The sequence below is a fragment of the Amphiura filiformis genome, chromosome 2 (assembly GCF_039555335.1).
Source record: "Amphiura filiformis chromosome 2, Afil_fr2py, whole genome shotgun sequence".
Taxonomy (NCBI): domain Eukaryota; kingdom Metazoa; phylum Echinodermata; class Ophiuroidea; order Amphilepidida; family Amphiuridae; genus Amphiura; species Amphiura filiformis.
The window spans coordinates 75,890,209-76,034,387 of record NC_092629.1 but is presented as its reverse complement, the minus strand read 5'-3'; the positions used below and the strand labels follow the sequence as shown (position 1 = coordinate 76,034,387).

At 37.2% G+C, this 144,179-nt stretch overlaps 3 protein-coding genes across 4 annotated transcripts in view; 2 read left to right on the top strand and 1 right to left on the bottom strand.

Annotated features, from left to right (window-relative positions):
- The window catches only part of LOC140146627 (tyrosine-protein kinase SRK3-like), a 49,843-nt gene extending 2,973 nt beyond the window's left edge, over positions 1 to 46,870 (bottom strand). Inside the window, exon 1 of one of the 2 annotated variants that reach the window (XM_072168496.1) lies at positions 46,677 to 46,870. The gene's annotated coding sequence lies outside the window, so the exon portion shown is untranslated. Of the gene's footprint in view, positions 1 to 6,960; positions 7,070 to 46,676 lie in introns of those variants that run through there. The other variant, XM_072168497.1, reaches the window with a different exon arrangement.
- The window catches only part of LOC140137100 (poly(A)-specific ribonuclease PNLDC1-like), a 182,646-nt gene extending 112,139 nt beyond the window's left edge, over positions 1 to 70,507 (top strand). The window contains exons 7-21 of the mRNA XM_072158761.1: positions 48,765 to 48,868; positions 50,024 to 50,106; positions 50,860 to 50,921; positions 51,868 to 51,928; positions 52,677 to 52,746; positions 53,237 to 53,322; positions 54,513 to 54,580; positions 58,923 to 58,990; positions 60,047 to 60,100; positions 60,785 to 60,827; positions 61,268 to 61,367; positions 62,071 to 62,157; positions 64,612 to 64,700; positions 65,073 to 65,171; positions 70,383 to 70,507. Coding sequence (XP_072014862.1) covers positions 48,765 to 48,868; positions 50,024 to 50,106; positions 50,860 to 50,921; positions 51,868 to 51,928; positions 52,677 to 52,746; positions 53,237 to 53,322; positions 54,513 to 54,580; positions 58,923 to 58,990; positions 60,047 to 60,100; positions 60,785 to 60,827; positions 61,268 to 61,367; positions 62,071 to 62,157; positions 64,612 to 64,700; positions 65,073 to 65,171; positions 70,383 to 70,452 — 1,144 coding nt within the window. The 3' untranslated portion in view covers positions 70,453 to 70,507. The remainder of the gene's footprint in view (positions 1 to 48,764; positions 48,869 to 50,023; positions 50,107 to 50,859; positions 50,922 to 51,867; positions 51,929 to 52,676; positions 52,747 to 53,236; positions 53,323 to 54,512; positions 54,581 to 58,922; positions 58,991 to 60,046; positions 60,101 to 60,784; positions 60,828 to 61,267; positions 61,368 to 62,070; positions 62,158 to 64,611; positions 64,701 to 65,072; positions 65,172 to 70,382) is intronic.
- Positions 70,508 to 85,392: 14,885 nt separating this feature from the next.
- LOC140146626 (uncharacterized) lies at positions 85,393 to 143,538 on the top strand. Its single transcript, XM_072168495.1, has 3 exons — positions 85,393 to 85,590; positions 133,978 to 134,771; positions 141,007 to 143,538. Exons 2-3 carry the CDS (start codon positions 133,988 to 133,990, stop codon positions 141,885 to 141,887), a joined length of 1,665 nt encoding a protein of 554 aa, XP_072024596.1. The 5' UTR covers positions 85,393 to 85,590; positions 133,978 to 133,987; the 3' UTR covers positions 141,888 to 143,538.
- Positions 143,539 to 144,179: the final 641 nt, after the last annotated feature.

The window sequence follows — 144,179 nt, the reverse complement described above, 5'->3', positions numbered from 1 at the left end:
CATTTGCATGACACTTCTGTAAATCATGTCAACTGTCATCTATCTATTTCAACTTATCTAATCACTCTTAAGGGAACTGGAATGAGCGTTTTGAGCGTTTCCACAGTATTTTTTGTGGAACATGAGAGCACATCAGACATCGAATTGCATTCTGAATACGAAGAATGTCTTTCTGATATCAAATTATTTTCATTTTATGAAATTCACGATATAATACAAATTTTATGACAAATTAATAAAATTTGATATTTTTCACATTTTTGAGATATAACAGTCCTCGAAGTAAATTTGATAAAATTAATGATATATTCTTTAAGTGTATGTAGCTGGGAGGAAAAGTCAACGATCAATTGAAAATTTTGACCTTTCATATTGAAGATATGGATTTTTCCCCAAAAGACCTAATTTTTTTTTGTGTGTTTTGGGAAAAAATCCATATCTTCAATAATGAAAAGGTCAAAATTTTCAATTGATCGTCGGCTTTTCATCCCACCTACATACACTTCAAATATAAATCATCAGATTTATAAAGTTTACTTCGAGTACTGTTAAATATCAAAAATATCGATTTTTAATGATTTAAAAGGAAGGTTTTATTACAAACTCTAATGGTGACCCGCAGGTCAAATTGCTCGAATTGTACATTAAACACACCTAAACAGACACAATGCAATTTGCAGGCAGCAGCTTAATCAGCGCCAATATTGCAACATTGAAACAAACAACTATACAAACATCCAACCAAACCCAACCCCATCCCCCAGTAGGCAATGAGGACAAAGTGCCTTGCCCAAGGACACAACACGTTGGCACGAGCGGGGCTCGAACTCGCAACCTATGGATTATGAGTCGGGCGCCTTATCCACTCGGCCACACATGCTGATTTGCCATAAAATGTGTATTACATTGCGAATTTCAAATAATTAAATTATTTGATGTTCATATTCAGAATGCAATTCGATATGTCTGATGTGCTCTAATGTCCCACAATAAATACTGTCCAAACGTTCATACCCCATCCCTTAACAATATCCTGGGTTTTGTTCAGTGGTAGCTGGTCCAATAGTTCTATCTCTGGTTAATTCCCCACTGGCTAGCACCGGTTAATTCCCCACAAAAAAAAATACCAGTGTTTACAATGTTGACAACCCAACAGCATGTGCAACTGATTGTGAAGATTGGAACTTGCATATTTCTGTTATTATTGCAACATCTAGTGATTTTTGCCATGTGCTTTTGGCATCTCTAATTTAAATATTTGATAAATAGATTGGCCTCTAACTTTTAAGGGGGCTCGCAGGATCACTCAAAGTCGGAAATGTTAACCATTATTTTGTATTGTATCTTTAAAAGTAATGATGATAAGTACATGGATGAAAATTGAATATATGTGTTCTAAAGACACGCATCTAGAAAGTGTTTTCTTAAATTTTTATTTTTTTTCTTCGTTTTTAAAAATATGGGTCAAAAAGGTCAAAATTTGACTTTTTTTTCAATTTTGACCACAATTTGAGATAATTTAAGGTATATTTTCAAAACGAAGAAAAAATTCAAAACTTTGAGAAAATGCTTTCTTGATTTGTGTCTTTAGAACAAAGAGATGCAATTTTTGACAATTTTGATATTTAGGGTAAGTTGTTATGGCGGACCGAAAAAAATTGGCATGGAAAATCAATTTTGGTGCTTTTCTCAAAAAGTGTTCATTTTTGCAGAAATCTGCCGAGCTAGATAGATTCCTTGCATCATTTCCTTTCTGAAAATGTATACTTTTATGTACTTATTATCATTACTTTTAAAGATACAAAACAATGTCTAAAATTTACCACTTCGAGTGATCCTGCGTGCCACCTTAAAGACCAAATTAGTTTGAATATTAAGTTACTGATATTAATATGCATGGTTGAAGGAACTTTTTTCTATGGTGACATTTTATGCAGATTATGATTCTCTAATCAGAAATACAAAATCTGCTTTACTTTTGTTTTTCTTTACAAATTTGCATACAGCTTGTCTATGCTAAAATGCCAGCAAACGATAATGCCCCACAATATTATAGGATTGGAAAAAAAAAAAAAAAAATCAAATATAGTACCATTCAGGCAAAATTGAAAACTTGTTATAAGCAACTATTTTGGGCACATGTTTGCATTTTTATCTCAAAGCTACGGTTTTTCTTTTCCAAATACCAATACTTTTTACACGCCTCCCAAAATTAAGGGGTAGGGGACACATTTTAGTTGATTACCTAAATATGATGAAAATAGTTAGTTTAAATTTAATACTAGCATGTAGCTTATTAAATTGGGAACAAAATAAGGGCAAAATCATTCTTCTAGCATCTTCCAATCACAGTTTATGAATGTCAGAACCCAGAATTTTACCGTAAGTGGCCAATTTTCGGGAATCATTTGTCACAGGGACTCCAAGATTTTGGTTAAGATGATGAAAATATTAAACAAGATATATTTAAAGTGATTGTTGTAATGGAATAAACATACTATTGTCTAATAATTTAAATCATGAAATAAACAATATTTAATGGTTTAAAGCCATATTATAACATTTTCATTAGCATTTCTTTGCCATAAAATGTTAGGTATTACTGTCAGATATATCCCCTTTTATTTTTGAGCCGAACAACTATGGCAAAGCAAAGAAAATTGGAATTTACTACCAGCGCATATGTTGCCAATACGTACCACTCCTTCGGTCATGTTATGGTACGACCCTTTGTTGTGTAGATCTCGGTCGCCGCCGCATCATTCATAAAATGTGTTATGAACATCATGTATGCGTTCGATTAATAATTCCATCGTAATAATAAAACGCCGGTTCCATCGTTTTATTCAAAATCTTGGATTTTGACAAAACTACAGCACCTAGAGTTTTGATTTTTGCTGGGTATATTGGTTTAATAAAGTACAATATAATTGTGTAAGAAAATGAATTTTAATAAAAATTCCCTTTAAAAGGGAAAGCCAGCCTCAATGTAGAAGAGGTCTTGTAATTAGTTTTGGTCAATGTGAAAGGCATTTTTAGGATCACGGCTTACTACATCCATGTTACATGACAGTCCACCAAACCATCAACGGTGAGAAGATGTACACTGAAACTGCAGAAAACATTAACTCCTAATCTCCTGTCAACTCTTTAATTCATTATTGTTCATTATTATTAATTCATTATTGTTCTCTAAATTGTTCTGTTCTGGTTTTATTTGTCTTTTCAGCTTTTTACCCACGATATTTCAATTTTCAATTTTTAATACCATAACTTACGAACTCAATTTCTTCGCTTAGGAATGTCCGATTTTATTGGGGAAAACGGCGTTGTGGAGCAAAATAGCTCTTTATGTGAAAGCCTCCAAATTTATAAGCTGTCCAAAAGATGTCTGTTTTTGACATGATACGCCACATTTCTTAAAGACCCATTCAGTGATCCCAGTGCAAGAGTAAAAAAATTAAAATTGTTTATAAATTGCTTAAAAGAGAAGGATAGGCCTAAGTCATTCAAATTGTCATTTGGTATTTTTGATACTGTCAGTATCTAAAAATACAGAGTCGTGTAAGATGTCTTATTTTGTCTTAAATAGGCCTACACGGCTTTTGGCTGAACCATTCGCAGACTTAGCACATCTATGTAATAACAAAGGTACGGTACCAAAATTTTGATGATTTTTACGATCGTCCGGATGAGCAAATCACTGAATGGGCCTTTAATATTAATAATAGATAAGCTGCCTTTAAAAATATAAATTGCTTAAAAGAGAAGGATAGGCCTAAGTCATTCAAATTGTCATTTGGTATTTTTGAAATGCCAAATTTGGCAAAAATGAAGAAAACAGCAGTACTGACGAAGTTCAAGCCCCGCCATTCAAATACTTGTAGCTAATTTTAGATACTGTCAGTATCTAAAAATACAGATTCGTGTAAAATGTCTTATTTTGTCTTAAATAGGCCTACACGGCTTTTGGCTGAACCATTCGCAGACTTAGCACATCTATGTAATAACAAAGGTACGGTACCAAAATTTTGATGATTTTTACGATCGTCCGGATGAGCAAATCACTGAATGGGCCTTTAATATTAATAATAGATAAGCTGCCTTTAAAAATATTATTGACAATGTTGAGAGTAGGAATTACCTTGAAAAATGTCTCAAAAATACAACATGCCAGTTATATTCCGGTCTGAAACGATCAGACAATATTTTAAACATTAATAACATCATAAACCCAAATCGTGAAAAAATCACCCGGTAGATTTTGGCTATTTCTCCATTTACGATCCTGCCCAAAAGTGTCTGCTTTCGATATACCACGTCACAAATACTACACTGCACTGACTGCAGGTTTTAGTTAAAAGGGCATTTCGTGATCCACAGCATCATCCCCTAACTTTTCTCAAAAAAGTTGAGATTTTTATATCACTGGAAACCTCTGGCTACATAATGTTTATGTACAAAATATTTCTTGCAGATTAATTAGTTAGCAAAGTAATCGTGAAATTTGAATTTCGTTCTGGTATACCAGAACAAAATTGCAACACATTGTGTACACATAACCATGCATAACTCGTAAAGGCAAAATCGGAATCAACTGAAATTTTTAGAATAAGCTTTTTTGTGGATATCTACTGAAAAATGTCATAAAAAGAGGATGCTAGGATCACGAAATACTCCTTAAATTCGCCATATAACATAATATAAACTCACCTTACATGTACATTTTTTATTTTAAAATAATTTGATATTAATTAGCAATGTATAGTTTACTATATGATAGATGGTGGCAAGAACATTTATAAAGGACTGATTACTCACTGCAATCTTCACTCTTGTGTGTTTTGACTGTAAGTTTATGAATCAAATAAAAAAGATAGAAAGTAGCTTCACTTACGTTATGTGTCATTTTATTTATAACATAGAAGTTATTAAATTAATAAAGTAAGACAATTTATTTATCTATAAGTGCATGTCAAATGGGTACATTGTTCAATACTATAGGCCTACATGCATAAATTATGCCCATATTATAGCTAGGCCCTAAAAACTTTATTTTGCATCGGATTTTTCCCGTTGAAAAGGCAAAACTGATGTTCATGATAGCAACTATTTCATCAATAGCATTTTGAGTCATTTTTATCCATAAAACGACACAGGATAGGATAGATAATTACTTTGACATCAATATGGTCCATATGATGAAGATTTTGATTCTTAGATCTGTTATCAACATGATATCACCACATCTGTGATATCACGCTGTTCAGTGGTCAAGGACCCCGGTCAAAGACACTGAAATGACATACTTTTCTTCTGCTGACCATATGATGCTGTATATTAACTATTATTGTTACATTTTAGGCCTATACCTAAAACTTTTAAAGTCATATTAATTCAAACATAACTTTGGTAATACTCACTGTTTTGCTCGTTGAAACGGCAAAACATACTTACTTTTCCTAACAAATCGAATTAAAATATTAAAAAAAATTTAACCACAAAAAGTAAAAAAAAAAATCATTCCAATACCACTAAAATATAATCTCTTGAGTAAACTGACCCCAAACCTGAAACAGATCCAGCCCCGAATGGGCTGGCGAAAAATCAGCGGGGGCGTCCTCCTCAGCAAATGTTATAATATGGCTTTAATAGGTAAAAAAGCATATTTGATATCTACTGTGAAAACAAATTGTCACCAAAAAATGCCAATTTTCGGCAAAAATAGATGTAAAATAAATTTTTTTTTCCCTCAAAAAACAGATTCCAGGTTTTTCTAAATAATGAATCTACACAAGTGTTGACAAAGGCAACAGTGTTTGCTGAAATGTGCACAGTAAGTGCATTCGATCCTGATGAATTTGTTCAATCATGAGTCTACACATCATTTTATCCTAAATATATGATATATAATCATAAACTATATCACTGTTTTTTACACTAAATGCTTTGTACACAATTTTGGCCGCCAAGTGCAAAGATCTTAAAAACTTACATGGGTTTTCCATGTGCTTGATTCCAGAGGCGTAAGTTAATAACAGAAATAGCAATGCAGAAAAGAATGAACTCAAGCGAACTTTAATATAATAGAATATTGATCCACATGCACAAGACCACAAAGCTATGAAACTTGACATAGCTCATGATTCATCCTGGGGGGGTAGCTTTTTTCCTTAAAAACCTAAATTTTTGTGTCAGTTCCTGAGAACTGACACCTTCTAATACAGGTTTGACGATCATGTGACAAATCGAATCTGTGACGTCAATATTGATATCGATATCAATTTGAGGCTGTTCCAGTTAAATTACATACCTATTGGCATTGGCTGTTCCATTTAATTTACATACTCCCTCTGAAATAATGGCCCCAAAATAGCTGTTCCATTTAATTTACATACTCCCTCTGAAAAGGCTGTTCAATTTAATTTACATACTCCCTCTGGAATAGCTTTCCCCTAATCAAATTGCATATTGTGAACTTCAATCTATAAAATTGCATAGCTTTACTGTGAAAGAGATTTTTTAACATCTTTTTTACTTTTTTTTAAAATATTAAAAAAATTTCAGCGTTTTGAAAACCATGTATCGGTGGAGCAAGATGAAAAACATCCACAGTCCAAATTTGGTGGGAATCGGATCATGAGGGCCCGAGATATGGCTGCATGAATACCTAATTAGCCCCATTGAAGTCAGTGTAAATTGGCCTGGTTCCAAACAGTTATGAACCAGGCCAATTTACACTGATTTCAATGTATGGGCTAATTAGGTATTCATGCGACCATATCTCGGGCCCTCATGATCCAATTCCCACCAAATTTGGACTGTGGATGTTTTTCATCATGTTCTTCTGAAATATGGTCATGAAAATGCTGAAATGCAAAAAAGAAAATTTTAAGACGTCACACTTCAGTACTCTATTGATATCGATATCAATTAGGCTGTTCCAGTGAAATTACATACCCAATGGCTGTTCCATTGAATTTACATAGTCCCTCTGAAATGGCCCCAAAATAGCTGTTCCATTTAATTTACTTACTCTTCTGAAATGGCTGTTCCATTTAATTTACATACTCCCTCTGGAATAGCTTCACTGTGAATAAGAGAGATTTTTTAAACTTTTTATTATTATTTTTTACTCTTTTTTTAAAAGAAATTTTATTTATTTATTTATTTTTATTTTTCATTTTTTAATTTTTAATTTTTTTTTTTTTGGTTACTCATTTAATGGATGTTTAAGGTGGTACTACACCCCTAGCCAATTTTTTGCTTATTTTTGCGTTTTTCTCAAAAATTAGAGCGCATTGGTGACAAGTAAGGTATGTATATTATAGGGGCAAGGACTACAACTACTGCACTGAAAATTCAGCAACTCAAGGTAATTCAAGTAGTTATTGATTTATTGATCAAATATTGGTTTTCCCTCATTTTTGACTGTAACTCCATACTGTTGTCTGTGCTGAAATAAAATTTCCAGTGTAACAGTTGTAGTTGTCCTTGCCCCTATAATATACGTATCTTACTTGTCACCAATGCTCTATAATTTTTGAGAAAAATGCAAAAATAGGCACAAAATTGGGCAGGGATGTAGTACCCCCTTCATGTTGTAGTTACTAGTATTTCCAGATAAAGTATAAGATAAAGTATAAACATTTCAGTTGAAAACCCCTAAGGTTAACTTATAACAAATTAAATAAAAAGAAATGAATGCAAACCAGCCCTTCAATACAAATTCTGCAATACATGTATTTCCATTAAAAGTCTGCTCGTTATCTCACGCAATTGAATAATAATAACTGTGTCCGATAACTCCGATTGAACCAATTTTTTTCAGGAATATCTTGTTTCAGTCATGGGGGGGGCACTTATTTTTTGCATTGTTAAATAGTCACAGTTAGTGCACCCCAAAAAATGGTGTCCAGATATGTCCATACAGGTTTGTTCACCAATACCATGAAATGGCTACCGCCGGCAAATAAATTTCGTCAGAATTACTTCAAACTTTGTGTTTTAAAGGCATTTGCAGGTGGTTATTGATAGTATTTTTAATATCTATACTGCTCACTATGAAATAGCATCATAATTTAATTTTAGCGCACATTTTGATATTTTTAAGGCTCAATTCCTCCCATGCATGTATGTATAGTCACTTGATAGGTATAAGCTTAAGGGGACTCGATCTTTTGTGCATAATTATAGAAGAAGTCAAAGAGCCCTAGGAATAAAAACTGTAGTGTAATTCACGCCAGATACAATTTCTTTATACGACAGTATTGGATGGGCGGTTAATAATATCACATTTTGCTTGTTGTAAAGTCTCTGGGTGGGCGCTATAGGGGCATGGGAGTTTAATGGAACGAATACGGTAATTACAATTGCGTACGCAAATGGCTATTAGAATAAACTAGCTTGTCAGCATGGAATTTCGGATGTACGATGGCAAAAACCCTCATGTTTTGCAATATGGGATAGTAAGTGGCAGAAAGTTGAGAAATAATGTAGGTAGTTAGATGTCATCATCTCAAAATTTAATGCTCTACAATCAAGAAATTGAATATATAACAAAACAGTTTTTTATCATGCAAGATTCTCCAAATAGTTCACCAAAAACGGCCTTCTAAAATTTAATCGGTACTGCATTTGGTTTAGACTTCTCTGTAGTCCACTTGCCCATTGTACATACTCTGGCTATTACATTTAAGCATAAAACTCTAATTTGTATTAATTTGTGCACAATTGATAGATTTTCACATCTGATCTTTTCAGTCACTGTACTCTGTCTGTTTGTTAGCTTCCCAAATGGACTACTGACTTTGGATTGCGGTTAACATGCTAAACATGGATGAGATTGTCGGATATCTGGCTTACTAAAATTGGCCATGATGTAATGCATATCTGGCGTGTGATTGGTCGTCCAGATCTCGTTATGGTTTAAATTCTCCTGAGGCACATGCCATTACCATTAACTGCATCGTACACAACTATCTGTGGAATTTGTGGCGCTTTGTGTTGGCGCGAAAGTTAAACTCTCACTGAGTACATGTCATACTTTTTAGCGCGTCTTGTACTTCAATGCTTTGTGTTTGCAGTTAAATTGGATTGATAAGCAAGTATGATTGACAGTGTCTGTTAGGGATAAAGTCCCTGATCAAAGTCTTTCTTAAAAATCCAAAGCACATAGTCAACTTTTTTTTATTTCGGGCTTTCGCAATCAATAAACTGGTAGATTCTAAAATCAGAATTGTTTAGTATTGAAGTGAGCCATTATAATTATGCCATTAAGATATGTTGCATTCAATAATGTAAGCCTATTAAGTATACTTGACTTTTACTGTCACAAATTATATAAACTTTTTATAACCATTTAACAAGTATTTGGATGTAATAAACATCATTCATAACTTCATTAATAAACGCGATGCGTGCGATCCAATTACATTTAGTTATTTGTGAAAACGCGAACGCAAATCGAGGTCATTAATATCTCACAATTGACCGCGAAATGTGTACCCTATCAAAAAAAAATCATGCCAGTTTCACTATTTTACCGAGAATCCCGGTGGGAGCCTAGCAGGAGCCCACCAGGATCCCGAAAGTTCTTACCAGGGATCTAAAAAGTGTGGAGAACAAAAGAATTCACTGTGCAGGAAACCAGGAAAGTCCATACCTCATTATCTGAAGTGCGTAACAATGCACTCAAGGGTATCAAATATAACGGTGGACCGTTAGAAAAGCGTCAGTGGGTCATCTAAACAATAGGTATACACTGTTAGTAGGCCTTCTCTTTCATAGAGAACGGACGTGCATCTAAGCTGCTCCTGCATTCATGACAACTTAACTTCCTGTATTGATCAATCAAACGGACTATTGCTTTTTATTTGCTGTTTATCATATAGCTTCATCTTATTCTTATTCTGTGTTGTATTTAATATTCAACATCATGAGATACTGCTATGATTGCAAGCAAACAAAGGCCTCTACGGCACCTCGTAATGGGGATCTTATCATATGTAAGGAATGTAATGATATACGATTTCCTCCGGACGAAACCATCCTTCGTCAGTGCATTATTGGCGGTCACTTCGCCACTTCGTGTGAAGAATAAACAGACATCACAGCCTACCGCAATACCGCTTTCCCCGATACTGCCAATACCAGGAACGTCAAATGAAAGTACTACAGATGAGGTGCAGGTAACAGCAACCAAGATTAAATGCACAGAAACTTGCCAGAAAGTGGACACTGCCTCGGACAAATATAAACCAGTGGAGTGCTTGTTATGCCAGGAACAGTTTCACAAATCTTGTGTTGGAATTAAAACAAGTGCCAGACCCTCTGCATGGATTTGCTCATCTTGCAGAAGTATACCAAAGACACTCCAAACGTTGTCGCGTCAGTCCAAAGCACAGGCCAAGGATATATCGGAACTACGTAATGAAAACGCGACACTAACTGAACTTATGAATGAACAACGAGCGCAAATACCTGACCTACAAGACCAGCTACGGTGCAAAAATCAGCAACTCAAACAGCACGGTGAGAAAGTAACAACACAGAAGGACAATGTCGCGAAGCCCACCCTCATAATCGGTGACTCAATTATCAAGGACATAAACGAGAATGGCCTCGAGAACACGAAAAGTCGACTGTATGCCGGTGCAAAAGTTACTGACATAGCCAGCAAGTTGAAGAAACCAGAGGCCTACGAGGCTGTTATAATTCATGGTGGCACGAACAATTGTACGACCGATGAAGATGTTGAGCCTGCTAAAGAAGCCTTCAAGACCATGATCAAGTCTGTTCGCGAAAGCTCCAGAAACCACCATCTTCAGATCTACAATATGCCCGCGAACGGACAGTGATGGCAAGAACCAACCAAGGGTTGACAAAATGAACTCATTCTACAAAGAAATCGCGAAATCCACTGACAAATGCGAAATCATTGACAATGACATGAACTTTAAGCTACGCAATAATGAAGCGGAATAAAACGCGTTGAATGGAGGTAAACTACATCTATCAAAGGCTGGTACTAATAAATTGTTAAGGAACATACACGCGGTAAGGCATGTTATCAAGACGCGAACATCTTCGCCCGATCAACGGAAGACGGAACTCGAAAGCGAAACTTTAAAACACGCTCATTGAACTCTAGCTATGACAAGACCAACAACAATATGAACAAGAGAGGATGTTATTTCTGGGGAAAAGAACCACCAGCAGAGAGACTGTAAGCATGGTAAGGCAGTGAAATGTCATACTTGTGGAGTTATGGGTCATAAGCAGAGCAAATGTGGTAAGAAACAATAGGGATCTGGCAAGGAAGATATTGCCGTGTCTGGATTATCCAGAGAAGACTGTATGAGTGCTAAATTCAATATGGGGTTTCGATGTGATAATTATAATATGTACAATGTGCTTAATGATGAATGTCTTTCACCTTCACTTGATAATGACCATGTTGAGTTATATGTAATTGGAAGCAATTCTAAAACCAGTGTTAAACATGTTAAACATCAAGCGTGCAATAGGCCTACACGAGTTAATGAATCGGGGAAATCCCAAGGTCCCAAAAAGCGAGGCCAGGTAGAAGAGGTAAGAAGCGCACATGTAAACAAAATAATTCGACTATTAAAATTGCTTCCAACAACTTACGTGGTATCAAAAGTAAACGATACGAATTAAATCATTTTATTAATACCAATCAAGTTGAAATCGTAGGCTTAGTTGAAACATTTCTTAAAAACAATGAACAATTTAATGTTAAAGGATATAATTGGATCGGGAAAAATCGCTTTAATGATGTTAAGAAAAGTCAAGGGGGGATCGGTTTCCTCATAAAAGATAATGTAACGATACTTGATGATAATGTCTTTGACACCAAGATGGATAAGTATGAAAGATTATGGGTGAAAGTGCAATATACTGGGTCACCAGATTCGATCTTCTATATAGCTGTCGATACTTTCCTTGTGAAGGAACCGATCGCCCCCTTACTGATGAAATGTATGTATGTTTACTATCGGAACACTTAAGGATTCAACAAAATGATTCAAATGCAAATATTATCGTGTTGGGAGATTTTAATGGGAAAATCGGTATGAATCCTTTAAATGAGGATAAGACTGTTGATTACAATGGTCAAGGTCTAATTGATTTTTGTGATGCAACGGATCTGTCAATTCTTAACCTACATGATAAATGTACTGGTGTGTATACATGGGTCAGAAACCAACAAAAGAGTGTACTTGATTATGTTTGTGTATCACAAAGTGTTGTTGATAGACTTGATAATATGTTAATTGATGAGGAAGGAATATATCACTTAGGTAGTGACCATAACATGATTGTAACAACATTTAAACATGTGAATAACACGTTCTCAGAAAATAATTCTGAGTTGAAAAGTAATCCCAAAGATGATATGTACTGGAATATCAAGCCTAATCAAGATTGGGGACCGTTCAAAGAGGTCTTGAAAACAAGGTTCCATAATTGGGACCCTATTAATATGTCTGCCAATGAAGCTTGGTCTGAATGGAAACATGGTGTTTTATCAGCAGCAAAAGAAACAATTGGTTGTAAATACAAAGATAACAAATGTAAGGCATGGTTTGATGATGACATTTTGGAAGGAATAAATAGAAGAAAAAATGCATGTAAGACACATCGACTTTATTCAAAGAAAAAGATAACCCTGACTTTGATGGGCAGGTTTGTGATTCACTGTGGGAAGACTATCAAAAGAAGCGAATTGAATGTAAATCATTGATTAAACGTAAGATTATGCAAATGAGAGTAGATAGGTGTTCTGACATAATGAAAAAAGGTGGCCCACAGACTAGGGACTTTTGGCAACAATTGAAAGTGCCTAAACCAATTAATAAAGTTACATCAATAAAGATTCCAGGGACTGACCAAACCACTTCAGATAAGGAAGTTATGAAAACTTCAATTATGATGTACTATAATACCTTAGGTAAAATGAACCACAACCTTTGTTATGCTAATGAAGAGGATGACTCAACCACTCCTAATTATCTTGAGACCTGTGAGTTGAATGGGAAGGATGTCAATGTTATGATTGACAAGTTATCCTTCACTATTGAAGATGTTGTTGATTCAATTTCCCATTGTAAACTTAATAAAAGCCCTGGAATTGACAAGATTACTAATGAGCTTATCAAAAGCGGCGGAGATGCTTTAATGTCTTCCTTATTTAGTCTTTTCAAAAGACTAACAGAAGTTGAGTGTATTCCAGATGAATGGAATGAAGGCATTATAATACCAATCTTTAAGAAAGGCGATGTTAAAGATCTTGACAATTACAGGGGATAACCTTAACATCTTGTGTCTCAAAAGTATATAATAGGATTATCGCGCCAAACTGTGTCAAAGTTTATTGAAGATAACAATATTCTAACTGAAGTGCAAGGCAGTTTCCGTAAAGACAGGCGCCGAAGACCATATATTCAACCTTAAAAGTATTATTGCAACGCGACAAGCTGAAGGCAAGCAAACATTTATGGCTTTTCTTGACTTTAAGAAAGCCTTTGACACAGTTTGGCGAGAAGGTCTGTTTAAAGCTACGAAGAGTATTGGTATTGAGGGTAATCTTTTAAATATCATTATAAACATGTACAAAAATGTAAAAAGTAAAGTAATATTCCAAGATGTAGAAACTGATTTCTTTACTGTAGATGAAGGTGTGAAACAAGGCTGTGTCCTTTTCGCCAATTATCTTCTGCATTTACATTAATGAGCTTGCAAAAATGATCAAGGCCAAAAACTTAGGTGTAAGTATTTTTGGTACAAATATTGGCTGTTTGTTTTGGGCAGACGATGTAGTTCTGATTGGAAATAATGATAATGACCTTAACCTACTCCTTAACACAGCAAGCGAGTTTTCTAATAAATGCAAAATGTCGTTTAATTATACCAAATCGAATATTCTCATCACCGGGCAGCGTGTTAATGTAGATAGAAAATGGAAACTTTGTAATAGTTTCATCACAGAGGTCAACGAGTACAAATATTTAGGTGTTACCATTTCAAGGAACATGTCAGATCACTCTCATATCGAGGAAGTTGTTAAAAGAGGTAATCGATTAATTGGTTACATCAAATCAATAATTGATGACCAAGATGACTTTAATAGGGTCTATTATGGTGATCTCCTATGGAAATCAATTGGACTGTCATCAATCAATTACGCATGTGCAATATGGTTTTGTAAAGGTATTACAGTGATAGACAAGCTCGAAAATATTCAATATCACATGGCTCGAGCTATTCTCAAAGCACCAAGAAGCGTTGCTAAAGAGGCCCTATATGGTGATCTTGGATGGCAAACTATTGCCTCTATCCAAAATAATATTCGTGCCAAGTACTTTAAGAGGCTTCAGGATATGGATGAAAACAGGTTACCAAAACTATTGTTTAAAGCAATCTTCCAAGTCAAAGACAAATTGAAATGGGGCTGGCTTTGTGATATGGAAAGTTCTCTAGAAAAATGTAATATGAGTATGTTTTACAATTACGGGTTCACCGACCAATCAAGCAATGCAGATTGGTCAAACACCTTTAAGAATGTAAATAAAGAGCTTGATCATGACAATTGGAGAATCAAAGCCTTGAATAAATCTTCTCTTAGCGACTATGTTAGGTACAAAGAGCGACCATCACTAGAACCATACCTACTTGATAAACTGAATTTTTATGGGTCAAGCTTAAAATTCAAAGCCCGCTCTAATTCTTTAGATTTGGAAGGAAGGAAAAAGTCATGGTCAGATATAAACACGGGTCTTTGTAAGTTATGCAATTTAAACCAGGAGGAATCAGTTGATCACTTTCTATTCAATTGTACAAGTTTGGACTACATAAGGAATGACCACTTCAAAAGACTTGAAAAAGATCTATGTTCTAAAGGGTGGGAAGTAATTTGGCATATGTTCTCGGTTGGGGATGCAAATATTAGACACCATCTCCTCTTAGATAACATCATCGAAGATAGCTATGATCTAGGGTCTATACTTGATAAATGTAGTAAAATGTTTCTCACTGATGCGTGGAAAGAAAGGAGTAATATGTTGAAAGACTTATGATCTCATAATTATAACCCATATTAATGTATTGATTTATGAAGCTCATATACAAACATGTATTATATAGTATAAGTATATCTGTATGACACTGTACGTGTCTTTTTTTGTAACAATTGATTAAGTTATTTCTTTCTTTCGTTTTTCTTCTTTCTTTCTTTCTTTCTTTCTTTCTTTCTTTCTTTCTTTCTTTCTTTTTCTTTTCTTTCTTTCTTTCTTTCTTTCTTTCTTTCTTTCTTTCTTTCTTTCTTTCTTTCATCCGTTCTCTTTCTTTAGCCCTCTTCCTCACTTTAGATTATTTATATGTACCCTTTGCTTGAGTATATTTTTACTTTGTTATATAATTGTTGATAATTATTAAGCTTTGTTTGTATATTTAATGTCTTGGATGCACCATCAGATAGATGAGTGCCGCTGATGTAAAAGTGAATTCCAAATAAAAACTTGAAACTTGAAAACTAGTATTTAATTGCTGCCCTCAACTATCTTTTCAACTCGTCAACTCAAGCATTTGTGCCACCGTATAAAACAGACGTGAATGTGAATAATGCGGGAATACCCGAGAGATAATACATTTCACGTCAATTAAGCGAGAAGTTACCAAGAAATAGAAGCAACAGAGGGGAAAAACAGTCAAAAACCTGGGTATTATCGAGAGGCAATGTCACGATGCGGGAACTCGAGCGGGACAACAAAGGCCTTTATAACATATTGGAAAAATTATAGGCCTACAACTCGATACGTCACCGTGATCTCTGTATAATTTAAAAAAAAAAAAAATTTCATGCACCTTCTCCGCGTTCCAAGTCTTTTTTTCACCATTATTGAAAAATACTTTGATTGCATGAGAAAATCCATGCTACATGCGGAAAATAAAATCATGATTTCCGTTTAAAATAAGCCACACAGGGTTTGACAGGGGGGACAGGTAGTATTGACACACGATCCTATAGGATTGTGGATAGTCAATCCCTCGTTGAAAGTTGGACTATCTCATGGGCAGTTTTCATTGTGTGTTTGGGTAACAACACACCAACAGATGCCCCATGTGTTTCTTGTATACAAAAAAGCAGACAAACGAAGTATTTTTGGTCAGTGACACTTTCAGGATATGTAACGTGTGTGCTAATGATGACACCTATTGTATTTGAATCGTACCAGAGATGTAGAAACAGAGAAATTAATTAAAAACCAAAACACCCAAAAAAACAGCAAAGGCATTGAACAGCTTTCCGGTCACCCAATACTGGTTGCTAATTATGTACATCGGCAACTCTTTTATCCCTACCTATCCTACACTACAAGGCGTTGCAGTGGGTGGGTATTTAACATATGGGTGTATGTTTGCCGTACTCATGATGTTTTGAGCTCTGATATGGGCGCTAGAGCCAAGATAAATCTGGCTAGATCTGTCATTTTGTCTACATACCCGGTAACACTGAGACTAGGTCACTAGATTATACGGAGGTCAGACTAGCATTGAACCAATCAATGTTGATCAATTCCAAAGTATAAAAGTGTCGCTGGATTTCATTGGCTCGCTCTAGAGTCGCCTGGGTTTTATACTAATTTATTGTGCATATCTCCACGCCGCCGACAGACTTGGTAATTGGTAAACACATCTGACGGCACAATTCTGACCAGTCAATAGCCTGTTGCATAGCGAAAGTTTGACCAATTAGCGGCGTGTCCACCTTCACAAGCTGCATGACGTACGTTTACATTACAGCCTATTAGCATAGTGACACCCTCTCATGTCCCGAACATGTATCTGATTTTGTAATGGTAAAATTTTTCGTTCCAGGCATCGTTCTCTGCTTGCAATGTTTTGAATTATGTTATAGGACATTATTCAAGTTTGGTAAAGAATATTAACTAGGATTGCCCATCACTGAGACGAAAACTTGAAACAAGGATATATTTTAAGTCTTTCAAGTTAAGGTATGAAAATTTTCGCTGTGCAAATTTCACGTTTTATCTTAATAAATGTTCATAATTGTCTAACAATAGGCCTTTTCTTCTCTGATTTATTGTGACTTGTCGGCCCGCTTGTCGGCACATTTTAGTTATATGTTTGATAATAAAATCGCCCGGTAAAATCGCTAAATTGTAATCTTCTTTTTTTTACTATGACTTATCCAGATTTCAAAATCAGTACAGAAACGTAATAATTAACTTTTTTTTTTATCAAGTAGGCCTATTAGCAAACGAATTTTTGTTTCATCTCTGGATCACCCCCGTAAGTTAACTAACTTTTCATTCATATGTTAAAGGAGGATTTCGTGATCCTAGCATCCTCTTTTTATGACATTTTTCAGTAGATATCCACGAAAAAAGCCTATTCCCAAAATTTCAGTTGATTCCGATTTTTGCGTTTTGCGAGTTATGCATGATTATGTGTATTACACTGCTCCATAGACAATGTGTTGTAATTTCGTTCTGGTGCACCAGAACGAAATTCAAATTTGGCGATATTTTTGCTAAACGAATTAATCTGCAAGAAATGTTTGGTACATAAACATTATGTAGCCAGAGGTATCCAGTGGTGTAAAAATCTCAACTTTTTTTGGGGAAAGTGGGGGGATGAGGCTGTGGATCACGAAATGCCCCTTTAATTAGAAGTAAACAAAAGGAATGCTGGACGGTTCGCACCCTTTCAATTTCGGACCGTGCACTTTCGCCCCCCTTTCTATTTCGCACCGTGCACTTTCGCCCTTTTATACCGCGGGTATTGTGCTGCTGTTGATTGATGCACGATCGATTGCTTGAACTCCCGGCGGTGCGGCGTAGTATGTTTATAGTGCTGGGGCCGTCGGGCATGCACTTATTAAGTCATGATAAACTCGGGAATGAAGGAAGGAAAGAAAGGATATTTTATAACAAAATAGAGGAACGATTTTTTTTCTCAGTATATATTAGGCCCTACAGGCCAGATATTTTAGCAGCAGGCTTACCTAAAATAATGAAATAATTAGAATTCAATGATAAAAATAGTAGTAATAATAAATAGTAATAATAATAATAAATTTACATTTAATTATTAATTATAATATGTATAAAAATAGTGAAAATGTGTTCCAACTGACGACCAAAGGATGGATCCAAAAGGATACAAGTGTCAACAAGCAATGGATAAAATTAAAAACAATGAAAGTATGACACAACATCCAATGGGGGAGTAACACAAAACATATAAACAAAGTTAATTTAATAATATAATATGATGATAATAATAACAATATGATAATAATAATAACAATGTTAATAATATAAACAAAGTTTATTTAATAATATAATATAATGATAATAATATGATAATAATAATAATAAGAAGAAGAATAACAATGATATGAGGATGAATGCAGATTATTTTTATCATATTCATTTATTATAAATTTTTTGTCTCTTAGTGAAATATTGTATTAGTCTATGTACATTTTTGCATTATAATTATCTTTTAACAAACTTTTATATTTTATATTTTAACAACATTTTACTCAAGTTAGACTATCTTTTGAATAAAGTGCTCAATCCCAAAAGGGATCAATCGTGTCGTCTGACGATTGCCTTTTTAGGCATGAAACTCAGAGTAACGACTACCTATTCTGGAAGGTCTGTTCTTTGAACTTTTATTTTATATTTTAGTAATGTTTTAATATCCACACGGACATGTGGAAGATCAATATTGTATTGAACATGTTTTACCGTGTATAAATAAAGTTATTATTATTATTATTATTATTATTATTATTATTATTATTATTATTATTATTATTATTATTATTATTATTATTATTATTATTATCCCTCACTTTTCTCCAAAAAAATTGAGATTTTTATTCCACTGGAAACCTCTGGCTACATGTCCAAAAAATAATTCTTGCAGATTTAATTCGTCTAGCAAAATATCGTCAATTTTGAATTACGTTCTGGTGTACCAGAACGAAATTACAACAGTGGCCTATGGAGCAATGTAATACACATAGTCATGCATAACTCGCATAATGCAAAATCGGAATCAACTGAAATTTTGGGAATAAGATTTTTTCAAGCATATCTACCATGTCTACTAAAAAATGTCATAAAAAGATGATACTAGGATCACGAAATACTCCTTTAAGATAGATGTCATTTATCGTCGGACCCCTATAGCCTGATCATGCAAGCGAAAAAAAAAGAAAGGAAATAAAGAAAGAAAGGGAAAGAAAAAACGAAATCCAAAGATTAAGATGAACTGAACAAATCTAATTGATAGAAATAAATTGATTGTTTAAAAATGTTTATTATATGCAGCAACTTCCAAAAACAAAACACGGTTCAAAAGACAAAGCAGCTTTCTTGATTAAAAAAAAGGAGAAAAAAGGCACTATAAAAACGAAAAAAAAGGAAAAAGAAAAGAAAAAGAAAGAAAGAAATTCATCTCCTTTACACGATCTTTATTATCTAAGAAATAGATGCTATATTACATTATTGACATCTTCGAGTTCAAACATCCCGCCTTAAAATTGTCGGCATATTTAGCAGATTAAGATATAAGATGTGCCGTGGTGTTAATAAAGCATCGTCATAATGAGTCCGTGATTGACAGGCCAGTAAACAAAATGAATCATGAACACATAAATGTCAATCATTTACAATGCAGAATTGGATAGCATTTTTCCACAAATTTGTTTATTTACTTTATGTTATTTATTAAAACCATATTTATACAGGGCTACCTTTCAGATAAATCTGCTATTACAGGGGCTCTGTGTCATAAAAACAATATACATAACAATTTGTAGAATTATACATAAGCCCTATATATGTAAGAATTTTTTTTTAAACATAAAATGCATAAACATCAAAAAATCATACATCAAATATATCAAAATTCATTAAAAGTATTTACATTTCTTTGTTTTATACAATTCACGTAACACTTGTAGAAATATATATATTAAATTAATTAAGAACACAGACAAAATACATCATTCATTAAAAGACATAAAAGTTAAAACATTTGGTTCATTATTTACATTTCTCATTAAAGCGAACAGAAAACTTTCCTGATTAATAATATTTTACGATCGACGTCCAAGAGGCATATGGCACTTTTGCGTGTCTGTTTACGGTACCCTACCATTGATTGGACCCACACCATACCCGGCGCTTTTCGCGTAAGTCATTCATTACATAATGGGTTGAAGGAGTCACACTTTATACAATCACGCGGCGCGTGGCCGGAGACTTGTCAAGCAATCGATCCGCACGGGTGTGTTCTGGGACGAATATATGCGTGCTACTGCCTAGTCCCCGTAGGCTACCATTGCATTGATTGAACCCATGTCACGCCCGGCGCTTTCGCGTACTAGTGGCAGCTAATACTGCGGTGAAGAAAGGTGGTGAAAGTCGGCACAGCATTATCGCAAAGCTGCTGCAGGCATTTGTTTTGCTTGTGCGCATTTGTCTTTGAGAAATTTGCTAAATATTTTTTCCATTAGTGTCATGTCAAAGAAGATCAATTCGGCAACATAAAGATGGGATAAAATTATAAATTATAAGCCATCATATTTTTGGCCATATCAATATTAGGCCCTATATAAATTTTATACTTATATAGCCTATTATAAAGTACTAATAAGGTAACATAATTCTAATAACAATAATATAATAATAATTAATATAATAATAATAATAATAATAATAATAATAATAATAATAATAATAATAATAATAATATAATAAAAATAATTAATAGGCTTAAAATAAAATAAAATAAAATGAAATATAATAAAATAGGCCTAGGCCTATAAGTAAAACAAAATAACAAATCAAAAACATAATGAATACCAATCTTTAGTCGAAGCACATTTAATATATCGTAATAATATAGGCCTATTAAATTCAATCGAACCGGAGAGTCCATCAACATACTATTTGCTTTTGTACACGCTGGACCCAGTACCGGTACTGCAAACACAGACAATCAACACTCAAAAGTCAACCAATACTATACACATACATTGGTGAGGGCGCACTATAACATATAAACACGTATAATTTAATCGTGTATTGACTCAAAATAATCATCAAATATCACCATTTGGTTTTGCCATCAACATTTCATTTTCATCATCACCTACTATTTGTATCCTGTGGATCATACTTGGACCATATTTGACTGGTTTTGTTACTTTCAACGATATTTAAGTGACCTTTTGTGTCCGGAATGGGTCCACCAACACCAACAATGGAACTGAGAGGTAGGGCGGGAAAGTTAAACCCGTGAAAGATGATGATGTGAGTACTGATATTCAACCTCAAACAGAGCCTGACTACGAAACCTATGTCAGAAGCTCCCTAAGAACTATAATAGAAGGTCAGAATTCCTTACGTGAGTCAATTACTAGCCTCCAAAAGCGTCAAGACAAACTGGAAGCTATGGTTAAAGAAAAGCGAACAGAATTTTGATGAATCGATTGAATTTCAATCATCCCGTACATCGGACATAGAAAAACAGGTCTCAGCTTTCAATAAACAACAAAACTCTAAGCTGATACACCAAATAGACCAACACAAAAGTGATGTGAAGAAATTGTGTGAATCAAGTGATAATCTAGAAAGGCATTCACGGCGTCATAATTTGTTGTTATGCAACTATGGTCCTGAGAAGAAAGATGAGGTCCCTGCAGAGATCGTAAACAGAGTTCTGAAAAAAGATCTTGGGCTGAACATTTCGGTAGAGGTTGCCCATCGGACGGGTAGACAGAGTCAAGACAAGAATCGTCATAGGCCAATCATTTTTAAAGTACTTTCGTTAATCGATAAAGATTCCATTATCACAGCAAAGAAGGAACTTAAAAAGGCCCGTATTACATCAAGACCGGACGAAATCGAGTCAGACAGAAAGGAGCAGTTCAGACTGAAATCAGTTGCGGAGACCGCGTATAAAGCGGGCAAGAAAACGGTTTTCAAGCGCGGTAAACTGTTCATAGATAACAAACTGTACAAAGAATCAAGTGACAACGCTGAGAATACGGGTTCTCAAGAGAACACGGGTTCTCATCACGATCATTCGGACTAGGACAGAGTTGGCTGTCATCATTCATTACGAATTGGATGCTGGAACATTGGGGGTTGGTACTTAGAAAACTGTGAATTGCGTAAAAATATTATTGCTAAGTGTGATTTTGATATTATGTGTCTTGTAGAAACTCATATGAAAGAAAATGATGTTATAAATGTTCCCAACTATATATGTGGTTTGGTCATAATAGATCCGTTCTCCATTGTAAAGCAAGAAAAGGTTCAGGTGGCGTTGGTATCCTTGTACATAAACGTATTCTTAAATCTTTCACAATCAAAACTGTGGAAAAAACGCATGATGGTATATTGTGGTTGAAATTTACTAACAAAAGTGCCAAGGAAAGTTTTTATGTTTGCTGTTGTTATCTACCACCCGAAAATTCAAGTCGCGGTGGTCACGCTGAAGAGTTTTTTGATGCATTAATTTCTGATATTTACAAATTTCAAGATACTGGTTCGTTGCAAATATGTGGTGATTTTAATGCCAGAATTGGTGACAGTGTAGATTATATTGAAGGTGTTGATGAAGTTAAAACTCGTAAAGTCATTGATTTTAGTACGAACTCACAAGGTAAACCATTCATTGACTTTTGTATAAGTGCTAATATGTGTTGTCTAAAGCGGTAGAAATGATGATGTAATAGATAATTTTACTTGTGTTTCAACAAAAGGTAAATCAGTTGTTGATTACTGTCTCGTTCCATATGATGGCTACGTGAACTTTGCTCAGTTTGAAGTGTCACTTGTTCAAGATCTTATTGAAAAGTATAGTGTACCTGTGTGTAGTACCATACCTGATCATTCAATGTTATCATGGGTGTTCAAAACTAATGTTTTCTCTTGTTATGAAAAATCTGTGAATAAGTCAAATGTCGACTTGAAAAGTCTGGCTAAATTGTATGATATGCGTGAAATACCGTCCACTTTTCTTATGGATGAGTCTAGTGTGTCAAAAGCAAATGAATTGATTGCTGAAATAAATACCAACCAAGGCAATCAGAGTGAGGTTGACAGTGTATATGACAAGTTTGAAACTTACATTAAGTCTGCAGTTGAAAAGAACTTTAAGAAAAAGAACAATAAGCGAGGTAAACACAATAAGGGTATGAGACATACTCCTAAACAATGGTGGAACGAATCACTTCAATTGATTTGGGATGAGGTGTGTTGTAAACAAAAATCTTGGCTAAGATGTAAAATACCTAACATGCGTAATACCTTATTTGTGCAATATAAATCAGCTCATAGACAATTTGATAAAGCTGTGAAGAAAGCTAAGCGACAATTTCAATACAGTAAGATCAAAGATATTGATGATATGTTGAATGGTGACCAATCTATGTTTTGGAAAGAGATCGGTAAAATTGGTGTTAACAGTTGTAAACAAAGTAGTAGTATACCAATGGAGGTAATAACAGATACTGGTGAAACTACAGATAATACTGACCATGTTTTAAACAAATGGTGTAATGAATTTGAATCGCTTTTCAAAGCTGATGCAAATAATTTTGATGACGAGTTTTTGTCACATATAAAGACAAAATTGAAAGATCTTGAAGCTAGTTCGTCTGAGAAAGATTATACTGCAGTTAATCTCAATAAACCTCTTGAGCTTGATGAAGTTATTGGTGCAATTAATAGAGCTAAATTGAATAAAGCTGCTGGTGTTGATGGTATTGTAACAGAATTACTTAAGAACAAAACTATGACAGTTGTTCTCCATGCTCTCTTTAGCCGTTGTTTTACATGTGGTATTTGTCCATCCAAATGGAGATTTGGTTTAATAAACCCAATACCTAAATCTGGTAATAATGATCCTAGAGATCCGATGAGTTACAGAGGTATAACGCTGATTTCAGTGGTATGTAAAATATATTGTGATGTGATCCGTAAAAGGCTCACAGATTGGCTTGAAGAAAATAACATTATCAATGAAGAGCAGAATGGATTTAGAAAGAATCGTAGTTGTCTTGATCATTTATACACATTTTCATCTATTGTACAGAATAGAAATCTTTGCAAAAAAGACACATTTGCTTGTTTTATCGATGCCAAGAAGGCATTTGACCGTGTCAATCGTGATTGTTTATGGTATAAACTTAGAAGTATAGGTATTAATGGTAACTTTTATAACTGTATTAAAAGTCTTTATGAAGATGTGAAATGTTCTGTAAGGGTTAATAACTTTATGACAAATTGGTTTGATGTTGAAATCGGTGTGAAACAAGGTTGTTTACTTTCTCCCGTGCTCTTTAACATTTATTTGAATAGTATTGTGAATGAAATAAAAGAATTAAACTGTGGTGTTCCTGTGCTTGACACAAAAATTGATCTGCTAATGTATGCAGATGATATTGTACTTGTTGCTGAAAGTGAAAGTTCACTTCAAAGAATGTTAGACTGTGTATCAAACTGGACTAAAAGATGGCGTATAAGTTTAAATGACACAAAGACTCAGGTAGTTCAGTTCATTTTCGCACTAAAAGCCGTGAAAAATCTAATGTACAATTTACATGCTGCGATACTAACATCTCTACAGTAAGTGGTTATAAATATTTAGGCATTTGGTTTGACGAATATCTTGATTTTCATGTGTCTACCGAAATCTAGCTGCTTCTGCATCCAGAGCTCTGGGAATGGTCATCAGTAAAGTCAAAGCCCTGGGTGGTATCAATTTCAATTCTTTCACCAAGCTTTTTGACTCTTTCGTTGGTCCAATTTTAGACTACGGCAGTGGGGTCTGGGGTATTGATGAGTTTTCCTCGATTAATTCTGTGTTCTACAGCGCTTGCCGATTTTTCCTTGGTGTTGGGAAATATGTTCCAAATGACGCCATGCTTGGTGACTTGGGATGGGTTTCCCTTTTGAGCGTCAAATGCAGTCAGTGGCTAGATTGTGGAGTCGTCTTTCAAAACTAGACAGCAATCGTTACCCAAGTAAAGTTTTTCAATGGTCCCAACATTTAGCAGGTAAAGGTATTAAGAACTGGTGTTACAAAGTAAGATCATTATGTTCTAAGTTGAATTGTGATCTAATTCTGAGTATTTCTGAACAGATCGGTACTCGAAACTTAGTTAATCATATATCCGATGCTGCTAAATTGTTTGTAGGAAAGCGTTGGAAAGAGGCAATCTTTAATGACCGAAGAAAGAACCCAAATGCTAGCAATAGACTTCGTACGTATCGCACCTTTAAATCCATGGGCTTATGGCACTGCTGAGTATGTAAACACCATTATGAAGAAGTGTAATAGACGGGCTTTAGCCCTCTTCAGGTGTGGATGCGCTCCAATTGCCATTGAAACGGTCGTTATAATAACACTCAAGTACAGAACCGAATTTGTAATATTTGTAATATGAATTGTATTGAAGATGAGTTCCATTGTTTTATAATTTGTTCAGCGTATAATGATATCAGATCCAATTTCTTTAATGACATGGTTAAATTTAACCCAAGTTTCTCAAATCTTTCAGATTACAATAAATTCATTTTTGTAATATCAGATGGCAACCATTGTTGCAGGGTAGCAAAATTTGCAAATGAAATTCTCACACTTCGTCAATCTATTGTGTACACTAAGGGATAAATAAAGTGTAATTATTATTTAGCTGTCTCCTCATGTACACGTCAACATCATGCTTGCTTCTGCCATGTTGCGCATTTGCGGCTTCTTGCATTTATTTTGTTCTTTTGATCTAGGCCTAAAAGCATGATGGGCGTTTGATGAGGTTTCAGCTAACATTGCCTTGTGTTTATTTTTTAACAATGTATATGCATGTTATTGTTTTTAAAAGCCTTGACTATATTTACATGTATTATTATGTGCTATTTATATGTATTATTTATGTGCTATATTTTTATATTGTATATTATTGTTTTGTCACTCATAAGCCAGAATTGGCTGGTCTCTATGTGAGAGTGTGACGTTAATAAAGATTTAAACTAAACTAAACTAAACTACAACACCCCACTGTACCGCCGGGAGTTGAAGCGATCGATCGTGCATCATCAATCAACAGCAGCACATTACCCGCAGTTTAAAAAGGAGGCGAAAGTGCACAGGTGCGAAATTGAAAGGGGCGAAAGTGCACGGGTCCGAAATTGAAAGGGTGCGAACCGTCCTGTTTCCAACAAAAGAACCATTTAAAATTTTAATACTAGTAAAAATATAAAACATGCATTTATAGACTAAAATTTGAAGTTGATTCGCGTAGAAGAAAGAAGAATAAAACAAAAATAATAAAGAGAAATGCAAGAAACATAAAAGAAAGAAAAGAAAAGAATAGACAGAAAGAAACCAAGAGAAAAGAAATAAAACATTTACATTCAAACAAACCATCAATTGCTCACACGTACACCGGGAGATCACCCATCGATTTACACGAGTACGGGAAATCCCCTCGATCGCGTATCGTAGGCCATTTAAACCTAGACATAGGACAAACGCACGGCGCATGCGCGGCCCGGGATCTTTAAACAAACCGGAAATGTCACATTTTGATGTAAACAGAGTTCGTACATGGAAACTATATGCTGAAATTTCACCTTTTTACTGTCTATAAATAACGCGATCGGATGAAACTAACTTGACGAATATAATCATTACAGTCATGACTTTTATCAGCATTAATGGTTTGGCTTGGTTTGAAAAAATAATATCGAAAAACATCGTTTTACATTCCGCCTTCATGTCAAAAAAATGAACGTAAATTTTCTCGTAATTTTAGTATAAAAATGTTACCAAAACCATGCCAATGGCAAGCTGAGTTTTTCATTTTAAGACCTGAAACTTAGAAATAATGTTTGGAGGGATGTTTTCTTATTAAAAACTTTTGAGACGGAGGATTGGTTCACTGAAAGTGAAGTTACAAAGCAAAATATGGCGGGCAAGACCTGCGAACAGTGCAATGATTTGCCTTCAATTGTACAGGTAAGCTTAAAAGTTAAAACTGTATGGGACTGTTCACAAACACTTATTCAGGGGGGCCTGATGCAAAAAATTTCATCACAAAATTTTTGCCCCCCCCCCTTCCGATCTCAAAAATTTCAGCCCCCCTTTTTTTTGACATGAAAATTATGGGTCAACCCCATAGAAAAGCAAATTAACACAATTTTCCCATGGGAACATTTGTGGTCAATTTTTTCAGGCCCCCCCCTTAAGAGGGTCAAAACTTTTAAGGGCGCCCATTTTGCATCAGGTCCCCCCTAACAAGTGTTTGTGAACGGTCCTTATAATAATGCTATGAAGTATTTGAAACCTGTTCAGTATTTTGGTACAGCAGCTCTATCCAGAGCAGGATTCAGTTAATATTGGGCCAGATGAGCCCGGGCCCAGGGCCCTCAAATTGCACTGTACCCCTGGGGTGGTGAATTATAGGGGAGATTTTTGGCAGGCCAATAGGTGGGCAAGCATTTTTTGGCAGGTCGAAGTGGGGGGATTTTTTGGCTTACACCCTAAAAAGTGTAGGAAAAGGTTAGGATTTAATAGGAACACATTCAAATATGCAAAATTTCCAGCTCACTGCGCTTGTACTATGATAAGACAATTTAAGCCTTTTAAGGTTCCCCAAAATCTTGCATGTGTAAGGGGGGGGGGCAAAGATTTTTTTTCTCGTCAACAGGGGGGAAGGTTTTTGGCACGTCAAAAGGGGGGCAAAGATTTTTGGCCGAGGGGGGGGGGGGCAAGCAGCCAAAAATTTTTGCTTGTGTTGACGGTTTCTTGCACACTGTCACTGCATGGCCCTTCAAATACCATAGTCCTATCGAAACAAAATATGCCCGTCCTCCTGAAAGTCTTTCCGACGCCACTCAATCTAATATGGAAACCAAAACTTGACCACTTGAGTGCACATCATCAGGGGTTGCAATGAGTTTTGAAAATTTATACAGGCTTGGCGTGCTGCAAATCACACTTCTGGGGCTTGTCAGCTTGGCTATTGGGTGTGCTGTTAAATTGCTCTCTGTAAATTTAGAAATTTGAGCTGTGCTATAATTCACTCTCGGGCAGGTGAATTAAGATGTGTGATCACACTGGCGTGCCTTAAAACTCAATCCCTGGCACATGCCTTCCTCACGGTGAGGGGCCCAAAAAGGGTAACTCCGGCCCTGAGCCCAGGGGAAGGGGAGGCACACCAACTTTGTGGAGGTGATGTGTATGTAGGGCTATTAAGACCCCCTTTTTCAGCGTCTCTGTCACCCAAAGACCCCATATTTGTTTTTGAACACATGCCCTGTCACCCAAAGACCCCCTATTTTTCCATTTGATCTGTCACCCAAAGACCCTTAAATTTTTCAATTTGAAGAGCAACTTAGCAACTTGGCGTTTAGGAAAATCACCCAGTCAGTACTCTTTCCCCCCAGTAAAAACCCAAAATTACAAAAATTATCACAATTATATTTTACAGGTGAAAATATGTTTTTACAGGTGAAAATTTCAAAAAAAATTTAAAATCATGGAAAAATTTCCAGAAAAAAAAAAAATACCTGTTGAATTCTGCACCTTGAAGATGAATTTTTAGCAATATATAAAATGACATGATAGAGGCACTGGTAATTTAATTGTAATCAAAAAGTGAGAAGCATTTAATAGTATATATAGTAAAACAGTCAATTTAAGGTTATTAATTATTTTAAACTGTTGTGATTTGGTAGTTCACAGCATCTTACGAATGGTAGTGAGTTTTGGCAAAAACTGCATTGCTCAATTCATAGCGAGCATGTAGAAGAGTTAAAATATCACAGAGATACTTTCATAGGTGCTGCGGTTCTTGAGTTACGTTGTAAAGAGTGCTGAAACAACAACACTTTTGTAAAACGTACATAACTCATTAACAACAATAAATTAAGCAGGTTTGCAAAGTATACAATTTGTAGAATGAACTTTTACAAAACATCAAGGTGTTAATTTTCAATAATATATTGATCTAGATAATGAAAATCGATTTTTAGGTTGCTTCGACCAACAATACCTCGTCTACCCTTAAGGAAGAAATTAACTTAAATTGATCAAAAATGGTAAAAATGAACTGAAATTGATTAAATCAGTGACTTTAAAAATCATTTGATTTTAAAAAGGGCATTTCGTGATCCACAGCCTCATCCCCACTTTTCTCAAAAAAAGTTGAGATTTTTATACCACTGGAAACCTCTGGCTACATAATGTTTATGTACAAAATATTTCTTGCAGATTAATTCGTTTAGCAAAGATATCGTGAAATTTGAATTTCGTTCTGGTGCACCAGAACGAAATTACAACGCATTGTCTATGGAGCAGTGTAATACACATAATCATGCATAACTCGGAAACGCAATATCGGAATCAACTGAAATTTTGGAAATAAGCTATTTTCGTGGATATGTACTGAAAAATGTCATAAAAAGAGGATGCTAGGATCACGAAATACTCCTTTAAATCATGAAAATGATTTAAATCTTGATTTAAATCAATTGAATCAAGCTAACCCTGTAGGGATACAATGTAAAATTTTAAACCAACTCAGTAGTACTCCAACCTTCACTGATCCAACTTGGATTATTGGCTTGCAGACAATTTGCCCCTCAATTTAATTGGGTGTGGTCTGTGGCCCAGGCACTCTTATAATATGTTTTAATGTTCACCTTTTAAAATTGTGTGTGTAACATAATATGTTTATCTATAAGTAAAAGAGTCCAAGAGCAGAAATATTTGGTGTCAAACCATTATTTGCATAGCAAAATTAAACACAAATTTTCGGTCATAGACCTATATAATATGTCCCTCCCCCAACATTTGTATCTCAAACTCACACACACAAGTATGTGAAAGCCATAGAAAACAATAGCTTTTGCGCAAAATATTTTTGGTGCCTTAATGTGCAAGTGAAGTACAAAAAATAAAACTAAGTTAAAAAGTTTTTTTAATGTATTGATGGGACAGGGGGAAATTTTGAAAATGTATTTTCCTTTCACTGCCTACATGTGCATTTAAAGTCTGGTTCTTACTCCACATCACAGCGCGATGCGATGCTATAAACACTGAAATCTGAGCCAGGGTTTTACAAGCTTGGCGGTAAAAATTCTCATCGCGCGGTAGAAATTTCAGTCCGCGATGGAGTTGGATTTTGTTCAACTTTATAGCATCGCGCTGCGATATCGCAGCCGTGCACGGCGTGCTGCTGCTGCACGCCTGTGATTGGCTGCTGATGGGAGGGGGCATATTGCGGACTACCAATTAATGCTACAGTGGAAACTCATTAACACAAAGTTGTGCGAATTCAAATTTTACTTCTTGTTATCAGGAGTTTGTGTTATCCAGTTCTAATAACATGTGAAATGTATGCTTGGGAATGTATACATATGTGTTATCAGGAACTTCATGTTAAGAGGGTTTGTGGTAACGAGTTGCCACGTACTGTATCTTTACTGCTGACAGGGGCATATTGAAGAGTGTTGGAAACATGGCAGGACCTTGGGCAAGTGTAGTGAAAATTATTACAGGCCAATATGTACACCAACCTACAGGTGATGAGGTTGGTATTTTTTTGGGGGAGGCAAGTCCATGTTGAGGGTGGGACAAAGTTAGTGTTCAAAACTGACAAACAAAACTGCATTGGGATTACCAAATCTATATGGTACACATGGAAGACATGACCTTAAGCTCCTACAAAGTGATTGTAGATTTCAAATGTAGTCACCCATTTAGGGTTCCCCTTTTCAAATTCACACTCCCTGTGTGGAAGATTAAGGTCATGTCTTCCATAGGGGGTACTGGTGTATGAAATTCAACTGGAATAGCCCATATGATTACTTGGTTTTAAGATCAATATAATCCTCAGGTACCATGTTGAATGCAACTTTGCAACTTGGTTTCATTGTGTGACCTGTGACCCTGTGAATAGCACATGACCCTTGTTCAGTTCATCATGTCATATTAAAGCTATCAAAGCAATTGTAGTGCAGGATAACAATAATATGTAGTGCCTGTTATATTGCGAAGTAAATTTTGAGCAGAAAGCTAGAGAACTGTATAGTCTACGACAGCACCTGGATGGTTTTTTTGGAAGCTTAAAAAAAAGGCTACTTTACAGGGACTGCCTTTTGTAATTTGCAGGAGAGCATTAAATAGCTCTTCTGGGGCCTTCAAGGAGAGATGTTTAGATCATTTACAATAGAATGTAAGGAGAGAATGGTCAATTAAGGAGAGCTAAAATCACTCTCCTATACCAGATTTAAGGAGAGCAGTGGAGAGCGATCGCTCTTGCTCTCTTCAAAAGGCAGTCCCTGACTTGAGACTCCTTTACCGCTGCCTGGCGAGCCAATATGCTGAAAAGTTTTGGCAACACTACTTAAGTCCAGTTTCAAGTCCAAGTCCAAGTCCATGGCTCAAGCTCTACAGCACTGCTAGTGTAATGCCCCTGTCAGACTTTCAATCAAGGCTTGTCAATGGTTTATCGTCATGCTGCTTGCCGTAGCGACAAGACATATCAACCAATGACAAGCCTTGATTGTGTCTGTTTGTCTTACATTATGTATGCGCCCGCCGCTCAGCGGCATGGTACAAAACCAGCATTAGGCCTATAAATTGCTGTGGTGCATCCATGGTTTTTTTTCTCCCAAGCAGTGCATGGAGGATCATCCTCCCACTTTGTTTATGTTGTCATATGGCAATGCATGTGACTTTAACTTTGTGCTTCTCTTGTTGTCTTGAATCATGTACCTTAATTGAATCAGTGGAATTGTAAAATTGTGTGTAAGGGGCTGTGCAATAAAGTATGGGGTAATTTTTTAAATTGCCCCCTCCCCTTTGGCCTGCCAACAAACATTGCTTTCCCCCAATCTTGGCCTGCCAAAATAAAATCTTTGCAGCCCCCCCCCCCCAATTTGCACTGCCCAATTTGCAAACTTTAACAGGCTATCATATTCCTCGAAGGGGGTCCCAAATATAGGGGAGGGGGGTCATAAAATTTTTGATGACCACAATGTAGGGAGTCACAAGATGACCACAAATAGTGTGTTTATTTTATTCAAAAAGACTGATTTCAATACAATTTTAGCCTGTTTAGGGGATATGTGTATTGATGGTGTGGGCTGTGGGGTCATAAAATTTTTGTTCCGGAAATACAGGTGGTTGTAATTTTATTAACACCGACCTTTTAAAAAAAAATTTGGCACCCCTTCCGAAGAAAATGATAGCCCCCTAAATGTGCTAGAATATGATGGGAGTGTAGCGAGCAGGAAATTTGCATATTTTTAAATATGCAAATTAATATTAAAATATTTCTGCAAAGGTGCCAGTAAATATGTGCCAAAAATTGCTTCCCTCCCCCAACCCCTCTCGTCCTGCCAAAAATTGCTTGTGCCCCTTCTCAGCTTGCTAAAAACGTATCCCCCCAATTTTACCTTCCCGAGGGCTCATAATTATTGTACATAGCTCATATAATACACCATAGGCCTACAATATCTCCAAGAGCTTCCAAGGACTCAAAGATGCAAACTTGACATTCAAACTTATTGAAAATGGAGAAAAAAATCCCTATTGCCCCTACTAAGCTTGCCAAAAATCTCCCCCCCCTCCAATTTTACCCTCCTGAGGGCTCATAATAATGTACAGACCCGCAGGCTCAAAGATGCAAACTTGGCATTCAAACTTATTAAAATGGAGGCTTGCCAAAAATCTTTTCCCCAAATTTATACCCTTCCAATCCAAGGGCTCATAATTATTGTACAGACCCGTATATATAAAATAGGCCTACAATATCTCCAATGACAATGTCCGACTGCCCAGCCCCAGACTCAAATAGGCAAACTTTTGACTTCAAACCTATTGAAAATGGAGAAAAATGTAAAATGCACTAAATTTATTCATATTTTGCAAGATGCAAAGTCATGTAAATAAAAAAAAATCTATGAGTAAACAGGGTCCTTATAAAATTTGAAGCTTCTTTCACTACAAGCTACTACATTTAGATACATTTTGAATTTGTGAGACGTTTAAGCTTACCTACTGTGCACTGAGCAAATACGGGTCGTTTTGGGAAAATCATGCCCGGCCGTATTTTGCTTTGTAACTTCACTTTCTGTGAACCAATCCTCCGTCTCAGAATTTTTTAATAAGAAAACACCACTCCAAACATTATTTCTTAGTTTCAGGTCCTAAAATGAAAAACTCAGCTTGCCACTGGCATAGTTTTGGCAACATTTTTACACTAAAATTATGAGGAAATTTACGTTCATTTTTTTGACATGAAGGCGGAATGTAAAACGATGTTTTTCGATATTATTTTTTCAAACCAAGCCAAACCATTAATGCTGATAAAAGTCATGACTGTAGTGATTATATTCGACAAGTTAGTTTCATCCGATCGCGTTATTTATAGACAGTAAAAGGTGAAATGTCAGTATAGTTTCCATGTACGAACTCTTTGTTTACATCAAAAGTGACATTTCCGATTTGTTCAAAGTTCCCGGTCCGCGCATGCGCCGTGCGTTTGTCCTATGTCAAAATTTAAACCCAACGTGGTTGTTTGTTATGTATCGAGCACGCTGATTGGCTTAGCCAATATTTTAGTAGTTTATTCGACCAATCAGAAAATTCGTACTTCGCTTCACTGCCAACAATTGTGTGCTGCCAAACCAGGCCGTCGCATTCATTGATTGGCTTATGATTTAGTAAAATCGTCTGTGCAACCAATCACAAAACGGGTTATGGAGCACGTCGGTATAACAATTTTGCTGATGCCAGTGACAGCGTGTGTGTTTATTTGGGAGCAATACATGAATATCGGGAGATTTATCCGAAAAAAAAAAGAATTATAAATGAACTCATACGGGGGAATTAATGGCTGCAGGACTCAAACAGGGGATATAGCACGATTAGTTTGTAAGCTTTTGCCAGTACTTGTTGCCTGTCATCATTTATAAATAACTGTAAACGTATAACTTGGTTCATGAGTTGTTAACCGGTTGTTAAGCTTAAATTTATTAATTTTCATGATTTGATTTTGTAAAAGCCTGTAGTTTTATCATGTCATATTCACTGATTCTGTCATGGCAGGAAAAAGTGGGTAATACGGGAAGCTCATTGCAGGAAATTTTTGGTTTTGACCAAAAATTAAAGAAATACATACCGGTATGGGAAATATATGTCATACTGGAGGAAATTTGGTAAAACTGGAGGAAATTCTGGATTGCTTGCATGGAAAAAAACATTCTGTGTCTGGAACCGATTCATGAATTCGGCTCCATGCGCCGTAATCTACTAGGTCTGTTTCAAAGGCAACTCTTTTGAAATGGAAACAAGAGTTGATCGACACGTACAATTGGCAATCTGACTCTGACGGGATTAAGGCAGTTAAACTAAAGCTACCTGTAAAGTTTGCAACAAGTATTGGCAAAAAATAAAACTCATTACCCATTTGGCAATTTTCGTCTCAGATAGTCATATTTAGTACAAGGAACTTATACGATGTCCTCATTCACAAACTGATACTAGATCTGTCTAGCGGTCCGAATTTTGAGCCATACAAGTTTACGTGGGGAACTAAAGTCATATTGCCATTTTGAAACAAAAATTTACTGAGACACATTTTCACAATGAAGATTTTGAACATTTCTGGATATATTTCTTGAAAAATTGGTCATAAATTTTGTGAAACGGAGGCTCCAAATAAGGACTCAGATTGCACCAGAGAGCATCTAGATTCCAGGCTAGAACCCCAGAGCTGGACCCCGGCCGTAAGGCCGTATAAAATTAATGTTTTGATTCTCGTCCAGAGGATTTTCATGAATTGATGAGGGAGGAGGTGTCTTTTTTTTTTTTTTTTCAATGTAAAATTAGCATTGTCAGTAGTTTTCGGTCTTCTCCAACAGTGCTTGAGGAAACGACGAGGCCCTTTTTTTTTTCAAATGTGTGATTCTGAGGGATAAACCCCCTAGAGTACCACAAAAAGACTTGGAAGTGATGCTTGTTCTCTAATAAACTTATTTGTATGTATGAACATTTCATAAATCATTCCAAAGTCTAAAAAAATTTAAAAATCTAAAAAAAAATTTTAAAAATCTGACAAATCCCAGAAATTGAGGAGGGAGGGACGAGAACCAAAATATTAATTTTACACGGCCCTAAGGACTTGGCGCTATGCGCTCATGATGTGGGGGGCAAGCGATTTTTGGCCAGCCGTTCGAAATTTTACCCGGGGTGGCTCATAATTGGCTCAATTGGTGCATCAAACTTATCTATTTAGACATAATCAGAGCACTTTGATTTATTTTTGGATCCCCATAGAGACAAAAACGTGACATTTGACCTTTTTGGTTATGACTCAAGAATGGTACGTCCTAGATAGGTCAAACTATACAATTTCTGAATGCTTGAGGGAGTCTAGAGGAATACATTGGAATGGTATTTAACACAATTTGAGCAAGTTTGAAATTTCACCCTGGGGTGCAATTTTAGGTGCTCAAAAGTTGAGCTCCTGAATAATTCCAGGAGAACAAATACCGTATTCGTCCGAGTATAGTCCCACGCTCGAGTATAATCCCACCCCCATTTTTGAAAAATTTCAGAAATTGTAAAAAAAAAATTTTTTTTTTTTTTTAAGTTTATTTTTTTCGGTTTTGGAGTGTCCCTGGACCTAGACCTAGATGCTAGGATCATTCATGGTTGACCTAAAAAAAAAAAAAAAAAAAATTTCAAGATATTTTGTATTTTAATATGAAAATTGATAATTTGTATTCATGTCATACTCTATTAATGATTTCAAAATGCATTGAATTTGAATGCATTTTGAAATCATTAATAGAGTATGACATGAAAACAAAGTATCAATTTTCATATTAAAAACACAAAATATATTGAAATTTTTTTTTTTTTTTTTTTTTTTTTAGGTTTTTTTTTTTTTTTTTTTTTTTTTTTTTTTTTTTTTTTTTTTTTTTTTTTGTTTTGAAATTGAGTATAATCCCACCCCCAATTGTGAAAAATTTTCACATAAAAAACGGGTGGGACTATACTCGGACCAATACGGTAATTGAGCTCCTCATATTTCTATTAAAGGACTGAGGAACACATATATATGACGGCAATCACTGACATTTTTGTATTGTCAAATGTTCAATTCATCATTTTGTCACCAACAATATTAACACAGGCAATCATTACGGTACAGATAAACTTTAACTCAAATATTACACTATCGTCCATGATGATTTTGAAGAACCATTAAATAACATACACCATGCTGTTGTTTTAATGTATGATGAAATATTTCTATATTATTTCTCCTAACATGCCCAACTGAAGACTAGCCAAGTATCAAAATAGTTGTCAAAATTTCAAAATTCTATTCATATTTCTATTTTTTCATGATTTAAAAGTGTAAAAACCTATGACAATTCCACATAGTAATAGAATTTTTGAGACATGCACTGCATTGGGGTAATTAAAAAGTTTACACTTATTTTCATATATTCTTTAACCATGTTAACAGTCCATGCTCATATGTTGTATTACTTCCTGAAAGGCCTGTTCAGTTATCAACATAATCCAAAAGCGTAAAACACCTTAAAATTATGTTTTTTCTTCCTAGGTCTACTGTATCAGTTCTGTTTTTACACCTTGTAATAAAACCATAGCATAAGTCAATATCAATAATTGCGAAACTCGAAAAACAATCTACAATTATATTATGTTATTGTTGTATCCATTTTAATATTTAACTCTTCTTTAAATGTTTTTGTAAACACTTTCATAGCAATTTCCAACTATGTCATCTCTCCATATTTAAAACCAAACAGTCTAATTTCCCAATATTACCAAATACCCGACCCATCGACTCGTCCAAACACACAAGGTTCTGAACAGAAACAGTATACAACCAGCTACAACCACACACGTTTTCCAAACACTACCACTCTCCATCTAACACCAACATCAGCTAATAACCGCCAAACCCGAGAACCGTGAAAGCCGAGAACCGCTCTAGTTGTTTATATGTTTGGAATAAACACGCAAGCCAAATTTTATATGTTCCAGGAAAACATATCAAAAGTGTGTTTACTTTCCTAATTTGGAGTCTTATCCTCGCATTTCTTGATATGCCTAGACTTGGCATAGTTTTACTTCATTTTATATGATCAAAATCTCTGGGTCATGCGTCGAATAATAGTTGGCAGAAGCGTTTATAAAAAATTAAATAAATTATTATGTAATTTGAATTTTGGAATTGACACACAAGGAAAGGGTGTTTATTTCCAATATGGCAAGTTTCATCTCCGCCATTTTTATTACGCCTAGATTTGGCGTATTTTACTAGTTAACATCGTCAGGTGGCAGTCATCGTACCTAATTAGTATAAATTATCGTGATGACTGTTTTTCCTAAAAACTAGAAAAGACAATTGCAAAGACAAGAAATTGCATTGAGCGAATTTTATCACAGACTTTTATGATAAAGTTAATTTATAAAAAGTCAATATTTTTTCAGACAGAAAAAATTCCCACGGATGACTATAAAGGCGAGACTGTCTTTTAATCATGTCATAAAATAGCCAAGCATTATGCCTACTCAAGTGGGCGGCTGTTTTTGTCCATTCAGGAATACCATTGTTACTATATACAATGCTAAAAGGATAACCTGAATGGAACCGCACGTGAGTTATAATAACGTGTAAGTTGTGGTCTTCACTATGATTGGCTGGCTTGTTTACAAGACCGCCATGAAAACCACACTTGATAAAGTTGCACTGCACATTCGGGCGTTGATGATACAGCAGCTCTGTACCTGTAGAGCTGGAGTTAGTATATACTAGAATGTGCTTTTAAGTTCAAGCTTGAGCTTTAATATCATGCTAACATGACTTCATTAATTTTGTTTTCATGTTATTGTCCTAACACGAGAGATCCGAAATGGATATTCGTGCCTAAGGACAGGAAGGTCATTTTTAGCAATCATCACGAAAGACCAAAAATGGATACTCGTGCTGAAATTTGTATAGATCCAAGTTCGGAATCTATGCTTTCTTGTATGCTTTTATATGATATACCATATAGGCCTATATTATATAAGAAAAACGATATAATTCAACTATAGACATTCTTCAACTAAGTAGCATGTTACTAGTATAGGTTGTGCTGCTATGAATAAGTCAAGTAGTAAGCCTATAGAGTGTCTGGAATTATTCAATATTACGGCGCAAGATGACATTGTCATGGCGCTGTAGTAATTCGTGAGAGCTTTAGTAAAAGCTAACCGATACATAATTCGACACATCAATTTATGTTCAAAATCTAAACATGGGTCAGTTTTAGAACCATTCTAGACCTTCATAGCGCAACTGATGACGGAGTGTAACTCCAGAAGCGTGAATTTGTATATAAGCTTGCATACAGCTTGCAAATCACGTCTTGCTAGCTGTATGTTTAGTAGCAACGAATTTAGCTTGTTCCAATTTTGGTAGATAATCATGATATTGGAACAAAGTATAGCTAATTGCCGATATGAGTGGGTTTCGTTTGAGAATATGTTATGCATAGAGTAGCATAACTTAATACATTGCAAGGCTCCAAAGAGCAGGCAAAAGAGACTTCTAGTAAAATCATCATTATCATAAAAGATAGTACCAAGTGCAGGTACATATGAAGTATACTTGCTTTCAAGTCTGAAAGAAAATTATGTGAACTCCATTAATTGCAAGTCTTTGCTATGTGTTTTAAGCTGTATGGAATTAATATTTTGTTTAATTCCTAGTTAGCACGCTTACTTTTCAGAACGCCACATTAAAAGCCAATAAGACATGTAACACTGATCTCTCACAAAGTTGTTTCGATTAATCAATATTGTTATACCATGTACACGGTAGAGTGAAGAGATCAGGTGGTGTTAAACATGTTTAGATGTTTACAGCATGATTCGATATTTCGGGTATTTCTAGCCAGAATTACCCGAGGATTTCAGATAGAAATTCCTTACAAAAATGAGACTCTAAATTGTTCCATAGTTTTGGATATTTCTATGTTTTTAGTATTATATTTTCATCGCCCAATGAGATAGCTTCTGACTGGATTCAGGTTCTGTCCAGGACCTGCCGTGAGTTATAATTTTGTTTGTTTCCACCCCGGTTTGTAGCGGTATCTCTTCGTGGTAACGCAGCCATTCTGTGAGGGTTTGACAGGGGGACAGGTAGTATTGACACACGATCCTATAGGATTGTGGATAGTCAATCCCTCGTTGAAAGTTGGACTATCTCATGGGCAGTTTTCATTGTTTATATGTTTGGAATAAACACGCAAGCCAAATTTTATATGTTCCAGGAAAACATATCAAAAGTGTGTTTACTTTCCTAATTTGCGAGTCTTATCCTCGCATTTCTTGATATGCCTAGACTTGGCATAGTTTTACTTCATTTTATATGATCAAAATCTCTGGGTCATGCGTCGAATAATAGTTGGCAGAAGCGTTTATAAAAATTATATAAATTATTATGTAATTTGAATTTTGGAATTGACACACAAGGAAAGGTTGTTTATTTCTAATATGGCAAGTTTCATCTCCGCCATTTTTATTACGCCTAGATTTGGCGTATTTTACTAGTTAACATCGTCAGGTGGCAGTCATCGTACCTAATTAGTATAAATTATCGTGATGACTGTTTTTCCTAAAAAACTAGAAAAGACAATTGCAAAGACAAGAAATTGCATTGGAGCGGAATTTTATCACAGACTTTTATGATAAAGTTAATTTATAAAAGTCAATATTTTTTCAGACAAAAAAAAATTCCCACGGATGACTATAAAGGCGAGACTGTCTTTTAATCATGTCATAAAATAGCCAAGCATTATGCCTACTCAAGTGGGCGGCTGTTTTTGTCCATTCAGGAATACCATTGTTACTATATACAATGCTAAAAGGATAACCTGAATGGAACCGCACGTGAGTTATAATAACGTGTAAGTTGTGGTCTTCACTATGATTGGCTGGCCTGTTTACAAGACCGGCCATGAAAACCGCACTTGATAAAAGTTGCACTGCACATTCGGCGTTGATGATACAGCAGCTCTGTACCTGTAGAGCTGGAGTTAGTATATACTAGAATGTGCTTTTAAGTTCAAGCTTGAGCTTTAATATCATGCTAACATGACTTCATTAATTTTGTTTTCATGTTATTGTCCTAACACGAGAGATCCGAAATGGATATTCGTGCCTAAGGACAGGAAGGTCATTTTTTAGCAATCATCACACGAAAGACCAAAAATGGATACTCGTGCTGAAATTTACCATATAGGCCTATATTATATAAGAAAAACGATATAATTCAACTATAGACATTCTTCAACTAAGTAGCATGTTACTAGTATAGGTTGTACTGCTATGAATAAGTCAAGTAGTAAGCCTATAGAGTGTCTGGAATTAATCAATATTACGGCGCAAGATGACATTGTCATGGCGCTGTAGTAATTCGTGAGAGCTTTAGTAAAAGCTAACCGATACATAATTCGACACATCGAATTTATGTTCAAAATCTAAACATGGGTCAGTTTTAGAACCATTCTAGACCTTCGCAGAGCAACTGATGACGGAGTGTAACTCCAGAAGCGTGAATTTGTATATAAGCTTGCATACAGCTTGCAAATCACGTCTTGCTAGCTGTATGTTTAGTAGCAACGGATTTAGCTTGTTCCAATTTTGGTAGATAATCATGATATTGGAACAAAGTATAGCTAATTGCCGATATGAGTGGGCTTGTTTGAGAATATGTTATGCAGAGTAGCATAACTTAATACATTTGCAAGGCTCCAAAGAGCAGGCAAAAGAGACTTCTAGTAAAATCATCATTATCATAAAATATAGTACCAAGTGCAGGTACATATGAAGTATACTTGCTTTCAAGTCTGAAAGAAAATTATGCGAACTCCATTAATTGCAAGTCTTTGCTATGTGTTTTAAGCTGTATGGAATTAATATTTTGTTTAATTCCTAGTTAGCACGCTTACTTTTCAGAACGCCACATTAAAAGCCAATAAGACATGTAACACTGATCTCTCACAAAGTTGTTTCGATTAATCAATATTGTTATACCATGTACACGGTAGAGTGAAGAGATCAGATGGTGTTTAACATGTTTAGATGTTTACAGCATGATTCGATATTTCGGGTATTTCTAGCCAGAATTACCGAGGATTTCAGATAGAAATTCCTTACAAAAATGAGACTCTAAAATGTTCCATAGTTTTGGATATTTCTATGTTTTTCGTATTATATTTTCATCGCCCAATGAGATAGCTTCTGACTGGATTCAGGTTCTGTCCAGGACCTGCCGCAGTTATAATTTTGGGATGTTGCTCAACCGGGTTGAATTTGACAGAATTGGGGCTGTTGCTCAACCGGGTTGAATTTGACAGGAGTCGGGTGTGGGATGGTACTTAAGTTTGATTTGTGTAGGGATGAGCTGCTGTGACTTTCAAAGTGGACTCATCAATATAATATATCAATTTTTCAAGACATTTGGGCTCATTAATATGTACCAAAAGTCAACATTTTCAACCAAATTTTAACACAAATTGTCAAACAACTTTTTCCTTTAGAAAAAAGGACCCATCCATGTACCAAAATCAATGATAGGGGGTCATTGATATACCAAATGACCAAAAATGCCACCCATGTTTGTCCCAGTATGGTAATTTGTAGAAATGCTCCTGTAGATTGTCATCTGATTTTTTTCTGGACTCATTTTAAACCTATTTTATTCAGCTTGATCATGGAACTTTTTGATATGATTCATGGTGTGTATCATCATTATTTTGTTTCTTCATGATCTTTGATCTTAACATTTTATCACATGCACACCAAATAGTGCTAGTATTGATTGGGATGGACCTTAAATGTTGGGACCCAGATCACAGTTCGACCTCAAAGATCAGCCATTTGTGGAAGCAAAAAGCCACAACCTGTACCATAGTCTTGATGGCTATTCAGGAAGATGGCTATTCAGGAAGATGATTAATATCCTACATATCATGCCTCATGATTTATCGTGTATAACCATTTGCTATAAAACAGTTCTTATACCATGTTTACTGTATTAATATTTTATCATATTGATAACATTTGACCAAATGTTTAAATATCTTCCAGGGTCTACAGTGACACAGATGTGCCTGCATGCCTAACATGCCAGAAAATACACTGACCAATGTTAATTCAGGTCATAAAGATCATCACTTGGGTGAATCATGACCTTTTTCAGTCCCATACAATTCCTATATATTTTTTTTCATTGTCACCAAAAGACCCCATTTTTCAAGAATTAAAAAAAAAATATGATATAGGCCTATTCATTTTCAATATTGATGACTTCAAAAATATTTTGTACCAATAATGTGTAAACCTTTTATGTTGCCCCAACATTTTCACAGAAAGACCTCTTGTTTGGTAATTTTTTCCCCAGTCTCATGGAAAGACCCCCTTTTTGGTAGGGTTTGGTAAAATTTTCAGTCTCATGGAAAGAGCCTTAGTTTAGAAGTGGTGTTCGTAATCCCAGTGTCACTTCCAAAGTCAACTGCCCCTTTCCTTGGGTCACAGCTGCTGTTACTGACACATTTACATGGTTCAATCCAACTGATTAAGCCATAGATGACAGTGGCCACATTGCCATCGCCTGGCAGAACACATCAATTTTCACTTCTCTTTTTCACAATTTTTAAAATATTTTTATGTTACACTTTTGATCATGCAATAAATGCTGCTATAGAATTTTAGTATGACTATGAGCAATTTTAAAGATAAGTTTGTTAGATATTACAATAATACTACCTTGAATATCATGAATATTGAATCTATATCTCTAGACCAGGCTATAACTTTAATTAGTCATACAGAGGAGAAACTCTTTGGAATTTACATACCTAATATTCCATATTATTTTAGACCCTGTTACTTAAGGACAAATACATGAAGATATTTTGCAGTTTAACCTTTGGACTTTAGGAAGCAAATGAGGAAAAGAGTAAAATTGTCCCTCAATTATACCAGGTCTGGTGATAGACCTGGTTTAACTTGTTTTGTGCATACTGACCTTCCTTTAAGTTTTATTTTATGGTTATTGCTTTTATAACATGTTTATTTAAAAGTATGATTTTCCTAATTACTCCTGTTCATTTAGCATCAATATAAATTTTGCCAAATATTACACATGCCCAACTGTTTATAAAAATTTCACTAAATATGGTGGTATATTTTCCAAAGTAAACCTTAGTTATAAGGTGTACTTGTAATATGTCTAATAAATAGGGATGATTACTGACCAAACAACTTGATTAAAACACTCCCATAGACAAGGGAGGAGCTCAACTGTGTTGTAAGTTATAGGCCTCATACTTGCAGCTAAAGGATGATTTGCTTAAATTGTAATAACTGCTCATTTTGTGTCTCATGGGGGTGCTACATAGCTTTAGAGTGAACTATCTATGTGTTAACAAGCATACACAACTTTCCATACCATTCCACCACAATAAACAAATCAATATTGATTACATTGGCCCATAAAAGCACTAGACCACAACTCCATTGTCTGGCTGTGTACATTTTGTGTTGAATAGAACATAACTATTAATACCTGAATATAACCATAGATGAACTCCTGGATGGGGCAGCTTTAATTAGCATGAGGCCGCATTGATATGTAAATAGCGTATTGTTATTTAAATTTGCGCCCAGGCGTATTGAGGGCGACAGTCATGTTATCCAGACGGAGAATGGCTGCATATGCCGGGCATGTCAATTTGCTGAGTGAAGGCTGATAATTGCCTTTCTGTATAGGTAATAAGCTAGTATATTTCGTGTACCAGTTGGTTATAACAAAAAAATTAGTATCATATTAAATATATTAAATGTATAAACTTTGAAATTTACATGAATTTGAAGAGCAGAGCTTCAAATGTAGCTAAGTCAGGTGATGTGAAATTCTGCTGCGTGACCCCCTCTGCGTGGTAGAATTATATTCATAAAATATTGAATTTAACAGATATCGTGGGTAGCCAACCACGATTTATCAGCATTTAAAATATATGTTAATTAACAAAGATAAATAATAAAGAGTACAAATGGCAATTAACTAGTAAACAAGCCTGAAATCTTAAAATGTTGCCACGTGATTTCCGAACACATGATATGTTAACATGTGACCACTATTCAGATTTACCGTAAATATTTGGAGTATGCCTGCACATCATGCACATACACTGTGCATTTCTTTACTTCCGTATAAAATCAATAATTCATGCTGGGAGCCAAGTAACATTGTCTGCTCAGAGCAGATTGGTATTTTATTTTACTTGAGAGCATAATAGAAATACATAAAAGCGAATAAGGCGCCATGATGGAAGGTCAGGTCGGGTATCAAAGGTTATTCATAACTTAAATACTACTTGTATTTCCCACCTTGCCTCTGTCACATGTTTCCTTCATATTATTGACAGCAAGTCCTAATTTTGACTTTGCTATTGCAAAATGTCATTTCATATCAAATTAGTAGACTTTCTTAGAAAAAACATATCACTGGTGCCTGATGGTAATACCCGTTCGCCATTTCATTAAACTGGCTCGTTTTCGCCTGTTTTGCGCCCAGATGTATTGGGCGCGCTATACTCTCATTGAACAGGCAAAGTTCATAAAACTAACAACGTTGTTATTTAATTGCCAAACTCAATTAACATGATCCAAGGGGTCGAACATGAATTATTCATAACGAGCTATAACGGATCGATAACTGGCCTCACTTTCTAGCTAGTAAACCAGCTGAATTTTTCATAGATTTTGCGTTGCTAATAGAACAACCGTGAATTTAGTGTCACCCCCTTGATATAACTGTAAATTGAGAAACCAGGAAATTGACAAGTGCTCTGACTGGGCTGTAATTGGGCTTCCTGGTTTGACCTGCTTTGCCCTGCCTTTTCCCCTCTTTCCTGTATTTTTCTTACTTTTGGGGGAAATTTGTTTCACCTTTCCTGGATATTTTAACAGGCTCCCGGCAGGTACCTGGTAGGCTCCCAGTAGGAATCTATTGTTTAGGTGCCCAGGAAAACATTTCCTGGTTACATTTTTTTGGATAGGGTAATTGTTCCAATGTCGCACACAATTGACCGGCGTTTGCGTGTTGTTGTGCATTGAACAAACTGCGCGTGCTGGCTGCCGTATTTGGATTGCGCGCTACCATATTTGCACAGATTGTGATACGCACTTTTGTTATTGGTCGTCCTGTTTTAGCCTGATCGATTTTTGGAAAGGGAAGATGTAAAAATCATCTATTTTTATAAACTTTTGAGCAAAATGTTGTGTTATTTTGTAAGGTGAAGAGATTAAAGTGGCGGTTATGAATGAGGTTAATAACTTTGCATCGGGCATTGCGAAAAATCTAAACATTTTGCTTTGGACCTCGGAATGTTTAGATTTTTCACAATGCCCTAAAATAACGGATGCGCAGTTATTAACCTCTAAGTATAATTTTGAGTTAAATGATTAATAACATATTTTTGTTTGTCAAAAATCGACCATGGCATTGTCTACATTTGGTTCTGATAAATAGCAACATTATTTCTTTTGGTTTGTAGCACAATACAAAAGGAGAAAGCAATGGTTTTTTTAGGGGGTGCACATTTGAAAAAACAGCATGAACATGGTGTGTAAAAACGAAGGATATTCAAACAGATTCTAACAATTATGTAACATACAAAAATAATGTAAAGCTTTAATTATCCATGCAACGCACTAACATTTCACTTACTGGGATATTTAATTGCTGAGAATCGTGGTTTTAGAGAGCAAGTTTACATGTCTTTTATACATTTTTTATACGTTTCTTGTAGTAGCAATAAAAGGGGCATTTTGTGATCTTCAGCTTCATCAACCCCCACTTTTCTCAAACAAAGTTGAGATTTTTATATCACTGGAAACTTCTGGCTATACATAATGCTTATGTACAAAAAATGTCTTGCAGATTAATTCCTTTAGCAAAAGTATCGTCAAATTTGAATTACGTTCTGGTACACCAAAACGAAATTACAACACAGTGGTCTATTCGCCATAGAAATGATGTAATAATCAGATTAACTACCAAGTACCATAGGAATAGATGAATACAATTTTTGAATATATCGCCCTACACTACAAGTAGGTTGCACTCATCACCTGTGTATGTCTGCAATCATAGATTGAATACAACAATACCACTCAATCTTACTGGTGCGAGTGATCTGCAGTACTAGTAACATCTGTGGTTCAATGTAGGTACCGTGTGAATGTTGCAGTGCAGGGTATATATATTTAAAATTGTATTCATCTATTGCTGTGTTAGTTTATCCGATTATTACGCCACTTCTTCGAATGGAGCAGTGCAATACATATATTGACAGAAGCATGCATAACTCGCAAAATCAGAATCAATTGAAATTTTGGGAATAAGCTTTAGCCTGGATATCTATACTGAAAAATGTCACAAAAGAGGATGCTAGTATCACGAAATACTCCTTTAAGCTTGCTCTTACCTCTTGTATATGAAATATATATGATATCATATAGATATATGAGCTGTATTTGTATCACACATTGACTCAATATTGATGCATTGGAAATACCCTTCGTACTGGAAAAACCCTGCAATCACAATTGTTGCATACAACAATGTAGCAGTGTACAAATGAATGTACATCTGGTATAAACCAGCTATACCATAAGTTCAAGTACATGTACACTGTACACAGTGTACATGCATGATACCATAATACACACCACAATATGCATGCCATTCAGGTCTGGGAATTCCCCTCAATATATTTATATTTTCACATGCAGTTAATTTTTAAAAAACTCTAGAGCCTTTAATTGTTTCCTATAAATTATTGCTGAAAGTTTTGGTTTTATAGAAAGAAAACAGCATTTGATAAAAGAAAAGGCTATCTAGATATATATAAAAAAAAATCTTTTAATTATATTCCTTGAAAATATGCAGGGGAAAATGAGAACAGGGTACCAAATAATATTATGACCCTATCAAGCAAAATACAAATGTGAATCAGAAAATTCTAAATTGGAATTCATGTTTGTCATTTTTAAATTTATTTGATCAAATATGCACACATGTCAGTACTGATATGGGGATTTCTAGTTAAAGAGACATTCACAAAATATTTCTTTTCAACAAAACCAAAACTTTTACTTGAAGGTCTCGCCTATGGGATAGTCATCATCAGAATATTGCTACCCACAATTTTCAGGGATAAAATGGGGATGGCAAAGAGTCATTAAAAAATTTGCTTTGCCCCCTCAAAAAAACAAATCCTGGTTACGCCACTGGTGTCCCCCTCCCCAACCACAGCTATCCTCAAAGTAGAAAATCAAGTATTCCCAGCATGCATTAACAAATTAGACAGTCACCATAGGCCATTTAATAAAAGGGACTTAATTTCTTGCCCATGTGACCCATGGGCGCTGCCATACCAAGACCACCAAGTGATCAGTAGATGTGCTACAATGCTTAGAGATAGGAATTTTTCAGACAAATATCAACAAAATTGCTGAAAATGTATAAGGCAACTTGATTACATATTGGGGGATTCTACTTTTTTAGTATGTTTTCAAAAACTCTTACAATAATACTACAAAGTTGCCAAAAAATGACAAATTTGCCAAAAATTTGGACATGCATCCCGCATTTCCAATTCAAATACACAGGAAGACCACCCGCTGTGCCAAAGGTCACTTTTCCAGACACCCTGTCTAGAGGCTGTAAAGTCAACGCCCATCTAGTCGCAGGGGGGCATTAAATTAAGTGCCTTTATTTAAATACCCTAAGACGACTGTTTGAGTTATATCATTGATCCACCAGAACTTGTTATGTAGTCCTTCATAGGGTGGTCATATTGTCCATAGAACATTGAACAAGTTATCCACCTTTATTTGAATATTTGCTCTGCGTGGAAACACACTTAGGTCCTGATGGACCAGACTGAAGCAAAATGCTCAAATTGGGTTAAAACATTTCTAATATAAGTATGCTGGGCGATATGGAGAGTAGAAAGAAAGAGAACAAGGAAAAGAAGGCCACTGTGAACAAGGAGGACAAATCTAATCTCAACTGAATAGTGAAAATAATTGTCTTTTTGGCAAAATTAAAGTTCTGGTTGTATTAAAGGCTCTCCATATTCGCTGGCAAAGTGACGTAATCAGATTAACTACCATAGCAATAAGTGAAAACAATTTTTAATATACTGCGGTGCACTACAGGCAGGTTGCACTCATCACTTGTGTATGTCTGCAATCATAGTATTGAATACAATACCACACTTTTCAAAGATACTAATCTAATGATGAGCATGATATGGTTCAATGCAGAGGTACCGCGTGAATGTGCTAGTGCAGCGCGGTATAATCGAAAATTGTTTTCACCTATTGCTATGGTAGTTAATCAGATTATTACATAACTTCGCTGGTGAATAAGGCACGGTGGGAAGGTATACTAAGCCATCCTGGTGCCACCACAGGCAGTGGTTGTTGATGATGATAATGTTGATGTCTACATTAAAGGGTTACCAGTTTGCATTAAGCTATCCCCTTCTTTACCCTTTATATTTCAGGGGTGTAGATGAGGACATGTTGAAACATTGCCATACAGTCATAGCAGAATGGTTACCAAGTACAATAGAGGGTGACAAGCTGCCTCTAGATGTCACATTGTCAGGTAGGTTTTATAATAAGATGGTGCTGCCATCAAATGGTTGGGTTCTGAAGCCATCCCTAGCAGAATGGTGAATACCAAGTGGTGACAAAGTGTCTCTAGATGTTACAGTTTGTGGGAGGTTTTATATGAGAGCTTTCATATGAAAGGTTGTCTTCCCTTGAAGCCAAAAGGATCTCAATTCCAAAGGCATCTTCAATAATTTGACCCTAAGTTGCAGAGTATTAGTTTTGTACCTAACACATTCAAAGAGTCATGCATTGGGCTGTTCCAGTTGAAATCCATATACACCCTACAGAAGACATGACCTTTATCTTCCATACAGGGAGTGTGAATTTCAAATAGGGCTACCTGAATGAGTGGCTCAATTTGAAATCTAAATGCCCTGTGTGGGCAATAAAGGTCATGTATTCCATAAGCCTTTTTGAAATATGGCAGGGCGTACTTTGATTTGGGTAATCATTTGTCAGCTGAGAAGCATACAAAAAAAATGAGGATGTATAGATTTCAACTCGAATATCCCATTCTGTGAATGTGCAAACATGTTGTGGTGAAAGAACTGTGTTCTGATGAGTAATATCCTGGTGTGTGTTTGGATTTGAGATAAGATATTTTGGTTCTGGACACTTTACTGTGGCTCTTGAACCGAAAAGGGGAGCTGGGGGCCGGCACCCCATTAATTTTGGTGAGGGGCCCAGTACCCTAGACCCCCAATAATTTAAGGTAAAATTTGAGTGTTTTTTTCTTGCTACATTTACAAACTCCTTAGATATTATTGTTGTGCAATTTTGGCAAAAAATACAGCCTTCTTTGATATAGAATTGGATCAACTGAGTCCATATTTATTGGTCATGCTATGAGTTTTAAAATATTGGACAAGACAAAGTCAAGCCCAATATTTTAAAACCTATAGCAAGACCAATAAGTATTTGGCGTAAAGCATCCAATGTTATCATTATTATGTTTTGGATTTGGATCTGATATTTTCACACACTTGATTCTTCAAAACATAATAATGGTTATCGTTCGCCTGTTTTCAATTTGATTTTCAGATAAACTTTGTCTCATTGTAATTACAACTTACAGGATTTATGTTAAGTTAAATTCAAACTGTACCGTCTTACAGAACAATATTCGTTTTCCCCATTTTATTTTCAGATAAGTTTGTGTCATTACAATTACAAACCATGCTGAGAGATTACTTTCCAGTAATCTGGACAAATACTTCTGCTACAGGACAGGTATGTCACTTAGCACTAAGAACTATTTTGATTGGTTACAAAAAGGGCTATGTCATGTATTGAGCCAATCAGAGATGTGGTAAGAATAGTCGTTAGGGTTGAATGAGACTAAACTTAAAATTGCTTAAAGATCTAAAAGCTCTATTTTCATTGGTTACTCAGAATATTCTATCATGTAATTAGCCAATCAGTGGTGCTGTAAGAAAAGCAATAGTGTCCTGTGGAGTATGATAAAGTCATGACATAGTGGCATAGTGTGAGTCATCCTATGGGGGAGGGGCACCGACCATGATTGACATCATGCCTGATAGGGGGTACAAGCCATTTTTTTTGGCAATTTTGCTATGAGATTTTCAAAATTTTCAAATCATTGGTGAGGGCAAGTGTGGGGTTCAGGGTGATAGTGCCAGTGTTATGAGACCAAGTCAGGGTGTGGCGAAAAACATCTTTATTCTCGGATCAACTTGGAACTTTTAGGAGACTTAGAATTTTACTTCGGTACATAATTATGCTGAAATATCAGTAACAACATCAGAGAAGGTTTTGACCAGGTAGTAGATTTTTACAAAACCACTACTTATGCACATTTCTTACTGTTTAACTCTGTCATAGAGAAATCAGTAGGAACAGCCTGGGAAATTCTCAGAGAGTTCCAAGTTGATCTGAGAAAAGAGTACTTTTTGCCACTCCCTATTATACACATGATACATGAACCTGGAAGATATTATTCCAAAATGATGTCATCAATTGCAGGTTATTGTGAAAAGGGTTAGTGAAGAATCAAGAAAAGAGCTTGAAAAGGCAACAGAAAATAGGTGAGTGTCCTGATTACAGCCCAACCTCTGCTATCCTCTTTTATATAGCTCTCTGGCTATCTGGCCATTTCTTTGTAGGAAACATGTTTTAATGCTTTGACACCTAACCATCTTTTAGTGCTATTACCCTGTGTAATATTGTGTTGTCCCAATTTTGGCACTTCTTTGCAGAATTACACATTATTCACGTATCCTGATTTTTTTTTCATTTATCTGACCAATGCTTAGTCCAATCATGGCTCTAGTAAAAAGAGGTTACACTGTCTGTCCAAATTTGATTTGATTATGATCTGTAATTTAAATGAAGCACTGTGAACAGTGGTAGATAAGCCAACATTTTTAAGGACCATTTAGGTCTGAAAATATAGGGCCCTTTTAAATTTTTATTTGGTATAATTATTACATGTTCAAGAGTATGAAAATTTGAATGATATTCTGGTCCACATTTTGTGACACTTTCTAACATTTCAGACCTAGCAAATCATCATCAGGTAATGTCCATCTTAACTGCTCCTGTGTTGCTTATTGAAAGCTGTGTGTGGCAATATTGCATTTCGCCATATCCATGAGAAGTTAATGGAATAAAAGAAAACTGTTCTGATAGAGTTTTAAGAGACGATATCTTGTCCTTCCCAGAATCCTTTGCAACATGATACATCACCACAGTTTGGGTCGATAGTCCTGAAATAAACACATTTTGCAAGATGTGTTCTGTTAATTGAGGCACCTTTGGTCACTATCAACTCATGTTGCACTAGGGTGCAAATCAGTACAGAAAATTGAAATGAAAGCAATGCATTGTGGGAAGTGTTAGATATCTCTTCTGCAGCTTTTGTCGCATGTAGTATAAGACAATTAAATTATTGATTGATTAATTGATTGATTTCACCTATTTATTTATTTATTTAGTTACTTAGTTATTTATTTGATTGATTGGCTGTTACAGGTTACTAGAATACATCCTGGGTTTTACACATGTCTTTAGGATACTTGTTGAGAGTAAAAAGGTAAGCATTGACAGGCTGGGACATTTGAAGATTGCAGGAGAGCTAAATATCACTCTCCTGGTGATGAGGAGTGATATTAAATGCAGACCTTTTCAAGAGAAATCTTCATTCTTGCTAAAAGTAGACCTTTATCCCCTCTGCAATTGATTTTTGGATCCTATAATTTAGCCAATTTCACAGAAAGCTCATGATATTTTGTATATTTATCAATTTTTTTGACATTTTCAGCCCAATTTGGCTCGTCACCCCTACTGCACCCTCTGGCCATGAGCCTGAATGGGTGACGCTATTTTAAATTCATACCCCTGTAAAGGTCATGTCTTCCATAGGGGTGTAGATTTCAACTGGAATAGCCCATTACAGGGGAGCTAAATGTTACTCTCATGGGGATGCTTGGGACCCAGCAAATGCAAAATGTCTTCAAAAACTTTTGCAAGCAGGTTTTTTTCATGGAAATGTTTTAAAATGTTTTTATGACCTTCATATAATCTGACAAATAAAATTTGTTATTAAAATGTCTTAAAAAACCTAGAAAATGTTCAAAACCATGCCGGAAGAGCTCTATGAGCAGTGATGTTTAAAATCAGGTTACAAATTATACCAGGCATGCCATACCTAGAAAAACATTTTGCTCTTTTTATGATGAAAAAAATTGTTTGTTATAAGAAAAAAAATGTGCTGGTCGGCCACTGTAGCTACAGCCCTGCATATAAGACTCTATCCTTTTTCTCCTTTTTTTCTTGTATAGCCTCTATTAGGACACAACATGTTGACAGATCTACTATTCGTCCATGAGAAGTTTCATAATCCTCTGCCAGGTGAGATAGGATCATTTATATACCTCATCTAAAGATTCCCGCCATCTGATTGTTTAAAAGCCCCTGGGCATAGTTCTGTGTGTGCTTTGTTCCCAGAGTGAAATGGTATTATGCACACGATGCTATAATTACGTGGAAATCTCAGATTGTAATCTGTGCCATTTGCATTGAAACTATTTATTTCACTTCCCAAAATTGATGCTTTTAACCAGATGACAAGAAACTTAAGATTTGGTATATAAAACAAGTATTGACTGCTTTTTATTCAAGGCATGGTTAAAATTATAGGCCCAAAAATGTTAGATCTCAAAATTAAAATTATAGATCTCAAAACCATGACTATAAAGTTTATAAACATAAATTCCAAAAAGTTGACAGCCCTGACTCTATTAATGACCCCAAAATCATTTTCCAAGCTTGTATATTTAAGACTGTGACTTGAATGAAATTGAAGTATCTATTTAACTTTTTTACCCTGTTTGTTATTCAGATAAATTTAATGACTTCAAGAAAGCCATACATACTTTGTTCCCTCAAGTGGTTGATACCAAGAATCTATCATTCAAATTGAAAAAGGTAAGAATTGAAAATAAAGGGAGAAACTTTGCCAACAGGTACATTGGTACATGTAAAGTCCCAGCATCGCCCATTAATGAGGGACGATCATTCCATGATGTGCAACATACATAACTGCTACAAACATACCACATATTTTTACAGTCTATACGTAAATGTGAAGACACACAACACTATATCACATTACACAAATAAAGCTGGGGTGGTTTCCAGACACTCACATTTGAATGTTTGGCCCTCATGAATATGTGAGAATTCACAGCATACAAAGCACAGGGACTTAGGCTGTTTGCAAATAGTCTGTAGTAGTCTGTGGCAAGAACATTGTATGTGTAATGGCTGCCTTATGTTACATTTTGAAATTGCATTTGAGAGGAATCCAAAAACTTTTTATAGATAAATTTTTATTTATTAGGTGATTTAAATTGCTCCTGGAAGCATCTCAAGTGCTCTAACTTTTTGTTTTGTTTTTACAAATGACCTTAAAAAATCTGTTTTAAAAATTACACCTTTTTGTACTTGCTTTGCTTGCATGTTTTCAATGAAAACCAATCCTCTTCCCCCAAGAAATGGCTGATTTTACATGTACCGTAAAACCCTGTCTACAAGCATATAGTGTGCTTCTGATGAAAGCTACATTAATCCAGTCGCCATTATGGAGTTTGAGCAAATAAATTACGGATCCAAGCATATACAAACAAGTGTTATTTTAAGACCAATCTATTGTATTGGTATATTAACGCTTGCTTCGAATTAATTAAGCTTTTATAAAAAACACTATATATGCTTGTAGACGGGGTTTTACGTTATATATATAGCAACCCAAAAATAAGGAAAAAATATGTGCCCAAAACAAAAATGTGACTTGTACAACAGGGTGGGTAAATTGTTGTCTATGGTACTTTATGTTTACTCTCTCCATGTGGGTGTTGACTGCAGACAACGGGTGTCGACTGCAGGCGACAAGTTTCAAATTTAAAAAAAAATAAAAAAATTCCAGAATTGTTCATTTTCATGACCGTATTTTGAAAAATGCATTAAACTAAGTATAAACAAGCCCTGTATTGGTTCACAGGTTCTTGAAATAGCTCTTGATATTTTCAGAAAATATCTCAAAACTTGAGACTTTTTATGTTGAAGCCTATGCCCAGCATGCAGAACATTAATGTTCCTTTCTCATACACATACAGGAGCTAATTGAGAAAGGTCTACCAGTCACATCTACAGGTCTTGATCAACTCTACCAGAATCTATGCAGGTAAGTAGAAGACTCACTATCAGGGCCGTCGCTAGAGGGGGGGTATGGGGGTGTGACACCCCCCCAATCGTCAAATCCGTCGGCAAAATCGTGCCGTCGTCAGCAAATTGCAAAGAAAGGGGGAGAAGGAGGAAAAGGAAAGAAAAAGAAAGAGGGGAAGGAGGAAAGAAGAGAAGAGAAGAGAAAGGGGAAAAAGGGAGAAAAAGAGGAGAGAAAAAAGTTAAATTGCACGTATAGTAGGCCTATGCCTAAAAAACATGCAGTCGGGTCGATCGGAAGTAGGTCTTATAATAGGCCTGCAATTATTTTAGGCATTGCTTGAAGGCGGGTCCTCGTCCTAAAAGCATTTGAAAATTACTGCCGGCCCGCCGAAATGCAGGGCCCGTCGTCACATTTTGTCACCAAGTCAGTATTATATTAAGACGGACTCCATGCTGACATGAATACATGCATGCTTGAATATTGGGAGTCTCAAGTCTTGTAAAGCAATGATTTAAATAGTGTAAAAATGCTGCACCAAATGGCTTCAATTAGACCTTCATTTTGCAAAATTTCCCAACTTCTGAGGGGGGAACCCCCTCAAACACCCCCTGCGTAGTGGATAAACAAGTGGCCATTTTCGCTTCTGCTTTCAATATTTGCCAGTTTAGCCCCTATAGTTTAACATGTTTTACCAAATTTATACACTTGCAATAATAGGGAAAACTTGTTCACGAAAGATTTCAAACTAAAATTTTACACAAAATAGTGCCAAAATGGTCCACCAAATCGCTTCAATTAGGTCTTCATTTTGCAAAAGTTTCTTACTTCTGAGGGGCCCTCAGACACCCCCCTGCGTTGTTGTCACACAAATGACCATTTCCGCTTCTGTTCTTGACATTTTCAAATTTTTGTTTAACACAATTTATAGGCCTACAATAATAGGGGAAAATTCGCGCAAAAGGATTCATGGACCGCTCATTTCACAAATGTGGGGGCTTTTTCAAACTAAAATTTTACACTCTAATAGTGTCAAAATGGTCCACCAAATCGCTTCAATTGGGTCTTCATTTTGCAAAAGTTTCTTACTTCTGAGGGGGAAAATCCCCCCTCAGACACCCCTCTATGTTGTGGTCAATCAAATGACCATTTTTCGCTTCTGCTTTCGACATCTAAAATGTCAGTATTCATATTTGGGTGTATTTCGAAATGCCAAGAAGGCATGCCTATGATTCCCAAGGTGTAAAATGAAAACAAAGTCCCCCCGGCTGATGCAACATGGTTCAGCTACATGGTGACAACCACTCTAGTATTTGGTATGTCGGCATACAGACGGCTCGTCGGCAATCATTGACTCTTACACCCCCCTAATGAAAAAGGTCTGGCGATGCCCCTGCTCACTATGTGTTATTTACATTGTGCATATTGTGTGCATATGTGCTGGCCGATAAATGAGGACACACATTTCCCATTTAAACCATGGACCTCTCTGCAACGGGGGACTGTCCTTGGTTTCGGAGGTCTGTAAAGGATAAAATTTCATCTTATACACATACACACAAAAAGTGACGGAAAACGTCCTCGGTATGTCGACAGAGTGCGGATTCAAACAACCATGTTTGCATATTCCAAAACTGTCCACATTTGGAGGCAAACACATAGGGGTGTGTGGGGGGTGAAGGTGGGGGTGGGGGATGACTATATATAATATAATATATATAAAGAGATGGCAGCCTATTTGCTGTACCCTAGCAGGACATAAGATAATGTGACACATTAAGGCCAGAGTAATGGAAGACACATTCGTCCACGACCGAATTTGAGATTTTTTGATATTTATCAACACTAAGATGTATTCTTTCGCTCGAAACTGATAAAATACAACTTGCTAATATTTATTCGTATTTTTGCTTGATTGATTTCACTCTTTTCAACTCTAAAAAGTCACATGGCTCAAGACAGCTTAGTAAATTGGCGGAAAATAATGAGTCAGAAATGCGCGACTGCGAAATATTGTGATTACGTGCGCGAATCGCTGCGCGTATATCCAACGCAATCAAGGCGCATTTGGTATGTTGTTATGCCAGCAAATGTGATGTAAACAAAACAAACATTTGTAGTGAAAAAGCCACTTAGATTTTTTAATTATTTTGGATTTTGGCGCACTAAAACCAGACATAGATTCATTGGTGCAAAAAGATGCATATTTAGACCATGCACCAGATACAGCTTTTACAAGCGTGAAAGTCTTACCGTTTTAAAATATACGGACGTTTTGTGCATTATTTTGACATTTTTTACTAAAACATCGATTTCTCAGAGTTCATTTTTGACAATATTGCACGGTTTTTGTGACAAGATAACTCGAAAAATATGCAAGCAAAAGGTAAACTTTTTGCACTATCGCTTAGAGCACATCAAAGTCTGGGGAAGGTTTTCTCATTTTTTCAAAATATTTGTTTTAAACAAAAATATACACCATTATGTGCAATTTTGAGCTTAATAGAGTGACAAAATTGCTTTTTCACATGTTTTTGCAATATTTGAAAAATAAGACTTAATTTCAAAAAATAAAAAATGTTCCCTAAGTTCATGTCTCTTCTCCATGAAAAAGTAACTAATTTTTTTTTTTACTCCGAACGGATTTTTTGTCACAAAAAAAATTTGTGTAAAAAAAGTGTATTTTTGTGATTTTTTCAGAAACTTAATATTTTTGAACAAATCTGACGTCACCATGGGATTCCTTGACTCATTTCCTTTCCAAAAATGTATAGTTTTATATACTTTGGACATACAATTAAAAAATAATGATGCTCGAAAAGGTCCATGTTCTCTCTCATTGCTCTGCCCTTAAATAATAAAATGCAAGGATCACAAATGAAGTATAATAAATGAAGAAGTGACGCTCAGGCAAAATGGCACTATAATAAAGAACAGAAACAATCAGAACCATTTGGATTCAAACCAGCGCACACTCACAATTTTATGTTGGGAGTTCACCACCATGGTTCCTGCTACACCAAGTTTTGGGGTCTTTTAGCACAGTATAATCATAATGGACTCCATATTTTTCAAATTTTGAAAATTATGGGGTCCACCTGGCACAGTGTCAACACCCTATATTATAAATATTTTTTCATACAGCTCCATACTCCGTTGGTGAAAGCAATATTCTATTATTGACATAGATAAAGAGAGTTTACATATGCATTGTGATATACATGTGTGATCGAATATTCTATACAAGCCGCACCTGGATCTTAGGTGAATGGGCTATGTGTTCCTTTATATAATTGTAATTCTCAAAATTAAATATATCACAATTTTAACTTACGATTTAAAAATTGTTACGCCAAAAATGCAGTAAAAATGTATCCAGAGCAAACAGCAATGGCCGCTAATTAGTGTATTTAATTTCAAGTTAGTGTATTAAAAACAAAACCTGTATTTTACCTGAAAACAAATCGAATTTCCTTGTAATAGCAACACCTTATGGGGCACTAGTAATAGCAACACCATATGGGATACTAGAGCATGCGCAAATCGTAATAATGTGTAGAATAGAACTTGGTGGTATCTCATATGCTAGTTGTACTATACTTGGCCTGAGTCGCTCGGCCTATCTCGAACAAAATCGCCATGCGTAGCTATTGAAAAACGAGAGGATTCGCGGTACTATCACTGCAATTTTTGACACGAAGATATAGGGATGATGACGATGTGCCTGGACCCCATCATTTGAGACTAACATGTGAAAATTTGTGTCTAAAGACCCAAAAAAATTGTTTGGGATCCCATAATTTTAAAATTTTGCAGATTATGGCGTCCAACTGGACCCCATAATATTTGGACCTAGCGAGAACCCTGTCATCGCCACCACACACCACAACAGCTCATGACAGGTTTGCTGGTGAATTAAACATGTAATAATATCATTACATGTTAATTGTTAAATTTGGTGGTAAATCTGCTGTTGTGGCATGTAGTGAACACCAGCATTAAATTGTGTGTGCATGGTGGTTCAAATCCAAAGGTTCAGATTTGTTCTCTCCTTTATGTGGACTGCATGAGTGGATGACAAACATCTGTTCACTCTTAGATCCTTTAGTGTGTAAGTTTTTAATGTACCTTTAACATTTACCCCTTTTTAGTTTTCAACCATAGACCCTCAAAAAAAGAATTTATTTTTTCTGAGCCTAAGTTCCAAATGAGCTGATGAGGCTAAGACAACAAATATGGAAATGTGGGAAGATTTATTTTATTTAATTATTTTATACTTTGAAATGTTGAAATTTATGACCTTCATCTGTTCATGACTTATTATTAATATCTGATCCTGTATTTTTTTATTATGTATTGACAGTGACAAGGGCAGATTTCTTGTGCTACATTCTCCATACATAGAGCTTTCTCAAAATCAGTGCAAATATAGTGAGTATGATACTTGCAAAGTTTAGAAAATCACATAGCAAAATTGCAGAAAAATGGCCTGTGCCCCCCCCCCCCCATCAGACTTGTTGCCCCCAATCCTGGATGGTGACCCCCATATGATGACCCACGCTATGCCTCTGGATGCATAAAGTAAATTGCTTAAAGTCCCTTTCAGTGATCCCAGCTAAAGTGTAAAAAAATTGTTTATAAATTGCTTTTTGGTATTTTTGAAATGCAAAATTTGTCAAAAATTTGATCATTGAGAATGACAATGGGCTATTCCATTTAAAATCCACACTACCCATGTGGAAGATTTAGGAAATATCTTCTACAGAGGGAGTATGAATTTCAAATGGAATTAATGTGCCAATTTCAATTGAAATTCATACTCCCCTTGTGGAACAAATTTCCAAAACCTTCCACAGGGGTAGTGTGGAATTTAAATGGAATAGCCCAATAGTGGTCATGATTATTGATCAGCCAATCAATGTGATTATTTATCAATTCTGCGTTCATGCACGTATATGCTAGATGCACGGCATATAAGAAATCTGCTTTAGAGATTACTCTGGGCCACTTGTTAAATTTCCAAACTTCTGATTTTCCTGATTGTTAGTACAAGCAAATGCATCATGCATTTATATAGTTTTTTACCTTACAGAGAATAGAGCGAGTCTTGGGGGAGGGGGACACAGAGCCTGATTGATGAGGGCATTGGCTGTTTTTTTGCAAATTTCAATGGAATTTTTCAAAAGTTTCATTGGAATAAGAAAGAAACAATGTTTTCATGTTGAAATAAGAGATCGTAGAAGATACTGAGTTTGTTTCTTATCTGCATTGTCAAGCTTCTTTTCTTCAACTTCTCTTCTTCTTTAATCTCTCTTCTCTTTCTTCTTCAACATTTTCTTTTTGCTTCCTCTTCTCTTGTTCTTTCTGTTCTTTTTCTTCTTGTCTTTTTTGTGTTCTTCTTGTCAGTATTATAATCATAGTCGTAATTCCTCCTCATGATCATCACCATTATAAACTGTAAAAAAAAATGTTTTTCTTTTATTTCAGAGGATAGTCATCCACTCCATGAGGCTGCCTATGATGCTTATTTATGTGGTTATGGTAAGTAACAATGGGCTATTCCATTTAAAATCCACACTACCCCTGTGGAAGATTTAGCTAAAGTCTTCCACAGAGGGAGTATGAGATTTGAATAGAATAGATAATTGGGTAACTTCCATTTGAAATACTCAATCCATTTGTGGAAGATGTAGGTAAATCCATAATACAAGGGGAGTATGGGTTTCAATTACCAATTGGCCAATTACATTTTAAAAATGCTCACCCTGTGGTAGATATTTCCAGAATCTTCCACAGGGGTTGTGTGGGTTTTAACTAGAATAGCCCAATAACAGTGATAAGTGCATTTCATGCATTATTAATTCGGTTGGCTTGCAATAAGCACAAAAGAAAAGGCAAATTGGTATTTTCTGTATGGGGAAAATTTACTGGAACTGAAAGGCCCTGTACAAACCAATAGGGATTCGTGAGAGTGTTGTCTCCTTTGATAGCCATGAGAAATGGGTATGTGCAATAGAATTGATATAACAACCCAACCGAGAGGATGCACAAACAACTTCTGCTTGATATGAGCTTTCACCTGATATCAAAATCTACATTTTGATGTGGGAAAATGGGAGGATGAGGCTGTCAATCAGGTTACCCACCTTTAAAGATAATTAATGATGGCAATATTTATGATGCAATAATTTTAATATCTTGATGTAATTTGTCGTATATTTTTAGTGTTTCTGAGGTTAGCCCACTTCCAGGCAGCAAAGAAGATCAGGTATGTATAAAATCTTAAAATATTGCATTTGTTTTGTCTGTCCAGAACTTGTTAAGAAAGATACTATGCAATTGCTATTTCTGTCTTCATGTGCTGATTTGGTTAAAGTTTTGTAAAACAGATGCCATCCCAAAAGTATAAGTGGACTTGGTCTCAAATATCAAAGGTCATCTTGAGGTAAAATTGTAAATTGCTCTGATATACGGTATTATATAAAGAGACCACTAAATAAAAAGTACTTAAAGTTACTGTGGGCATCCATTTAAATTGGCTCCTACATATACTTAATGTTTTGAATATAATGAATTAAAAACATAAAAGAAAGAATGTCTTGAGTGGTTCAAATGTCAAATGTTGCAATTGATCTGCTGCCAAAGATTCATATGCCTACATGAATGTCGTAGATTGAATGTTGCTTGTTTTTTCGTCTGCATGTCCAGTGCAACAGTAAGTTCCCCATTGGGATTTCGAGCCATACTAGATGCAGTCAAACCATGGATGAATAAGCTCAACCTCATCAGAGCCAATGTACCATATATTGTAAGTATTACTCAAATTGAATTTGTAAGATATTTTCTGTTTGCAATATTGTGCGTGTTTTTTGACGAAACAGACGAAACACAGATATCCTCCACAAATATATTACAATAGATTGGTCTTTCAATAATACATGTTGTCCAGCTGCCTTGTATCAGTTAATATAAACACCTCAAAGAAAGAAAGTCCGTGGTTATGTAACCCACCCTACACCAAAACCTGATCTTGTTATGACAATTTGATTGCTACTGTCATGTGCAGAATCTTGTTAGCTCTGATTTGATACCAAATTTGCTACCAAGCACTCTAAATTGACAAAGATTGATGAATGAAATATTGGTATATGAAAGTTGATGCATTTTCAAGCGTTGCAAATCAAAACGATGCATGTGGTCAAAATTGCTGTTAAAGCATGGTCAAGCTTGCTTGCCTGTGATGAGCCCCTGCGGAATATCCCAAGAGCCAGTACAATGCGCGGTTTATTCAATTGTTAATTTGAAATGCATGGATGAATGATCGATAAGAATGAAGGTTTAGCACATCGAAAAGAACAATGCTAGAAAGTAACTTGTTATGATAACAGGGAAAACCAGTTAAAATAAAGTCCATGTTGCTACCCAAATTAAAACCATAATACCCGCAGTGTTGCAGTTCCAAGAAATTTTTTAGAGTAATTTTCATGTTAATTATTTGATTATCTTGACAGAATCTAGCTGGGCCTGATCCTCCATCTAGACGACCTAGACTACTGTATGTGTCTGCAATAGGAATGAGTACTCTCAGTGCCTCAAAGGTGAGTGAGTGGGGGAGGGGGGCATTGGGGACAGGGGTTCATGACAGAATCTAGCTGGGCCTGATCCTCCATCAAGACGACCTAGACTACTGTATGTGTCTGCAATAGGAATGAGTACTCTCAGTGCCTCAAAGGTGAGTGAGTGGGGGAGGGGGGCATTGGGGACAGGGGTTCATGACAGAATCTAGCTGGGCCTGATCCTCCATCAAGACGACCTAGACTATTGTATGTGTCAGCAATAGGAATAAGTACTCTCAGTGCCTCAAAGGTGAGTGAGTGGGGGAGGGGGGCATTGGGGACAGGGGTTCATGACAGAATCTAGCTGGGCCTGATCCTCCATCAAGACGACCTAGACTACTGTATGTGTCTGTAATAGGAATAAATGCTCTCAGTGCATCAAAGGTGAGTGAGTGGGGGGGGGGGGCATTGGGGACAGGGGTTCATGACAGAATCTAGCTGGGCCTGATCCTCCATCAAGACGACCTAGACTATTGTATGTGTCAGCAATAGGAATAAGTACTCTCAGTGCCTCAAAGGTGAGTGAGTGGGGGGGTGGGGGTGACAGGGGTTCATGACAGAATCTAGCTGGGCCTGATCCTCCATCAAGACGACCTAGACTACTGTATGTGTCTGTAATAGGAATAAATGCTCTCAGTGCATCAAAGGTGAGTGAGTGGGGGGGGGGGCATTGGGGACAGGGGTTCATGACAGAATCTAGCTGGGCCTGATCCTCCATCAAGACGACCTAGACTACTGTATGTGTCTGCAATAGGAATGAGTACTCTCAGTGCCTCAAAGGTGAGTGAGTGGGGGGGGGGGGGTGACAGGGGTTCATGACAAAATCTAGCTGGGCCTGATCCTCCATCAAGGCACCTAGACTACTGTATGTGTCTGTAATAGGAATAAATGCTCTCAGTGCATCAAAGGTGAGTGAGTGGGGGAGGGGGCATTGGGGACAGGGGTTCATGACAGAATCTAGCTGGGCCTGATCCTCCATCAAGGCGACCTAGACTACTGTATGTGTCTGCAATAGGAATGAGTACTCTCAGTGCCTCAAAGGTGAGTGAGTGGGGGGGGGGGGGTGACAGGGGTTCATGACAGAATCTAGCTGGGCCTGATCCTCCATCAAGACGACCTAGACTACTGTATGTGTCTGTAATAGGAATAAATGCTCTCAGTGCATCAAAGGTGAGTGAGTGGGGGAGGGGGGCATTGGGGACAGGGGTTCATGACAGAATCTAGCTGGGCCTGATCCTCCATCAAGACGACCTAGACTACTGTATGTGTCTGCAATAGGAATGAGTACTCTCAGTGCCTCAAAGGTGAGTGAGTCGGTTGGGGGGGGGGACCATGTTTTTTAACAGAATCTAGATGGGCCTGATCCTGCAGTCAGTGTATGGAATAAGGCAGGCCCTTGGGCCAATAGCAGGCTGCAGAGAATCAGGGAATCTGAGAATTAAATTGATTCTCCTAATCTTAATTTGTAAGAATCTAAACTGATTCATGCAAAGTGTTACACCTCTGAATAACCTGTGAAAATCACTGTGGGCCCGCTGATATGCTACCGTGCTGGCCTTTTTGTCACCAAATTCACTACTGACTTCATCATCAATCAATGGCATTACTTGGTTGTTGATTAGCAAGTCTGGAGTCTTTCTTTTTTCACAGAACCCTAAGGTTTTGCCATTTATTGCATCATAAAAAAGAAAAAAAAACCCAGATCACACACAAAATACAACACATTTTACAAAAACAAAACAAAAACATAGAGCATTACACTGGAACCTGTAGGTTTTAATCTCTCCAAAATTACAATGCAATGCTGCCCCACCTGCTGTTCAAAATATAATAGAAATGTTGTTATTTCTAAAATGTCTCTCTGTTTCCCAACAAACTTTCAACAAGCAGACATATCAGGTTTCACCTTTTTCACCGAGTTCTAACAAGATAATATTTAGACTGAAGAATAACAAAGTTAATTGTCTGCGTGGAGTTGTACAAAGTGTCACAAAATGTGGACCATTGTAGCATTAACAAATTAGAATTTTAATTCACCTGCTTGAAAATTAATGAGGCCCTACCCAAGGCCCTTGAAGATTTTGGCTTTTTGGCACTTCAAGGGAAAATTGTTATTGCAGTAATCTGTAGTAATTTATGAACATCAAAAGTTACAAAATATTGATAGGTATTATATTCTAACAGCATCAAATGTAAGTTTCAGGCATTCAAAGTTTAATTTGTGTATAAATCAATGGGGGAGGGGGGGGGGGTAACGAAGAAAACAAGCTACATCTAAAAATCAGAATTTCCCTTTATATTAATGCAAGGTTAAAATGTAAATAAATGAGTCACTGTCAGAGAGTTTGATGTTGTGATGATGTGCAGTAGTCACCAAGCATGTTTAATGAAATTATCAGAAATCTTTGTTTTCCCCTCATCTTGTATTCTTTCCAGCTTGCTGAAGAATTCAGCATTTACAGTTCAGTTGATGTACAGTTAGTTGATAAGCGCAATGCACTCTTGGCTGTGTCTACATATGGAGGGTAAGTTGTACTTGCAGTTATCTTGAAAATAAAAAGGCAGTGATTTATAGTGCGCTAGGCAGGCACATAAACTCACAAGCCTCAGTAAACTTGACATGAATTCACTGACCACTGTGGTCCAAGACACTCCATGAAGTAACAATCAGGGATTTGCAGCCAGGATCAGCTCCCCGAGTTCTCATACAAGTAACCGAGGCAATAAGCAATTTTTTCCTTGCCCAGGGGAATTTTAAGTTAGGTCATTTGTCTTTTTAGAATAAACATGAACTATACCCGGGCTTGAACTCGCATTATCTCTCTCTCCCTCTTTCTTTCACTTTTGGATGATATTAATATTTTATAATAATCCATTTTTTAAATTTTGGAAATCAGATGCAAGGATATCATGAGGGCATTCAAAGACCACAAGGCACTACGAGTGAAGCGCTACAATGTGTTCCAACATTCCAGACCAGTAAGATATACTTTATGGTAAGTAAACTTGTGTGAGAGGGTTTATATTTTACTTATCCTCACCCTCTCTGTGTTGGTATATTTTAAATTTTCTTTATATTTTTTAAACACCACAGCCAAAACATACTAGCTAATGAGAATTCCTATAAACAGGTGTGAATTTCACTACTACACTGCAAGATTCTCATCTGTGTGACGCCGATATCACCACAATGTCACTCCATCGGAAACTACACCTCGGTTTTCCATATCGCCGGTCCGAAATAGCCGGGTAGCCAGCCTCCTAGGTTTCTACAGAGTGACTTCGCGACGCGGTGACTTCGCAGGAGAGTCACACCTGTGTGACTACGCGACTGGGCCTGGGTGCTCAGTACCGGCGTTTTGGGTTGCCGGTTTTGCTTTTATTGCCATATTTTTTATATTCTCTTGATTTATTCAAATAATATTCTTTATTTCTTGCTTTTTTTAGGGGATTAGGGAGGGGGAAATTGCAAACTGGACTTTAAAAATAAGGGAAATATTAGATGAATGAAATGAATTTGTTAGTAAAAGAAATAAACATGATCAGTAAACAAAGTATAATTCAATAAACTAATATGATGAATAAAATACATTTTTGTTAATTGGTGGTTATTTGAATAACAAAATAAATAAAAAATTAAGAAATAAATAAACAGGAAGAAACCAAATGGAATAAACAAAGAAACACTTCGAAAGAAAACAACTTGAGAAAAAATGCAAATAAAGAAGTAGGAATATTATAAGAAGCATGTAGGCCTATTGATGAATTAAAATATTAAATGTGTAAAATAAACAAATAATTATAACAATAATAATTCATAACAAGCATTAATATTTGCGCGATAAAAAATTTCAAACAAACACTGCAATAGGCCTATATTGATGTGACACCGATTTATAGGCATAATCTGATAACGTAAAAAAATCAACATGAAAAACAAATCAAACTAATAGGCCTATAAAAACACCATATTAAACACCAGTTTTGCATAAACTTACGGCAGTAAAAGTATAAATTTGTAGTAGACCTTTCAGGAAAGTGACAAGTAAAACAAAATGCATGCTAGGCCTATAAATCAATTTTAAATATGACCGAAAAATTCTTACTTCAAAATAAGTAAAGTTTTGGCAAATCAAAATGTATAAATTGAAAATGCTAGGCCTATTATAATAGGCATACTTTAATTTGCGAACTTCGGCTGAAAATTAATATCTCTTTTAAAACATTTAAAAAACACAATGCATTTTGAATAAAAAAAATTCAATAGGCCTATATAACGTTATCATGCAAAATATGAAAAAATAGGCCTAATTTGATAGCAAAACATGTCATCTAACCACTGAAGTAAACAAAGCAATGATATAAGTTTTGTGGGAAAACAAGTAAACAAATAAACAAAATAAAAACGTTTGAAATGAAACAAACAAATAACCAAGAACAAGAACTGCAAATAAAACACACACAGTTGATGAGTTAATTAAACAGGCAGCACGAAAAGAATTAAAATAAAAGAGAATAAATAAATGAAACAAAATGAATCGAAAGTCTCACAGTTGAAATATAAATGATAAAGAATGCAAAAGCACGATAAAAAAAAAAAAGAAGCCGGCAGTAGGGCCTACAGCCACAGATCCCCATGTACAGCATGCATCAATCAATTAATTATAAAACCAACTCATTCCATTCATGAGCGTATACAAGCAGTAAACAAGCATGATACGCGATTTGTCATCATCAGCGCGATTTGGTAGATATACGCGCACGCCCCCAGAGTGTTCGAACTCATAACAAGGTTCGGTCAACGACCTTTTGGCAACGTAGTCACCTTGAAGTTCGCCGACTGGGCACCGAGCAGGCGAAGCATGGGGGCACTGGCTACGGAAGTCACTTTGATGTGACTACAAGATGTGGACCACTGTCGGAATCTAGTCAGTGGTGTACATCATGAGTCGCCGATGAGGCATCGAGCAGGTAACACATCGGAGGCCAGTAGTTGTAGTCACTGCGTGATGACACTGCTGCACAGTACGCTACTGCCTTGTTTCCGATGTAGTCACTCTCCTGTAGTGACTCCGTCGGCCACCATACCGTAAGTTATTATGGCGTGGCGGCAGTGGTGACTGCAGAGATCCAGTGCGATGTAGTCACTCTGCCGCCAGGAATTTTGCAGTGTATATCACCTCATTCATATTTTAAAACAGTTAAGAAGTGTTAAAAACTACTTCTCTGGATGTCAAAATTCTTTTTAAAAAAACCAACTTTTTCTGGAATTTCCTAAAAACTGTTTTCCAGATTACAGTTGATCAGGTGAGGACTTCTTGACCGATCGTATTGTTTTGAGTTGGTGTGGCGCTCTGCTTTGCAAGATTTCGGAAGTTCAATATTCATGGCTGTTTGTTAGGATCAGTATTACATGTACACTGCAAAATTCCTGGCGACATAGTGACTATATCGCACTGGAACTCTAAAGTCACTACCGCCGTCACTCCAGAATAACCTACCTTATGGTGGCCGACGGAGTCACTGCAGGAGAGTGACTACATCGGAAACAAGGCAGTAGGGTATTATGCAGCAGTGTCATCATGCAGTGACTACAACTGCTAGCCTCCGATGTGTTACCTGCTCGATGCCACATCGGCGACTCATGATGTACACCACTGAGTAGATTCCGACAGTGGTCCACATCTTGTACTCACATCAAAGTGACTTCCGTAGCCAGTGCCCCCATGCGTCGCCTGCTCGGTGCCCAGTCGGCGAACTTCAAGGTGACTACACTGCCAAAAGGTCGTTGACCGAGCCCTGTTACGAGTTCGAACACTCCGGGGACGCGCGCGTAGGCCTATATCTACAAAATACGCGTTGATGATGACAAAATACGCGTATTATGCTTGTTTACTGCTTGCATACGCTCATGAATGGAATGAGTTGGTTTTATAATTAATTGATTGATGCATGCTGTACACTGGGTCTGTGGCTAACTGCACTGCCGTCTTTGTGTTTTTTTATCGTGCTTTTGCATTCTTTATCATTTATATTTCAACTGTGAGACTTCCGATTAATTTTGTTTCGCTTATTTATTGTTCTCTTTATATATTTTAATTCTTTTCGTGCTGCATGTTTAATAATCTCATCAACTGTGTGTGTTTTATTTGCAGTTCTTGTTCTTGGTTTATTTGTTTGTTTCATTTCAAACGTTTTTATTTTCTTTATTTGTTTGTTTGTTTTCCCACAAAACTTATATCATTGCTTTGTTTACTTCAGTGGTTAGATGGCATGTTTTGCAATCAAATTAGGCCTATTTTTCATATTTTTGCATGATAACGTTACAGGCCTATTGACACTTTTTTTTAATTTAAAATAAATTGTGTTAAAAGCGATATTAATTTTATTTTCAGCCGAAGTTCGCAAAGTAGGCCTATGCCTATAGGCCTAGCATTTTCAATTTAATCATTTTGATTTGCCAAAGCTTCACTTATGTTGAAGCAAGAATGTTTCTGTTAATTGATTTATAGGCCTAGCATGCATTTTGTTTTACTTCTTGTCACTTTCGTGAATATAGGCCTACTACAATTTATACTTTTACTGCCGTAAGTTTATGCAAAACTTTGGCTTGTGCTATTTTCTTTTTCCGTTTTTCAAAATGGTGTTTTTATAGGCCTATTAGTTTGATTTCTTTTTCATGTTGATTTTTTTACGTTATCAAATTATGCCTATAAATCGGGGATTTTTTTTATTTGTATTTTGTTGCTATTGTAAATCGACTGGCGACTCGTAGATAAACTTTTGTTTGCTGTGTATTTTTGTAAACTTGATGCGTGCACTTTTAAAAAATAGCTACGGTAACTTGTTTTTGTTGCTTGAGTTTGATATTCACTTAAATATATTTCACTAAATTTTGTTTTTATTTATTCACATCAATATAGGCCTATTGCAGTGTTTGTTTGAAACTGTGTCTTATTTTTTATCACGCAAATACATGTATTAATGCTTGTTATAAATTATTAATTCATAATTATTATTATTAATTTATTTTACACATTTAATATTTTAATTCATCAGTAGGCCTACATGCTTCTTATAATATTCCTACTTTTAACTTCTTTAATTGCAATTTTCCTCAAGTTGTTTTCTTTCGAAGTGTTTCTTTGTTTCTTCCATTCTTTGCATTTTTATTGGTTTCTTCATGTTTATTTATTTATTTATTTATTTTTATTTAGTTATTCAAATAACTTGACCACCAATTAATAAAAATGTATCTTATTCATCATGTTTATTGAATTATACTTTGTTTACTTATCATGTTTATTTCTTTTACTAACAAATTTATTTTATTCATCTAATATTTCCCTTATTTTTAAAGTGCAGTTTGTAATTTCCCCCCTAATCCCTTAAAAAAGCAAGAAATAAAGAATATTAATTGAATAAATCAAGAGAATATAAAAAATATGGCAATGAAAGCAAAACCGGCAACCCAAACCCCGGTACTGAGCACCCAGGCACAGTCGCGTAGTCACACCGGTGTGACTCTCCTGTGAAGTCACCCGGCTGCCAAGTCACTATGTAGAAACCTAGGAGGCTGGCTACCCGGCTATTTCGGACCGGCGATATGGAAAACCGAGGTGTAGTTTCCGATGGAGTGACATTGTGATGACATCGGCGTCACACAGATGAGAATCTTGCAGTGTAGTTTGTGTTTGTTTTGACATTGAGACAAATGCTGTAGCAAAAATAGCAAAAAAAATCTTAGAGGAAGTATAAAGCCCCAAATAAACAAAGCCGATCATATCAACAGAAATGGCAGCAGATACGCGAAAATCACTGTGGCTAAACTGAAGACATTCCCGTTATCTGTTGATATCATATTCCTGTTATGAAAGTTATTATACATAGTTCTCTGGGTTAATAGGATGAACAAACTTTAATCTTTCCCCATGTGCAATGGCTATTTTTTACTCTGGGGAAAGATTAAAATTTGTTTATTCCTGCTATACTCAGCATGTTTGTACACCTCTGATGGATATTTAAGAACAAACTAAAGAAACAAATTTAATACAAACTTGGATCTGCTAAATTTCTACTATTTACAGTTTCATCTTTAACAGGCCAGCTCTTTTGTTCAAAGTACTAAGTCCAGTATATGTGTGAAAATGTGACAAATTTTTTGTTTTTTAAATGCATCTAATTGTTGTTCTGGCTTTATTCAACAGGGGTGCAATTGCAGTACTGGGTGCAGCGTGTTTATGGACTCTCTTTGGTGACCAAGGGAAGGTTAGGTGACCTTCAGAAGTAAATAGGTCAAAGGGTCATCGGTGATGCAATTGTCATGACACTGAAAGAGGACAGTCTTAATGTGTAGGCTCAACTGGTTTAAGGGGGTACTACACCCATTGGATTTTTTGCGGGTTTTCTGCATTTTGTTCTATTGGTGGCATCGGTATCAATGTAGCTTACATGCTTTTAAAGGTAGAAGCTCGGAAGAGGTACATAGACCTCGATTCACAAAATCGAGTTTCTTTAGAATTTCAGAATTGATACCGTTAATCCAATCACACACACTTGTTAAGCATTTGTGACAGACGTTAAAAGTACCAAAATTATTTTTTGGGGGAAATTAATTAATTATGCACAGCTTTGAAAACATTAATATGCATCAATTTCATGTTATCAATGAAATTAAACTTATTTCCCCCCCTTCTAGTGGACAATGATATGCAAAATTTGTGTTCGCAAGGCAGCATATTTGTTTCAGGTTTGATAAGGTTGAAATTAAAGAACAGTCAATGCCTTGGTTTTCAGTATTAGGTGAATTTTTGCTCAGTTTTCTGAGAAAATAGCAAAGCTTACAAAACATGATTTATAATGCATTTGTAATGTGAATCGGTATGTTCACAATGATAACAGCTAAATGGGACACCCTACTAGTTCACGTGTATTAACAGTTTCGTCACTTACCTGTACCGCATGCTGAAATCATTCCACTTTAAGAAAATCCAGTCTAAATCCAGTATAAATCCATGAAACTCACTGTATTCGCTTGCTGATGAAAGACTTCCGCATACATTTTTGTACAGACGCCATGATTTGGTTTTTCTAGCGGTGGGTGATTCGATATCATTTTGGTATCGGTCATTTTCGATACAATACTTTTATTTTTATGGAACGTAGGCCTATTGAAAACAAAAATAATTATTCGAAAATTGAAAACAAATATAACAAAAAAATTCTTTCATTCTCTATTAGCGACTTCAGGTAGCGAATAAATTGTGTGTGGTAGGCCTATAGGGACCGTCGACCGCTCACAAACACTTGCTGGGGGGCTGAAGCAAAAAAATTCATCACGAACATTTTTCGGGGCCCCCTTTAGCCTACAGACCTCCTATCATTCACATTTAAAAGTGTATAGAAACTAGTTTACGCTAGGAATCCTCATTTCATACAATTTTTAACAATGTTTCACTTGCTTTCCTTGCCCCTATAATATACATATCTTACTTGTCACCAATGCGCTATAATTTCTGAGAAAAATGCAAAAATAGGCACAAAATTGGCCAGGGGTGTAGTACCCCCTTAATCCCTCTAAAATTCCATGTGTGATTCTCATGTCACAGAACTAGATCATATTTGGGTCAAGTTAAGTATAGACAACAATCAACATAGGCCCTACATGTAATTGTAATGATTCACTTCAAAGTTTTCGTGTTCTTGAGCATTGTAAAGTTGCAATGTTCGAATCCAATCAAAGTAGGCCTAATTGCAAATCTTTTACAAAATATTTTACAAACACCATGGTTATATGTTATGAAAGATTTGAAACTATAGCCAATGTATTGGTTTTGTTTAATGTTTACAATTAATTTCAACACAAAAATTGTGTTAATAATGTTTTAAACTTAAATTGTCAACAGAAAGAGTCAGCTGATCATCAGGTTTTATGTCTTCTTTTAACATGAGTGGAAACAAAGGAACCGAAGAATGTGCAAAGTTATTGACTTCGCTAGCATCTTAAATTTAAACTCTGAGTCAAAAATAAGCTTTGTTTCATTAATTAAAAAGAAAGTTGTAAAGTTGTTGTATCTTGTTGGTAAAGTGAAGTTTGCTACTGGTTTTATTATTACCTGTGTTGCGATTCAAATCCCACAAAGAGTAAGTAAGTTCGTTATTAAATGTGGTAGGCCTCAGTACCCCCTCCAATCCCCAACATAGGCCTACACATTGACTCAATTAATGCTGGATTCAGGTGGCTGACGCCCCCAATAAATAAATAAAGAGAAGAGAAGGGAAGAAAGGAGAAAAGAGAAGAGGAAAGGAGAGAGAAACTAAATTGCACGTAATTGAGTAGGCCCATGTGTAAATAACCGCACAGTCTAGTCGGGACGATTGGAAGTAGGTCCTAGAGGCCTGCGATTACTAGTTTTAGGCATTGCTTGAAGGCGGGTCCTCGTCCTAAAACAGGGCTGTCAACTCTCACGCATTGGCCGTGAGTCTCACGCATTGGGTCACTTTCTCACGGTCTCACGCCAAGGTAGTATAATCTCACGCCAAGGTAGTAAAGCTCACGCAAAAAGCTGGAAAATAAGTAAAATCTCACGCATCGTCATAAATAATTTGTTGCTCCTACCCCCCCCCAAAAGTTGACAGCCCTGCCTAAAAGCATGTGAAAATTACTGCGGGTCCGCCGATATGCAGGGCCCCTCACATTTTGCCAGTATTAAGACGGACTCCATACGACTTCATCGATTTATGCATGCTTTAGTAATTGCCAATCTCAAGTTTTGCAAATTGAGTTCGGGCCCTTTTTTCTGTTTAAAGCAATTGATTCAAATAGTAGTGTAAAAACAATGCACCGAATGGCTTCAATTCGACCTTCATTTTGCAAATTTTTCAAACTTCTCAGGGGGAACATCACCCTCAGACTCCCCCTTGCGTAGTGGATAAACATATGATCATTTTCGCTCTTCTTCCAACATTTGCAAATTTAGGCCCAATTTGCGGTATAGGCTTACAGGGAAAACTTGTCCAAGGAAGGTTTCATGGACCATCATTTTACAAATTTGCGGCTTTTTCAAACTAAAATTTTACACACTAATACCAAAATGGTCCACCAAATCACTTCAATTTAGTCTTCATTTTACCCTCCCCTGCGTAATCGATATAGGCCTACAAGTGGCAATTTTCGCTTCTGCTTTCGCCGATTTATGTTTAAAACAATTTATAGGCCTACGATAATAGGGAATTGAAACTTGTCCACGAAAGGCTCTCACAAATTTTCGGCCGTAAACTAAAATTTTACACTAGTAGGCCTAGGCATAATAGTGCCAAAATTGTCCACCAAATCGCTTCAATTAGATCTTCATTTTGCACACGTTTTTTTTTCATTTCTGAGGGGGGTACACCCTCCCTCAGACAACCCCCTGCGTCGCGCAAGCGCGCTCCGCGGCCATTTATTTTTTCATTTTATTTTATTTTTTCTACAAATTCGACCCACACCCCCTGACTGCTCTAGATCGACAATGGGTACCAAAAGCTGGTATCGCCCATCCCTATGGAGATTGACTACGTACTCTCGCTAAATAAAAAATCCCTGAAAAAGGGATGAATAAGCGTCCTTATCAACCAATCAACTTTAAGACAAATAGGTGAAAAACGATGTTTTTTCATATTTTTTAATTTCACATGATCCGTGCATATATCGCCTAGCTATAAATGAAAAAATATTTTTTTAGACCAATCAAACCAATATATGGGTGTAGTACGCCCTTAAGCCAAAAAGAAGTTGATCAAATTTGCCATTTTGTAGCAAACTGAAATATGGTAAAGAAGTACAATAAGTAGGTTTTATAAAATGTTGGCAATTTACAACAGCAATAAACATGAATAAGTTGAAGACAAGTAGCAAGTTACAGGTTACAACTAAACAAGTCAATTTTACTTGAGCATAAATATGGAAAACACTTCCCATGTTTTTCATGTTAGGATTTGTACACTAAGTCAACAAAAACAACATTTTCCCTGTCATTAAAATATCAGTTGAATTCTTTTAACCACCCAGCAGAGGTAACGCACAAAATCTTTTTAAACATTTCAAAACATTTTCACAACTTTACATGTTGGGCTTTAAAGGTAAGGAATATGTTTTAAAGTATTCTAAATAGGGCTGTTGTTGAGTAGAATTGACATTGTCGACAATCTTCAAATTTCAAGATCCGATGTCAACAAATTATCGAGAAAGCAATACATCAATCAAGTCAAAATATTAAGTTTGAGACCATGTTTCGTGCCGTTTATTTATTTTTCTTCAAAATATTACCATATACCCTATTTACGCAATTACGCATCATCAGTATAATTGCAATTGATGATGGCAAGATAATCTGCACCACTTACGAATGAAATAGACGACTGATGCAGTTATTTCATGGCAAATAATGGCGACGTTAAGCCTATCTAAGGGGGTACTACACTCCTGCCCAATTTTTTGCTTATTTTTGTATTTTTCTCAAAAATTATAGTGCATTGGTGACAAGTAAGATATGTATATGTGACCTCAATTTATGCTACGTGTACCTCATTTAATGAGATACACGTAGCACCAAATTGAAATACTCTATGAATATGACCTTCATGCCCATTTTACACTGTAACTCAGAATACAATTGAGGACATTTACGGCTCATTAGGTGCTGTACGGTCACATATTATAGGGGCAAGGACCATAACTACTGCACTGGAAATTTTATTTCAGCAGACAACAGTTATGGAGTTACAGTCAAAAATGAGGGAAAACCAGTATTTGATCAATAAATCAATAAATCAATAACTACTTGCCCTACTTGCCTAACTACTAATTTTTTAATGATTAGTTTTTGTCAACAATTGATCCATGCTTGTCGACAACTTGTCAACAACAGCTCTAATTCTAAATAAAAACATACTGTCAAAATGGTTTGAAAATGTTATTTAAATGTTTTATAATTGTTTTCTTGGAACATTTTGAAGATGCAACAAAAATAGCTGTGTTAGTTACAGGATAAAGTGTCACCCAATGCTCCAGATTTTAGAAACCATCCATGGACCAAGTTGAAGTATGTTCCAGTTCATTAATACTCTGCATGCTAGCAATATGCTTCAACATAAAAACGTCAAGTTCTGAGATATTTTCTCAACATATCAGGAGCTATGTCAAGAACCACTGAACCAATACTAGGCTTGTTTTTTACTAATTTCTAATGCATTTTTCATGCCGATTCCAAGTATATACAAGTGGATATTCATACGTAGTGGTAGATAAAATGATTATAGAGTTTTAACTACAGCACTACACTATTTTTTCGCTCACCTGGAACGTTTTCACTAGTTCGACTAGCGTCTTCAGCAGATGGTGATGCTGTGATGATATCTTGTCTACAATCGGGATATCTCTCACTGATGACGTCTGAAAGTCAAAGTGTACAGAAAACCGACACACACAGAGCAATACCTGAACTTCTCCTCTCACCACCCACTTGAACACAAACTCAGTGTGGTAAGAACGCTACTCCATCGCGCAGAAACGGTTGTCACAGACCCGGCAGATAAAGAGGAGGAGATCGCACATGTGAAAAATGCTCTTAAAAACTGTGGCTACAAAGACTGGACTTTTTTCCACGGCCAGCCCAAAGAGAAAGACAGTGCTTCTCAGAACCCGGACTCGGAGACGGCCAATAAAGGTTTTGTCACCTTGCCTTACATAGAAGGCCTTTCTGAGAAGCTACGCCGAGCGTTTCGGACCGCAGGAGTATACTATCTACCAGCTTCAAACCTCAAAATATGCTTAGGAGTGCTTTAGTAGCCCCTAAAGACAAGACAGAACCCATTAAACAGTCTGGAATTGTGTACGAGATCACTTGCGCTGATTGTGATGCTAGTTATATAGGCGGATCGGCCAGGAAGCTCGAGAAAAGGATCAGTGAACACAAATCCACTGCTGGCAGTTCCAAATTAGCTGTCAGGGAGCACGTCGTAAGATCAAAAGGACACCAGATTGACTGGGGAAAATGTAAAAGTTCTTGAATGGGAGCAAAAGGAATATTCCCGTAGAGTTCTAGAAGCAATACACATAAGGACTCAGAAACCAAGACTGAATCGTGACAAAGGTCTAGAAATAGACCCCATCTGGGATAACTTACTGATGCCCGGGGGGGGTGGCGCTACATCGTAACATCCTATGACGTCATCCTGTCAATCATATGACGTCATCAGTGAGAGATATCCCGATTGTAGACATCACCATCACCATCTGCTGAAGACGCTAGTCGAACTAGTGAAAACGTTCCAGGTGAGCGAAAAAATAGTGTAGTGTTGAAGTTAAACTCTTTAATGATTCAAGTATGGTCATGAAAATGTACAATTCTGACATTTTATGAATTAAAAAATTGAAACTTGTCGTCTGCAGTTGACATCCACATGGAGAGGGTTAAATTCCTAGTCCAGACTTGCTCCAGTCCACTACTGGGCTACTCCAGTTGAAATCCATACACCCCCTATGGATGGCATGACCTTAATCTCCCACACAGGAAGTATGAATTTCAAATGGCATGTGACAGATTAAGGTCATGTCTTTCATAGGGGGTGTATCATGGATTTCAACTGGAATAGCACATTTGAAGCATGCTAATTAATCAAGAACATCTTCCACTATGTCCATTATCAACATATTTCCTAAACTACCGGTAATTTAGTCACAGACATTTCAACATTTTATGTTTTGTGTTTGCTGGGTTAAGGTCATGTCTTCCATAGCGGGGTCTATGGAGTAAAGCCCATTAAATCCATAATGTATGATCTTATGATATGAAATTGGTTAATTGTTGTCAAACCTGATTTTTGGCATATATCTTTACACAAGTCCGAACTTACACTTGAATGGAATAAGCCCAATATGTTGTGTTTTCAGGTCAACAGAGAAATTTTGACATGTTGAAAACATCATTTCGTTTATTTCAGAAAAAGGTGAGTTTTCATGACGGTAACTTAATTTTGCTAAACAAAACAGTGTTTAGTTATTAAAATAATATTTAACTGACTAAGAATGAGAATAAACAATATGAATTTTTATTTTTGCTATCCTCAACTGTGTGATAGATGATAGGCAGGTTCAATATTTCATCATAGTTGTGCCGGCATCCAATACTAAAAATAATGGACAGGCTATCGTCTATCATATGGTAGAGGATAGTTAAAACAATTAAAAGTTCATATTGTTTTTTTCTCAAATTAACTTTTGTTAAAGATTGATTTCAACATGACATTTTATCCGTTTACTCTAGGTAAATACAGTGCCAATTTCTACATGTGTATTGTGTCAAAATTATGTAAGAAAATTGTTATTGTGTACCATCATGTTTTAGCATACATTCTAACATGTAAATAAAGGCTTATGAGAAAACTGATTTTTAAATGGTTGCAGATCTAGTTTTGTAGTGCAGTTGCAAGCCATAGGGGCACTCTTCAAGTGTTGGAGAATTCCCATTAAAAATGGCAAAACGAAGGTATGTCAATGAAAAGTACACCGTAAGACGACAGTTTGCCAAAGTGGATTGACTTTGAGGAGAATGTTTTGGAAACAGTAGAGGATCATACACGTGACTTATATAGTGCGACCGTCGTCCCTATTCATGACGTTGGGTCCTCTTCTCCAAATCCAAATGACTCCTTTAGTGTGTTTCTATTGGGACCATTATCCGGATAAAACCCGGCTAAGAGATTAATTGTACCCAATAGAAACTGACCTTCTCCGCTATTCTCCGGATAATAGCGGGAGAGTTTTCGGGAAATTATCCTACTTTTGGTAGGATAATGGCGGAGAAATTATCCGGGTAACGCCAATAGAAACTGACATCGTTCCGACAGAGTGCGCATACAGGGGAGAAAGCGGAAATTGACACGGTCAGATGATTTGTTTATCATTTTATCAGCTATGTTTTGAAGTAGGCCTACAGAGTACAATTTTCACTCGAAAAAAAAATAGGCATAAGATTATTTAATAAATCAGAAATAATGGCTGTAAATCATACTTTCGCGTGGACAACTGAAGGAATAACAGGGATTGCAGAGTGGTTTTGATTGCGGTGGGGGGGGGGTGGTGTACATCGTATTTTGTACATTGTAGTCACGCCCGACCTGAGCATGAAAATTAAATATATTATATTATATAAGTTAAACTTTTCGATCATAATAGGTCCCACCAAGGTCAACCTACACTTTTTGCAATGACACGAAATATGACCTTTCGCCGGCAAGTGTGATGATCGGGCCACGGCGGCTGGTATTTTCCGGATAACATCCCCCAGTAGAAATTGACCTTTAGCTGTCATTCTCCGCTATTATCCGGTGAACAATTTCACTGGAAAAATTCCGGATGCTTAATAGAAACACGCTACTTGATGATCTATACCGGGAAAGTTTTTTTTAGGTATCAGTAAATAGCATTACTATTGGTAATATTGTTTTAAATATTGTTCTATATATATTAAGCTTTCTTAGGAATTTCGAATTTAAAAATTGGACGTTCCCAATAGAAGTTACAGGATATTTTGACAAAACAACTTATTTTAAAAATCTGTAAAATCACTAACCGTTCAGCACAAAGTTGTTTAGAAAAAGTTATACAGGTATATTTGTTGTTTCCTGTCCCTATTTCCACTAAATAATTGATATCTATCAATTATTTATGATGTTACAAAGCAATCATTGTATGGAATAAAAAAATTGTAATGCTTGAGAGACCTTATCCAAGAATCCAAATTCTTTCTGTGGTGGCAGATTTGGAGATAATTATTGCGGTCTGTGGGTTTCAAATGCCAGCAGATATGGACTTGTCATAAGAAAGTTCTTACATCTGTGCCAAGTTAGGTGTATTTCCTATCAATGAATGATTGTATGATTTTTCTAATTGCACAATATGACATACGGAAAAGTTATTTGCTCAGCGATTGTCATGCACGCCGCTTAACCACGGGAAATCATGGGTGAATTCCCTCTCTGCTGTTCTATTTACCCGCATGCTGCTCATGTGTTGATAAAACTTACACGAGCACGCCCGGAATTAGCATGTTAAAAGTATCTTTATCAATAAAAACCTCACTTCAAAAATTTCTGACGATGAGAACAGGGTGTCTTTTAACTTTAAAACTGATCAATTCGCTCAAAATTTTGTGCTGTCAATGGAAAATGTGCTAATTTTTCACTTTTTTCGGGGGCTACTCGCGTTAAATGTAACAGCCAATTAAAGTGACGGGACTTTTTCTAAGAACACGGCTGGTTTATTGACCTACTTGAGCTAAGGATTCTTGTGATATAAAACTTGTTTTGATTAGATAAGGGGAACTGGGTGACATTTGGCCCTAAAATATGTTGACGAATCAGCCGATAGCTACTATTGAACATGGTGAACCCGGATGTCTATTGACCGGGGTCATCGATCGTCAATAAACTCCCTATGCATGATGTGCGTGCATGCATGCATGACGATAGGTCATTATTGTGCATGCTCATGGCACAGCTGACTGGTCAAATCAATTCTGCACGAAAGTGGGCCTAACTTTTCCATATGCTGGACGATGGTGACAAAGCAATAAGCATCCATGTGTAATAATTCCTTTGCGCTGTAAATTACACACATGCAGTTTGAGTCCATTTGCAATAATATCAATGTCATGCCAAAACGAATCAAGCTATTTCAATGAAAGACACAGCATAAGTAGGTGACATGTGTGCCATTATATTGCATGTATTAAAATTAGATACACTGTTAATTATATATTTTTAATATTTTTTTCAAACATGGTAAAGATCATTCTGGGACACCCTGTACGTACGTACATCAAATCCAAATTACTTGGTTTTGTTGCTTGTACACTTTTCTACTATTCTCCCTTGACCTATTAAAGCTATCAAAACCTTTTTTTTCATACTACCCCTACCTGGCACTATGGTATCTACATCTAGAGTGAGTTTGTCGCCCTCTATTATACATAACCATTCTTGTTGTGTTTTCAATAAGTCTATAAAACCTACCTGATACTGTGACATCTAGAGTTGTTACCCTCTATAATCATTCTGTTATAAAATAATGTGTGACAAAGTTTATGTGCAAATAGAGAGCTCCCTCTGAAGATTTAAGGTTATGTGCCCTTGTTTGGGAATTTTACGGGAGGGCACTTTTAGGTTGTGCCTAAAATTCCACTTATAACAACCATAGTGCCATTAGGCCAACTTTTAGGGTAAATTATGACATAATATTTTTTCATTCTAAAACTAGCTGCGAATTGACTCGGCGCAAATTTTCAGCGCAAAATATGGTAATTTGCATAATTTATGCATATCAAGCAAAATACCTTGAGAACAGATTATCTGGAGATCAGTATTTGGTACAGTGATGTTACTTGGTGGGGAGTAGCGTGGCCAGAGGTCTCGACCTGATTAGATTGTCAGCGCAAAATATGGTAATTAAGTACCTAATTTGCATAATATATATGTATCAAGCAAAATACCTTGTGAACAGATTATTTGGAGATCTGTATGGGGTACAGTGACAAAACTTCGTGGGGAGTAGTGTGGCCAGAGGTTCTCAACCTGATTAGATTTTTGGCACAAAATGTGCTAAATCGCAAGGTTATTTTGGGGTCATCTAGGCATACCAAATAGTTGAGGATTTCTTTAATTTGATCTTTAAACTGCAAAAAACTTTATTTTAGGCACCATGCAGGTGGTTATGGATATGAACAGGGGTGAGTCAGGACCCCCTCCCCCCCAATTTTTCAGGGCTAAAATGGGGATGGCAAAGAGTAAAATGGCCTTAAAATGACTAAAAAGGAGACAAAAAGTTGACAAATGGGAATGAAAATTTGGCTTTGCCCCCTCACACTAAAATTCTGGATATAAAATTTAGAATGTGTGTGTTTTAGTTTGTTTTCTTTACTTCAAAGATGACTACATCATGATGTGCAATTGTAAAATTTAATTTGTCAAGTAACTTTTGTGAATTATTTTTGTTGGAAAATACTAATATTTTAATGCTGTCATTTTTTACAAGGTGCACTAATTGGCAACTTTGCCAGGATACATGATGAAACAAAGCATAGTTGATTGCATTGTGCTTGGAAGATTTTACAGTTACTATTATGTAAAGTATTCGTGGGATGTGAACAGTCACTATCCAGGGCTAGAATACTTTATATAAATCATGTGAAAATATAAGTACTACGTACTGTAAGATATAATGTATGATAGATTTTGATATGACAGCTTGATTTTGTTGTACAAAGGTTGTTTCTGCAAGGGTAACAAAGCGCAACAATACGAAATACAAATGTTGTCTCAAGTTCATGCACTTTTTATATTGAACTTGAAGACAATTTAAACTATTTTTCTTTCCAAACTTACACATGACGCATATGCCAAATTAAATTAACTGTGTGATCTAACTGTGGTGTTTGTGAATTTGAGGAAATAGCAGTAAGTAAGACATGTTTGCGGTTAACACACAATTGGTGAAAAAAATAGTTATGACCCCAAAACAAATCATCCATTCCTTCAAAAGTAGTATAGTTCAGCCCAGTGAAATATTACTATAATTGTGCATGTATCATTTCAGAAGCCATATTATCATCAACCATCTACATGTTCTTAGATTGTCTCAATTCTGTGAAAGTACAATTATAAGGGGAGGGAAGAAGTGGCCAAATATTATAAACATATTTTATGCATTATGTTTTTAACAACACGATCCCCTTATTTTGTTCTGGTGCCGCCACTGCTAATGATAAAATCACAGTATGCCTACAATCTCAATCACTAGGATCCACAACATTTTCGTCTATCAGGACACAGTTCTTTAACCCCAATACATTTGCACATTCATTGAATGACCTTAGAAAATTTGGGTACAAAAACTCATACTCTGCAACTTGAGTTCATCATCATCAGTCGGCTGCGGAGCCGATGATGTTGCTACGTATGTACACTTATTGTAAGTTGCATATAGCATGTGTATATTGTTTTGATATGATCAATAGATTTGTCTGAATTCATTAACTTTAACCCAGTGACCGTAACTGTTTTCGTGGTGTACGTGCACTTTGGCACATAACTAAAAATCAAACTAGCTAAGGGACGCATTCATTAGATTCTCAGGGGGCATGGGAGTTTGGGTCAGGCAGAATTTTTTTTTTTCGCCGCCGAAGGCGGCAGAATTTTGTTTTTTTCGCCTCCGAGTGCACCAAATTTTTTTTCGCCGCCTTTGGCGGTAAGTATTTTTTTTCAATTTTAATGTAAATTTGTATACAAAGTTTGGTGGGGAATTTTTTTTTTTTTTTACTTATCAGTGAGGCAAAAATTTTTTTTCGTCTCACTAGTGGGCAAAGTTTTTTTTTTTTTTGCTCACTAGTGGGTAAGTTTTTTTTTCTTCAAAAACTCCCATGCCCCCCCTGGAAATCTAATGGTGCACCCCTAAGACCAGCAATTCCTATATATTGGGCTATTCCAGTTGAAATCCACTCTACCCCTGTGGAAGATTTTGGAAATATATTCCACAGGGGGAGTATATGTTTTTCGAATGGTCAGGGTAAATCATATTGAAACCCATACTCCCCCTGTATTATGGCTTAACCTATCGTCCACAACTGTGAGTATTTCAATTGGAAGTTACCCAATTTGTCTATTCAAAATTCATACTACCTCTGTGGAAGACTTCCACTAAATCTTCCATGGGGGTAGTGTGGATTTTAGATGGAATAGCCCATTTAGAAATTGAATCAGAAGATGCCGTCACACTCATTGTAAAGCATACAATATGTGTATTATGTTTTGATATGATTAATAGATTCAGTGGAATGCATTCACTTTTAACCCAGTGGCCTATTGTTTTGTGGTGTATGTGTCACTTTGTCAGACACCAAAACATAACTAAAAATCAAACTAGCTAAAGACCAGCAGTATCAAGCAACCCTAATTAGGTAAACGTCCTTGGGTAAAAGGACATTCACAATTTTAAACTAAGATGTACAACCATGCAAGGTCCAGGGATTTGAGACAAACTGGTATCCCTTGTACAACCCACAGCATCAGCAGCTGAATGTAATTCAGTGTATCTTGCTTTAGGGAGTGTTCAGAAATACTCTGGTGGGGGGGGCTGGAAAATATGTAGGGGGTCAAAAATGAAGTTCTGAATAGGGGGTTAAAAAGTTTTGGGTGTATGAACAGTGGGGGTTAAAAAGTTTTTCGGCACATGAGGGGGGGTGTAAATTTTTTTTCGCGCGCTGCACGCACAAATGTTCCCATATTAAACCAGAACAAAAGTACATTTGATCCAGTGTTAAAAATTGTCGTCTACAACTTAATTTTGAGGTTTGTGTCAGTTCTTTCTGGTCAGCTCTTTAAATCACTAAAGCTGCAATATCTTTGCTCTCCTTTAGTGTTGACAATTTTTACAATAATGTTTCATGTACTAGTAGTATAGATTATTCATTTATTATCACTGATATATACAACTAAATCATGTTGCATTACAATTATAGGCGGAGGAAGCTTGGAGAACCGGGGTACACGTCCTCCCCCCTAATTTTTTCCATGGGGACATCCCCTAAAAATCCTTAAAGAAGAAAAAATAAAGCAATAATTGCCATGTGCAACTTTTTTTGGGCCCAAATAGGGTAAAATTGCAAACTTTTGCGCTTTGCGATCACACAAACTGGCCCATCAATTTAATAGCAAAACACACCATTTCGGCAGTAGTGTAGACAGGGGGGCGGAAAGGCCCCTGACCAAAAATGAAAGATAAAAGTGCCCCTCTGACAAAAAATGAAAGAGAAAATCTGGAGGGCAAAGAAAAGGAGCAAGGAGACCCTTTTCCATATAAATTCAACCCGATCATGGGCCAAAGTAGTGTAAAATACAAAATGCACATTGTCACAATAAAGGCATTTTCATCCCATCATGGGCGAAATACACAATTTTTGCACGCGTTTTGTCCCAATAAAGCCTTTTTTGAAGCTCAAATACATGGCAGTCTCTCTAAAAACAAAACCGGTATAAGTATAATTTGCAACTGCAATTTATTTATCCCGTCTGTGCCCCCGAAATTTTATTCACCCCCCGACCAAGAAAACTGGCTACGCCCCTGTATTTTGGGCTAAAATAGTCTTGTTTTTTGCGCGCTCAGCAACAAAAAGTCCCAGTAAGCATAGGCGTAGATCCGGGGGGGATGGCACATTCAATCATCCCCCCAATGTTGACGCCTGTATGTGTGTTTTTGACCAAATTAAGCTCATATTTGGCCATTATAGCCCCCAAAGTACAAATTTGTACGCGCTTCGCGCGTATGTAATCCACTTTTACATCAAATTTTAGCGTACTACTTTAAAACATTTCCACAATTCCACATATTTTATATCAATGACATGCGTACAATTTCATTTGCACTTGAATACAAATTTTAGTATCATTTGAATGGTAGCAGAATTGAATTAGTAGTAGAATGGTACATTATGATGGGGGGGGGTCAAAATATTTTTGAACCTATATGAGGGGGGTCAAAAAAGTTTTAGGTCCATTAAGAGGGGTCAAAAAGTTTGGGGTTCGCGAAGAGGGGGGGGGGGTTCCCTCCCTTACTCCAAAGGAAATGTATACAAAAACTAAGAGCTACTTAAAAATATTGATAGGATAGATTTACAATACTTTAAGGGTGATATTTTTCAAACAAAAGTCAGTGAGCACCCCTGATTTAAGCGAGTACTTGTAATTGAAATGACTTATGTAATTCCATCATCGTATCAGTGTCTTCATTATTTGCTTGAGATCTTCTCCAAAGGTTTGTGCTATTTATACGTAAAACGGCCATTCCATCTTCACCAAATGTGTTATTTTTATGTTAATGCTAAACACAGCATTATGAGATTTATGTTTTATATGATGATCTCCGTCCAACTGCCTCAGTGGCCTAGCGGTAAAGACCCCCGGGTAAAGACCTGGATTCATGATATAAAACAGAGTAACGGATCGCTGGTTCAAGTCCTATTGAAGCCGTGGAAACTATTTTTCTTTTAATAATGCATTATTGCATTCCGAAATGAGTCACTTGTCTGTGAATCATGTATTGGTGCCCTTAATAACAAAACCTTGTCCTTTATGTTTGGTGTCCCATTGGAAACTAATGATCCATTTCACTTTGAAACTGATCAACTACAACTCCTGTACTGCACTGCATGTATACATATACTTTACATGAATTGGGATAGCTAGCACAGGATTGTCTATACTGCACATGTATACACTGATATGCAACTTGTGATGGGGGTTTTCCAGTGCCAGTACATTGTGGACATATTGAGTCAGTGTGTGGTACAAATACAGCTGATATCGAAAATTTTATGAACAGAGGTAAGCCCTATAACTATAATACGTTTACGGTACACAGTGCAGTGTCATCGACCCTATATCTTCATGGCAGAAATCGCCATGGTAGGTTGAATCCACAGCCACGATTGGCCATTTGGTTCAGACCTTTGAAGCTCTGAGACGAATAATTAGTCGAGGGACATGACTAAGGCTACTCACAATAGCCGGGTAATTGATCTTGGTTGTGCGTGAATAAGCTTGTATACCCCATTGAGGTCAATGGTCATCGACTTTTATACTACCTGGTAGTGAGTGCAGCCATGGAATAATTGATCGGAAGAGGCACTTCTTAATTAGCATGAGGCCGCACTGTTATTTAAATAGCGTATTGTTATCTAAATTTGGCCTCAGCTCGTATAGCTGGTGCTAGTCATGGCATGCAGACGGATCCTGTTCGAACCAGTGGAAGCGTACAGGCATGTTTAATTGATGCATAAATCACCGTTCTGTATATAGGTATAATTAGCTGGTATATCATGTATATTTTGTACACGATTTCTTTATACAACAATGGGGGTGATATTAAATGTATCAAGTTTATAAAATGTGACATTTACGTGCCTTTTTATTGTCTGTAGTGCAGAGCTCCGCCTACTGAAGCTATAGATGGTGCCAGCGTGGCCGTCCCTGGCTGCATGTAGAATTCAATTCCAAAAAATATTGAATTATATCAGATTCATTTCAAGCAAACACCATTGGTCTGCATTTAAAAGAAATGTTAATTCCCAAAGATATATAATCGAGTATCACAATGCGTTATATTATGTCAAATCAGCCGTAGATCTTAAAATATTCAAGGACATTGGTTACGTAATTCCCACAACAGCGTTTGGTGATAGACCTATGAATAAGGGATTAATTAAGTAGTCTTCATTTCTGATCGGTCAGATGTGGTGTAAAAGGTTTTTTTTTGACTTGAAATACTACTTGTATTTCATACCTATTATTTGTCTCGAATTTCCATCGCATTATTGACAGCAAGTCCTAATTTCGACAAATTGGTCATGATGTAATGCATCTTTAAATGAATCTGGCTTGTGATTGGTCCCCAGATATCGTTATTGATTGAACAAATTCATCAGGATCGGTAGAGTAAACTAGTAAACCAGAGTTCGTAGTATCTGATCCAAGAAAATGCACTTACTGTGTACGTTTCAACAACCACTGTTGTCTTTGTCAACACTTGATGAGGAGTGACTGCAATCTACTGACAACCAACGCTAGAGGGATATGTAAAACAGGCGGTTTTTGGCGATTTTAGCCATTAAGCCCCCCCCCCCCGCATAAATCTGAAAGCCCCTCTGAGCCCCCCCCTCCTGGAGACGCTATTGCAAAATCAATGGAGAGAAACTATACTACCTTGTTTCTTAATAAAATGTAACGGGGTACATCAGGCAACTGTGAGAGCCAAAAAGGCCTCAAATTGAGCAAAGAAAGACATTAATTTTCACGTGCATTTCAACCAAGACGCTTCATTAGTGGTATTCGCCCTTAATGTCATATTATCATGACCGTTTTATTTTGTTTTATGTTAAGGGCTGGGGTATGAACGTTTGGACAGTATTTATTGTGGGACATTAGAGCACATCAGACATATCGAATTGCATTCTGAATACTAAGAATGTCCTGATATCAAATAATTTTGATTTTTTGAAATTCGCAATGTAATACACATTTTATGACAAATCATTAAAATTGATATTTTTGATATATAACAGTCCTCGAAGTAAATTTTATAAATTTAATGATACATTCTTTAAGTATATGTAGCTGGGAGGAAAGGCCGACGATCTATTGAAAATTTTGACCTTTCGTATTGAAGATATGGATCCCCCCCCCCCAAAAAAAAATAGGTCTTTTTGGGAAATAAAATCCATATCTTCAATATGAAAGGTCAAAATGTTCAATTGATCGTCGGCTTTTTTCCTCCCAGCTACATACACTTTAAGAATATGTCATTAGATTTATAAAATTTACTTCGAGGACTGTTATATATCAAAAATTTGAAAAATATCAAATTTTAATAATTTGTCATAAAATTTGCATTATATCGTGAATTTCAAAAAAAAAAAAAAAAATTATTTGATATGAGAAAGACATTCTTCGTATTCAGAATGCAATTCGATATGTCTGATGTGCTCTCATTTCCCACAAAAATACTGTCGAAACGCTCAAAACGCTCATTCCAGATCCCTTAAGTATATGTCATATTACATGTTTCACATTTGTACGATTTTAAATAATTCTTTATCATGTTTATAGGACATGCTCTGTTATATTTTTATATCCTCTTTTCATTCTTGAAAAGATAGATCATGCTTTATTTCACCCATTGGGTATTTCTTTATTAATTTGTGTTTATATGGCGATTTCAAGTGGGATAATAACTCCTGGATGACGTAAGCATAATGTTGATAGATTTAAATATCATTATAAATAGGCACTTAATAATAATGATATTGAAATAAATTGATAAATAGATAAATTAATAGATAAATAAATAAAAGATATATAAGCCTAGATAAATAATAAATAAATGATAAACTAGGAGTAAATTGCAAACAAATATCTTAGAGCAAATGAGCATTTAATAAGTTTTTGCGACAAATATTTTGCCCCTTGTACGTTTTATCATTATTTTATCTTTTACTAATTTTTTTTGGGACATGCTCGCTTATTTATTTTTTATGTGTTCCTCTTATCATTTGTGAAGTATTTCTTTATTTTTGTTTTAGTACAAGTGATCACTGAGTATGTTTAACTGTGGAAATATCGGTAGATAAGGTGTTTTTTATTTCACCCTTGAGTATTATTTATAAGTGTATCAACATACATTTCACATGTCATGATTTTTCATTGTTTTATTTTAAAGCAATTCTTTATTGGGGTGCATGCTCTCATATATTAGGTGGTTTTTTTCATGTTCCTCTTGTCATTCTTGATAGATGGCTGTTTATTTATGTCGCGTGTTAAGTATTTTTTTAATTTTTGGTCGAAGTGTATAATTATCATCAGACACATGTCACATTTTTATGTATGATTTTGCATTATTTAATTTCAAATTATATAATTTTTAAACGTACTAACGTAGTTCTTTATTTTTGTTTCTGTGAATATCATCCGAAAAGTAGGCCTCCTGCACATTATGATTTTGCCTTGCTTTATTTAACTCTTTACTGGGGTGCATGCTCTCTGCTGGTTTTTTTCATGTTCCTCTTATCATTATTGACAAGATAGCACCTGCTGTACGCTGTTTATTTATTTCGCCCTAAATTATTTCTTTACTTGTGTTTTTAGATTTTGAAGTTTATATCATGATAGCACACGCTATGTTTTTATACCAACCGCGTTTTCTTTTTGAAAACAGTTCTTGTTTCAAATCCTGGTCCGCAATGTCAACATTCAGTTCGTTCATAAAATATGGCTATTTATTTATGTCGCGTGTTAAGTAGTTCTTTATTTTTTGCTCGAAGTGTATAAATATCATCAGACACCTGTCACATTTTTATGTATGATTGTTCATTATCTAATCTTAAAATATATAATTCTTTAAACTTATTTCTTTTTTTTTCTGTTTCAGTGAATATCATCCGAAAAGTAGGCCTCTACACATTATGATTTTCCTTGTTTTATTTAAACTCTTTATTGAGGTACATGCTCCTCTTATCGTTATTGACAAGTCATCACATGCTGTACGCTGTTTATTTATTTCGCCCTCATTTTCTTTACTTTTGTTTTTAGATCTTCAGTTCTTTATTTTTGTTTCTGTGAATATCATCCGAAAAGTAGGCCTTCTGCACATTATGATTTTTCCTTGCTTTATTTAACTCTTTACTGGGGTGCATGCTCTCTGCTGGTTTTTTCATGTTCCTCTTATCATTATTGACAAGATAGCACCTGCTGTACGCTGTTTATTTATTTCGCCCTAAATTATTTCTTTACTTTTGTTTTAGATTTTGAAGTTGATATCATGATATCACACGCTATGTTTTATACCAACCGCATTGTCTGGTTAAAGACAGTTCTTGTTTTAAATCCTGAATACAATGTCAACATTCAGTTCGTTCACCTCACAATGCGGTGCGATGTTATATAACTGTATATATTGCAGGGTTGCCAAACCCGCGATGTAATAGGCCTAGGTCAATAGGATGAGTTTTGAAGATTTTCCTCGCGACAATTTCCTGTCCTATAGACACCAATTGATGGTTAAGAAAAATATTGCATGACTTTTCAACATTGGCTTACGCGACTTCTGGTAGTTTTTTATCTCATAGAAACCAACGGTTGATAAAAAAAAATATTGGGCGACTTTTCAATGATTTGACCCGCGGTTTGCCCTCATTTGTTTGGCAACCGTGGTCTGTGTTAAGTGAATATATTTCGGTAAGAAAATAATTATCATAGACCATGTAGACAGAACGGACAATAGTCATAGGCGCTCTCCTCCATTTTGAGAAATATACTTTTACACACACACTATATTTAATGATCAGCCTTAAAGTTTTACCTTTTAGTGGGTTAAGCCAAACCTAAGTGGATGAAATATAAATCAACACTTCTGGCACTGATTGGTTTCCGTAGTTGTTATATGGAATACGAGCTGTCTGTAGCTACAAAATTGTCTGCAAATCGGCTTTTGCCGGGCCTCTCTTGTTCGGCGTTTTTCTCATTAAATTAGGGTCCCGTTCAAATAAAAAATAAACTGGTGTCTAGATGTAATCACAGTTAACACACCAGGAAAATTATAGAATATACAACAACCTAGTTACACCTGTAGACTGCGAACAAACATGCACCTGGCCAGACCTGGCCGTAAAACAAAGTGTTCTCCCTACGGATACCCTTAAGGGTCACACAATAACAAATCAAAATGTATCTTTTTGATGACTAGCGGGATACCCGCGCTTCGCGCGGGTCCCCGCTAGATGAGTAAATAGGAGCGTTCACTATAACAGGAAGAATTACTGAACAGGTAGAATCATCGAAAAGATACATTTTATTTATATACATCTGTCTCTTCTTACATTTCTTTTTTTCCTTTCTTATCAGTTTCTTCTACATGGGGCTATTTTGTTCCCATTTAAAAAGAAATATTTGCTGCTTAGCTTGTGATTTCCCGTTTCCATGTTTTTTATTTAATTCTGTTATCATTATTATAGCTTCTTTTTTCTTACATTTCCTAATTAGTTTCTTTCCTTCTTTGTTTCGTTCCCGTTTCATTTAGTTAATTTAACCCGTTGGCCTAATTACTCGTACCTCTTTTGTCATTTTAATTTCATTTTAGTAGGTCTACCGCTTCATTTTGTTTATACAACACACATATTTTTCCCGTATACGTCCTCTCATAGCGTGTATGCGGACGTGTTCATCTTTATCATAATCCCGTGACCCGTCCATGTACTTTTTGTCCTTTAATTTTTTTTTTTTTCCTTCTTTCTGTATTATCATGTCCACTGGTCTCTGGCTCTCAAGTCGCGTGGCTCTGCGCCGTTTACGCGCGCATTGGCGTAGTGCGCATTACGCTCTATCGCCGACGCGCTGCCTGCCAGCTGCAGTGACGCGCAGGCTGGTAACTGATTTTCATAACAAAAACCCCGTTTTTACCCATATTTTCACTGTTTTTGCAGCCAATTCTTGACCGATTTCAACCAAATAAAGTCGAGGCAATTTCCCGTATATTCCTCGATCTCCCGTATGAATTTGGCGACATTTGGATCGAAACTGACGGAGCCTTTTACATAAACCACATACATACACACACACACACAACATTAGCCTATTTATAGTAAGATTCACCTGTCCAGTAACATTAGCCTATTTATAGTAAGACTAGCGGGGACCCGCGCGAAGCGCGGGTATCCTGCTAGTATGTGTAAAAGTCTCTTTGGTGTGATTTTTTTTTGTAAATGTGACAAGCCATGACCAAAAATCAAATTTTTTACCAAAAATCACATTTTTGACCAAAAAAACATTTTTGACCAAAATCACATTTTTGACCAAAAAATCACATTTTTGACCAAAAAAATAATTTTTGACCAAAAAATACATTTTTGACCAAAAAACACATTTTGACCAAATTTTTGGTCAAAAGACCAAAAATTACATTTTGACCAAAAACACATTTTTGACCAAATTTTTGGTCAAAAAGACCAAAAATAACATTCTTGAAATAAATGACCAAAAATTACATTTTTGACCAAAAAACACATTTTTGACCAAAAATCATATTTTTGACCAAAAATCACATTTTGACCAAAAAATATATTTTTGACCAAAAAACACATTTTTGACCAAAAATCACATTTTTGACCAAAAAACACATTTTTGACAAAAAATCACATTTTTGACCAAAAAACACATTTTTACCAAAAATCACATTTTGACCAAAAAACACATGAAAATTTTTTTTACTTTTTTATATAAGAAATTAAAACACATTTTGACCAAAAATCACATTTTGACCAAAAATATTTTTGACCAAAAACACATTTTTACCAAAAATCACATTTTGACCAAAAAATATTTTTTGACCAAAAAACACAAGAAAATTTTTTTAACTTTTTTATATAAGAAATTAAAACACATTTTTGACCAAAAATCACATTTTGACCAAAAATATTTTTTGACCAAAAACTGACCAAAAATCACATTTTGACCAAAAATCACATTTTGACCAAAAACACATTTTTGACCAAATTTTTGGTCAAAAGACCAAAAATTACATTTTGACCAAAAAACACATTTTGACCAAATTTTTGGTCAAAAGACCAAAAAGACCGTTTACGCGCGCATTGGCGTAGTGCGCATTACGCTCTATCGCCGACGCGCTGCCTGCCAGCTGCAGTGACGCGCAGGCTGGTAACTGATTTTCATAACAAAAACCCCGTTTTACCCATATTTTCACTGTTTTTGCAGCCAATTCTTGACCGATTTCAACCAAATAAAGTCGAGGCAATTTCCGTATATTCCTCGATCTCCCGTATGAATTTGGCGACATTTGGATCGAAACTGACGGAGCCTTTTACATAAACCACATACATACACACACACACACAACATTAGCCTATTTATAGTAAGATTCTACCTGTCCAGTAATTCTTCCTGTTATAGTGAACGCTCCCATTTACTCATCTAGCGGGGACCCGCGCGAAGCGCGGGTATCCCGCTAGTATGTGTAAAAGTCTCTTTTGGTGTGATTTTTTTGTAAATGTGACAAGCCATGACCAAAAATCAAATTTTTTACCAAAAATCACATTTTTGACCAAAAAACACATTTTTGACCAAAATCACATTTTTGACCAAAAAACACATTTTTGACCAAAAATCACATTTTTGACCAAAAATCACATTTTGACCAAAAAACACATTTTTGACCAAATTTTTGGTCAAAAAGACCAAAAATTACATTTTGACCAAAAAACACATTTTTGACCAAATTTTTGGTCAAAAAGACCAAAAATTACATTTTTGAAATAAAAGACCAAAAATTACATTTTTGACCAAAAAACACATTTTTGACCAAAAATCATATTTTTGACCAAAAATCACATTTTTGACCAAATATCACATTTTTGACCAAAATCACATTTTGACCAAAAAACACATTTTTGACCAAAAATCACATTTTTGACCAAAAAACACATTTTTGACCAAAAATCACATTTTTGACCAAAAAACACATTTTTAACCAAAAATCACATCAAAAATAATTTTTTACTTTTTTATATAAGAAATTAAAACACATTTTTGACCAAAAATCACATTTTGACCAAAAAATATTTTTGACCAAAAAACACATTTTTTACCAAAAATCACATTTTGACCAAAAAATATTTTTTTGACCAAAAAACACAAGAAAAATTTTTTTACTTTTTTATATAAGAAATTAAAACACATTTTTGACCAAAAATCACATTTTGACCAAAAATATTTTTTGACCAAAAACTGACCAAAAATCACATTTTTGACCAAAAATCACATTTTGACCAAAAAACACATTTTGACCAAATTTTTGGTCAAAAAGACCAAAAATTACATTTTGACCAAAAAACACATTTTTGACCAAAAAACATTTTTGACCAAAAATTACATTTTTGAAATAAAAGACCAAAAATTAAATTTTTGACCAAAAAAACACATTTTGACCAAAAATCATATTTTGACCAAAAATCACATTTTTGACCAAATATCACATTTTTGACCAAAATCACATTTTGACCAAAAAACACATTTTGACCAAAAATCACATTTTGACCAAAAACACATTTTTACCAAAAATCACATTTTGACCAAAAATATTTTTTGACCAAAAACACAAGAAAATTTTTTAACTTTTTTATATAAGAAATTAAAACACATTTTTGACCAAAAATCACATTTTGACCAAAAATATTTTTGACCAAAAACTGACCAAAAAACACATTTTGATCAAAAATCACGTTTTGACCAAAAATCACGTTTTGACCAAAAATCGCATTAATTGACTAAAAATCACGTCAAAAATCATTTATAAATAATAATCACAATTTTGACCAAAAATCATATTTTGACCAAAAAAGATTCTGAATTATAGGTTAATGAACGCGTATTACTTATTGGGAGAGAAATTAGACAAAATAATGCACCCGCACTGATGTTGATGCGTCTAATGCACGAGCCCCGAAGGGGGAGTGCATTAGACGCATCAACATCAGCGCAAGTGCATTATTTTGCCTAATTTCTCGAGCAATAAGTAATACAAGTTTATTAATCTATTTCATACACGAGAAGAAAAAACGTGTGATTTTTACTTTTTTATATAACAAATTATCACTAAAAATGTTGGAAAACAGAACCAAATAAAAATGCATCAACCCGCCCGAAAAATGAATCAATCTTACGCGACGCGAACGTGCGCGAAACACTGCGCGTAGTACGCGGAGTGCACAATATACACAATCAATGCATGTTTCGTACTTTTCTAACAGCTTTTCTGATTGGCTGCTTAGATATAGGAGTGTATGAAGACATAATAATGATAAAATTGGACGGATAATTTCGCATGATACCTGGATTTATCAGTCTCGCTAGAGTTTTCAAATATGACGCTCGACGTCGTCTCGCATATTTTAAAACTCTAGCTCGACCAATAAATTCAGGTATCACACTCAATCCGTCCAATTTTATATCAAACTTGGTACGGTGATAGGATATGATGGCGTGATTTGCTGTATACTCTTGTGTCACATTATTTGCATATTTATGAATAACTAGCGGGATACCCGCGCTTCGCGCGGGTCCCCGCTAGTGAGTAGACCTAAATGGGAGCGTTCGCTATAACAGGAAGAACTAGAGCGGTTCTCGGCTTTCGCGGTTCTCGGCATTCGCGGTTCTCGGTAGTGTGGGTTGGTCCGTATGTGACGTTTCTGTTCAGAACCTTGTGTGACCCTTCCCCCGAAAAAAATCATCCGCCACCACTGGTTATAACAAGGGCCTTGTAAATGCAACTGGTGAGACAGAGCCTCGAATGACGTTTGTGTTTTCAGTCTGATTTCAGTTCCCTAACAGGTACAAAGTTTACGCATTATCATTAGGCCTACCAAGTATTGTATGTCCTATAATCTCTTATGTATGACATGGATCTTTACCATGATTAAAAAAAAAAAAAAAATATCATTTCAATACCCCAAACATGCGTTAAAAAAGACCATGTTTTACACATGCAACCTCAAGTTTAGACATATAATTTAATTTTCCCTAAACCCTCATGCACGGGAAAAATCATGCCGCCACCATTGGTTATGACAAGGGCCTTTTAGGGTGCACACCAGTAAATAACCCCACTGACTTTCTGTACAGACAGGGGCCGGGAAAACAACTCAGTTCTTCAAAACTTCCCCTTTCTGCAAGCAGAAGGTCAGATGACGACATCCATTGTAAAAATTAATATATGGATTTCAGGATTTTTTTTCCAGAAATATTGTAAAAAGTTCAACCTATAACCCATACAGCTAACGCCACCTCACAAACAGCGTGGTGTTTCTGAAATGTAACACATTTTGAAAGTCGTCATAAAAAGTCGGATCCTGCTAAATTTACACAGACAATCTAATTTACAGGCCTAAATGATGATTAAATATGAATCAGGGCCTAATAGTTGCCTTTTAAGCCTTTTCTAATGTATTACATTAAGTCATATTGCACATTTCCTCGTTTCAAATACTGTTTTTTTCCCTTCCAGGGTGTAGCTAGACTTCTCCGTACTCCACTTGCCAATTGTGCTTCTGGCTATTGCATTTAAGCTTAAAACTCTGATTATTATTTGTGCACAATTGATAGCTTTTTTCATCTAATCTTTTCAGTCACCGTACGCCCTCTGTTTGTTAGCTTCCCAAGTGGACTACTGACTTTGGATTGCGGATAACTTTTTAACACGGGATTCTATGGAGAGTTAGGCCAATTTCTGGCCTAACTAAAATTGGTCATGATGTAATGCATCTTTAAATGAATCTGGCTTGTGATTGGTCCCCAGATATCGTTATTGATTGAACAAATTCATCAGGATCGGTAGAGTAAACTAGTAAACCAGGGTTCGTAGTATCTGATCCAAGAAAATGCACTTACTGTGTACGTTTCAACAACCACTGTTGTCTTTGTCAACACTTGATGAGGAGTGACTGCAATCTACTGACAACCAACGCTAGAGGGATATGTAAAATCAGGCGGTTTTTGGCGATTTTAGCCATTAAGCCCCCCCACCGCATAAATCTGAAAGCCCCTCTGAGCCCCCCTCCTGGAACGCTATTGCAAAATCAATGGAGAGAAACTATACTACCTTGTTTCTTAATAAAATGTAACAGGGTACATCAGGCAACTATGAGAGCCAAAAAGGCCTCAAATTGAGCAAAGAAAGACATTAATTTTCACGTGCATTTCAACCAAGACGCTTCATTAGTGGTGTTCGCCCTTAATGTCATATTATCATGACCGTTTTATTTTGTTTTATGTTAAGGGCTGGGGTATGAACGTTTGGACAGTATTTATTGTGGGACATTAGAGCACATCAGACATATCGAATTGCATTCTGAATACTAAGAATGTCCTGATATCAAATAATTTTGATTTTTTGAAATTCGCAATGTAATACACATTTTATGACAAATCATTAAAATTGATATTTTGATATATAACAGTCCTCGAAGTAAATTTTATAAATTTAATGATACATTCTTTAGGCCTAAGTATATGTAGCTGGGAGGAAAGGCCGACGATCAATTGAAAATTTTGACCTTTCGTATTGAAGATATGGATTCCCCCAAAAAAAAAAAATAGGTCTTTTTGGGAAATAAAATCCATATCTTCAATATGAAAGGTCAAAATTTTCAATTGATCGTCGGCTTTTCCTCCCAGCTACATACACTTTAAGAATATGTCATTAGATTTATAAAATTTACTTCGAGGACTGTTATATATCAAAAATTTGAAAAATATCAAATTTTAATAATTTGTCATAAAATTTGCATTATATCGTGAATTTCAAAAAATGAAAATTATTTGATATGAGAAAGACATTCTTCGTATTCAGAATGCAATTCGATATGTCTGATGTGCTCTCATTTCCCACAAAAATACTGTCGAAACGCTCAAAACGCTCATTCCAGATCCCTTAAGTATATGTCATATTACATGTTTCACATTTGTACGATTTTAAATAATTCTTTATCATGTTTATAGGACATGCTCTGTTATATTTTTATATCCTCTTTTCATTCTTGAAAAGATAGATCATGCTTTTATTTCACCCATTGGGTATTTCTTTATTAATTTGTGTTTATATGGCGATTTCAAGTGGGATAATAACTCCTGGATGACGTAAGCATAATGTTGATAGATTTAAATATCATTATAAATAGGCACTTAATAATAATGATATTGAAATAAATTGATAAATAGATAAATTAATAGATAAATAAATAAAAGATATATAAGCCTAGATAAATAATAAATAAATGATAAACTAGGAGTAAATTGCAAACATTAAATATCTTAGAGCAAATGAGCATTTAATAAGTTTTTGCGACAAATATTTTGCCCCTTCTTGTACGTTTTATCATTATTTTATCTTTTACTAATTTTTTTGGGACATGCTCGCTTATTTATTTTTTATGTGTTCCTCTTATCATTTGTGAAGTATTTCTTTATTTTTGTTTTAGTACAAGTGATCACTGAGTATGTTTAACTGTGGAAATATCGGTAGATAAGGTGTTTTTTATTTCACCCTTGAGTATTATTTATAAGTGTATCAACATACATTTCACATGTCATGATTTTTCATTGTTTTATTTTAAAGCAATTCTTTATTGGGGTGCATGCTCTCATATATTAGGTGTTTTTTTTTTCATGTTCCTCTTGTCATTCTTGATAGATGGCTGTTTATTTATGTCGCGTGTTAAGTATTTTTTTCATTTTTGGTCGAAGTGTATAATTATCATCACATGCTGTACGCTGTTTATTTATTTCGCCCTCATTTTCTTTACTTTTGTTGTTAGATCTTTAGTTCTTTATTTTTGTTTCTGTGAATATCATCCGAAAAGTAGGCCTTCTGCACATTATGATTTTTCCTTGCTTTATTAATAACTCTTTACTGGGGTGCATGCTCTCTGCTGGTTTTTTTCATGTTCCTCTTATCATCATTGACAAGATAGCACCTGCTGTACGCTGTTTATTTATTTCGCCCTAAATTATTTCTTTACTTTTGTTTTTAGATTTTGAAGTTGATATCATGATATCACACACTATGTTTTATACCAACCGCATTGTCTGGTTAAAGACAGTTCTTGTTTTAAATCCTGAATACAATGTCAACATTCAGTTCGTTCACCTCACAATGCGGCGATGTTATATAACTGTATATATTGCAGGGTTGCCAAACCCGCGATGTGCCAAACCCGCGATGTAATAGGCCTAGGTCAATAGGATGAGTTTTGAAGATTTTCCTCGCGACAATTTCCTGTCCTATAGACACCAATTGATGGTTAAGAAAAATATTGCATGACTTCTCAACATTGGCTTACGCGACTTCTGGTAGTTTTTATCTCATAGAAACCAACGGTTGATAAAAAAAATATTGGGCGACTTTTCAATGATTTGACCCGCGGTTTGCCCTCATTTGTTTGGCAACCGTGGTCTGTGTTAAGTGAATATATTTCGGTAAGAAAATAATTATCATAGACCATGTAGACAGAACGGACAATAGTCATAGGCGCTCTCCTCCATTTTGAGAAATATACTTTTACACACACACTACATTTATAATTAAAATGATCAGCCTTAAAGTTGTACCTTTTAGTGGGTTAAGCCAAACCTAAGTGGATGAAATATAAATCAACACTTCTGGCACTGATTGGTTTCCGTAGTTGTTATATGGAATACGAGCTGTCTGTAGCTACAAAATTGTCTGCAAATCGGCTTTTGCCGGGCCTCTCTTTTCGGCGTTTTTCTCATTAAATTAGGGTCCCGTTCAAATAAAAAATAAACTGGTGTCTAGATGTAATCACAGTTAACACACCAGGAAAATTATAGAATATACAACAACCTAGTTACACCTGTAGACTGCGAACAAACATGCACCTGGCCAGACCTGGCCGTAAAACAAAGTGTTCTCCCTACGGATACCCTTAAGGGTCACACAATTACTGAACAGGTAGAATCATTGAAAAGGTACATTTTATCTTACTATAAATTTCCCGTTTCCATGTTTTTTTTATTTAATTCTGTTCTCATTATTTTAGCTTCTTTTTTTCTTACATTTCCTGAATGGTTTCTTTCCTTCTTTGTTTCGTTCCCATTTCATTTAGGTACTTTAACCCTTTTGGCCTATTACTCGTACCTCTTTGTGTGACCCTTAAGGGTATCCGTAGGGAGAACACTTTGTTTTACGGCCAGGTCTGGCCAGGTGCATGTTTGTTCGCAGTCTACAGGTGTAACTAGGTTGTTGTATATTCTATAATTTTCCTGGTGTGTTAACTGTGATTACATCTAGACACCAGTTTATTTTTTATTTGAACGGGACCCTAATTTAATGAGAACTAGAGCGGTTCTCGGCTTTCGCGGTTCTCAGCATTCGCGGTTCTCGGTGGGTTTGTGGTATAGGGTAGGGGAACCTTGTGTGATCCTGGATGGTGTGTTTTATTGATTGGTTTATGTCTTTGTGCTGTTTTGGCCCGTATGTGTCGTTTCTGTTCAGAACCTTGTGTGATCCGAATGTGTATTGTTTTCTTTGTGGTATTTGATGTGTTTTAAATCTATAGGCCCTGTTTGTCTGCCTGTGTGTCATGATCAATCCAATTGATCAATAGCTCCACATATCTAGCGTTTTTAATCGCGCCATTTGTTGCGTGGTCTTTCAGCGTCCAGCGTGTCTAAGGGGCTGTGCAATAATTATGAGCCCTGGGGAGGGTAAAATTGGGGGGGCAAGAAATTTTGGCGAGCCGAAAGGGGGGCAAGCAATTTTTGGCCAGCCGAGAGGGGGGGCAAGCGATTTTGGCACACATTCATGGGGCGCCTTTTAAATAAAACGCTATAAAAAGGCTTAGGAAAACAGTACGGAAACGCTTTAATATGCAAATTTTCCTGCTCGCTGCGCTCGCAACATATATCTAGACCATTTAAGGTTTGAAAATTGGGATCCCAAAATTTGGCATGTGTAAGGGGGGGGGGCAAAGAATTTTTGGCGGGCTGAGAGGGGGGCAAGCGATTTTTGGCAGGCCGAGAGGGGGGGGCAAGCGATTTTTGGCGGGCCGTTCGAAAAATTTACCCCCCCGGGGGGGGAAAATAATTATTGCACAGCCCCTAAGCTTACGTGAGTATAACAAGCGAGACGCGACTGGAATAAATTCTAATTGTGTTGAGTGAAAGAAAAAGGAGCATTCTTTGATTCGGGTTTAAGGAGAGCAGTCACGTATTTATAAACAGCTATTAGCTGAAGTGAACATTGAAGATTCACGTATACTCACATCGAATATTAAGATCAGTGTTTATGCATTGATATTATTTATGAACTATGAAGATAATTATGGAAATCTACACGATGTGTCTCGACTTCTTCTTAAATTCTATTCTTCTGGTAGATATAACTCTTGGTATACCCTCTAATGATCACAGAACCTTCAAGAAATGTTTTCAAAATTAAAAAAAAATAGAAATTAATAAAGTTATGACTCAATTTAAAAATAATACAAAATAATTAATTAATAGAAAATATCTCAGCTTCCTCGACATCTTTTTTCAAAATTTTAATAAATAGAAATAATGTTATAGGCCTATTACTGAATTTTATAAATAAAAATTAATTTGAAGCGGCCTCAAAAAAGGAAGCGGACGGGGACCAGTAACAGTTTTATTTTTTTTATTCGGCCTTATCATATCAACTAATGCTATTACAATAACAAACGGTGTGAGTCATATCAAAGTTTGGTCATATTGGATTTAAAAAAAAAAGAGGATTTTAATGTTTCATCGAAAAAATAGGTGCAAAAGGACTTTTTTATTGTTTAGGTATTTAAAAAAATTAAATTAATTTGCAGCGGCCTCAAAGAAGAAGCAGTTTTTGTATTCTTCTGGTAGGTATTTAAAAAAAAAGAAATAAATTTGAAGCGGTCTCTAAAAAGGAAGCGGGAGGAGATGAGAAACATGTTTTATTTTTTACTCGGCCTTATCATATTTACCGATGCTATTTTAATAGCATCGGTATGCACCCTTAACCCAGCGCAAACATTATAAACTTTATCAAGTGCTAATTGTGTTTACTTTTAGAGCCAGCACTAGTCTCTTACAAAGCCGCCGTTCCTATTACAAACATGTTTGTTCTGGATAGCCACACACAGTCTGGCCAGAGACTAAGCCATCACAAGGAATGATTGCCTAAACGATAAATAAGCTCTCTCAAACAGGCGTCCAAAATAGCCTAAACCCTTCCAATTTCGATTTGTGAAGCTGTGTTTTGAAAACAAATAATGATGCGTAAAAAGCCACTCGTGTCATGACTGATGTGCATCTCTTTTTGGCGTTTTTGCATTAAATTAGGGTCCCGTTTAAATTCAAAAATAAACTGGTGTCTAGATGTAATCACAGTTAACACACCAGGAAAATTATAGAATATAAAACAACCTAGTTACGCCTGTTCAGTGCGAACAAGATGCACCTGGTCGGATCACAAAGATGTGATTTCCTCACGGATCACACCAAAAACGCCGAAAAAGAGAGGCCCGGCAAAAGCCGATTTGCAGACAATTTTGTAGCTACAGACAGCTCGTATTCCATATAACAACTACGGAAACCAATCAGTGCCAGAAGTGTTGATTTATATTTCATCCACTTAGGTTTGGCTTAACCCACTAAAAGGTAAAACTTTAAGGCTGATCATTAAATATAGTGTGTGTGTAAAAGTATATTTCTCAAAATGGAGGAGAGCGCCTATGACTATTGTCCGTTCTGTCTACATGGTCTATGATAATTATTTTCTTACCGAAATATATTCACTTAACACAGACCACGGTTGCCAAACAAATGAGGGCAAACCGCGGGTCAAATCATTGAAAAGTCGCCCAATATTTTTTGTATCAACCGTTGGTTTCTATGAGATAAAAACTACCAGAAGTCGCGTAAGCCAATGTTGAAAAGTCATGCAATATTTTTCTTAACCATCAATTGGTGTCTATAGGACAGGAAATTGTCGCGAGGAAAATCTTCAAAACTCATCCTATTGACCTAGGCCTATTACATCGCGGGTTTGGCAACCCTGCAATATATACAGTTATATAACATCGCACCGCATTGTGAGGTGAACGAACTGAATGTTGACATTGTATTCAGGATTTAAAACAAGAACTGTCTTTAACCAGACAATGCGGTTGGTATAAAACATAGCGTGTGATATCATGATATCAACTTCAAAATCTAAAAACAAAAGTAAAGAAATAATTTAGGGCGAAATAAATAAACAGCGTACAGCAGGTGCTATCTTGTCAATAATGATAAGAGGAACATGAAAAAACCAGCAGAGAGCATGCACCCCAGTAAAGAGTTAAATAAAGCAAGGAAAAATCATAATGTGCAGAAGGCCTACTTTTCGGATGATATTCACAGAAACAAAAATAAAGAACTAAAGATCTAAAAACAAAAGTAAAGAAAATGAGGGCGAAATAAATAAACAGCGTACAGCATGTGATGACTTGTCAATAACGATAAGAGGAGCATGTACCTCAATAAAGAGTTTAAATAAAACAAGGAAAATCATAATGTGTAGAGGCCTACTTTTCGGATGATATTCACTGAAACAGAAAAAAAGAAATAAGTTTAAAGAATTATATATTTTAAGATTAGATAATGAACAATCATACATAAAAATGTGACAGGTGTCTGATGATATTTATACACTTCGAGCAAAAAATAAAGAACTACTTAACACGCGACATAAATAAATAGCCATATTTTATGAACGAACTGAATGTTGACATTGCGGACCAGGATTTGAAACAAGAACTGTTTTCAAAAAGAAAACGCGGTTGGTATAAAAACATAGCGTGTGCTATCATGATATAAACTTCAAAATCTAAAAACACAAGTAAAGAAATAATTTAGGGCGAAATAAATAAACAGCGTACAGCAGGTGCTATCTTGTCAATAATGATAAGAGGAACATGAAAAAACCCAGCAGAGAGCATGCACCCCAGTAAAGAGTTAAATAAAGCAAGGCAAAATCATAATGTGCAGGAGGCCTACTTTTCGGATGATATTTACAGAAACAAAAATAAAGAACTACGTTAGTACGTTTAAAAAATTATATAATTTGAAATTAAATAATGCAAAATCATACATAAAAATGTGACATGTGTCTGATGATAATTATACACTTCGACCAAAAATTAAAAAAATACTTAACACGCGACATAAATAAACAGCCATCTATCAAGAATGACAAGAGGAACATGAAAAAAAACCACCTAATATATGAGAGCATGCACCCCAATAAAGAATTGCTTTAAAATAAAACAATGAAAAATCATGACATGTGAAATGTATGTTGATACACTTATAAATAATACTCAAGGGTGAAATAAAAAACACCTTATCTACCGATATTTCCACAGAACTAAAGATCTAAAAACAAAAGTAAAGAAAATGAGGGCGAAATAAATAAACAGCGTACAGCATGTGATGACTTGTCAATAACGATAAGAGGAGCATGTACCTCAATAAAGAGTTTAAATAAAACAAGGAAAATCATAATGTGTAGAGGCCTACTTTTCGGATGATATTCACTGAAACAGAAAAAAAGAAATAAGTTTAAAGAATTATATATTTTAAGATTAGATAATGAACAATCATACATAAAAATGTGACAGGTGTCTGATGATATTTATACACTTCGAGCAAAAAATAAAGAACTACTTAACACGCGACATAAATAAATAGCCATATTTTATGAACGAACTGAATGTTGACATTGCGGACCAGGATTTGAAACAAGAACTGTTTTCAAAAAGAAAACGCGGTTGGTATAAAAACATAGCGTGTGCTATCATGATATAAACTTCAAAATCTAAAAACACAAGTAAAGAAATAATTTAGGGCGAAATAAATAAACAGCGTACAGCAGGTGCTATCTTGTCAATAATGATAAGAGGAACATGAAAAAAACCAGCAGAGAGCATGCACCCCAGTAAAGAGTTAAATAAAGCAAGGCAAAATCATAATGTGCAGGAGGCCTACTTTTCGGATGATATTCACAGAAACAAAATAAAGAACTACGTTAGTACGTTTAAAAAAATATATAATTTGAAATTAAATAATGCAAAATCATACATAAAAATGTGACATGTGTCTGATGATAATTATACACTTCGACCAAAAATTAAAAAAAAATACTTAACACGCGACATAAATAAACAGCCATCTATCAAGAATGACAAGAGGAACATGAAAAAAACCACCTAATATATGAGAGCATGCACCCCAATAAAGAATTGCTTTAAAATAAAACAATGAAAAATCATGACATGTGAAATGTATGTTGATACACTTATAAATAATACTCAAGGGTGAAATAAAAACACCTTATCTACCGATATTTCCACAATTAAACATACTCAGTGATCACTTGTACTAAAACAAAAATAAAGAAATACTTCACAAATGATAAGAGGAACACATAAAAAATAAATAAGCGAGCAAGTCCCCAAAAAAATTAGTAAAAGATAAAATAATGATAAAACGTACAAGAAGGGCAAAATATTTGTCGCAAAAACTTATTAAATGCTCATTTGCTCTAAGATATTTGTTTGCAATTTACTCCTAGTTTATCATTTATTTATTATTTATCTAGGCTTATATATCTTTTATTTATCTATTAATTTATCTATTTATCAATTTATTTCAATATCATTATTATTAAGTGCCTATTTATAATGATATTTAAATCTATCAACATTATGCTTACGTCATCCAGGAGTTATTATCCCACTTGAAATCGCCATATAAACACAAATTAATAAAGAAATACCCAATGGGTGAAATAAAAGCATGATCTATCTTTTCAAGAATGAAAAGAGGATATAAAAATATAACAGAGCATGTCCTATAAACATGATAAAGAATTATTTAAAATCGTACAAATGTGAAACATGTAATATGACATATACTTAAGGGATCTGGAATGAGCGTTTTGAGCGTTTCGACAGTATTTTTTGTGGGAAATGAGAGCACATCAGACATATCGAATTGCATTCTGAATACGAAGAATGTCTTTCTCATATCAAATAATTTTCTTCTTTTTTTTGAAATTCACGATATAATGCAAATTTTATGACAAATTATTAAAATTTGATATTTTTCAAATTTTTTGATATATAACAGTCCTCGAAATAAATTTTATAAATCTAATGATATATTCTTAAAATGTATGTAGCTGGGAGGAAAAGCCGACGATCAATTGAACATTTTGACCTTTCATATTGAAGATATGGATTTTATTTCCCAAAAAGACCTATTTTTTGGGGGGGGGGGGGAATCCATATCTTCAATACGAAAGGTCAAAATTTTCAATAGATCGTCGGCCTTTCCTCCCAGCTACATATACTTAAAGAATGTATCATTAAATTTATAAAATTTACTTCAAGGACTGTTATATATCAAAAATATCAATTTTAATGATTTGTCATAAAATGTGTATTACATTGCGAATTTCAAAAAATCAAAATTATTTGATATCAGGACATTCTTCGTATTCAGAATGCAATTCGATATGTCTGATGCTCTAATGTCCCTAATAAATACTGTCCAAACGTTCATACCCCAGCCCTTAACATAAAACAAAATAAAACGGTCATGATAATATGACATTAAGGGCGAATACCACTAATGAAGCGTCTTGGTTGAAATGCACGTGAAAATTAATGTCTTTCTTTGCTCAATTTGAGGCCTTTTGGCTCTCACAGTTGCCTGATGTACCCCGTTACATTTTATTAAGAAACAAGGTAGTATAGTTTCTCTCCATTGATTTTGCAATAGCGTCTCCAGGAGGGGGGGGCTCAGAGGGGCTTTCAGATTTATGCGGTGGGGGGGGCTTAATGGCTAAAATCGCCAAAACCGCCTGATTTTACATATCCCTCTAGCGTTGGTTGTCAGTAGATTGCAGTCACTCCTCATCAAGTGTTGACAAAGACAACAGTGGTTGTTGAAACGTACACAGTAAGTGCATTTTCTTGGATCAGATACTACGAACTCTGGTTTACTAGTTTACTCTACCGATCCTGATGAATTTGTTCAATCAATAACGATATCTGGGGACCAATCACAAGCCAGATTCATTTAAAGATGCATTACATCATGACCAATTTTAGTTAGGCCAGAAATTGGCCTGACTCTCCATAGAATCCCGTGTTAAAAAGTTATCCGCAATCCAAAGTCAGTAGTCCACTTGGGAAGCTAACAAACAGAGGGCGTACGGTGACTGAAAAGATTAGATGTGAAAATCTATCAATTGTGCACAAATAATAATCGGAGTTTTAAGCTTAAATGCAATAGCCAGAAGCACAATTGGCAAGTGGAGTACGGAGAAGTCTAGCTACACCCTGGAAGGAAAAAAACAGTATTTGAAACGAGGAAATGTGCAATATGACTTAATGTAATACATTAGAAAAGGCTTAAAAGGCAACTATTAGGCCCTGATTCATATTTAATCATCATTTAGGCCTGTAAATTAGATTGTCTGTGTAAATTTAGCAGGATCCGACTTTTTATGACGACTTTCAAAATGTGTTACATTTCAGAAACACCAAGCTGTTTGTGAGGTGGCGTTAGCTGTATGGGTTATAGGTTGAACTTTTTACAATATTTCTGGAAAAAAATCCTGAAATCCATATATTAATTTTACAATGGATGTCGTCATCTGACCTTCTGCTTGCAGAAAGGGAAGTTTTGAAGAACTGAGTTGTTTTCCCGGCCCCTGTCTGTACAGAAAGTCAGTGGGGGTTATTTACTGGTGTGCACCCTAAAAGGCCCTTGTCATAACCAATGGTGGCGGCATGATTTTTCCCGTGCATGAGGGTTTAGGGAAAATTAAATTATATGTCTAAACTTGAGGTTGCATGTGTAAAACATGGTCTTTTTTTAACGCATGTTTGGGGTATTGAAATGATATTTTATGGCTTGCACAATCATGGTAAAGATCCATGTCATACATAAGAGATTATAGGACATACAATACTTGGTAGGCCTAATGATAATGCGTAAACTTTGTACCTGTTAGGGAACTGAAATCAGACTGAAAACACAAACGTCATTCGAGGCTCTGTCTCACCAGTTGCATTTACAAGGCCCTTGTTATAACCAGTGGTGGCGGATGATTTTTTTCTGGGGGAAGGGTCACACAAGGTTCTGAACAGAAACGTCACATACGGACCAACCCACACTACCGAGAACCGCGAATGCCGAGAACCGCGAAAGCCGAGAACCGCTCTAGTTTGTCATTTTAATTTCCATTTTCTTTATAGTACCGCTTCATGTTATTTATACAACACCCATTTTTTCCCGTATTTATTACGTCCTCTCAAGCGGACCCGTCCATGTACCTTTTTGTCTTTTATTTTCTATTTATTTTCCCTTCTTTCTATATTATCATGTCCACTTTCTCATGTCCACTGGTCTCTGGCTCGCAAGTCGCGTGGCTCTGCGCCGTTTACGCGCGCATTGGCGTAGTGCGCATTACGCACGCGGCGCTAACGCGCTGCCTACCAGCTGCAGTTTTTCATAACAAAAACCCCGTTTTTATCCATATTTTCACTGTTTTTGCAGCCAATTCTTGACCGATTTCAACCAAATTATGTCCAGGCAATTTCCCGTATATTCCTCGATCTCCCGTATGAATTTGACGACATTTTGATCGAAACTGACGGAGCCTTTTACATAAACCACACACATACACACACACACCCATACAACATTAGCCTATTTATAGTAAGACTAGCGGGATACCCGCGCTTCGCGCGGGTCCCCGCTAGATGGGAGCGTTCACCATAACAGGAATAATTACTGAACATGTAATCATTGAAAAGGTACATTTTATGTTTCTAAACCTGTCTCTTCTTTTTTAGTTTCTTTTGCTTAGCTTGTGATTTTCCGTTTTCATGTTATTTATTTATTTAACCTATTTATTTATTTATTCATTTCCATGTTATTTATTTATTTTTCTTTATAGTGCCGCTTCATGTTGTTTATACAACAAACATCTTTTTCCCGTATTTATTACGTCCTCTCATAGCGTGTCTGCGGACGTGTTTACCCGTTATCATAATCCCGTGACCCGTTCATGTACCTTTTTGTCCTTTATTTTTCCTTCTTTCCGTATTATCATGTCCACTGGTCTCTGGCTCGCAGTCGCGTGGCTCTGCGCCGTTTACTCGCGCATTGGCGTAATGCGCATTACGCACGCAGCGCCGACGCGCTGCCGGCCAGCTGCAGTGACGCGTAGACTGGTAACCGATTTTCATAACAAAAACCCCGTTTTTACCCACATTTTCACTGTTTTTGCAGCCAATTCTTGACCGTTTTCAACCAAATAAAGTCGAGGCAATTTCCCGTATATTCCTTGATCTCCCGTATGAATTTGGCGACATTTGGATCGAAACTGACGGAGCCTTTTACATAAACCACATACATACATACACACACACATACAACATTTCCCTATTTATAGTAAGATAATGAGCTCATTAGCATGTTTTGCCTACATTGTCATTAATCCACTCTGCAGCTTAAACGCAAAGTATATGGTGGGCATGTTTGTGAATCCGGAACTTTCATTGACATATTCTCTCAGTTTGTGGAAATGACAGCGCCAATAAAAGGATTAGGGATTAATCTAATGTGATAATCACAACCAGGCACATGTAGCTTCCACGAGTGCAGAGACAGAGAGAGGGAGCTCAACCAGGCTCAGTGCACCTTAAGGGTACACAACTATGAATCAACTGGCGTAACTACCTCTTTCTCTCTTTAAAAAAAAGAAGAAAAAAAAGATCACTTTCCTCACAAGGAAGTGAGGATAACACTACTAAACAACTACTACTAACAACTGACTTGCAGAAACCAATCTAACAGCTTATGTGAATGAAGACACTGTTGGTTAGAACACTCAAAATAGGCAATGTGCCAACAGTCAATAACATCAACAGTTCAAGAGTCTTTTTGCCTGCAATGACAAACTGACATTCAACATGAATGTAAAACGGTTCAAAGTTCAATGAAGTAAACGTCAGTTCCAGAGTTTTCTTTTAGAATTCCAAATGACATACGTAAATCAGTTCAAAGTTCAATGAAGTGACCATAGGAGGACACCGGTGGATTAAAATGTCATAGTACACAGTGACCTGTCCATTTAGTTTAACACATAGTCTTTCAGGTGCTCAGGAAGTTTGTGAGTGCGCGCGGAACGCCTTTGTGTTAGCAATGGTGGCATGATCTCAGGGCCAACCATACTAGCTTGGGGGATACTTTCACTAACCTCACTGCTGTTACCGGTACATGGATTAGACTGTGCAACCAAACCGGAGGTATTGCTGGAGCTATGACCGCTATCGCGCAAGGGATCGCGAGGATCTGACTCAGAACTGGGGTGCGAGTGATTAGCATTCCTGGGCAGGGGGTCACAAGTAGCAGGTGTGGACAACTCGCCACGTATGAAAGGAGGCTCTGGAGGAGTACATTCAGGGACCACTTCAACAAACTCGGAATCCTTGGTGGGTGGAGACGACTTGGGAAAGGGACGAGAATCCAGGTCAGGATAATACTGGACCTTAAAGCACTCAGATTTCTTGATACGATAAGAAGTATTCCGAAGCTGAGAACCCACAAATTTGCGGATGTTGCACCATGGGCCTTCGATAGTAGTGACTAAGTAGCGATCTCTAGCATGAGATTTCTTGCGATCTGAGTAGAGGTAGACAAGATCACCAACCTCCAACTCTGCTGCTGGGGAGGCAGAGGCTAATGGGGCCTTTGAATGAGCACTGTGTGGGTGGTTGGCTTTTCGCAAGGCATGCTGGGCCTGAATCATTTGACAATCAGTGAAAGGAACCTGCTCATTGGTAAACTGGTCTCGCTGAAACCACATCTCACGGGCTGAAAGACCTCGGGATCTGATGCGAGTATTAAGGGCTGCAGTAGCAATGGCAAGTGATAATGCTGTAGCCGGGACCACCTGTAGAATCTTGTCTGAGCAACACATCTTCAAGCTCACGAATGGCTTTCTCAGCAACAGGATTCTTGTTATTATTTTTAATACGACCGATCTCAACCGATAGATGGTAACGTGTGAGAAGTTTGTCATTGGCGAGTCGAACAAACCCTGGTGCTGGGTCAGTACGAATGACTGCAGGGGGGCCAAGAAGTGGACGAAGTTCAATGCACAATTGAATCAGGGCATCACGCAATGTGCCATGTTGTTCATTCTCGACAATGCAAGAAGCTGTGTAGGACGTTGAGGTTTCGCGCAGCACAAGGACTAGCTGGCGGCTATGCTTCAGGATATCAGCTGCAAAAGAAATGCCAACTGCATCGGGAGGGTCACTTGAGGACTGCTCGATCAATGCCTTAGGGGCATTGGACAGAGAAGCACACTGGTGACAAGTTGATGTCACTTGATCAATAGCCTTGTCCATATCAAGAGCATAAAAGTAACGCTGGGTCACCAAACTGAGCTGATGTTTGGAGGGATGGTCAAGTTGGATGTGCAGGGCAGTGAGAAGACCATTTAAGACCTGTCTGGGAACAACAATACAATCGCGAGTTGGGGACAATGGTTGATCACGACGAACAACAAGTAGGCCATCTCTAGCGATAGATGCAACCTGCAAATAGCGCTTCACATCTTTGACAGAAGTAGCTTTCTTTGAAGGGCGAGTGCCCTGAACTAGATGAGCATGTGTTCGTCGCAGATCCGGGCATTCCTGCTGAATAGCATGCCAGGCTGCTTTGCTGGCAAAGGGTAGCTTAGCTTTCCCGGACAGAATGTCATGTGCGGAAATACGAAGGACAGTTGCTTCCTCTTCACGTTTGATAAAGGAGCATATTTGACAAGTGGGCTCAGTGCAGTCAGGGGCATTACGACTAGCAAAGTCTGAGGGGGTGTTAGCTGATCCTGCAAGATGACGAACAGATGCTTGGAAACGACTGACAGTGGAGAGGAATGTGGACACGCGAGGACTGGCTGAAAACTCACCCCGGCAGAGCTTTTCATATGCCTGAACACAAGGTTTGCTGTCAGTGAGGATACATGTCTTGTGTTTGGACTGAATAACATAGGGACTGAAGTGCTTGGTGGAGGCAGAAATAGACAGCGCCTCAATTTCACAGGGTAACCATGTTGCCTGTCGATCACGCAATTTAGCACTGAAGAACCCGGCGAGGAAGAGTTTGTCATTGTGGGAAATATACAATGTCGACCCAATGCTATGTTTCTTCACGGATCCATCAGTAATGATCCAAAGCTGATCATTGGGATGGGGAAGTGTGACTGCCCTAGCGGAAGACAGTGCTGCTTGAGCCTTGTGAAATGCAGTATGCAGACTATCAGACCATGTAAGCTCTTCAGTTGATTGGTGCCCTGCAATAGCATCATCTAATGGGGCTACCAGACTGGCACAATTCTGAATGACACGGGTCAGAACCTTGTATGCACCGATGAAGGACCGCATGCCACCAACTTTGCTTGGAGGCGTGCAGCTGGAAAGTGTGGAGATGCTATGGGGGCTAGCACAAAGGGTTCCATTTGACCAAATCCAACCCAGAATTACTGTCTTTTGGGGGCAAATGACTGTTTTGGAAGCAGAAAGACGTAACCCAGACTTAGACAAAGCTGGCAAAACTTGACGCCAATTCTCAACAAGTTCATCCACAGTATTACCACCACAGTACAAGTCATCAGCGAGTTTTGCTACGACACTTTTCTCTAAGAGGTCACCAAGGACACGACACATCAGTTCCTCAAGGGCTGTTTCAGAACCTGGCATACCCATGGCACACCGTGTATACACACGCACCCCACGAAAGGGAGTTGCAACACCACAGTATTTCATGGACTCATGGGATAAAGGGATTTGGTAGAAAGCACTAGTCAAGTCAGTGGCAATCAAATACTTCCATTTGGCAATTGAACGCAATGTTGAGTCCACATTGGGCATGAGAGAGGGTTGTGGCTTGCTATATCTACCGACATCAGCAAATGCAGTAACCAGACGAAAGCCTCCATTAGGCTTCTTGACAAGGAAGGACGGGTTAAGGTATTCGACACACACACCGACATCTTCAGGTCTAGCAAAGACGCCTGCTTTTTCAAGCTGATCAAACTTTGATTGCAACTCTTGGAGTTTATCCTGTGCATACAATGGGAGACGACCTTTGCGTTGGGGGGGTTGGACCGGTCCCATATTAACCACAGATTTGAAAGGGCCGACAGCACCATTGTAACCTGGGAAATTAGGGTCAAAAACCTCATCGTACTCATCGAGAAGACTGCGGAAGTTGGATTGCTCACAAGTGCCAAGTATACCATCTGGGTCAAGGGCAACAGCAGCTGAGTAGTTAACCGGTGAACTGAGCTTTGGGACATTGACTGATGCTGCTGCAGCAGTGTGTGATGGCTTAGAAGTTAGTGATGGTGAATATCACAGTGTGTATCTGGCCAAGATGTTCATGCTTTCTGATGATAAGTGGCACACCAGTATTGTTGGGAATGCGAACCCTGCCTGCAATACTTGTGATTACATCAGGCTTGGGCCAGGCTTGTTTGGGCGGTAGGAACCTACCGAGCGGGGTATCAACACGGGGCTCAATGGCAAAAGTAGCATCTGACTCCACGATGTCTGCAGGGAGATTTACCTCAATGTATGAGCCTGACCATATGGTAGTGTTTTGAGAAGGTCCACGAAGTATATGGGCACGACGAACAGTGTGCTGGGATTTGGGGCTCTTGTTGGCGCCATAAGTGATAATTGTACCATCTTTCAAGATGATTTGGTTCTTAGCAGGGCGAATTGCGACATCATTGCATTTCATGAAGGGAATACCTGCAAGGATTTCTTCGTCAAGGTCTCTAACAACTAGACCTTTAAAGACAAAGGAGTGTCTGTCACTAGTAAAAGTGAGGGTTGTTTCCCCAACTACCTTAAGAGGGGATGACCCATCAGCTTGACGGGCAGACTGCGAACTCTGATGAATGGGGCATCCTAATCGTTGGACAGTGTTTTTGCGAATGAGATTACCAGTGGATCCACTGTCAATGGTGATGCGGACAGCATGGTGCTTGTGGAATGCATCTACATAAGGAGACTGATCAACATGAATTCGTAGCGCTGTCTGAACATTGGGCTGCGCACTAAGGTCAGATTGGTCAACAAAGGCACATGCTAAATCTGAGTCGCTGTCACAATCATCAAGGATGTTAAGCTGACGAGCGTGGGCCAGGTATTTTCTGTCCTTTTCAGGGAGGTACGAGCACTCGCTTAAGAAATGCGCATGGTCATGCTGACCAGCTTGCTCACACAGAGGGCAGGATTTACCAAATGATTTCTTAGCTTTCAATTTAGGCATCGGTCTACGCTGACTACTAGTGCGCATGCTGCGAGCAGCATCGTTTGAGCTCAGCTCATCCAGGAGCGAATCCAGAGCTTGAGAAATGTCGGCTTTGATAGAAGCCAAGGTGCGGGATCTTAGCTCTGTACCGTACCGCTGCTTTACTAATCGGGGCAGATCAGGGTTTATAAGACGCAACCACGTTAACACTACAAAGTTTTCTAGTGTAGGCGTAATCTCCTCATCTTCATCGATGACTTGGTCATGATGACTGATGCCGCCTCCTTCACGCATGAGGTTGTCTTCGGTGAATGCTACTAGACGCTGGTACAAGTCCTCTGGGCGTTCATCAGGGCCAAGGCTGATATTGTCAAACTCCAGGAAGTGGCCACCTGTTGTTTGGAAGCCAAAATGGAGACGGATGGCTTGTCATATCTTATTCAGGCTTGTGCAGTTTTTAAGTATTGTATTTCGTGAGATAATTGGACAATAGCTGGCTATTTGTCCAAGCATAAGCTCCAATGCAGCATTTTTCTGGACTGCTGTTTTCCTTTGGGCTTCCTGTATGTCCTCACCATCGTTAGTGAGACCTCGAAGAGGGAAGTTTTGACTTTTGCCCCATACCGCTCCTTCAACCAAGTAGGGAGAAAAGCTTGGGTCTAGTGACAGTGTATACTGGAGGTTATGTTTCCAGCTTTCAAATGAGTTTATTGTTTCGTTCTTTGTTAAAGGCCATTGCTTCGGCACACGATGTGTTGTGGCCATTGCTGATTGTTTTTACACTCGTGTATGTGAATCAGAATAAAAGCTAATATGCAGCCTTGCAGGCTTAAACTTACTGTTTTAAGCTTACTGGTCGCTCACAGTCTTGTGAAAGATCACACATTTAGCGTTCAAGATGACCACCAATTTCGTCAGGAAGGTCAGCTGAGAGACTTCAGAGATGACTGGGTTCGAATCCAAGCTGTCACCACGCCAATAAAAGGATTAGGGATTAATCTAATGTGATAATCACAACCAGGCACATGTAGCTTCCACGAGTGCAGAGACAGAGAGAGGGAGCTCAACCAGGCTCAGTGCACCTTAAGGGCACACAACTATGAATCAACTGGCGCAGAGCTTTTAACATGTATTCGGAGGTAATGCATATTTTTTACCAAACCTACCTTTGTGCCATTTAGGATTTCTGGCAGCTAAACACAATAATAAAGATGTTCGAATGCAATGCATTTCAGTATTGGACATATCAAAGCTTGTATCAATTGCGCATTTATTAGTGATTTCCATTTTTTAAAGATATATCTAGTGCTATGAAAAATTGTATTCGTAGGTAATGTAAAAAAGTACCACTCAAAAAATTATCACAAAAAATTCATAATTATGTACAAATATGTGAAAAATTGAACAGGCAATCTTTGAATACACACCTTTCAGGAAATCAATTTATATTCAATCCAATGACTGACTGCTTTTCATAACTGATTTAGATGTTTTTAAAAATATGTTAAAAAATATTTTGAAAAAATGGGTTAAAATAGCATGTTTTTGGGTCTCTGTGTCTAAGTTTTTCACAGAAGGGGGTCTTATTATATATGGCACGAAGCGTATGATCAAGGCGAATAAACACAATACAAAAACGAAAGCCAATTGATTAATACTTTTAAGTTATGGCCCTGAACATGCCGTGTACACTTTTCGTTGGATTCGACCATATGGTGGCCTCATGTGCTGTATACTTTTGTGTCATGTTATTTGCATATTTATGAATATTAATGAGCTCATTTGCATATTTCGCCTGTATTGTCATTAATCCACTCTGCAGCTTAAACGCAATCACCGATCAACTTCGAAAAGTATGCAAAATATGATAAGGAAGTACTAGTACCTTATTTGCATAATTTATGCATAACAAATATTTTTCTCAGAGACTAGGGGTTGCACGTTCTTCAAATCAAACTTGGTGTGTGGGTGCATCTTGACCCTAGGCAGAACAAGTTTGTATTGGTTAGTGGGTCAAGGTCACCCGGGGTCATCTGAGGTCAAATTACTAAAAACTGTCGTATGGGCACGAAACTTGGTGGGTACAGTCAACATTCAGAGTCTAATTTTCGGAAGATCTTTTCGGGATCATCCGATGTCACCCAGGGGTCATCTGAGATCGAATGGCATGAAACTTGGTGGGTGCAGTCAGCATTTAGAGTCAAATTTTTGGAAGGTCATTTCAGGGTTATTCGAGGTCACCCATGGGTCATCTGAGGTCATATTACTAAAAACTGTCGCATGGGCATGAAACTTCCCTGATAACACAATGCCGTCGGCCCGACGTTGGCGACTGGTCGGCGAGTCGGCAAGGGGTCGGGTTCCTGCTGAAGTAGTCGGGCGGACATCGGCCCTACGTCACTAAGTGAACGTCGGCCTGCTGACTTTGGGGCGACGTCGGGTTGAGGTCGGCCCTACGTCACTAAGTGAATGTCGGCTCGCTGACTTTAGGGCGACGTCGGGTTGAGGTCGGTGAAATTCCGGTGAATGAGTGCCGACCTATAACGTTGTATGGACGTTGTGCCGACGTCCATGACAGAAGCAAAGATGATAGGGGCCTATATTTATTTATTATTATTATTATTGTTCTTTAATAATTAATGTTATTATTATATTAGTGTTAATTATTATTATTTTTAATTATTGTCGTTGTTGTTTTTCTTGTGAATTGTTCTCTTTTTTTTTATTGACCTTAAAATTGCGTGTGATATGGTTTTTTATTATGTGGCGGGACGGCCGAATGCCGAGACGAGAGCACGAATGCCTCAATGTGGTTTTGAAAAGAAACCTGGCAGGACTGTAATTTGGTTATGTAAGTCAGGTGGCCGGGTTGACACCAGTTCCCAAAATGGGAACACGAACAATTTTGTACTGAGGCGTGGGCAAGTTGTGGGGGCGGAACCCCACCTTCGATATTTTTACAACCAGGAGTGCATCTAAATAACTCTTACGTAGATTGTTCTCTTATCCTCAACAATATTTTATTTGCATAACTCCAGACTATAACATACAGATTTCAGTCACACAATACTCTGGCACCCTACTCCTACAATGCTTCTGTAATAACTCGGCTAGCACCCTCCCTCACCTATCAAATATGAATCCGCAAAGCAAAAAAAAGATACACGAGGGGAGCCTAGCGGGGCCTAGTCAACGCGCGCTCTGATTGGATACGGAGATAATTAATTGGATACGTACGGCGCACTAATTGGCTGACGGAGATAATTGATTGGCTACGTACGGCGCGCTCATAAGGACATAATGCAGGATTGAAATTAAAAGGGTACTACGCGATTTGGATAGGAAAATGAAATGGGAATTACCTAAAAATAATATTATGTTTTGGCTTGATTTACCAATACCGTTTCACAGCCCCCCTCCCACAATGTGCCGTCCCTGGCACATGGACGTAAAAATAAAAAAAACGGTATTGGTACATGAGGCCTTATCTTACTACTACACTACTCTACTCTAAGCTACATGAAAAATGGCCTAAATCTTCAATCTTGAACGGCAGTCTTCATGGGTAACGTCTGTTTCAGTCTGTCAGTTCTGACGTCTGCGATGCTGGTTGTCCGTCATCATTAACCACTCGAATGCCTAACTGCTATCATCTTCTGAAGTATGTACGTCATGGTATAAAGCTTGGTCGGTCACTCATTCCTAATTGGGATGCACTGGTAAGAAGAGACGGTTTGGTGGTAACCGTGGCTCTACCCAGTAATCTTATTCAATAGAGACAGAGGCTGGTGGTCCCACCACCTATCAATGTCTTCCTCGTCTATTCTTCTGACAAGTATCCTCACACTAGCAGCCACACGTATATTTCCGGAACCATTGCTCTGAACTTCTTCGTGCATACTACTCCTCCTTGTGATTCACATTAACAGGGCACCACTACCCCTTGTTTTACGCATGCTGACAGGCACGGGAACGCTGACAGAACCGAAGGGAATGGAACTGTCAACTGGAGAGAACTGGAAGACCAATTATTAAACTCCCAAGGACATTCCATCAAAGCCAGACGCCAAAGGAACGGTTTCCCCACTGGGGAAGATGATCAGTGCAGCATTTTATCATAGCTCTGGCAGCAAGGGAACAGTCTCTACCAGATGAAGATGATCAATACCACTCTCTCAGCGACGGCATCTTATCATATCTTGCCCTTATTCATGGTGCGACTCGCCACTCACCTCGCACTCAAAGAATCTCCGCGTTTTTTTTTTTTTTTTTTTTTCCAAGTCTTCGTACTGCCTCCATTGAGGTGCTGTCACCGCGACTTGCCCAGGTCTCACGCAAAACCCTTCAAGTCGTGGTGCCAATCGCCACTCACATCTCACCCAAAGAATCTTCGCGTTCTGCTTTTCTGGCGTAAGTACTGCCTGGAGGCAGCTGCCGGGAGGTAGTGTAAAAAAACCAGACAAACTAAAATACTAAATATAAAGAGTTGGAGGGAATAAAATATCCCTCCGCGCAAATAAAACATACTACCATCAGGACCGACAAGAGAGACAAATAAAATAAAGGGTACTGTACACAAGGTACAGTACAAAAAGACAACTAAGGCGGTGGAGGAGCTTATCCCCTCGCTCTGGTAAAGGACCAGCCTATCACCCTGTATACCTCCTAAACTCCTGCACCTCCCGTCTTCTCCAACTCTCCCGACAAATTTCTCAGCGCCACGATACTCTCCTCCAACCCCGACAAACCGGCCTTAAACTCTGCCTCGCCTTCCAGGACCAGTCGGGACCGGCTTGGGCCTACTGCCTCGGCTTTAGAAGACTCTCTTGGTTCGACCTCCGGCAGCGGATGGGAGTGTCCGACTCCTTTGGGAAACTTCACTTTCTTCCCTGTCACCCCACCCGGACAGGTCAGCCGAACCAGGCCTTGGTTCAGCTCATACACCTCTCTACTAGCTCCGGATGCACCTCCCGGTGTCGGACTGACAGTCTGGCTCCTTCGATCGCAAACCTTAATCCTGCTGAGAGTAGCCACTCTCTCCCTCTCCTCCGACCGTTGCCTCTCCTGTAACCAATTGAGCTTCCCTTCTACCCTGGCCTCCCACGTCCGCGACCACATCTTCTCTCTTCTATGCTTCACATCTCCCATCCAGACCTTCCACAGCAGATAGAACAGGAGCAGCAGACCACTGACCGAACTCGCCATTACAATCCCCAACATTACCCCAAATACAACATCAAACTGCCCCGCCATCTCTTTACTGGGTTTTACCTGCAACAATAACCAAAAAAACCAAAGAACTAGATAAATTACATATTCACACAACACTATTTCACTGGATTCTTCTACCCCTCCCCTGAAGTTGCTTTTAGTGGCATCATCGAAACCGCTTAGGCTTCTGGCGTCGCCATCCCGGGTTTCGCCGTGCCATTAGTCTCCCTGGTACTCCTCGCCATTCACTACTTCCCTCTCTTTTGCCCTCCTTCACCTCACCATCTACTCTCTTCGTAAGTCATTGTCATGGGAGTTTGGTTGGTCAGCTCATCTCAACTTGATTGCATTGGAATAGGACGGTCTGGACCTTTACTCCGAACCAAGTGTCCTTGACTCTACCAAGCTATCGTCGTCAAGGTAACAAAGGAGTTCTATTATGTACAGACATCACCACCATCCAAATTTGGCACAACATTCTCTAACTCCTTGGACTATCATTGACTCCCTGTTGTCCCGACGACATTTCCATACTTCTATAAGGAAATAAATGTGACGAGCCCCAAAGTACAGTCTCCCTGTCACGTCCGTCAAAAACACGTTATTTGAAGAACCATGCAGTCACGTTAACTCCACACACAACCACCCAGATCACTGTTGAAGACATCTCCCAAACATTTTCAACCACACGTCTACTTTTACTTGAAAACACAACAACCTCAACACAACTTTAAACACAACTTAAAAACTGCAACGAAACTTATTTACACTCCTCCACCTCTTGACTATTTGTAAGCTTGCTGACTTCTAGTTAGCTCCACTCCTTAGAGCCCTCACATGTACCAAAGGCCGCCGCTCATGTTCCACCACAGGCACCCCACACTTCCAAGGCTCCAAGTTCAGTCCGTCGCATACTGTCAACCGTCCTGCACTGACAACCACTGGCCTACTAACCCTGTTCCTCTGTACACGAACAGCGCCTCCCGCTAGGTTAGCCATCACCATATAGGGCCCATCACCCCACACCCAAACAAATTCTCCAGGCTTGACTCGAATACTTGGCTGCATTGGTCGTACACCGGCATCCACTCTACGTTGGTAATGAAAAGTCCCTGCAACTGCAACTCCTCGTCCCATCAGGTAATTCTGCACAGTATCAAACATCCCCACCCAATAATAATTCTTTCTCACCCGAGTCAATGTACCCCTCTTTGACCATAATTCATCCAGTACCTCCTTCTGCAGTCCCTCCGGCAACACAACCAACCACCTCACCGACCTGCCATCATCGCTCTCCCATCTCCTAACCAAAACACCTTCACTCACACTTAATATGTCCCACTGCCTCATATACGCCCGTGTCGCAGAAGAAAACCTCGCCACTACTCCCCACACTGGCTTCCTACCTTCCATTTTCCATCTTAACACAGGCCCAACAACTCCATCTCGTAATTGCCTGTCCCTTATGCTCTCCAAGGTAACTCCTCTCACGCCTCCTTCTCCACTACAGCCCCCCTCCCAGTCCTGATCTTCTCTACACACACTCGCCTTCGTCCTCCCAACTGCCTCCTTCCACAATCTCCCATCGCCTCGAGCACCTCCTTCTCTGCTCTGCCTCCCTCCAACTACTTCAGTCGCGTCCTCCATACCCTCCTGTACATTCTCCCCAACTCGTTGCTCCGCAATATGCCCCACACTGACACTACTATCCCCCTCTACCATCAACAGCCGGGACATACACCGTCCGCCATCTGCGACATCATTTGATTGTCCTCCTCCCCTATTCTGCCTTACATAGACCCCTGCAGTCACCGAACCCCTTGGCCCCACTTCCTTGCCACGAATACTACCCTGCAACCGCTCCTCCTCACTGCGCAGAAACGAATCCATGGCTTCCACATTACTTATTGCATCCTCCAATGTCTCCGGCCTAGCCCGCAACAACTCCTCCCGCAACTCCACAGCCCTAAGCGCTTGCTTAAAGTGTAACTTTGCAATCCCATCTCTCTTCTCCCGGCTCACCTCAGGGTAAGTTAACGTCACTAGCCTCAAAATGTCACGTCCTAGACTCCGTGGGGTTTCTCCACTTGTTTGCACTCGACTCTTTAGCTCAAAGAAATAACTCTCTGCACACTCCCTCCGTTCAAATTCCCGACGCATCAACTCTACCAGCTCATCATAGCTGACCCTGCCTGTGTCAATGTCATTAGCAATCATTACCTCCAATGCCTTCCCTCGGCAACACGCAACCAGTGACAACACAGCATCCCTATCTCCCCACTTGTTATACTCCTTGCATGCAGTGAAATGCAAATGAAAGTCTTTCCACCCGACACCATCAAACTCTAACGGACTTTTCTCCGGCCTATCGTCATACTCCTCATCCACATCTCTCCGTTCTCGCAATACCACCTCACTACGAGCAGCATTAATTCCCTCAAGTGTTACCTCATGCTCTTGCATCGACTTGTCTCTCTCCTCTATTTGGCCCTCTAACCCAGTCAGTCTCCGCTCCCTTTCCTTTAACTCTGCCTCCCATTCTGTTAAATCTGCCTGCCTCTTTCGGAACACCCGTTCACACACACCCTTCTCTGCCTTAAACTTCTCCCGTCGCCTCTCGACCTTAGCTGCTTCACTATCTAATTCGGCAGCTCTACCTTCTAACGCTCTACTTCGTATAACAGACTCTGCCTTCTGGGCATCAAGTTCCTCTATCTCCCTACTCTTCGCCTCTTCCCACACCTGCACTCCTCTTTCCCACTCCTCTCTCTCGTGTCCACACCTCACCTCCCTATCATGTACCGCTGCCATTCTCACCCTCAACTTCTCCCCACTCTCCTCCCTCTTATCATCCATCTCCCGTCTATCACTGCTTTTAGACTTCTCCCATACTTCCATTTCTGCATCAAAAGCTGCTCGTTGCTCCTCCAACTTAGCCACCTCCAGCTCCTTCTCAATTCTCCATGCTCGCTCCCCTTCCTCAAACTTCGCAATCCTATCAGACAAAGTGCTCATCTTCCTGCCCAGCTCCCACTCACGTCTATCGCTCTGTATCCCACGAACATACATATCTTTCTCAAATGTCGCTCGTCGCTCCTCCAATTCAACCACTTCATGTTCTCTTTCTCTTTCCCAGGCTCTCTCCTTTGTTTCTATCTCGGCCTTTTTGTCTGACAGAGCACTCGCCCTCTCGTCCAACTCCCTCCTTATCAACTCTATCAACCTTAATTCGGCACTTATCCTCTTCTGTGCCTTCTCCGCAACATCAGCAAGCTCAAACTGGAGATCAGCCTCCACCTTGTCCTGCCTTTCTCCCTGGATAACTGAGCTCCTCTCGCCATTTACCCTAGCATCTTCACTACTTATGTAAGAGAAGCCAGAGTCAGGGCCATCCGTTATCGTTTCCATCATATTCGCACTCAACAGCCCCCCCCCATCTCCATCACCCTGGTCAATTCTATACACCCTTCTATCTACAGCATCCGTATGTACGGTCCCACACTCTCCCCCCTCATTGCTATTTCCAGAGCAACTCTCAGAGTCATTCACATCTCCCGAGGATTTCAACACCACAGGCTGAGTACTGTCATCACTATCCTCTCTGGGCCTAACGTAAACGGGTATGTCTTCCATCTCATATACCTCTCCTACCCTACTCCAATCTACACTGTCCATCCCCATGTCTCCCGAAAGGTAAATGCCACTATCCTCCTCATCACTGTGCTCCAAATAGCGCTCAAGGTCCCCCTCCACTTCCGGTGGCAACTCCTCACTTCTCCCGTCTCTATCCACGATGTCCTCCTTCACGACATCAACCAGCACCTCCTTCACCCGTCTCTCTACCTCAACTCTGCCATCCTCCTTACTCATCTCATAAATACCAAGATCCATACTATCACTATCTACCACGGCCTCGCCGACCTCCTCGTGGTGATCACGCAACCTCCGATTCCTTCCTCTACCTCTCCTCCCCATTGATCTTTTCCTACGACGACCTCCTCCTCTCCATTCCTCTCCTACTCTTCCTGGCATATTGAATGCACTTATAGGTCTGCTTGTAATGCTCGATCCCACTTCTGACACCAATTTGTGGCGGGACGGCCGAATGCCGAGACGAGAGCACGAATGCCTCAATGTGGTTTTGAAAAGAAACCTGGCAGGACTGTAATTTGGTTATGTAAGTCAGGTGGCCGGGTTGACACCAGTTCCCAAAATGGGAACACGAACAATTTTGTACTGAGGCGTGTGCAAGTTGTGGGGGCGGAACCCCACCTTCGATATTTTTACAACCAGGAGTGCATCTAAATAACTCTTACGTAGATTGTTCTCTTATCCTCAACAATATTTTATTTGCATAACTCCAGACTATAACATACAGATTTCAGTCACACAATACTCTGGCACCCTACTCCTACAATGCTTCTGTAATAACTCGGCTAGCACCTCCTCACCTATCAAATATGAATCCGCAAAGCAAAAAAAAGATACACGAGGGGAGCCTAGCGGGGCCTAGTCAACGCGCGCTCTGATTGGATACGGAGATAATTAATTGGATACGTACGGCGCACTAATTGGCTGACGGAGATAATTGATTGGCTACGTACGGCGCGCTCATAAGGACATAATGCAGGATTGAAATTAAAAGGGTACTACGCGATTTGGATAGGAAAATGAAATGGGAATTACCTAAAAATAATATTATGTTTTGGCTTGATTTACCAATACCGTTTCAATTATTTTTTATTTTTACATGTATATTACTTTATAAAGAAAACAAATCAACAAATTTAGTAAATGTTATCAATATTTACAGTAAATTTGATCAACATATTGCTTATATTAACTTAAAACACTTCATCAAATATAGAAACCTCGGTAGCTCAATCGGTAGAGCACCAGATTTATAAACCGAAGGTCCCTAGTTCGAATCCCGGTAGGTCCATTAAGGTAAGTGACTTGTGTAAATTAAGCTAGGAAATTTGTACTCGTTGTAAAATAGAGAGTAGGTAAGTGTAAGACTCGGTGTAAGCAGAGTATACGCTACTAAATAATAGTTTTGATTTTTTTTTTCATGATTTTTCGTCTCATTGGGCTAACTTGCCAATCGTTGCATCGACGTTGGATAATGGTTGGTCCAACGTAGTTCCAAGGTCGGGCCGACGTTGTTGAAGTCGGGTTAGGGTCGGCACCGGCTTTTAAGCAGTCGGCATTACGTCGGCCGGTGGTCGACCTCGTCGGCAGGACATACACCCAATGAGCAGCCGACATCTGAGCCGACATTCAGGGCCTGACACATATGGTGAAGATCAATTTGTCATCCTTTTTGGAGAGCTACATTTAGAGAAAGGTTTATGGAATGTTCTTGGTGATATATTGGATTGTTCTGGGTGGACTCACCATGCTCACCAAGTTACAGCCCTTGCACTGGCTATTAAGTTACAGAGGGCTGCATATAAGGAACGTTGTGCCACCAAAAATGAAGGTGAAAACGTTGAAGAATGGCAACTAGGCGTGATAGCAAAAAGACCCATATTCCAATTCTGGGTTATGATCATTAAAAAATCAAAAGCTGATGCTCATTTAAATTTGTGCACAACATGAGAAAGACTCCCACTATTTGGAAAATCCCTTGATGCTCTTATGTATCAGGTTTTTCTTTTGCACCGGACCATGCTAACTACAGCCGATGGGTTAATGTTCATCTTAGCGACATGAAGGCACTACCATACCATCAGCAATTAAGGATGACTGGGTTGTCACTAAATCCAACCACCGTTTCTCAGCTATACCAAGACATCAAGCACACAAACAAGAGAATGTTAAAGTGAAGGGTAAAGGATGATTAGTGATCCAGAGTAAGCAGATATTTTGACTGAATTTGAAACTGAGCTCACACTTGATGATGGAGATCCATAATCAAACTATGGACACCATAAACAGGGGTTGGCTACACAGCAAGAGTTTCATGAACAGAGCAATAGTCTGATAGAGGTCATGAAGCAATAATGAGAATCCAGAGCTGTTGGTACTGAATTTCGTACCCGAGAATGTGCAGATGAGTCTGTTGTGTCTACTGTGTGCGATATAGAAAACATAGGTGCAATGCGCTAAGGGCAGGTCAAGACTGACGTTCTGCAAAACAGGACCAAGTCGGACCCATCCATGATCCATGAGCCAATAAACAAAGAAAATTCATTGCCCCTTCTTAGCTCGCGAAAGCCGAAGCCTGCAGGAAAAAATAAGAAGTTAAACGCAGCTCACAATGATGCAAGTCTTTTTGGTCAGTTGTATATCGCTAATCAGCAGAAACATTTTTTCTCACATTAGAGTTAGTCATATCCACCAGCACTGTCTGGCTGTGGTAAGCTTTATCTAGGAACAAAGTCAGACTTGCTCAAGTGTCTTGATATAAATGAGCAATTGGAACCACCGCAACTATTTGACGCCAATACATTTGATGGTGTTGTGACCACAGACCCCACCTTTTTTGATTTTAAGAAGGTCTTTCTGGGCTTTATTATAGGCGTGACCTATTCAGACAACCACACAAGTAGAAATAATAGAAATAGCTATATCCCATTTAGCATCAAAATAATCCACAATAGAGAAGAGGGGGAACGGTGTTCGTCTGAAGTTTGCTCCTTAAATAAAGACACCAGCCAAGTGGAAGAATATCCTATTTAGACTCTTCCAATATAAGGAGGAATTGTTCAACTTTATCTCCGAGTTGGAGCTAGTTGGTAAAGAGAGAATCCTTTTCCCAGCACCAGGAGGTGTACATCACCTATGATACATCAGACATTTCAAAAGGGAGTTTGATGACAGACTGCATACAGGAAGAAGCGGACACAAGGGTTGTAGTTCAAAGCAATTACTTAATATTGGAATGGGAATGAGATACCAGGAGGAGCTTGGTACGTATACCATGTATACCGTACGTTGGCACTGAGCTTGAGCTGTGAATGGCATTTGCTAAAACTTGGGTAGTCTCTTACACGACCTTCAGTTTGGTGCATTGAATGATTTTAATGATCTTTAAGTCCCATATTTATAGGTTGGGGTAAGAGGTTAAAACTTGATTCTTGGGTGTGTAAGAATCAACTTCCAATATTCCTAGAGGGTGCACTACACTAAATCCTTCCGCATTTGGTGTAACCCTTCATAGTTCCGGTAAAAAATAGCACCTATGCGAAATATATCGGCGTCCAGAGGAACCAAATTTGAGTGACTCTTGGTTGTTTTGATAAAAAGATAGAATAGGAGCTCAACATTACATATCTGTTCAGAAAATGTTCTGAATCGAATGTGCACGGGTAATAGGCCCTCGGAACAATATCATGGCCGGAACTGGTAAGGAGGCGAGCGTGTCGGCTGAAATTCGGGATGGCGCTGTTCAGGAGTTGGTATCTTTTAAGTTTGTCTCAACTTGTCCCAAAAAATTAAATTAAAATAAAAGTTTAATCTTTATTTAAGACACTGGTTTGATCAAAATATTAAAAATGTTGTTACATGGGGTAGAAAAACAAACTTACTTTCTTGTATTTTCCCGTGTATTTCAATGGGACGATTATTTAGTGGTGTGTGCCCTTCGAAGACTCATTTTTAAATGCTATGTACATGATTAATACCTGATTTTAAGTGCCAAAAAGGTGAGATTTTGACTGAAACTGATGTCTTTGCAAAGAAAAAAAGTCTGTTTTTCTATTTCCGTCTACAAATACGCGATTTCATTCTTAAACGCACGAGAAATTAGCTTCAAAACGCAAGTTACCGTCGAATTGACAATTTAAGACCGTGCTTGAAATTGAGCTATTTTGGCCCCAATATCATAGAAGTGGTCACTTTTGGTTATCTCGGTGCTGAAAAAATGAAACATCTTTGGAATTATTTTGATGCAAAATGTAATTATAAGATCAAAACTCAATTATAACCGTTTTGAAAATAATCACTGAACCTTTAATTGGGTCTCAATAGACATTTAAAGTCAAAGCATACTATATTATGGCCTAATGATGACAAAATAACGGCATTTTTATCTCATGACCAAATGTTCAATTCCCAAGAGAGAAATTTATCAATTAATTCTAATGATGGGGTTTCTTAAGTTTAGATCTTGCAAAAATAATACACGCAACTTGGAAATTTAACATTTTAGAGTGTCAAATTACCGTTCTATCTACCCATAACCCCCCCCCCCCCCAAACTTAAGGCATATGCCTATTGACACGTCTTTATTATGCATGATCTAAGAGTGGGGGGGGGGGGTGAAATGATCACATGTCGCTTTTCGTTCATGTTAAATTTGTGATTGTACATATATTTTTGTAAACAAAGTCACTTTCCTGATGTTAATGGGATTATATATACAGTTTAACATGGTCAAAATGTTGCTCTCTGGCCCTTGAATGCTGAAAATTGCGAAAAGTATCATATTTTCACTCAGTCCAAGCTTGTTTGGAGCCCTGTTTTGTAACTTTGGAGTGACTAGCGATAAAAAGCAATTACACTTTTTTAGGATGTTGACCACTGATTCCAAAAATAAAGAATATCAAAAATATTTTTTCTTATAAGGGTGCACTACACTAAATCCTTCCGCATTTGGTGTAACCCTTCATAGTTCCAGTAAAAAATAGCACCTATGCGAAATATATCGGCGTCCCGAGGGAACCAAATTTGAGTGACTCTTGGTTGTTTTGATAAAAAGATAGAATAGGAGCTCAACATTACATATCTGTTCAGAAAATGTTCTGAATCGAATGTGCACGCGTAATAGGCCCTCGGAACAATATCATGGCCGGAACTGGTAAGGAGGCGAGCGTGTCGGCTGAAATTCGGGATGGCGCTGTTCAGGAGTTGGTATCTTTTAAGTTTGTCTCAACTTGTCCCAAAAAATTAAATTAAAATAAAAGTTTAATCTTTATTTAAGACACTGGTTTGATCAAAATATTAAAAATGTTGTTACATGGGGTAGAAAAACAAACTTACTTTCTTGTATTTTCCCGTGTATTTCAATGGGACGATTATTTAGTGGTGTGTGCCCTAGAGCCTGCTGCCCAGTCAGAACTCAGATTGCTTGTACATGGTATAGTCAGACCTCATAATTACTTGTGCTAGTATTGGGCAGTGGCAGAGGCTCTATACTAGAGCTATATAAATCACTGCGCTTTTTTAAAATTGCATACTATTATCGTTATAACCCAATGTGTGTGTTATAATATGCTCATATGTATATACAATGTATACATATATTATACATATATTATTGGATTATTGTTGCATAGTTCACAGTGTATAGAATGATACCAATATGTCAAAAGGCATCTCACTCAGTTTACAAAATACTTCCTAAATTGCATTAGAATGCGTTATTTGCCAGATAATATAGGCCTAATGTGATAAAACATCCCAAGTTCAAATATCAGAAAAAACAAATTTTGAGAAAACGCCTCTTTTGTATGGGAAATCTCTTTTATTTTCTTTATTTTTTCACAACTTAAAAGAGCTATATTATGCTAAGAAAGCATCATATCAACTCCAAACCCATTTCAAATGAAAGGGCTGTTAAAGTATAGGTTAGATACATTAATATCACAAAAATTGTATTTTTGACCAAAAATTGGGGTTTTTAGCCCCAAAATGGTCAAAATAAAGTCCATATTTTTGGAGCCGGTTCTTTTCATGAACTTTAGGGTCATACAAACCTGTGTACCAAATTTGTCACTTTTGTCACTCGTGTAACGATTTTGACACTAAGGCACTATACTACACAGTGTAGAAACATCACAAGTGGAATGCTGCTCAATATGATAAATCCAAATCATGAAAATCAAGACATTTTGCAGAGCAATATTTTGACCACTTGCACTAAGTAAATTACTCCCATGAAGATTGCAGGTTTTGCCAACCCTGGGAATTTTGAACCCACCCAAAAGATGAGATCAATGTTGATCAATTACCTCAACTTTGTGAGTATAGACTAGTACAGTGGGATTAAAATCATCCAAGCACGCCCAAACCCTGGTACAATGGGATTAAAATCATCAGTGCATGCCCAAACTGTCCTTGAGAGAGTTCCTCAGCTACATCCTTAGAGCCCAAAATGAGCCCACATATTGTGATGTTTCTTATTTGTGGAATAGATAACAGTAGAGTGCACTGTAACTCTAGGTATGACGAGTTACAGTTACTGGAACTATGTGCGATATGTGCTTTTAAAATTGAGTTCTAACTTTCTAAAAGTTATTTTTCAATCGATTGCACTCCATATTGGGTTGAAATGAGGTGGGGAAAGTAGTTATTTTATGAATGAAAAGTCCGAAATCGTCATGAGAAACGAGCAATTTCAATCCCTTTGCTTGGTTCCCTGTGTGAGATTATTTTGGTCTGTATAATTTTAAGTTGTGAGAAGATGACGGAAATAGACGGATTGCACTATTTTTCTTTGGTGCACCTGTTATCTGTTATTGTTAGAATATAGTTAAAAACAGTAAATTAATTAAACCATATTGTGGACATGATTCTGAGGAAAAATTATATTTTCAATGGGATTTACCCCTCTTCGCAAAATTGAAAATTTTTCGTATTTTTCCATAGCAAAAACAGTCTAGATAAATGATGTTCCACTTTGCCCAGCAATTTATACTTCAGAATATCAAAGATTAATATGTTTTCTCCTGAAAAACAACATAGTTTTTAGGCCAGGACTTCTTAAGAAATTCAAAACCACGGTTTATTTGATCGATGTTACATCGACTGTGCCGACCAATCTCGCCATTTTTGACTGCATGTTTATTTTGGTGTCAACACACAGGTCATGATTGATCATGTTGATTCTGATTGGACGGTCCCAAGGTCATCACAGTTATGAATGAATAATTCATAAGGGGGTGGCAGAAATAGAAAAGTTGAAATAAAATGTACATAATTATTGAATTAAAATGTGACTGAAATTAGTGGTTTCAGAAATCATTAATCATGTTGATTGAAAGTTGCCAAGTTTAATGTTTTACTCTAGGCTGTGCAATATTAATCATGAGCTAAGTTTTTGAGAGAAATCAAAAGGAATGTCAAGCAATCAATGACAGCCCGGGGGGGGAATCACTTTAAAAAAATATTCCCCAATCAGAAAAAAGTTACAAAAAAAAATTAATAATTTGACCCGATTGCTTCCGGAAATTAGTAACAACTGTCGTATGGGCATGAAACTGGGGTGGGTACAGTCATCATTTGGAGTCAAATTTTGGAAGGTCAATTCGGGGTCACCAGGGGTCATCTGAGGTCAAATTTGTAAAAACTATCGTATGGGTATGAAACTTGGTGGGTACCGTCAACATTTATAGCCAAATTTTGTGAAGGTCATTTCGGGGTCACCAGAGGTCATCTGAGGTCAAGTTAGTAAAAACTGTCGGATGGACATGAAAATTGGTGGATACAGTCAACATTTGGAGTCAAATTTTTGGAAGGTCATTTCGGGGTCATCTGAGGTTAAATTAGTAAAAACTGTCGTATGGGCATGAAACTTGGTGGGTACAGTTAGAGCCAAATTTTGGGAAGGTCATTTCGGGGTCACCATGGGTCATTTGAGGTCAAATTAGTAAAAACTGTCGTATGGGCATGAAACCTGGTGGGTACCAGAATGGTCGTCTGCAGATCCGTCGAATAACGCTTTTTCAATGGGAAATGAACTTTGCTACTTGGATGATGTCAGGATGAGGTTAGCATTTATTCCGTATTGAAAAGCGTGTTCAACGGATCTGCACTCGACAGCCCTCGTACAGTCAACATTTGGAGTAAAATTTGTGGAAGGTCATTTCGGGTCACCAGGGGTCATCTAAGGTCAAATTAGTAAAAACTTTTGAACAGGCATGAAACTTTGTGGATACAGTCAACATTTATAGTCAAATTTTGGGAAGGTCATTTTGGGGTCACCAGGGGTCATCTGAGGTCAAATTAGTAAAAAACTGTCGTATGGGCATGAAACATGGTGATACCGTCAACATTTGGATTCAAATTTTTGGAAGGTCATTTTGGGGTCACCAGGGGTCATTTGAGGTCAAATTAATAACAACTGTCGGATGGGCATGAAACTTGGTGGGTACAGTCAACATTTGGAGTCAAATTTTTGGAAGGTCATTTTGGGGTCACTAGGGTCATTTGAGGTCAAATTAGTAAAAACTGTCGGATGAGCATTAAACTTGGTGGGTACAGTCAACATTTGCAGTCACATTTTTGGAAGGTCATTTTGGGGTCACCAGGGGTTATCTGAGGTCAAATGAGTAAAAACTGTTGGATAGGCATGAAACCTGATGGGTACAGTCACTATTTAGAGCCAAAGTTTTGGAAGGCCATTTCAGGGTCACCTGGGGTCAACTGAGATCAAATTAGTATAAACTGTCGTATAGGTATTAAACTTGGTGGGTACAGTCACTAATTAATTATAGCCAAAACCTTATTCAGACAACACTATTCTTGACATTGGCTTATGTATTTTGATACATTTTGATCAGTTTCGGTCCATTTGGACCCATTTCTATCAATTCCACCAGATTCGATTCATGTCGCTAAATAGTAATTCCCTAAATTGATTGATGTATTCTTGTATGCTCTGCAAATGAGATAGCTACCAACCAACCAGATGTACCCATTGAATGTGATCTGTCACATTGCACAATCGACTCCAAGAACAATTACTTTCACTGTCACCAAAAAGCGCAGAGCCACAGCGCCATTGGTGCTCTTGTTAGTATTGGTGCCAATTTTGGCGGCCATTTTAAGGGCCATCACAGAAGTACACTGATGGCTGGGATGTTTTTAACTTTACCTTATCTTAGAAGTATATTGGGCTCTAAATTAAGCCAAAAAGTTTTCGTTTGGTTCAGAAAAGTCCCGATTTTCAGTATTTGGCTTTCACTTGAGCGCTATTTTGGAAATACATTGACTCTAGGGACTTTTTTATTTACATCAACCTGAGTTTATGTTGGGCTCTTTAATTAAGCTATAGGGTTAGTTTGGTTCAGAAATAGTATTCATATATGGTCATTTATAGGGATTACCTGAATTTGGCGGCCATTTTTGGCGCCATCTTGGAAAAAACCCTCGGGGCCAGTTTATATTTTTGGGAACATCCTGCTTATGTTTTAGGGTCATCTCAGGAACCTAAAAAAGTTGGTTTTGTTTGGTTTTGAGTGTGCAAAGGAGGTGTTTCCAGCTTTCCTAGTAAGCCTATTTTACAATATATTTTAAAACTCAGCTAGACAAAGAAATAATTTGGAGCCCATATTTATTATTTTCACACACTTAGATTCATCAAAACATAATACTAGTATTGGTTGCAATTGGATTTGAACCCGGGGGACACTCTACTTTAGGGGCCACTCAACTTTAGACTGGTATGTGCCTACCGGAGTCGCGAAGTAGGGGCCTATCGGTACAAAACGTTTTTAAAAAGGGGTCATTTGGGTACAAACAAAATGAAAAGGGGGTCATTGGGTACAAACAAAATGAAAAAAGGGGGTCTTTAGGTATAATTTTCTTAAAAGGGGGGGCATTGGGTAGAAAATTTCAAAAAAGGGGTCATCGGGTAGAATTTTTTTTAAATGGAACAAAAGTCTATTTCTTATTGCTAAGTTTCCAAATTTACAATACAAATTTGAAAATTCCTGCATTATTTTGCGGCAATTTGATGATACAATTCTAGAAAAAAAGGGGCTCATTGGGTATGACTTAAAAAAGGGGTATATCGGGAATATTCGACTTCAGTAGTAAGAGGATATTCCAGGACGTCTTCCGGGTTAAAGGTCACGTGGTCAAAGGTCAACCGGAAGTGGTCAAAGGTCAACTGGAAATACCTTCATTTTGAAAAGTCAACCGGAACTTGTCAAAGGTCAACCGGAAATACCGCAATTTTGAGTCGAGAAAAAAGTTTCTAAATTTTTGTTTTAATTTCCAAAAAAATCTTCAAAACAATTCCCCCCCCCCAAATGGATTTTTTTTAAAACAAGACATTTGAGCTTTCACCAAAAGACCCTATCTCAGGGTTTTTCTCGTGACCAAAAATTCATATAAAAATATAGCACGACCCATACTGAAACTTGTCAGTGGAATACCCGGCGAAATTTTCAAAGGGGCACAATTTCCAAACGCCCCTCTGACCGACTCATGCCAGACATGCCAGAATGACTTTAACGTGCTGATTGTGCTGTATTGTTAGCTGTATCGCTACTAATTTTTCTTCTCCTATCTTTGGCATTTCCTGATCAATTCAGGCTTCAGTTAATTGTTTTGAATGATACTAAAATTAACCACTTTCCTAATTTGCAAGTAGGTTTTTATACAGCAAATTTGTAGCAAATAATGTTATTCCTGTTTTTAATAATTTTTCTTCCGAAGGAAGTTTATTTCGAAATTGATTACTATCTTCCTGAACAGTATCATAAAATATGACTAGCATGTTTAAAAGTGTTTTTTTCTTTCAGAATTGTCACCACTAGGCAATTCAAGATTTCAAAGGTCAAAGGATTGTGTTTAAACCCATACCGAAGAATCAGAAAATATATTGTTTATCCTACTTTCGACTTAAATATAGTTCCAGAGTTATATAAGCCGACATGTCAAAGGTTAAAAGATCAAAAGAGGTTGAAATAGATAAAATGCTCCGATTTTGATGAAAATGGTCACAAATTGTTGGTATCGTTAACTTCAATTCTAATAAAATAGTTATAAATACATGTAACGACTCGTTACCTAGGTATCCATTCAGAGAAATATCGGTATTGCGCAATAGGACTCAATTGGTAATTACCTATTTTGCTGTGTTACCTAGGTAACAAGTCGTTCTAGGTGGTCCAAACTAAGATCCAAACTTAATTAAAGTTGTAGTCTCAGAAAGAACAATAAATTTAAGACCATTTTCATCAAATTGAGCAATTTTCTATTTTAACTCCTGTGGAATTCCCTTTCTAACCTTCGACCGTTTTGCTCGTAACTCCACAACGATAACTCGTAGCCATGTAAAACTATATATTTTCTGAAATATTATTCTTTGCACAGATACATCAACATGGGTGGTTCAGTTGATAAACTGGATGCAGGCAATATTGACTTCCATGAACGCATTGGAGAAGGTGGATTTGGGTCTGTCAACCGTGTTTCATTTAAAAAGCCCTACAAAGGATACAAAGAAGCTGCTTGCAAAACAGTAGTATATGAGTTGGGAAAAAAAGAGGTTGAAGTCATGAGCCAACTTATCCATCCAAATATCGTTAATTTGCTTGGAATTTGTGAAACTGGGGGTGTTCATCTTATTCTAATGGAGTATGCTCCTAATGGTTCACTGCATGATTACCTAAAAGATCCGTCAAAGCCTCTTCCATATGAGCTGCAGAAAAGGTGGGCAACAGAGGCAGCACTTGCAATCAAATATCTCCATGGACAGAACTTCCTGCACAGGGACATCAAGCCCGAAAACTGTCTTCTCTTTCAAGACAGCCTCTTGAAGTTGTGTGATTTTGGTCTTGCACGTGAGATAGAAGAGTCTCAGACAACATCCAGCCAGAAGGGAACCTATCGCTACATGGCACCAGAAATTCACGTGGGAAATGAGCGTGGAAGGGCTATCTACTCAAGACCAGCTGATATATGGGCATATGGGATGCTGCTACTAGAGATCTGCACAAGGAAGCCACCATTTCAAGACTTGGAATGGCACAGAGTGGTCTTTCAAGTTGGCAGTGGAACCAAGCCATCCATACCTGAAGGCTGCCCCAAAGATCTGTCAGATATCATGCAGAAATGCTGGGATAATGATCCTAAACAACGACCTACAATTACATTCATTGTAAGGGGTATGTCGACTATTTATTCTTTTATATTAAATTTAACAATAAAATTTAGAAGGGAGCTGTTGTAAACTGCTAATCCACAACAATACAGCTGGTTCCGAAAAGTAGATTTTTTCCTAAATATATTCGCTTACAGGAAAATGTGGACTTAATCAACTAAAATTGTTTTTTGGTGGTCCCTTTTTTTATAATTAATTAGGATTTTCTTGGGTTACATTCTTATTTCTTTCCCTGGAACATATCATAAGTGGACTCTTGTTAATGAGGAAGGGTACGTCTCTCGGCCCTGCACTCCAAGGCTACGAACCTGCCTAACAAAAGAGTAAATGAACCCTAACCATTCAGGAACAACATGAAATTCGTCTACAAACAGTAACAAACATGCCGCAAATCTTACCTCTCATCAATATTATTTTGTGTCGTCTTGATGCATTTTCCTCCGGAAGAACACTTTTCGAACTTGCAAATATGATCTGCAATTGCGGGTCGGTTAGGGGCACACCATTTGATTTCCGGGGGGGGGGAAGACAAAAAACTTCGTCCACTTGTGAGGCCAAAAAAAGCCTCACTGATTAGTAAACAAAAATTCCCCACCCAACTCTGCATCTGAATAAAGGTATAAAATTGAAGAAAAAAAATGTCACCTTCGTCGGCAATTTTTTTAAACAAAAAGGAAAAAGCATGCATGCCTTAAAACGTCTTAAGTTTGGGAAAACCGCAAAATGTTTTTTTTTCTAGAAGAGATATGATAACAAGAGTACGGTTCATTTAAGGGGTAAAGTCCATTTTCACATCCAAGCCGAATTCTCCGGAAAAACAGATCTACAGTTTGGAAAATCCATGACATTTTCGATAAACAAACAACAGCGAAAAAAATCCGCCTGACCCAGACTCCCATAGCCCTCTGAGAATCAAATGGTGCGTCCCTTATGTCCACGTTTTCCAGAGTTGACCCTGAAATACCCTTAGATTTCAGAATGCTGGCTTGGTCAATAACCAGTGCCTTGATATAGGTGAAATAAATCCGAAACATTCTTGAGAACAATTGGAAAATAAAACTCTCCCGATCCTGTCGGCAATCCTGCAAACACACCATGATCCCTTAGCAAGCACAACATGTTTTCCACATTATTCGCAAAAGGTTAGAAAAGGTTACCAAAAAATGTTTAAATGTTGGGTTAAATAAAGAGTATATGAGGGTATAAACATTCAACAACACCTTTTTTGAAAACTTACTGTAAACTATTCTAACATAATGTTATATAAGTATTGACGAAATAGTTCGCAAAAAATATTTGCAAAAAAACATTTTACAGTAACATTTTGACAACATTTTAAAAATACTCTTGGAGTGCGTTTTCAAACAAAACGTTTTCATGACGTTTATAAAACCCGACATTTAATGTTATTAACGTTTTTATCAAACCCCAAACCTAAAATATAATCTGCTTAAAATGTTTTAAAAACGTTTTGTGTTTGCTGTAAAAACAACTTCAAACTGCCTTCCTCATTTTAATAATTGTAAAACAAATAATAAATAAATATTCTAAACGCTACGCAGACATTTTCCTAGAAATTTGGCTCAATTTGAAATAACTTTAAAAAATGAGCACGCGAAGATCGTGATTTCAGCAACGGAGCATGCGTATATGCGAAGTGGAAAAGAAACGTTATGTATCTATCGTTCAGGTGGTGGTGTTCATACAGGTACAGGTGGTGTGTTATACTTTGCCTTGAGTGCTCGACGTTTATCTCGAAACTATTAAATCACGGCGGAATAAAATCGCCATGCTGTGCTGTTGAACAACTAATGGATTCGCCCTGTCATGACAATTTCTGATACGAAGATATAATGTAGGGATGATGACGCAGTCTTAATAGCCGCGGCCTAGGCATATGAATATTTTCCCAAATTAGATTTACAAAATAAAGTTGGTTTTGTTATTAGTCTGGTGCCGAAACCCCAAATATCGTCTTAACCCAAAAGTAGCGTTCGCACAATGTTTTTTGGTTGTTTCTATATCCTTAAGACCTACTGATTCAGAAACTGACTGATGCCACCTCAGCATCCTTGGGCATTTCGAGATATCCAAGATGGCCGCCAATATGGCTATCATCACATATAAATAGCCATATATCAGCTATATAAGCAGGTATGGTGATGATTTTGGCGTCTTTGAATAGGTTTTAGGGGTCAACGAATTAAACCACTGAATTCTTCTTCCACATTGAAATCCAATATGGCCGCCAAAATGGCTGCCACCACATAATAAATAGCTACGTATCAGCTATCTGAACAGGTATAGAAACGATTTTAGTGTCTTTAAATAGGTGTTAGGATCAATGAATTCATATGTGTCCTTATATAAACCACTGAATTCTTCATTCACATTGAAATCCAATATGGCCGCCAAAATGGCCGTCACCACTACATATAAATAGCTATCATAAGCTGTCTATGCAGGTATGGTGCTGATGTTAATGCCTTAAATAGGTCATATGGGTCAATGAGTTCATATTTGGCACATATTTGTCCTTATTTAAAACATTGAAGTCTTTATTCACATTGGAATCCAAGGAGGCCGCCATCTTACATGAATGGCTACATCTGAGTGTGCTTAAGAGGTATAACAATGATATAATCAGCTTTGATTATGTTTAATGGGAAGATGTGGTCATTTATTCATCAGATTCATCATCATAATCCTCATGATCACTTTGCTCATGAAAGTGCTAGTTGCACAATATCGGGTAATGTCACTTGTTTGGTTCATCTTTCAACCGACCCAACTGACATGGATCAAGTGGATCCTGATTTAACACTGGCTCCAGATGCTAATTTAATACGCTCGTTTTACATTTTCAGCAAATGCCCGGTTGTTGGTGGCAAGATTTCAACTTTCCGTTTTGTAATTTTCAACAACCAAGTGCTGGAGTACCAAATCGCTCACATTGTCCCAGTTGACTGGTTGCATCGCATGCTGCATCAAAGGTGGTAGCCTCTGCAATTATGTCATACACAGCTTGCTCCATATCACCCAACTTCTGGCCCTTAGAAGTACTTTGATAGCAGTTGTCTTTCCAATTTCCCAACGATATGCCACAATGTCACAGCCAGGGAGGATATGAGCAACCAGAAGTTGTGGTACAATATCGACATGCTTCTTTGCGGTCGATGCATGACTTTAATGTTTGCACGCTTTGAACTAGTATCTTCCATAGAAAGGTTACAGGTTGTAATATGCCTTCCATAGAAAGGTTATAGGTAGTAATATGTGGGCAACATGTGTCATCACACGTGACTTTGATATTCTCAATCCCTTGGTTGGCAATAAAGACAACCTGCTGGGTCATAGTAACATCAGCTTCGCATGGTTCGTGTTCATATAATCAGTCCGCTGGATCACAATACCCAAATTGACTTCTTGTGGAACAGTCACAGCACATCGATGAGCTACAGTGTTTGTTTGCTGAAAATCTTTCACACGATCCCAGAGCTGTTAACAAATGATGTCGATGATCTGAACATTGTTCTTAATGCCAATAAGTGTGATTTGCTTCTGTAGTCCAAGCTGATGTTGAATACTAGCTTCCTTTCCAGCACTTTTGCTGAATGCTCACAACATGCTTGCCACTGCAATGCGGTATTGTATGCATCTCAGCTTGTGTACACTGATTTGTCAAAATTCTTTCTCGTAAATAGTACCGAAACACAAACTATCGTCTTAATCCACACAATGTTTTGTTGTACAGTGTGAAAAAACAAACACTCTAACACATCAACTTTTTGTGCAAGATCTTATTCTGTCCCACAAGAAGTCAATTGAGGTATTGTGATCCAGCGGACTCATGAAAATAAACCATGCGAAGCTGATGTTATTATGTCCCAGCAAGTTGTCTTCATTGCCAACCAATGCGTTCCTGTTGCTCAAATATAGCTACATCATAGCAATATTACCTGTAACCTTTCAATGGATGGGAAGGTATTTCCAAGCATACAATAATAAATATTTCAGCAACCGCAAAGAAGCATGTATATATTGTACCACAACTTCTGGGTGCTCATGCCCTCTCTGGTTGTGACGCTATGGCATATCTTTGAAGAATTGGTAAGGCAACTGTTATCAAAGTGCTTCTAAAGGACCATAAGCTAGATAAGTTGGGTGATATAGAGCAAGCAGTGGATGACACCATTGCAGAGGCTACGACATTTGTTGTAGCCGAATGGGACAATGTCAGAGGTTCGGTATAGCACTTGATTGTCACAAGTTGCAAACGGAACGTGACTGACAACCACACCAAAGTTGAATAACTTGCCACCAACAACTATTTGCTGAAAATGTAAAACGAGCTCATTTGCAAGTTATCACATGGAAGCGAGCATTTTCTTTCAACACCGATCATCCACCTGATCTGGATTCATGTCAGTTGGGGTGGCTGAAAGATGAAAACAAGCCACTGACACCTGTGACATTACCAGATAATGTAGTTGTACCTGATGAATAAGTGACCACATAAGCCCCTTCAATATAATCAAAGCTGTTTATATCACTGTTATAGCTAAAAGCACACTCAGCACTCAGATGTATCAATTCAAATATGAAATTTGTTGACCCTAAAGCCTATTTAAAGGCACTAACATCATCCCCAGAGCTGTTTATATAAGCCATTTTATATGTGATGGTGGCCATTTTGGCGGCCATATTTGATTTCAATGTGAACGAAGACTTCAGTGGTTTTGATAAGGCCAAATATGAATTGGTTGACCCCTAAAACCCATTTCAAGACACTAAAATCATCACCATACCTGTTTATATAGCTGATATATGGCTATTTATATGTGGCGGCGATCATTTTGGCGGCCATATTGGATTTCAGCGTAAATAAAGACTTCTGTGGTTTAGATAAGGGCCGATATGAATTCGTTGACCTCTAAAACCCATTCAAAGACACTAAAATCATCACCATACCTGTTTATATAGCTGATATATGGCTATTGTTATGTAATGGTAGCCAATTTGGCGGCCATCTTGGATATCTCGAAATGCCCAAGGGTGCTGAGGTGGCATCAGTCAGTTTCTGAATCAGTAGGTCTTGGTGATATAGAAACAAGAAAAAAACATTGTGCGGACGCTACTTTTGTGTTTTTGGCTTGGGCACCAGACTATATTGTTGTTGTAGTTATTGATGTATGCATAATCAGGGTAATACTACAATCGCCGAAACACTGCTGCCCATCCCCTATCGCCTCCCGCCCTGCCACGCGTCGTAGGAAGACTAGGTTTGAGGTATATACGAACTGCAGGTTTCATAGGTTCGTGGGTTTGATATACCATAGATTATCAATTTTTGATAATCTATGGATGTACTAAGTACGCTTCGGCTCATTATTTTCTGCATGGCTGTTTCTATTATTAAAGGCCCATTCAGTGATTTGCTCATCCGGACGATCGTAAAAATCATCAAAATTCAGATTTTGGTACCTTTGTAATTGGCATAGATGTGCTAACATAGCCTGCTAGTGGTTCGGTCGAAAGCCGTGTATTTTAGACAAAATAAAGCATTTGCATGATTCTGGACTTTTGATACTGACAGTACAAAAAGTCCGACTCGAAATCGAAAGAAGCTCACTCTCCACGTACCAACACGCGTTGCGTATTGTTTCTACTACTTATTACATCAGTAGCTACTATTTTAAACAAAATACACTATTTTAACTGTTTTTCATATTTGAATTGACCGTTAGTTTGCCTCGGTGACCTTTAACATGTTTAATTGCTTATTTTGTTTTCTACTACAAAAATTAAGCGTCTGTTTTAAATCAATTTAGACTCTACTTCCCCGTGTTAGAAACACTGGACTAGGAAGTTTTCCAGTCGATTGGTGGCGCACTGTACGAAAATCTCGATTTTCTCGAGTCGATCTGAGTTGAAGTAGAAAACCTTTCTAAAACTTCTGTTTTTGACTAATTTGTCGATATATTCAGGGGAAAAGTGGTTTAATGAAATTCTGTAGACTTATTCTTTATTTCTAAGCAACTCTGACAAATTTCCATTTTTTTTAATGTTCCTGTGAAATCACTGAAAGGGCCTTTAACTTATCCCTCTGGAATCAAGCCTTGAAAAATCCATGTAGTATCCATGCCAATACTATAGGCTACTACTACTAAAAATTTTGAATTAATTGGGATTAATTGAACATAGGTAAACAACAAATCTTAATCTTTCTCTATCCCCAGCATTAGGTGGCTGTTCACTGGACATGCTGGAGAGCGAAATTCTTCCTGAACATCAAGGGAAACAACTTGTTTGTCATCGTATTGCCTGCTGTCCAAATGGGGATATGGTCACGTCTGATTCGGAAAAACTCTATCTCCTTGATGGTGATGGGAAATGCAAAATGCAACTGATGTCAACTGAAACAGACTCTGATAGGCAAATATGCCAAGTTTGTAACATATGTGTATCGCCGCTAGGATACATATTTGTTGTAAGTGTCTCCTGTAGATTTGTTCATGTCTTTACTGCAGAAGGGAAATACCTCCACTGCTTCACATCCGATGATGATTCCGACACGTCTTCCAAGTGGAAGTGTCTTGCTATAGATAGAGAAGGGCATTTATTGGTGGGTGATAGGGAGAGGGGTATCATAACAATCAATACATGTCCAGATGGTAGGATAGTCAATAGAATCAAATGCTCAACAGGCTATAATACAAGCATGGTTGTCAATAGCAAGAATCAAATCCTGATTCATTACCATGCATCAGGTTCAATGTACAGTAAGGTAGTAGCAATTGATTACACAGGTAATGAGTTGTTTAGCTTCACACCCAAGATAGATGAGGATGTGACAGGCAGAGAGGTAGTATCATGTGGGATAGTGTGTGATGACAATGATAACATTTATGTTGCAATGTTGGTAGGTATACAATATATGCCTGTAAAAGGTGTAGGCCTACCCAACACAGGTCACATTCACATATACAGTCCCACAGGTGCATTCCTACAATGCATAGCCAGAGGATTATATTGTCCCTGGGATTGGTCCGTGGCACATAGCGGATCACTGGTGGTTGCTAACGACAAATTTCCAATTCTAAAATACAACCTGAAGTAAAATTACCAGACATCTCACAATTATGTTTGTGCAAATATCCATGTTAGGCTTAACTGTACATTCATGATGCCACATGTCGGGTTATATAAAGAAAATAAACCGTTTTAATAGCATTCAGAAAACATTTTTGAAAACTTGATGCAAAACATTCTAACATAATGTTAGTAATTGTTTCCAAAATGTTTTTCTTTTTCAAATAAAACGCGAAAAGGGTTTCCATGATCTGTACGGTATAATAACCCGACATTTGGATGTTATTAAAACGTGTCGACCAAAACTAAGAACGTATTCATAACACGTTTATAATATTTTGAAAACATGTTTGTGTTTGCTGGGACTGTGATAATCAACTTTAACTTTGTAACATTTCCATAACATATAGATTTGTGTTCTTTGCCATAGAATGTCAGTTTTCATTGTCAGATAAATCTCATATTTTAATTTTGACCCAATCAGATGAGGCAATGATCAGTGGACTTCGGGTATATATATAAATGCGCATATATAAATGCGCACATGACATCTACAAGTCGCCATACCGTGTTCAACGATGTAAGGTACCCGGATGTGCACAAATTCCACACGCAAAAGTATAGACGAAAATGACAGGTTACAAGGAAAATTGTTTTTGCAAAATAGTGGCATTGATTGCAAAGGGCAAAATAATTTGACCCGAAACATAAACTCTTTATTTGGATTTTCGACGGAAAAGCTAGATATAGCTGATTTAAAAACTTATATTTCATTATTTCCGTGCTAAATGGGCGTGGCAATTGGCCATATTGATGACGAAATGTGATTCTTACTGGCATTAAGGTCAGAACTGAGTAGCTGCCGATGATGTTATTTGATAATTTCTGCACGTGATGATAGGGAACTTAGGGGGCTGTCATTTTTTCGGAAGGAATGGGACATGGATTTATTTATTTGGGAGTCACGATAAATATCCCCCCCCCGTAGTGCCGCCACTGAACAATAACCCTGACCCTAATTTTAACTCTAATTTTAACGTCAATTGACGAAACTATAACTTTAGCCCTTTTCGGAATAATGACCCTCTCGAACTAATAGGCTAGATGTCCCCGCCCGACCAACTCAATCCTAACTTACTCATTCGCTCGCTCACATCACAGATGCTCACATCAAAAATTGACAAAAAACTAATTCAAAATGTGTTTTTAAGCACCTTTTTGTGTCCCCCATGCTAAATCGGTGATCTGTACACCCTTTGACCATGTTGACGTACAATTTAGAGTATAAACACGTAGATGACTGTACATGATCTAATCATCCCGGCTGGAAGATGTTGAGGAAGACTCGCATACTATACATCACGCTCATACGTTTTATGACAATTTGACGTACAATCACGTATGTGATGCATGGTTTGAGGTTTATTCAGCTAGTAAGCTAGATCTCGTCATACACATTATTGTCATGGTATTATATTGTAATTGTATACGTCAATTTTGTTCAGTTTGATTCAACCGGCTTATAAAGTTTTACTTTACACGGAAGGGGAAAGTTAGCCAAAAACAATTAATTTATGAGTGTAAAAGGGGGGAGGGTGGTTTTGGGGGAAATTTCAATTTGAGAAAATACAAAAAAAATTATCCTGAAATTTCCGAAATTTGGGGTCGGCATTCATTTGTACAGGAAAAATTTGTTTCCCAATTTGTTAAAAATTGTTCGTTTTTCGTCGCCTAAGTACATAAATAAATAATTAAATAAATAATAAATAAATAAATAAATAAATAAATAAATAAATAAATAAATAAATAAATAAATAAATAAATAAATAAATAAAAATAAATAAACATTAGTTATGTTTGTACATGGGGGAGGTGCTGTGCAATCATCATGATCCTTCGATATCCATGATTTATCCTTGCAAATTTATAGCATCGAACCTCCAGCCAATGTTCCTTGCCAGTGCTAGCCACGAAACAAGGTCACAACTTTAGCCACTCCTTCAATGGTCGCCATTTCAGTGATTGACAGTGATGTAATGCAAATATGGCGCTGGCCATCTGGTCACGTGCGCATTTATAAATGCGCATTTATATATACAACCGAAGTCTACTGATGATACTTAATCCCAGCGCCTATGTCGCCAATGCTCGTCTCTGGTGTTTTGCTACCTGGGTAACATAACAAAATCCAGGTTAACATGATTCAATGCGCTGTGAATTTTTACCCTGTAACCCAGGTAACAAAACACCTGAGATATGGAAAACTATCTTTGGTTAATTATTTTTCCAAGCAGAATAATTTGAGACCACTTTGATCAAA

Bases quoted from the DNA above. Each gene is read 5' to 3' on its own strand.
- LOC140146626 (XM_072168495.1), top strand. From the start codon at position 133,988: ATGGGTGGTTCAGTTGATAAACTGGATGCAGGCAATATTGACTTCCAT. The intron at 134,772-141,006 runs GTATGTCGACTA...CTCTATCCCCAG, and splicing joins AATTACATTCATTGTAAGGG to CATTAGGTGGCTGTTCACTG.